The sequence below is a fragment of the Panthera leo genome, chromosome C1 (genome assembly GCF_018350215.1).
Source record: "Panthera leo isolate Ple1 chromosome C1, P.leo_Ple1_pat1.1, whole genome shotgun sequence".
Lineage (NCBI taxonomy): Eukaryota > Metazoa > Chordata > Mammalia > Carnivora > Felidae > Panthera > Panthera leo.
The window spans coordinates 26,255,803-26,399,981 of record NC_056686.1 but is presented as its reverse complement, the minus strand read 5'-3'; positions in this window follow the sequence as shown (position 1 = coordinate 26,399,981).

Genomic DNA, 144,179 nt, shown 5'->3' with positions numbered 1-144,179 from the left:
GCCCTGCCCTCTCAAAGCTGCATGCTAGAGCAATGTCATCCAAGAGAACCTTCTGCAATGATGTAAAAGCTCACCCTGTCCAGTAGAACAGCCACTAACCACCTGTGGTTTCTGAGCACTCAAAACGTGGCCAGTTGGACGGAGGAACTGAATTTTGGGTTTTGGTTTAATTTAAATTAAATTAATTTAATTTTGGTTCATTTCAATTTAAATAGCTCCCTGTGGCTACTCTATTGGACAGCACAGGTTTAGAGGGAAAGACAGACAATAAATGTAAAGAAATTGCTTGTGGCAGTAAGGGCTGCGTAGGAAACAAGATACAGGAGATTGCAAATAATGGGGAGCATGCTGTTGAGATTAGATAATTAAGGAAGCCATCTCTGTGCAGGTGACCTTTCAATGGAGACGGTGAGTGTAGGCCAAGGAAGAGGCAGGGGAGGATCATCCCCGGTGGAGGGAGCGGTATGTGCAAAGGTCCTGAGGGGATTGGTGTGCTTGTGACTGGGAAAGGAAGCCAGTATGGTGAGTGGGCAGCAGGTGTGTGAGGTGAGGTCCAGGCATGAGAGACAGCGGTCTGATCAGGCAGACTTGCAGGCTTGGTAAGGAGTCTGCATTTTATTTAAAGTGCCATAGAAGCCACCAAAAGGTCCTTTCTCCAGGCTGCCATGTGAAGGATGGATTGTAGGTGGCAACAGCAGAAATGAGGCCAACTAGGAGGGGGCTGTAGCAGTGGTGCAGGTGAGAGACGGTGCCTCGGAGGGGGAGGATGGCTTCAGAGATGATGGAAATGGTTACCTTCACAAATGGCCTGGCTGTGGAGGGCGAGGAACATGGTAGAATCCAGGGTGATGTTCAGGTTTTTGGTTGAGCCACTGGCAAATGGTGGCATTTTCAGAGAAGAGAAGCTTAAAACACTCCAGAGTCCAGGCTGTTGGATGGTCACCCAGATGGTTGTTGAAGTTTGTAGGAATGCTAAATGTTTATTTGATTATGCGTCTCTGTGGGCTGCATATGTATACACACTCCCTGTGGGTGGGTGTGCGTTCATGTTTGTGCACATCTTTGCTTTGGGTAAAGTAAATGCATACATTTGGTGTGGGATGAGCGTGTATGCGTATGAATGTCTATATTTTGGATGAGTGCATTTGAACGTGCCCACACATCCGTGTAGATGTGGGTAGCATCAGTGTGTGTGAGTGTGTACATCTGTGTGTGTCTGTGCGTGGGGAGGGGGAATGTCTGCCTCCCACCCAGGGTGAACCTGGGGTCTGGACTTATCTCTGTTAGATGTGTATAAATGTGGAGGTATGTGTGTACGCATGTGTGTGCATGTGCATGGTGAAGGTGTGTGCATGTCTGCGGAGTGACTACATGTGTAAACCTGTGTGCATGTGTGAGTGCAGCAGGTATGTATATTTATGCACATGGGTAGGGCTGAGTGTAGTTACACATCTCTTCCTATGTGAGGGGTGAGTGTTGTGTGCATGTGCATGGTGAAGGTGTGTGCATGTCTGCGGAGTGACTACATGTGTAAACCTGTGTGCATGTGTGAGTGCAGCAGGTATGTATATTTATGCACATGGGTAGGGCTGAGTGTAGTTACACATCTCTTCCTATGTGAGGGGTGAGTGTGTGTGCAGGGGCTTTGTACGGACATCGTTTGGGGGACCGTGTGCACAGAGCTGCGTGTGTCTGTCCGTGGGGAGAGTGCGTGCACATACATGCACAGGTGTGGAGGGAGTGTGTTCCAGGGATGGGCACGTATGGATGTGTGTGCCCATCTGCGTGTGGCAAATATGCCTGCCTGTGCCCTCCGGGGCTCCCATGCCCGCGAGTCACAGAGGCAGCAGCTTGCAGAGCGTGTTATGACATGTTTATGGGCCTCTCAACCTTAATGCATTTTAAATTTCCAACCCAAGGCGATCCTGGTGGATTGGAGAACCATTTGTTTCTTGCTCTGCTTTAAAAGGAAAGTTTCCAGACTCAGATCTCTTCTGCCTCCAGCTTGGCAGCTCCATCTGAGTCTTCCGGACTCCTGATGGAAGGAAGACACAGACCCAGGCTCTGAAACCATGTGGGGGGCATTGAAAGTGACCTGGGGAGAGGGGTTAAGAGTGGAGAAGGAGGGGGACGCCTGGGTGGCTCAGTTGGTTAAGTGTCTGACATCGGCTTACGTCATGATCTTGAGGTTCGTGAGTTCGAGCCCCACGACAGGCTCTATGCTGACAGCTCGGAGCCTGGAGCCTTCTTCGGATTCTGGGTCTCCCTTTCTCTCTCTGCTCCTCCCCTACTTGCACTCTGTCTCTCTCAAAAATAAATAAGCATTAAAAAAATTAAAAAAAAAAAAGAGTGGAGAAAGAGGAAGGGTGGAAGATGGTAAAGGGACAACGAAGTGGGGGGAAGCAGATCCCCCTCCTCATCAGGGCAGGCCTAGGACACAGGATCGTACATCTAGTCTCTCTCCTGTCTGACCGAGGATTTGCACTTGACCCTCTGCTTCTCATACTACATACTCTCCCTGGGGCTAACCAAGTCCTCACTGGTCTGGCCAACTCCTGATACCGCAAATCCCTTCCCACGTTGTTTGGGATCCTCACGATGCCTCACGTGCCTTTGGCAACCACAAGCATCCACCACTTTCCTCCAGTCCTACTGAAGCCCAAAGGGTCAGCTGTGTCCCTTAGGCTGAAGGTGGCCACAACTCCTGTGTCACTGTGTGTACCAAGTGTCCTGAGGGGTGGCTGCTGACTCTGCTGCTTGAAGGGACCCTGGGGTATAGGAGAGAAACAGCTCCTCAGACTTCAGCTTGTGTTTATGGGGCCACCTGTACCAGGTCTTAAGCACAAGGGCATTGGGGCTGCTCTGGGGCACACAGTAGAGCTATGCTCAGAATCGTCCCCATCCTCATCTTTGGCGCAAGCTCTGGGCCTCAGTTCTCCCTTCCCTTGGGATGAGTTTCCCCTAGAGACTCCTTTCGTCCTTCATGCGGCAGCTCCTGCTGGGCCTGCCTGAGTCCAAGGATACGAAGAGTTCCTCTGATGTCACCTATCTGGTGATCTCACTCTCTAGCCATCAAGGTCTCATTTGAAGCAGATATTTATCATAATAACTTTTTTCTGGCCTTGCAGGGGGGTGGGCAGGAGCTGTGGCTTGGGTCTGCAGGCTCTAGGGGGTCTCTTTCTTGATCTTTGGTCTCTCACAGACCTGAAGGACCTCCACATTCCCACCCAAGGGGAGAAACCTCCCACTGGGTCTCCTTAACATCCCGTTTGCACCAGGGGGGCTTCCTGGCGCAGACCTTGTCGACCCTTGGACCTCTCCCAGGAGGAATTCTGTCTGCACACTTAGCTGGGTTGAAAGGGTAGGAGGATCCTCTGTAGGGACCCATGGTGGCTCCTTCTGGAAACTTAAAGCTTCCTAAGGCTAATTTGGTGACTTAAAAAAAAAGAGCTTTATTGTTTTGTAAAAATGCTATATCAAATTGCTGCAGAGTGGCAGGATAGCCTCACGGGTAGGAGCATGGACTCTGGAGACTGACTGCCTGGGTTTGGCTCCCATCTTTGCCATTCACTGGCCGTGTGATGGTGGGGAAACTCTTTGACCTTTATGTGCCACAGTGTCCTTGTCTTCTAAAATGAAAATAGAAGAAAGCAAAATTCGCATCAAATGCTATCACCCAGGGGGCTTTCTTCCAGCCATCTCTCTTTGGGTTGAAGCATACGAAGAGTTTTATAGAAATATGATTTATGATATGTACTGTTCGAATAATCCTCCCCCCCCCCCCACTTAACCATATGTTTTGGAGATTTTTCCATATCAGTCTATATAGATCTACATCATTCTTTGAAAATTAGTATTAATGGACTACAATTTATTTGCCTGATATCATCAGCCTATGGGCGGAAAGGTTGCTTCCAATTTTTTGCCATCATAAACAACACTGTGTGTTCCTACTTATGCAAATGTCTTCTCACATTTGGGCCGCTACCTCCTTGGGCTAAATTCTAGAAGTGGACATGGTGGGTCAAAGAATATGCACATATTACATTTTGATACATGTGGCCAAGCTGCCCTTTGAAAAGGTTTATTTAAAAAAATTTTTTTTTTTTACCAATTTACATTCTCTACCCATGATGTCTTGTTGAACCTTCTTCATTTTGATTCTGGGTCTCCCATTAGACTTAACCCTCTGTCCTAGGTGAGGCCACCTGAGTGCAGAAGAAAGCTGGGCGAACACATATTTTTGTATTAGTCCGTGAGATCATGAGCTGCTGGAAAAGCATTGTCACAGAGGGCACTTCCTGAGAGTGGCCTTTGAGGTGTGTGGTGCAGCTACTGTGGCTCTTTCTGAAGCAGAAAGGGCGAACCATGAAGCCTGGGAAAGCCTGTTAAAAAAGTGACTTTGATGAATGTTAAGCATTGTTCTCTCTAGGCTGTGCACGGAAGCAGCCTGGTCGATCTGATGTGATTTTGCAGGTGAGCAGAGGTTTCGAGTGGCAGATTGCCCTTTTCAAAGATGGCCGCAACACCAGCTCCCATTGCATGTGCTTGCGTACAATGGGACCTTGTCATGCCCATCAACAGGTGGAGTCTAATTCCTTTCCTCTTGAATCTGGGCCAGCTTGGGACTGCTTTGACCAATAAAGTCCGGCAGAAGTGATGCTTCTCCTGAATTCCTGACCCACAAATGTGGGAGCAAGATAACATGGTGGTTGCTTTATGTCATTAAGTTTTGGGGTAATTTGTTACACACTCATAATAGCTGGACCACTCAGCCACCACTTATTGGGGCAGACAGTCCAGTGTATGTGGCAACTTCCAGTCTTAGGGTACTGGGAATCAACTGGGGGGGTCTTGTTAAATAATGCAGAATCTCCTGAGGTTCTGATTCATTAGACTTGACATGGGGTTGGGGACCTGCACTTTTAAATGATAGGCCCAGGAAATTCCGACATAGTTGGTGCGGAATCAAAAACTTTGGTGAGTCGTTTAAGAGGTCTGTGGGGTCAGAAAGACTTGGATTTGAATTCTGGTTCTGTGCCTACCATCTCTCGGTGCCTTCATTCTTTGTCTGCAAAGTTGGGATTAATCATGGTGGTATTGAGGGTATTAAATAAAGTAATTCCTGTAGTGCTTAGGACATTCCTGACACATAATAAACACAAAAGAAACGGTGACTGACTGCTATCATAGCATCATGGGGCATGATTCTTAAGCTGGGGTCTCTTCTCCCTGCCCTTTGATATTAAATGAAAAATGTTGTGTTTGGTGTATATTTGACTACGGATGGGGTCCATAGTTTTAATCAGATTTTCAAAGGGTCCTTTATCTAAAGGAGGTTGAGAATGATCAAGAGAAAGTTTCCACTGTTTGACCTGGCTTCAGTCCCAGGAACCCTTTTTCCTTTCAGCTGGAGACTGTTGGCCACACTCCATGGGTCAGCTTCATCCCAGGGCATGGAAGCACAACTTTAAAGCATCCCTGTTTCACTCTCTGGGACTCACTGAAAGGACAAGGCAGTTGGAACAGCATGAACACAGATCTGGAGGTAGATGAAGCTGGAGGTCATAGGGGCAGTAAGCTGATATTAACAAAGAGTGGCAGTTTGGGGTCTCATCACAAACTATTTAGAATACCAGGTTAAGGGTTGGGACTGAAGACATAGGGAGCCATGGTAAATTTCTGAGCAGAGAAATAGCAAGATCACCACTGTGATTCAACAAGACATCTCTGTGGTGGTGGTGGTTAGGGAAGAAAGTGGCCTGGTTGTTCAGGGAAGGGAAAAACTCTGGATTTAGGAAAAGGCTTGATGCAAGGGTGAGCTGTGATATTCTTACCTGGGAGTTCTTGAAGGGCTTGTCACAGCTGACTGCTTCTGTCTGCCTTCTCTACTCAGCTGAACGGGATGACAGAAGCACAGGGGGCTCCATTCTTTAGAGTGAAATGCTAAGGCTGGGGTGATGGTGTAGCAGAGGGAAAATGAAATTCCTGGCGTGTCCTTGGGAAAGCCACTCCTTCTGTCTCATCCTCAGCTTTCACATTAGTGACATGAAGGGTCAGGAGACCTAGGTGGATTTATGACTGCTTTGACCTACTTCTTTGAGACCTGATATCATCAGATAGGGATGGCAAGCATATTTCAGCTCTTGTGTCACTGCTGTGTAGAGTCCTATGTTGAGTTGGATTCTGAGGTGCAATCTAGGCTCAGTGGGAAAGACCCAGGTAGATTAGCAAGGTCTGCCATGGTTGTGACATGGGCAGTGACAGCATGCCCAATCACCTGGAAATCTTTCCTACTGCATGACTTTAGCCATTCATGTTAATGCTGTCATAATTTTTGCTGTATGTATGTAATACCTTGATTATGAACTTAATTTAAAATTGATTGTTTCTTAAAAATAATTTATTTTAAAATTGTATTGATTATTGGGGCACCTGGGTGGCTTGGTGAGGGGAGCATCTGGCTCTTGATCTCAGGTCTTGATCTCTGGGTCGTGAATTCAAGCCCTGCATTGGGTATGGAGCCTACTTAAAAAAAAAATTGTATTGATTATTCACATGCTTGCGAATTAAGATTGATAACAAAAAAAGATAGATGGAGAGAAGTCTGATTTTTATTCATATTCCCTCCCTCTTATTCTCACTCTTCCCCTCAAAGGAAATCCTTTCTACTTATTTTTGGTCTGTCTTTCTGTTGTTTCTTTTTGAAAGTAATGCAGTGTATTGTTATGTTGCTAAGTTGTCTTTAGGTCAGCAAAAGCCCCAAAGTGCTATTTATTTCTTTACCCAAATTTCTTTATTTTATTTTATTTTTTATTTTTTACATTTTTTAATGTTTATTTATTTTTGAGAGACAGAGAGAGACAGTGCATGAGTGGGGTTGGGGCAGAGAGAGAGGGAGACACAGAATCCAAAGCAGGCTCCAGGCTCTGAGCTGTCAGCACAGAGCCTGATGTGGGGCTCGAACCCACAAACCATGAGATCATGACTTGAGCCGAAGTCGGACACTTAACCAACTGAGCCACCCAGGCGCCCCCCAAATTTCTTTTTTTAAACAATATTTTTGCTGAAGGATAGTGTAGGTACAGAAAACTACACAAAATGTGTGTACATGGAGTGTACAGCTCCATGGATTGAAAATCTAAGAGTACATGGACCCATCTGATCACCTCTGAGATTGAGGAGGACAGAACTGCCCGTTCTCCACAAGCATTCCTCTGTCATATGTTTGTGAGGTAGTTTGGCATCTTCTTTTGTGAAGTGCCTGTTCAAGTCTTTGGCTCAGTTTTCAGTTGTGTGGTTTTTTTTTGTTTTTTTTTGTTTTTTTTTTTTTAATTAAAAATCTTTTATTTTTTATTTTGAGAGAGAGATAGTGAGCAGGGGAGAAACAGAGAGAGGGAGACAGAATGAAATGTCAACGCAGAGCCTGACGTGGGACTTGAATCCATGAACTGTGAGACCATGACCTGAGCCTAAATCAAGAGTTGGCCTCTTAACCAGCTGAGCTATCCAGGCGCCCTTGTGTCTATCTTTTTATGATTCACAGGGCTTATATATTCTGAAAATGAATCTATTTTTGATTATAAATATTGCAACCATCTTCAATTCTGTTTTTTAAAAATTATTCTCCCAATGGTGTCCTTTGATAAACAGAAGTTCCTAATTTTAAAATAATCTGTTTTTTCAATCATTTTTTTATTTGATTGGTAATGTTTTGTTCTGTTTAAGAAATATTTTCACTCCAAAGTCATGAAGAGATCCTGCTGTGTTTGCCATCTAGAAGCTTTGTTGCTTTGTCTTTAATATAGGATACCTGGAACTGATTCTCTACCTGTGTATACGGAATTAGGGGTCTAAATGACATTTCCTTCGTATAGATTTCTTGCAGACCCAGAACTATTTACTGAAAAGGTAATCCCTCTCCCCTGCACTGCACTAATCCCATTAAAAAAAATTTGAGTATCAACTGAATCATGGGTTTGAAGTGCTAACTTATTTTTCTCCTACTTTATCTTCTAGGAGTTTTATAGTTTCACATTTCACATTTGGGTCCGTGATCCATTTTGAGTTAATTTTGGGGAAGGGTATAGGTCTGTGTCTAGATTCATTTTCTTTTCTTTTTTTTGTACATCAACATCCAGTTGTGTCAGTGCCATTTATTGAAACTATTTTTGTAACATATGTTAAGATTAACATATCTGTGAATATAAGAAATGCTTAATCTGCACAAGGCCACCCCAAATCATCTAACATTCCACGCTTTGGGAAACCCCACAGTGGCATGTTGAGATCACGGCAGGGGATAAGGAAGGGTTTTCTTTAGGAGGATGTTTTAGAAAAACTGTTAAGAATTTCTTTTTCTTTTTTTTTAATATGAAATTTATTGTCAAATTGGTTTCCATACAACACCCAGTGCTCATCCCAACAGGTGCCCTCCTCCTCAATACCCGTCAGTAACCCTCCCCACCCTCCCACCCCCCATCAACCCTCAGTTTGTTCTCAGGTTTTAAGAGTCTCTTATGTTTTGGCTCCCTCCCTCTCTAACCTTTTTTTTTTTTTTTTTCCTTCCCCTCCCCCATAGTCTTCTGTTAAGTTTCTCAGGATCCACATAAGAATGAAAACATATGGTATCTGTCTTTCTCTGTATGACTTATTTCACTTAGCCTAACACTCTCCAGTTCCATCCACGTTGCTACAAAAGGCCATATTTCATTCTTTCTCATTGCCACATAGTATTCCATTGTGTATATAAACCACAATTTCTTTATCCATTCATCAGTTGATGGACATTTAGGCTCTTTCCATAATTTGGCTATTGTTGAAATTGCTGCTATAAACATGGGGGTACAATTGCCCCTATGCATCAGCACTCCTGTATCCCTTGGGTAAATTCCTAGCAGTGCTATTGCTGGGTCATAGGGTAGATCTATTTTTAATTTTTTGAGGAACCTCCACACTGTTTTCCAGAGTGGCTGGACCAGTTTGCATTCCCACCAACAGTACAAGAGGGTTCCCGTTTCTCCACATCCTCACCAGCATCTATAGTCTCCTGATTTGTTCATTTTAGCCACTCTGACTGGCATGAGGTGGTATCTGAGTGTGGTTTTAATTTGTATTGCCCTGATGAGGGGCGACATTGAGCATCTTTTCATGTGCCTGTTGGCCATCCGGATGTCTTCTTTAGAGAAGTGTCTATTCATGTTTTCTACCCATCTCTTCACTGGGTTATTTGTTTTTCGGGTGTGGAGTTTGGTGAGTTCTTTATAGATTTTGGGTACTAGCCCTTTGTCTGATATGTCATTTGCAAATATCTTTTCCCATTCCGTTGGTTGCCTTTTAGTTTTGTTGATTGTTTCCTTTGCAGTGCAGAAGCTTTTTTTCTTCATGAGGTCCCAATAGTTCATTTTTGCTTTTAATTGCCTTGCCTTTGGGGATGTGTCCAGTAAGAAATTGCTGCGGCTGAGGTCAGAGGAGTTTTCCTGCTTTCTCCTCTAGGGTTTTGATGGTTTCCTGTCTCACATTCAGGTCCTTTATCCATTTTGAGTTTATTTTTGTGAATGGTGTAAGAAAGTGGTCTAGTTTCAATCTTCTGCATGTTGCTGTCCAGTTCTCCCAACACCATTTGTTAAAGAGACTGTCTTTTTTCCATTGGATATTCTTTCCTGCTTTGTCAAAGATTAGTTGGCCATACTTTTATGGGTCTAATTCTGGAGTTTCTATTCTATTCCATTGGTCTATGTGTCTGTTTTTGTGCCAATACTGTGCTGTCTCGTCGATTACAGCTTTGTAGTAGAGGCTAAAGTCTGGGATTGTGATGCCCCTGCGTAGGTCTTCTTCTTCAAAATTACTTTGGCTCTTTGGGGTCTTTTGTGGTTCCATACAAATTTTAGGATTGCTTGTTCTAGCTTTGAGAAGAATGCTGGTGCAATTTTGATTGGGATTGCATTGAATGTACAGATAGCTTTGGGTAGTATTGACATTCGTTAAGAATTTCTTATATAAGGGGCACCTGGGTGGCGCAGCTGGTTAAGCATCCAACTTCGGTTCAGGTCATGATCTTGCAGTTCGTGAGTTTGAGACCCGCATCGGCCTCTATGCTGACAGCTCGGAGCCTGGAGCCTGCTTTGGATTCTGTGTCTCCCTCTCTCTGCTCCTCCCCCACTCACGCTCTCTCTCTTTCTCTCTCTCTCAGAAATAAAGAAACTTTAAAAAAATAAAAAAAAAATAAAAAGTTTCTAAGAAGTTTGTATTTGTTTCAGAAACAAAAAGATAATATGATAAATGTGAAGAAGCAAATAAAAGGCATTTATCATCCTCCTACCCTAAGCAGTAGTGCCATTTTGCTATATTCTTTTCCAATTCTCTCCCCTTCACACCTATATATTATACCTTATAAAACGGGTTTGATGAGATTATACTGTTTTGTACACTTAACTTTTACTAATATGTTTTTAACATCTCTTTATATCAAGAAATCATATTTAAATTTTTTTAATTAAAAACAATTTTTTACGTAGGCTCCACACCCAATGTGGGGTTTGAACTCAAGACCCCAAGATCAAGAGTTGCATGCTCTACAGACCGAGCCAGGCAGGTGCCCCAATCATATTTTTATGTAATTGTTTTAATGGATTTTGATGCCTGGTATGCCTCCTGGCCCCCACTTCCTCTCTGCTCCTAGACACAGATTATCACCCTCTTTAAGTCTCTGTCTTCCACAATTCTCATTTTAATTTTTTTATTTTAATTTTTTGTTTATTTATTTATTTTGAGGGAGAGAGAGAGAGTGAGAGAGGCAGAGGGAGAGAGGGAGAGAGAGTATCCCAAGCAGGCTCCATGCTCAACACAGAACCTGATGTGGGGCTTGATCCTACCACCAGGAGATCATGAAATGAGCCAATATCAAGAGTTGGATGCCCAACTGACTGAGCCACCCAGGTGACTCTACAATCCCATTTTAATGGTACCTACCACCATGGCTTAAGAAATAAGCCCAAAGGCCTCTGTGTTCTTTTTCCTGATCCCATTTGCTTTCCTACCCTCTGGAATGACCATTATTCTATAGTTAGTACTGCTCATTTTCCACGCATTAGTATATACCCATTACTATATCAAGCATACCCATCAACAATGTTTAGCATTGCTTTGTAGGCCTTAAAATTATATATATATATATATATATATATATATATATATATATATATAATGATATCTTACTGTACACATCCATTTTAGGTTGTTTTCTTCACTTAAAATGATGTTTCTAAGTTTTATTCATATTGCTGTATGCAACTTTAGTTTGTTCATTTTTAACTGCTGTCTAGGATTCCATTATATGAGTATACCACAGTTGACTCACCCATTTCCTATTGATAGTAAAACTAAGGAATGATGCTATCTTCTTGTGTGACCTGTAAGAATGTCTTTGGAGTTCATACCCAGGGTCAGAATTTCAGGGTTGAAGGGTGTACATATCTTTAGCTTTACTAGATACTGCCTGCCAAATTGCTCTCTGAAATGGTCACCCAGTAGTCCCCCTTATTTATATGGATATGTTCTAAGACCCCCAGTGGATGCCTGAAACCACAGATAGTATCAAGCCCTACACATGGTATGTTGTTTCCTATACATACCTACATACCCATGATAAAATCTGATTTATAAATTAGACACAGTAAGAGATTAACAACCATAACTAATAGTAATAGAACAGTTATGACAATATACTGTAATAAAATTTATGTGAATGTGGTCTCTCTCTCAAAATATCCTATTGTACTGTAGTTATCCTTCTTGTGTTGATGTGAGATGATAAAATGCCTATGTAACAAGATGAAGTGAGGGTGAATGATTTAGGCATTGTGACTTAGTGTTAGGCAACTATTGGCTTTCTGACAATATATCCGAAGGAGGATCATCTGCTTCCAGGCACCAGTTGACCGCAGATAACTGAAACCGTGGAAAGAGAAACCATGGATGGACGGGGGTGGTGGTGGAGGGGACTAGTGTATAAAGTTACAATCGATCAGCAATGTATAAAATTTCCTGTCCTTTACATCTTAACTAACCCTTGGTATCATCACATTTCTAATTTCATTTTCCATCTGATGAGTGTGAAAGGACATGATATTAGCCAGGATCCAGTTAGGAAATCAGACACCACACAAAGTATTTCACACAGAGGGAATCTAATAGAGGCAATTGGCTACATACGTGCTGGGGAGCTGATAGTGCAAGAAGAGGACACAGAAATAATAACTGCAGGAAGGAGGTGCCACCCGTAGGGCTAGAGGAATGAAAGAAAAGATGTGGGGAAACTAGAACCTAGGAGCTCAGAGCAGGGTTCTTGGGCTCTCAGACCTTGGAAGACAGGATGCCACCAGATGCTGGTATATTGGAGGAGCCTGAGAAGGCTGGGTCTGGGAGTGTAGAAATGAAGGAGGCTGGAGCCATCCGTTGCTGCTGGGGTGAGGCTGGAAGGAAAGGAAGAAACAGGAACTCAGTCCCTTCTCCCCTAGCCTTGCCTTCCAATCTTGCCAAGGGCCTCCCATTGCTGGAACCTAACTGGAAGCCAGCCGGTCCCAGGGTCTGGGAGATGAAGTGCACTGAGTCCCCATACCAGCAACAGAGCTGACTATGGAAGGGTGATTCGGGCTGAGAGACATTAAGTAAATAACTCCCCTAGCATCCCACTGCGTGTATATTACATCTAGGTTCTTTCCATTTTTATGTGGAGCTATTTTAAACAGTGTTCCACAAACGTCCTTGCACATACGTCTTCCTTAGAATAAGTTTCTGGAAGTAGAATTACAGCGTCAAAGAAAATGTATATTTTTAAGGCTTCTGATCCGGGCTGACAGAATCACCGGAGGAGTAGGTTTTGAAGGAAAGGGAGTCCCCCCCGCCATGGTGTATTCCTGGAAACTGCATCATAGAGCAGATGGCAACAGAGAAGACCGTCTTTTTACACTGGAGCGCTATGTTACCAAGGGGCTGCTTTCTGCCCAAGGAATGAATGCCAGGAGATTGTCATTCTAACTATCCTATGTTAGAAAAAGAGAGATAGGGCCTTAAACTTCTATATCACTTACACTGGTTATATTAGCCTCTGGGTTCCATAAAAAAGATATAAATATCCATTACTGGGGATGCCTGAGTGGCTCAGTGGGTTGAATGTTCGACTTTGGCTCAGGTCATGATCTCACAGTTTGTGGGTTCGAGCCCCATGTTGGGCTCTGTGCTGACAGCTTGGAGCCTGGAGTCTGCTTTGGATTCTGTGTCTCCCTCTCTCTCTGCCTCTCCCTTGCTTGGTCTCTCTCTCAAAAATAAATAAACATAAAAAAAATAAATAAGCATTAAAAAACAAATAAATATCCATTACTCATTGACCACAGGAAAGCTACAGTGAATTGTAATCTGTACCCACACAATTAGAGCACACAAAAATATAATCCCATAGTATCATTCAAGTAATTTATCTCTAAATGATACATCCGTATGCTAAGTAATCAGTATTTAATTAACTGTGGAGTTTTTTTTCTTAACTGAGCATAGAGGGGCCAGGAGGGTGTGTGGTGAATCTAGGGGGTTGGAAGGCCGGGGCTAGAACAAGTGTAGAGGGGAAATAAGAGTCTGAGTTTAGGTGGGTGAAGGGAGTGGAAGACCAGTTAGCACACTGGTAGTTCTGGAGAAGTGCAGGGCACAGAATGTACAGTGGAAGGAAGGAAGTGTTGGGGGTGAAGGTGAGGCAGTGCTGATGGAAAAACCTCACCCACATCACAATGTAGCCAAGGCTACTCTGATGGGTCCAGATTCTTTGGCCCATGTCTCTGCTCAGCTCATGAAAGCGTGGATCGCTAATCAGATGACTGCAATCATTAGGCTCCCCACCAGCCAGTAATGAAGAGGCCAGAGTCCCTGACTGCTGGGCCAGCTACGCACCTCCAAGGGGGCTGCCTCTGCTGTGCTTACCTTGGAGAGGGCCCTGCAGAGGGCAGCTGGAGGCGGGTACCCAGCTTTGGCTGGGTACCATGAGAAATGCCGGGTTGAAGTCTGGGCCTTGAAGAAAGCTCCAATGACTTCTCCAGCTCTTGATGCTTTCAACAATGTACATCCAGGGAAGTTGGGAGAATGGTAGCAAAACCTCCATCCCTCACATATCTCTGAATTGCCCCCTGGACATCTCCAGCTGGGGGTCCTCTAGGCACTTCAGAGTCATCCTATCACTGGGCTGTAGCTCCTCTGAGGGCGGGAACTGTTTGGTGCACTGTGATATGCTCAGAACCCCACGCAGTGTTGAGCTTTCTGATTGGATGGAGGGATGGAGTCCTGAAACAAAGCCCACCACTTTCCACTTGGAAACAGACCCATGTCTGCCCGCTGCCCCACCTGTCACTGATGTCATCAGTATTGTTGCAAGACTGATTCTCCATCTTCCTCCTCCTCACATCCGATGGGCCAACAAATCCTCTACATTCTACCCTGGCAATATCTCTTAAATCCATTTCCCCTCTTTTAGCACTATGGCCTGTCCTAGATCAGTCTCCTCTGCACAATGTGCCACTCTACTTCCCGATCCGAAATCCCCCATGGCTCCCTAGTGCCTTCAGCATAAACCCAAACTTCATAGTTTGACCTTCCACGTCCTCTGCTGGCCATCACTGTCCTTCTGTCTGTGTAATCCAATTCTCCTCTGCATGTCTCCTGTTCTTTCCAGGCTGGTCTCCTCCTTATTCCTCACACGTGCTCTGGGTCTACCAGCTCTTGTACCTGGGATCATCTCCATCTGTATTCTCCCCTCTTCATTGGCTGATCCTAGATTGAGTCATCTCTCCTGAGTTGAGAATCTCACATCTGAGTTGAGAGTCAGATTAAACTCACACCGTAAGACCCACTCTCTGTTACTTAGTACTGTTACGTTAGTGCTGTGTGTTGGGTGCTGGTGATAAAACTGAGGCTCCATTGTGCTAAGGGATGTCAAGGCTTCCACATATCAGGTATTCTTTTAGGTATTTTGCATACTTCCTTTCCAATAAACCTGCAACATGCCATTCAAAAGAATTCTGCACCAGCTGTGCCCATTGCTGGACAGAACTAGTGGAGGGAACTGGCTCTGCAGATGGAGTGAGTTACGACTGGGGAGGACACCAGAGGTCACCTTGTGGATGTTGGGCTCCAGGAGAAGGCGAGAGGAAGGAAAGGAGAGATGCAGAGGGCCTCCCCTGCATTAGTGTCAAATTATTTCTCTCCTGAAGGAAGATGAGATAGAATCTGGAGGTTCAGATGGTGCTGTGGCTCTGCCTATACAGAAGAAACACTTGAGTTAAAGGTATTAATGCAGATTCCCATTTAGCGTACCTCAAGAGGGCCTGGGACTCTGCATTTCTCACAAGTTTCTTGAGAGGACAGGCACCAGGCTAAGCCCTTCCAAGCACCACTATCTCATTTCATAGCCATCCTTGCTCTGAGATAAGAGCTGGTATTTCCACTTTACAGATGTGGAAACTGAGATGCAGAGATGGAACAGTTGGCTCAAGGTCATGCAGCTGGGTAAGTGATAGAGCCTGACCTTGAATCCAGATCTGCCTGATCCAGAGCTAGGGCCACCCTGGGAAGGTCACCTTTGGCATGGGGCAGGAGGGGAGGGCGGATTTTGAGCCTGTTTGTTGCTGGAGGGCAAGGAGAGGATTTGGGTGCAGGGAAGGTGTGTGGAGGTGGAAACTTAATGGCCAGGTTGTTATTGGACAGAAGGAAGTACTCTTCTCTCTCTGAGATGGGGTGGAGGATGTGTGGAATTGTGGAGAAGAGGGAAGGTAAGCACCACCCTCCCATGGCACCTCCATCTTTTCAGGAAGGGAATTGGGGTCACAGCAAGGCCATGGGGGCAGTAGGGACTCACTGAAGCTCAAATGCAGTGGTTTGTCCTCAGCCAGAGGGCTGAGGAGTTGGCCTGTCTCTGACATGGTTTCGAGGCCATGGGGCCTTGAGATAGAACCCAATTCCAGGCTCTGATGATGCTAAGCCAAGCAGAAATGATTATTACATGTCCAAAGGCACAGCCTCTGATAGAGACATAGGTGAGCTGCCCCCTCCCCCATCCCCAGGACAACCTGCTAACACGATCTTGTTGTGTCTGCAAATGAATTTGCCATGATCCCTAAGTCTTTGATTCAAGCAACTGTCCCTGGAGAGGAGCCCTTAGGGAGAGCGTCCAGCCCATCCAGATTTTCTGCAGAAGAGAGCTGGCTGACCGCTGCCTGGACTGCCTTTCAAGTCTCCCGAATTATTAAGTCAACTACTGGGTGCTTAGAATGTCTCAAGTTCAAAGACTAGCAGGCTGGAACCAGACATCTGAGGGACCTTCAGGCACCTTAGCAGGAAGAATATTAAGACATGGCAGGCCAGGCTTATTGGGAGACTGGATAGGGATCAGAAGGAATACATTTTTATTCTGAGCTGCAGAGCACAGGAGTTGTTCTTCTGATGTCAGGCCCATTGGTGGACTGTTTATGCAAGTTTCTTGGCCATGGGGCTTGAGTGGGAGGGAGTGAAGGGCAGTGGGCCTGGTGCTCCTTGGAGCCCAGGAATGGGGGAGGTGAGTGGCAGGGTGGGTGAGTGCGGGCAGGGAGGAGTGAGCAGGGGAAGCTCCTCTGCTCCTGTTTCCACAGGAGAGGCTCTGCTTGTAATTGTTTTATAACAATCACACTAATGTCATGTTTCATTAAGAAAGAAAGAGTTTCTATTGCTTTTTTAAAAAGTGTATTTATTTTGAGGGAGAGAGAGAGAGAGAGAGAGAGAGAGAGAGACAATCCCAATCCCAAGCAGACTCTGTGCTGTCAACACAGAGCTCGATGTGGGGCTCCGTCTCATGAGATCATGACCTGAGCTGAAACGAAGAGTCATACGCCTAACCAACTGAGTCACCCAGGTGCCCCCTGAGCTTTTATTGCTTTAAAACAATCCTCAGAGTGGTGGTAGGCCTTTGGAGTGAAGAAAACTAGGGTTTGGATCAGACTCTAGCTATGAGACTTCAGCTTCCTGGGCATGTCACTTGGCCTCTTTGAGCGTATTATCTGTAAAATGAAATAATAAAATCTTACTAATGGGGACATTCAGAAGACCGAATGAGGTGATGTATCTAGAACCAGGTTTGGTGTGGAGATGTTTGTGATGGAGTATGTTGGGGCTTTCAGAAAGGGTTACTGTCAGAGATAGTAGGAAGCCCCCGTGGCATGTTCTCAGTCACCCTTCAGGCACCCCCCCGCCGAGAAGTCATGGTGACTCTGGCCAGCCCCTTTCTAAGTTCAGATGAAGAAACAGGGCTCGGAGAGATTACATGACATGCCCTGGGCCTGGCAGCTAATTCATGGCAGAATTGGAATTCCAACAGAGAAAGGGTTGGGCTCTCGGGGCCACTAACTTATTCCTTTGTTTTTCCCACAAGTATTTATTGAGCCTCTACAATAGGTGCCAGGCACATTCTAGAAAAGGGACTATTGCCATCAGAAGTGTGTGCCAGGAACCACTTAGTGTAACATTCCATATCTGTCCCAAGTTGGCCTTTGCTTTTCTTTCTACGTCCTCTTCTGACTCCTCCCCTTCACACAGTGCGATCCAGAATCACAGCACTTCCCTTTGTCCTTTGGATTCACCAGCCTTTTAACCTGATATTCCTTCTGCTGGAAATAGCCTGGCTTCCCCTCTCTCCCTGGAAAAAGTCCTATTCATTTGTCAAGGCCTGGTGTTGCCTTCTCTGGGAATCTTCCTTGCTTACCCTCTAATAACTTTTATGTTGAATTATTTGTACATGTATATTATTATTTGTATTGTTATTTTCCCATGATCTCTCAGAGTTTCAGAGTGTTTTAATAACTTCCCTGAGTTCACATAGCTAGTGACTGTCTGAGTCAGGATTTGAACTTGGGTTTTCTAACCCCCAAGCCAATGAACGTAACCACCAGAACACGTAATGTCTAAAGTAAGCGTTTCCTTCTCTGGGCTGGAACTCATCACACTTCAGTGTATTCATTTGTTGGTGTGATTTCTTGGGGAAAGGACTGTGGGGGGTGGTCATTAGGACTTTTCAGCGAAGTCATGGGGCCATCACAAAGGTGATTAATGTGCTCAGTTCTGGGCTAACCTCTTTATTTTCATTATATCTTTTATTTCTCATGATGATCCATGAGATAGTGATTTATTATTTAATTTTTTTTAATGTTTATTTATTTTTGAGAGAGAGAGAGAGAGAGAGAGAGCGAGCATGGGAGGGGCAGAGAGAGAGAAGGAGACACAGAATCTGAAGTGGGCTCCAGGCTCTGAGCTGTTAACACAGAGCCCAATGCAGGGCTCGAACTCACGAACTGTGAGATCATGACCCAAGCTGAAGTCAGGCACTTAACCAACTGAGCCACCTAGGCGCCCTGAGATAGTGATTATTTTTATTCTTCCTATTTCACTTTGGGGCCCACGGAGGCTTGGAGAGTTGAAACAACTTGCCTGGGGCCCACAGTAGAGTTGGGACTCGGGTTTGGTTTTATTCCAGAGCTCACTGTCTCAACCGCTGTATTTCCCTGCTTCTCCTGGACATGTTCTGGCAGACTGTAAGGTGGTACTGGCATTCAGAGACAAGTGCCACCCAGCTCCTTCCCTCCAGGAGCTCACGGTCAGGTGGGGAAGACAGACATACTGCCATGAGTAGATGGTAGCCCGGAGGAGGGAATGAATAATTCATCAGACAGGGGGAGTGCTAGGGAAAGATTTCATAGAAGAGAGGAGACCTGAATAGGGTTTTGAAGGTTAAATAAGAGTTTTCCAGGAGACAGGGAGGTGGGAGGGTATTGTAAACAGTAGCATATACAAAGGCAGAGAGAGAGAGAGTATTTAGAAATTTCACATCCCTGTCTCTCTTCCCCATAGCAGACTCTGCCAGAAGATGCGAAGAGTCCCAGCTGTAGACAGCTGGTTGCACCCTCCCTGCTGGAATTCTCATTGCTTCTCTCACACCTGTCTGTTTAGAAGGGAGCATGTTGGCTGAGAAGATTCTTCTCAGTGCTGGGGCTAGGGAAGAAATGGTGGGACAACCACTGTGGGCATTGAATCCAACCCTGCTCTCCATCCTTCTTGGGTGTGCAGCTCAGCTCTCAGTTCCTTGCAGTGGGAGGGGAGACCAGGGAGCATGCTTGACCACAATCCCTAAAGCTGGGGTAGAGGTAGCGCCCTGAGGGCAGGTTCTGGGGGTGGAGGGCGAGTCTTCCAGTTGTCTTCTTGGCAGCAAAGGGAATAACATAGTCTAGAGTCTGGCTGGCTCAGAAGTTGGGGTCTGTCTTCCCCTAGTCTCCTCAGCTATAGATGATACTATTAGAGCCCACAGGTCCTGCCTGCCAACTCCCTGAGCTTATGTTGACCCGGTCTGGCTCTGAGTGTGGAGCCCAACATGGCAGTGGGTGGGCCTGGTACCAGCCATGCTTCCCTGGATACAGGATCTGACAGCTGGGGGACCCTGGCCACTCAAACTCCCCAAGCCCAGTTACTCCCCTCACTGTAGATACCCAGGCTGATGGCTGGTTCCTGGTTTTTACCTATTCTCTGGGATAAAGTCCTAACATCCAGCTTCACCTTTGGGAGTAAGGCCTTCCCTGGGAGTGGTTGCTGGTCCCTGCAGTCCTCCCGGCAGTCTGAGAACCTGTTTCACCAAGGAAGGTCCCACCCTACCCACCCAGATGCTCCGCATCCCACCTTTGCACTCATGTTCAGATTAGACTCTCAGGTGCAGCTGTGAATTAGACTCACTTTGCCACATCTCCTTGGATCTACCTAGTAATTTGGAATCCAAACTGTCCCCTGCTTAGCCACTTGTAAAGCAGGGTCTACCTCCTTTCCTCAGTCTCATGTGCATCCGAGTACACGTGTCCATCATTGATCATGCTGTGATGGCTGGAGGGACTGTGTCAGCATGCGTGTATGTTCGCTGAGGCTGTCATGTGTGGTTGTGCACTGTGTTCTACAGCCTGACCCTATGTCCATCATAAACGTGAACGTGCCTGGTATGCCTGGTGAGGGGGATCAGTATGCATGACATCTATGTACGTGGATATATGTCTGTCTACACACATGTACAGCTCTCTCCAATATGTATGCATGCATGTGTATAGATATATGTGCATGTGGCTATCTACGCACGTGACTGTAGGTGTTTGTCCTTGTTTATGATGGGTCTTCTGCCCATTCTGGAAGGAAAGGAGATGAGGGTCCAGTCTCACTTTCTGTAGTTCCACTGGGGACCAGGCTGGCTTGTGACCAAAGGGGTGGACATGGATGCCTCAGATCCTCCTGGAATCTCTCTGCTTAACACTGGGACTCCTCCAGCTGTCCCCTAGCCCTATGGGCTTGGCTCTGAGTACTTTAAGATTATCTGGTGCTCTGGCCCAGCCCCTATCCCTTTCCTTCCCAAAGTGTGTACCCGCAGAAGGTAAATCAGTCAGTACCCCTGAAATCCAGTCTGGATAGTGGAGCCCATCATTATGGAGTCATCTGCTGTAGCCCATGTAAGTCCATCTCCTTCAGTGCTAATGTCCAGGCTATTGCCTGTGTGGGCCAGAGGGGTCTGAGGATAAGGGTCCTGGCCTGATGTGGCTGTTCCTGAGGCTCAGGTTTGCTAGAGGACTCAAGACTGCTTGGAGACACTCCCAAGGACCTGGGCTGTGTTGAGTGCATGCCTAGGGCTCCCCCTTCCCAACAAATCTTGGGATGGGCAGGGAGAGCACTTGTGGGGAAATTACCAATTTAAATAGGAAATGCAAGTAATTTGGATGGAACCCCAGGACAGCAGTTTGAGAGCTCATTCTCTGCCCCGTGGGGGTTTGATTACAACCAACTTGGCTGATAACTTGCCGAGAGGGCCAGAGAAATGGTTTCCAAGGAAACTCAGATCTTTCTAAACCCCTCTGGCTCAGGTGGGAGCCAGGGCTAGTGGGAAAATCAGAGGTTGTACTCAGTACCACTGGGCATTCTGTTCCCCATAAGCCCCCTGAACTCACTACCTGCTCCTACTCCTACGCCTACACCCCAAACCTAGCCTGCATGTCCATTTCTGTCCACAACAGTTGTTTCTTCTGTTCTCTCAGTCTCCTGATTTATCTCAGCCTTTATCTGCACAGACGTAAACACTGGGGAAAGTTGGCAAACAGTAAAAACAGGGATACTAAAGCCTACTATTCATATAACATCTACTATGTTCCAGAAAGGTCACAGGATTTACTTCTATCATTTCCATCTTCACAGCAGCCTATAGATAGATGAATACTATGTGTTCATCCAATCCCTTTCTTTTTTCCTGGAACTACATTTCCCAACATTCCTTGCTAACACGTCAAGTCATGTGACTTAGTTCTGGCCAATGGAATGTGAGTAGGAGTAATATATGCCACCCTCCTGTCTGTGCCCTACAAATACCATGCACCACCTTATACACACACTCGCTCACTCTTTTTTCTTGTGGTCTGCTGAGACAGAAAATCCAGTGGAAGACCCTGAGCCCTAGGGGATGGTAGAACCACTGGATCCAATTCCTGTGTAATCTTCCTTAGTAGCCCCTAGTCTCTGCTCATTCATTGGGCTGTACGTTATATTTATTAAGACCCTGAGGTTTTGGGGTTGTTTATTAGAAAGTAGCCTTGCCTGATAATACAAAGTCTGGGAGAGGGATTTCTGTTTGTCCAGGGAGGAAATGGACTCAGAGGTGCTAAGTAATTGGCCAGCATCACACAGCAAACTGTGTGGCAAATCTGAGGTTTGAGCCCAGGTGATGTCTTTTTCCTTACAGTAGGATGACCGCCCCAAATAGAAATTGTGTCAGCCTTTGTCTGCCTTTTGAGGAGTCACAGAAAGACGCAGGGCATGACTAGGAGATGGAGAGGGAGGGCAGGACTGTGGAGTGGCACATCACAGCAGCCAAGACAGGTAGAGTTTCAAGGAAGGGGTGGCCAATTGTGTCTAATGAGACCCAGCTGGGTGGAGGAGGAAGAGGGCCGAGGAAAGACCATTAAATTTAACGACCCAGGTGACAGTTTCAGCGAGTGATGGGGCAGATGCCAGATTACAGGGGGTTTGGGAGCAGGTTGGTGGTTGTATCGGTGAAGGGAAGGAGAGAAATAAAGGGATAGCTTTAAGCAGCAGCCAGGCCAGGGGAAGGAGTTTTGAGGAGAGAATCAGTGGTTAGGAGGAGATTAAAAGCAAAAAAGGGAATCATGACCTACATAGTGCAAAGCAACTGAATGTGATGATTTCCCCTTTCTTCCTGGTTCTAGTGTGCATTCCCAGAGCTAAGATGATGGGCCAGGAGGCAGGGAGGGGAGGGTTGGACACCGCCAGCAGGCCATGCAGCATTAACTGGGCTGCAAGGCCATCTCTGGAGTGGGCAAAGGGGTGACAACTGAAATGTGATTGGAGAGCCTGAAATTCTTCAGGGTTTTCTAAGATTATACACCTTCTTCTATGTGTTCAAGTTCTTTAGATTTTTTTCTCCTTGTCCCTTCTAACTTTGTTTTCCAGCTTTATTGAGGCTTAATTGACAAATAAAATGGTAATACATTTAAAGTGTAAAATGTGATGATTTAATAAACATACACGTTATGAAGGGGCTTCCACAGTCAAGTTAATTAACACATCCATCACCTCACAGAGTTACCTTTTGTTTGTTCGTTTGTTTTGTTTCATTTTGTTTTTTTGATGAGAAGTTTTAAGATCTGTCTTAGCAAATTGCAGTTACACAACACAGTATTATCAACTATAATCACCATGTTGCACATTAGATCCTCAGGCCTTACTTGTAAGATTGACTGGGTTAAGGTATTGATGCAGATAGGCCTAGATGATAAGCTTGAGGAGGAGAGGGGGTCGTCACCTGTACAGCACCTACCACAACTTTCTAGAACCCAGGGCCAGGGCTTGCTAAGTGTCCCCAAATGTCCGTTCACTCCCAGCCTCCCTTGCAGTTAGGTGTGGTCATGGACTCGGTTCTTCAGTTCTTGCTGAAAGGATGTGTGCAACTTCCATCCAGATTGCATCCGTATATAGAAGCTGTTTGCACCGAACATGGGAGGGGAAGCCTTTTTCCATGGGCCAGAACTTGGAAAGTGCCAGTGATAAAAGCAGCTGTGGTTACATGGATAAAGGCAAGACCCTGTGGATGGCCCAGCAACCAGACAGAGGAATCTGGGCCCCTTGAGACCTCGTGGAAAAGAACTGATTACTGCTCTGGACCATCTCTCCCTCTGGACTGCCATGTGGGAGAGAAATGAACTTCCATTTTATTTAAGCCACTGTGTTCATGAGTCTCATTGTTATTGCAGCTTGGCCTGAACTTTAATTCATATTCCCCCTTTGTCCCAATCTGTCTCTTTCCACAGTGTTCTCACCATTCAGCAGTTGCCCCACCCCTCCCCTCTCGTTTCTTCCCTTGTCTCTCTCCTCTCCCTGCTTCTATGGTTATATTCTTTCAGTCTCCTCCCATCTAAAACTTCTCGTTCACTTCCTTCTGCTCCTTTGTTTTCTTTAGAGCCCTCCCAATGCTAGTGTTTCCCAGGGTTCTGCCTTTCACCCTGCTCTTCTCTCCTCTCCACATTCTATATGCTTTCCTTGGTCTGTCTTGGCTACTTTCTCTCAGTTTACATCCCATCTGATGACACCAGAAATTTACCTTCAGCTTGACTTCTTCCCTGAGCTTCAGACTGAAGAGCCATCTGCTGATGGGCACCACTCCTACAGGTCACCCTGGGCATGCTGTGTTGCCCAACTCCAGGGACTCCATGTACTGGGTCTCCTAGATTCAACATATCCATATTGGTTAGGAAGCCTGAGGCTGTATGTAGCAGAAATCCCAACTTGAAGTGGCTTAAGCAATAAAGAAGTGTATATTGGCTCACATAAGAAGAATGGTTGAGCTTCTGGGGGGCTTGCTCCATTGGTTCAACAAGTTCATCCAGGGTCCAGGATTTTCTCTCTCTCCATTATACTCTTCATTATACTTGGCTTTCATGATGCATTATATCTTTCATTATATATTATACATTATATCTTCATTATACTCAGAATTGCCTTATCCTAAACCTCCTGAGTTGGAGTGTTGTCAGTAGCAATCAGGACTACTTGTTTTCTTGTTCTTATCAAGAGGGAGTTCCTTTCCCAAAACTTTTGAAGAAAGATGCTTTCCTACTGTCCAAATGGGTCAGTTTGTGGCCTGTCCACCAATAAAGTGTCAAGGGAAAAGTTATGTGCTTATTTCTTTGGACCTGTGCCCTGTATCAGTCATGGCACGGGGGATTATTATGGGATGGGCTTATTATGATTGGGTTATGTGAGTTAGGGTCTACCCTGGATGAGAGTGGGTTGCTCAGACTGCATATCTGTGACAGAGGGCAAAGAGGTTGAATGGATGTTGGACAACTACAATGTCAACCCCCAAACAAAAATCTAAACTTAACACATCTGTTCATTTCTTTCAACCCAGACCTTCCTCCTGTATTTCCTGTTTCAGTTAACGGTCCCACTGTTAGCTCACTACTTAAACCAGAAACCAGAATCATCCTCCACTTTCTCTCTGTTGCCCCCCTCAATGATTAGCCGATCACCAAGACCCAGAGCTTCCATCCTCTATGGTCCTCGCTAGTGTCTACTGTCACCACTTGAACAACTACTCATTGGTTTCCGTTCTCCCACCCGGCACCCTCCAATGTACTCTCACTACAGCTAGCGGAAGGAGATTTCTGAAATGCAAATCTGATCTTTGTTGTCACCCTCTTTGCTTAAACTCTTCACTGACTTCATATCATTTACAGGATAAGATCCAACCACTTCTCAGATGGTTGGGGGCTAAGCAGGATATAGAAGCTTTATCTCAGCTACAAAGGGATCACAGCTAATACTGACACATCATGGTGCCAATAAGTGTTGGTTGAACTAGACAGAATGCTGTGTGGTGTGTGTGCATGCATGGAAGGGCCTCACAAGAAGGTGGCTGACCTAGCCTGGGTGCAGGGGAGGGAATTTATGACATGGTGGGAAGTTCTGTTTTTAAGCGGAAGCTGGTGCTTATGGAACTTTGGTTAGAAGTTAGACAGCAGGGGCTGGGTTCGAATCTTGACATCACTATCTGCCACCTTGGGCAGGCTGTTGTTGAACTCCCCAGTTTCAGCATCTTCCCCCTGCAAATGAAAAGAACAACATTACCCACTTCAAAGATTTGTTGTGAGGATTTAATGAGATGATGCCCATGAAACACATGGCAAATGTAGGCTAAGTGTTGGTCTTTGTTATTACCACTTAATTGAAATCTAATATAAATTACTAATATTTTAAATCTAATATAAATTATTAATATTTAAGAGATGTTCTACAGTACCAGCTTCTTCTGTAAGAGGATTAATGAATATTTCCTCTCAAATATGAACATGTTTTTCTATTGATTTTCTGGGCCTGGGTGGCCCAGTAGGTTAAGTGCTCGACTTCGGCTCAGGTCATGTTCTCACGGTTCGTGAGCTCAAGCCCCCCATCGGGCTTTGTGCTGATAGCTCAGAGCCTGGAGCCTGCTTTGGATTCTGTGTCCCCCCCCCCCCCCCGTCTCTTACCCCTCCCCTGCTCACACTCTGCCTCTGTTTCTCTCTCAAAAATAAATAAACATTAAAACAATTAAAAAAAAATCTGGGATGAGACATCCATAAGTGTGAATTTTTAAATATTGCTAATTTAAAGAGTTTAAATCTATTAAAAATGAAAACAAAAGCCAAACATTTCAGGAACCCCTGGAACACTCCTGAGGAGTGCTAGGTTCTGTGGAACATAATTTAAAAATCATGGTTGTAGCCCTGCACTGTACAATGTGGTAGCTACTAGCCACATGTGGCTGTCGAGCACCTGAAATTAGCCATTCCAACCTTAGATGAACCGTGTGTGTAAAATACAAATGGGACTTCCAAGACTTGGTACAAGAAATGTAAAGTCTTAGTAAGTTTTTTATACTGACTACATGTTGAAATAACATTTGAGATATCCTGAGTTAAATGCATTATCAATATTAATTTCACCTGTTTCTTTTTACTTTTTAAAATGTGGCTAAAATGTCACATTAGCTATGGGCTCACGTTGTATTTCTACTGAACAGGCTGCCCTCGACTTTCTCTCGCATCACCTCCTTCTCCATTCTGGAATTCACTGTCTTTCTCTCTGCTTTGCTTTCTTTCACTCGTTTCAGAGACCTCCAGCATCCACTTTTTGTTCTGCACATCTTGTGGATGACCTTTGGCCAGAGGGCTGCGATTCTGCTGTGGGGATCTGTGAATTCTCAATTAGAACTCCCTTGGCCCATTCTACTGCCTCCCGTGGGTGGAGCCGAGGCTCAGGAGCACAGCCTGGGGTCCCTGGAGACTTCATTAGGGCCAGTCCCTGTGTGTAGAACTCAGCAGAGCGGGGGCGGCTGGGTGCAGGGCAAAGCACACTTTCTGTGTCCCTGCGGGATGCTCCTCTTCCAAACACCTGCTCTTAGGTTTCTGCACCGCGGTGGTTTTAAGTGTAGTGGAGTGCAATGGTGAGGACACGGGCTTTGGAATCAGAGAGGCTTCACCCAGTTTCACCTTCTAGCTGTGTGACACTGCGCCTGTTTCTTGATCTCCTTGTGCCTCGTTTTCTTATTCTGTGGAATGGGGGCGATGCCAATCTCTGAGAATGATTGGTAGATTTAAACGGGACGGTGTGTAGCCCAGTGCCCGGCATATTCGTCGGCGCTCAGTGGATCTTACTTCTTTTCCTGCATCCACCTCTCCATGCTTGGTGGATAGTAAGTTTTGGTAAAGGAGAAGGGGAGAGCAAGCAGACTGAAAGGGCTCAGGACAGAAAGGCCAAGGGCACCAAAGAAAAACTTCCGTGCTGCCCATCTTTGCCCAGGGCCAGCCCTGAGAGAGGAGGCAGGGCTGGGGCTGCTGGGGGCTCTGGGTTAATGAAGAACTGGAGCCCACTCTACTGCTGTCACCATTGATTTTTCGTTCCAGGCAGCTTGCAAGCTGCCCCAGGAATCAATGTTGGAAGGTGAAAACAAATTTCTAAAATTAGCCTGGAATACACTGCAAGAAAAACCCTTTGCATGACAAACTGTAATGAAGCAAATACCCGAGGCAGGTATCCTAATGGGGAACACAGGGTCCAGGCAGCACCCTGGGCTCACCGCCTCAGCATGGGGGGAATCAGTCCCATATGTAACCTTTCCATCTTCTGAGAAGTCTGTGTAGTCCATCAATACACAGATGCTCTGCCCAGCACGTTCCAGCATTTTTTGGTCCTACTATGCAACCATTCAACTATTATAGAAGGATAGTCATGCTAAGCGTTGACTTTGGGGTGGTGGGGATGTAGGGACATGCATTTGCACTCTGCTGGTGGTCCTGGAAATTGGCCTGTGTTGTTGGAGGGCTCCTAAGTGCCAGGAAACCATTTAAATTTTTGGCCAGTTTCCTCTGCTGGGCAGAGTCGGCTGTGACCGTTTGCACTGGGTTAGGAATCCCAGACGTGACAGTTTTCTGCTCACTTTTCACAAAGACGTGTCTGAGGCCTGGAAACCTTACCATGTGAAGTGAGTACTCCCACAGAAGTGCAGATGCCTGCGTGTCTTCTTCTGCAGTCTCCCCACACCCCCCACCCCCAGCTATAGGAAGAAAGGAAATAAACAATGAATTTTAGGAGAACCATTTTGTGCCAGGAGACATCCTCCTGGGACCCACCTCCGAGACTGTGGTATTGTATTGGAAGGGCTTCTGGGAAGGGTGTGTGAAGGGGGAGGACATTTATCCTGGCTTGTGTGACTCAGAGATGATAGGAATGAATTGAAGAACAGCCTTCTGGATCGTCCGTCCTAAGTTGTCTGGGATGTTCTAGTACGACTAAGTGTCTGAGTTAGAAGTTTCTTGGGCTTTTTGTCTGCCCGCAGTGGGACCAGAAAATCATTACAATGCATAGAAGCTGAAAGAACTCAAGTTTAAGGCTCCAAATCTGCCAGAAAAGCCAGCTACCCATTGGCTGAAAACATCCTACAATTTCCTTTTGCAAACTAGAATTCAAAGAAATAACCAAGAAGGAAAACAAACAAGTATTTGCAGACTTGTGCTTGCAGTTGTCTACGTTGCAAATGTAAAATATTAGAAGTAACCAAATGTGCAGCTTCTGGGCCTTGGTTGGTGCCCTAGTGGCATGGTGACAGCATGGTGTGTTATGTGCGGCCTCAGGATGGAGCATTTAGGGGGAGAGAGAATGGCCTCTCCATAGCACAGATTGAGGTGCCCACTGGGCTGTTGTGTTATATGAGGGCATAGACTTTGGAAGAAATGAGTCATGATGCACATAATCAGGACTTTATGGACATGGGTTTTAAATTCCTGTGTCAGATTCAGTTCCAGAAGGGCCCTTAGTGGTAATCTGGTCTAACCCTCACACTAATTAATGAATTAATTCAACAGGTAATTGTTTGAAGCATCTACTATAATCCAGGTCTGTGCTAAGGACCTGGGGAAATAATGTTGAACAACCCTGACCCTGACAAGTCCTGACCCACATGACCTTCAAAGCCTAGAGCACAAATCCCTTCTACACTGTGTCTGACAACCAGTGAGTGTCTGACATCTGCTACACACTGGCCACCAGGAGACCATCACTTTGGAGGTCAGAGCAATTCCACTGCAGGACGTCACTGGCTGGAAGCTGAAACGCACCTCTCTTATTCTTCCACGTGAAGCTGGCTCTGACTTCTGGTTTCACGCTGCACCGGCCTCTTCCTCCTCCAGACTAACCCACATGTTTTCAAGATGGCAGAGGGTGGTTAAAAGGCCTGAACCCAGCGTGCTTGCACACACCCAAGAGGAAAGGTGTGCTCAGAGCTGCCTCCCTTCTCCCAGGACTGCAGGTGGCCTTGCAGTGCTGATCTCTGAGTCCACTGCCACGAGTTTTCCTGCCCCAAAGGAAAATTTCCAAAGGTAGGAGAAACCCTTTGGCTGACCTGTTATGGGCTGGCCCCAGGGAGTTACAGATCTTTTAGGTTGTTCAGTTCTTGATGAGAAGAAGGAGCTGAAGCTGAGTGCCGAGAGGCTGGGACGGCTTGAGGTGGGGGGATGTGACTAATTTTTCAACATGCCCCTGTACTAACTTTCCTACTCTTCTCCCCAACCCAAATTTCATGTTCTTTAATTTCTACAAACGTGACAGTTGAACTTTCCTCACCTTCTGTGAGACAGAGTCTTAATTACAGAGTCTGGGGTTCTGAAATTCGGTCCCGATGGCCCCCAACACTTGGTCCCCATGGCACCTTCCCAGCGTTTCCCAAGATTAGGGACCCTCAGTCACTTAGAACCCCTAGTGGCCAGTCCTGACACCGAGGATCCCCAGGCTGTGTCTGTGAAGCCTTATGCTTGGAAGCACTTGGCAACGTTTGCAGGAAAGTGGTCTGTCTCTTGGCAGTTTCCTTTCAGAAATGCAAATCCTGGTGTTGCTGTTCATTAACTGTGTGACCTCGGGCAAATTCCTTGGCCTCTCTGAACCTTGTCCATAAAATGGAGAAACGCCTGTGAACCTGCTGAATGAGACAATTGATTAAAAGAATTTAGCACACTTCCAGGCACACTGTCAGCACTCAACACATTTGCTGCCACTGTCTATCACTAACAAAATTGTCCTTTGTTAAAGGGGGACACCTGGGGCGCCTGGGTGGCGCAGTCGGTTAAGCGTCCGACTTCAGCCAGGTCACGATCTCGCGGTCCGTGAGTTCGAGCCCCGCGTCAGGCTCTGGGCTGATGGCTCGGAGCCTGGAGCCTGTTTCCGACTCTGTGTCTCCCTCTCTCTCTGCCCCTCCCCCGTTCATGCTCTGTCTCTCTCTGTCCCAAAAATAAATAAAAAACGTTGGAAAAAAAAAAAATTTAAAAGGGGACACCTGGAATTGGACTCAAGACCCCAGGTTTGGTTATGCCCAAATAGCAGATTTTTTTCTCCAACTTTTTAGACACTAGAATTCTACATGTCTGAAGATTGCATTAATTTTCCAAAACCTTCACACACTTTACACACTTACTAAGACCCTGCTCCCCACCCGAGTCACCCCTAATTCCACTTAGTAATGGCCAAGTTCACATTTTGGTATGTATCTTTACACAGATTTTTTTTTTTTCAAAAAATAAAAATTGGCTCAAACTGCACATATTGCTTTGTAACCTGCTGTTTTTCACTTAGTATTTTTCTAAGAATAAGTCCTTAGTATATTCTTATGCCATTATTTTTAATGGGTATGTAGCTGTCAGTTGCACAGGTGAACCATGTCCATTGGCCAATGCGATTGTTCCCAATGATATGCTAGTGTAAACAATGCTGTGCTGAACATCCTGGACTATTCTGCTAGTGTTACAGCTATGCTGTGTTGACTAAAGCTCCAGCTTCATTAAAACCTGCTGCTGCTAAATCCCATTACTGTCCCGCCCAACTCAATCTTGTCCTTGAACAGTTATTGTTTTGAAGCCAAGTTCAGGACCTGACATTTATCTCTGCTTTATTTTATCTTATTAGATTCAGCCCATCAGTCCAGCCTGTCTAGAGCCATCTGGATCCTGTCGATGTTTTTGCAATCTGCTCAGGCTTTTTTTTTTTTTTTTTTTTAATCAACCACAAATTTGGTAAACAAGTTTTTTATGTTTTCGACTAAGTCATTAATAATGTTGTACGGGTCAAAGTTGAGGCCAGAACTCTGTGTCTGGCCACCACAGACCTTCTCCTAGGTTTGGTCAGCACTCACAGGGGTTAGCAAGTTACAAATTCCCCTCGCTGAAACGGCATTCAGCTGACATCCTCCTATGTAATCTAGTTCCAGCCCTATAATAAAGTTCAGAAAACAAAGTTGGGCCAGATGGTCTCAACATCCAGACTCAGTCGAGGGGAACCATCCTCAGAAGCAGAAGCTCAGGTTCTGGATGGAGAATTGGGCTCCCATCGTTTCTGTTTTAACTGGGGGACTTGGCCACCTGGTCGGCTCACCGCTCTTTCGGCGTGACCCAGGCTGAGGGCGTTTAGGGTTGCTGTCTCCCCCATCCATCGGGGACGGCCCTGGGGAAATGGCTGACAACGCCAGCTGAGCCCAAGCAGGAGTGAAATCTGATGTGGAAGGAAGTGCTGCTGTATCAGGGTGTCAGCTCTCACCCCACATGCAGCACCGAGTGAGAGATGCCGTGGATATGGGAAACCACCCACCCCAGGCTTTCACCATCTGGGGGAGCACCCCGGCATGGGGAGGGTAACGCAGGGCCCGACGGAAAGCACAGACTCCGGGTTTAGTACTTATCAGCTGAGTGACTGTGGGCAAGCCCCCTCTCTCTGAGCCTCGGTGTTCTTGTTTATTAAACGTAATATTCTTGGTAGGGGCTGGCATGTCAATGTAATGAGATGAAAGAGAAATAGCAGATAGGGTACAGTGGGGAAGACTGGTGACTAATGGGCTGGATTTGGCCAACAGGTGTGTTTTGTTTGGACTTGTATTTTGTAAAAATTTGGGTCAGTTTCCAAAAATCAGGAGACTTCACTTAAAACTTTCGGCCCTACTTGAATTTAAATAAAATCTTGGAAGAAAAAAAAAAAACACTCTGGATCCTGTTTCTCTTGAAGAATTGGAAGATCTGGTGAGGTTAGGCCCACACTCCCAGTGATGCTGTAGACCGCTAGTGATTCTGTTGACCGCTAGTGATTCTGTTCTGGACGGACATCCTTTCCATTTGCCCAGCCAGCCTGACCTGCTTACCTCCCAGGCCAGGGTTGTGCAGGCAGGTGAGCTCCTCACTCTGGCATGAGGTGGAGAGTGCCAGCTTCAGAGCCAAAGTGCATAGCTCTCATGTGACCTCTGGGTGCCTCATGCTCCTCTTGCGTCCAGCTGGCAGGATAAGTGTTTTGCAGCTCTTGGTTGGCGCCCCATAGAATTGTGCAGCCTGCATGGCCACCCATGGCAGCCTTAGCTGGAAGGCCAACCGGAAGCTGGTGGGAGCACAGGGAGCTCCAAAGTGCAAAGAAGCAGTAAGCGCAGTGACTGTCTCATAGCCCATCGGCAATCACGGCGGCCACAGACACCATTTTAAGGGACAGGGGTGTCTGAAGACAGTGTTCACCATGGATACACATGTGCAGGTAGTGGGAGAAGATCTCATCTGTCACAGCAGTGCTCTGTCCCTGTGTTACTGTGGCCTTCAAACTCTGTGGTCCGCTTTTCTCCTAGGGTCCCCGTGGGTCATGTCTTCCCCCACCTCGTTCTGTCTCCCTCTCTCTTCAGTGTATTAGGGGCTCTTGGGTGTGAATTTTCTGAGCAACTGGAACCACCCCCTGTGGACCTCAGAAGAGCAAAGAAAAGAGCAGTCTTACCAGGTCACAGGTAGCCAGGAGCTTGGAAGCCAGAGCCTTTTAACTTCCCATCCGGATACCTGCTGGAGCTACAGAGCAGCCCTATGTGGTGTTCTCCAGGCAGTAGTGCATGGTTAATCATCGCGTCTGCCTGTCCAGTGATTTCAAAGTGTTGGGCTCGTGGACCAGCTGGCTTCTGTCTGTTGGCCCACACCTCCAGCCTGTTGTACCGGTTCGTACCTAACCTCTGCTGGCTGTGTGATCAGCAGATTTCCCAGCTGCCTCCCACCTCTGTATTCCCATCCCTGCTAGAGATCTCTGTCCAGCGTAGGGGGTGGGCATTGATGGACCCCCATGAGCACAGCTATTGGAACTGCTGGAACTGGATGTCTGCCTTCTGTGTTAGTCTTTCTCACTTTTGTGAAGCCACCGACCCTACACCATGTGATTTATATTCTCTTTTCTCTCCTTGGAGGGTGAAGACCATCATATTTGAACTCCCTATCTCAATATTTCTCTATAAATGTACCCAATGCTTTCTTCTTCCTGCGTCAGAGTCCAATAGTTCACGTCAACATTCTGTGCACACCTCTTATGTGCTGCCCTGTTGATGGCACTATGCCGACAGGTCTCCTTTCTCTCCAAGTTTATTACCATGGTTGCTTCTCTCACAGCACCAGCTGCACCCTGTACTCTAGATCAGCGTTTGGTAAACTATGGCCCAGGGCCAAATCTGGCCCGCCATCTGTTTTTGTAAATAAAGTTTTATTGGAGCATGATAAATGGAACACCATGTGGAACACACATTGTGTGGCCTTTGCACCACAGTGGCAGTTGAAAAGTTGTGACAGAGACTGTATAGCCCACAGAGCTGAAAATATTTACTCTCTGACCTTTTGCAGAAAAAATTTGCAGATCCCTGGTCAAATGTCTTCCTGCCTGTCCCACCCTGAAGAACTCCTGCTGGGAATGTGTCCTCTCTTTCTCCCTTGGTGTCTTCAACCTATCCATCTCCATGGACTGTTTTCTCTCTAGTCCAGGCTGCTTGCCTGTATCCTACACACCTCCCTCTCTTCTTTCAATGCCAGATGAAGAAGTTTCTTGAAGGAGTTGTCTATACTTACTGTCTCCACTGCTTTCTGTGTTGATACCCAAGGGGGGCGAGGGTGTTTGTCTTCCCAGGCACTGATGGCCATTCTCTGGATAGAGACCATGAGCAGTGGGGGTGGGAAGGGGTGGGTGCTGCTGAGACCCCTCCTTCCCTATGGAATTCCCAGCCCCCTACCACTCTATGCTTACTGATGATGTGGGGAGCTGGGAAGAAAGCAGGAGCACAAAGGAAAGAACATGGGGCATCAAACACACTGGGGGTGGGGACTCTGCCAGTTGCTAAATTGTGATCTTGCTCTGGTCCCTTCACGTTTCGACCCTCTTGGATTTCTCATCTCCACAACAGAAATGAGAGTCCCCCTGCTTCCGGATCATTGTGACCATGCCAGTGCTCAGCAACTGGTATCTAGAAGGTTCCCAGTCCCCACACCAGTCTCACTAGGGCTCCATTCTCTGGGGCTTGCTGGCAGAGACCAGGCGGTGTGATTAGAACGTTGCAGGGGTGCAGAGGCAGAGGAGGTAGCGGCCCATGGCCTGGCCTATTTCTGGACCCGGATTCCCTCACATGCCCCTCCCCAAGCTGGTACTTTTTCTCCTGTGGATGGGGCTGGGGGTGCTAATGAGTATGTACCACGAACAGCGGGGTTTGGGAGGCAGCAGCCAGGAGGGCTAAGGGACTTTCAGAACACAGGTGCGGGCCTGGTGCAAGAGGCCCGGCCGGTTGCCATGGAGAGAGAAATGTTATGCAGTTAATGTGTTTGACTGGCGGCCTTGAGAAATACCCACGTCCCTCCAGGGCCTCCGAGCCATCCATCACTCCAGAAAGCCTCCTTTCATGATGAGAGTTATCTATTTGGCTAATAAAACCGCAATCACAATCCCTTACATACAGACAGCCCTTCCCCTTTTATACATTTTATGGAGCCCTCTTCAGTTTATAAGGAGCCCGAGGCTTCGTTCTGTTTGGCTCTGACTCTGCCACTGAGATAGGCATTTGGGGCACATACTGCTGCTGGACACCGAAGGGCGAGAGATGAGACAGCACAGCCCCGTCTTGTAGGAGCTCCTCATTCCCTGCAAAGTGAGCACCACCCCTGCCATCTCTGGCCGAGGAAGCGAAGGAACAAGGGTCCGAGTAGAGAGGGGTAGAAGAGGCCTTGCACAGGAGGAGATGTGCCCTCCTCTGAGATGGGAAAGGGGAGGCAAAGAAGGGTGAAATTATAGCAGTAGCAGGAAGGGAGCCAACAGCAGTTACGGCTGCTTCGACCCAGGCTCTGCTCCTGGCATGTGGCACATGTTGAGTCATTTATCAGGACAACAGAACTCTTTTGGTTGCAAGCGACAGAATCACCATGCAACCTGGCTTAGACAAAGAGATGATTGTTGGCTCAGGTGTCCAAATTACAGGAAGGGCTGTGTTGACAGGGCATTAGACGTCTATGTCTTGTGCCTTGCAGGAAAAGGCTGCCAGCTGCTTCCGGCTCCACAATTTTGTCTCTCAGGGGGAAATTTGCTCTTTTTCTGGCTGTAGTTTGGAATATCCCAGGGAAGGACTCTGATTGGTTCAGACCAAGGTATGTTCCTAATCCCTGATCAATCATTGTGGCCAAGGTCAGGGTCAGGGGTCAAGGCGGCTGGCAGCTTCCACCAAATGTTGGAACTGAGATGTGAGGGTGGGTGTAATGGGGTCTCAGAGGAGTGGTGGGCATATTGGTAGCACAGAAATGTCACTAGATGGCCATCTTAGGTATTTCCTCTTATCCATTTAACAAAATGGGCATTATTTTACCACTGTGAGTGACTATGACCAAAGCACAGTCCCTGCTCTCCTGAAGCTTACAATTTTGTGAGGGAGAAAGGCAATAAACAAGTAAACAAACAGCCATAATTTCAGGGAGTGTTAAGTGGTAAGTGAAACCAAGAGAAATAAAGAGATTAGAAAACGTAGGGTGGGTGTATAGATGGGGTAATTGGGGAAGGTCTTTTTGAGAACTGCCTGGGAGGGGTATAAGTCATGTTAAGATCTTGCAGAGAGAACCGCATGTGCAAAGGCCCTGAGATGGGGGCCAAGCTTGTGTTCTGGGAACAGCCAGAGGCAACGTGGCTGGAACAACACAGTCAGGGAGAGAGGCATAGCAGATGATGTCAGAGTAGACAGGGCCAGGTCACTTCGGGCCACTCCTGCTGACTGTGGTGAGGAGTTTGGATTTCATCCTGTGTGGGACAGGATGCCATCTTGAAGTGATGACCATTCTCCCACAGATAAAAAAAAACTGAGCCACAGGGAGCCTGGGTGGCTCAGTCAGTTGAGTGTCTGACTTCGGCTCAGGTTATGATCTCACGGTTCATGAGTTTGAGTCCTGTGTCGGGGTCTCTGCTGTCAGCATGGAGCCTGCTTTCGATCCTCTGTCCCCCTCTCTCTCTCTGCCCCTCCCTGACTTGTGCTGTCTCTCAAAATTAAATAAATATTAAAGAAAAAAGAGAAACTGAGCTACAGGGAGGTGAAGTTAACTTGCCTAAGAAGAAAGGTCTTACCTATGGGAATAGTCTGGAACCAGACCTCCTTCTTTCTTACACCACATGTGCCTTCCTCTAGTTAGCTCTGGAAGAATTGGAGGAAGTAAGGAAACAAACTGGACAACAACCTTGGGGCAGGGCAGAGGGTCTCCCAAGAGTGAGGGGTAGGGGTGAAGCAAGGGCAGAGGATGGAAAGGGTTGGCAGCTGCTGAGCAGCTGGGGGTGAGCAGGAGGAGGGCAGGGCAGCGAGAGCCCCACAGAACTTGGAAACCATGAATTTGTAATGGAGCAGCATAGTTATTTGATTTTCTCCAGCCGTACTTGGCAGACAGCCGGCCTGGGATGGGAGCGGAGAGAGAGGAAGGGCCCGTGAATCGCAAGTAGGGACCAGGGCATCTGAGGGTGCCGGTGAGGATGTGGTGGAAATGACTTATATATACATGTACCTACGTACATATATATTCCAACCATATATTTTGCCTTTTCTGGGACTGGTCCAATATAATGGCATTTTTTATGTTCAACAAAGGTGGTTACTAAAATTATTTATTTATTGAGATTTAGAGTTTGTACATGCATAGGACCTTGCAGACAGAAAACATCACTGTTATGGGCTGAGTTGTATCCTCCCAAAATCCATGTGTTGAAGCCCTAACCCCTTCCCCCCCCCACCCCCCCGCCCCAGAATGTGACTGCATTTGGAGAAAGGGCTTTTAAACAGGTGATTAAGTTAAAATGAGGACATTAGGGGTTGGACCTAATCCAGGCTGACTGGTGCCCTGGTAAGAAAAGGAAATTTGGGGGTGTCTGGGTGGCTCTGTTGGTTAAGCGTCCGACTTTGGCTCAGGTCATGATCTTGCAGTCTGTGAGTTCGAGCCACATGTTGGGCTCTGTGCTGACAGCTCAGAGCCTGGAGCCTTCTTCAGATTCTGTGTCTCCTTTGGTCTCTGCCCCTCCCCCACTCATGCTCTGATTCTCTCTCGTTCTCAAAAATAAACATTAAATAAGTTTTTTTTTTTAAATAAAAAAAAAAAAGGAAATTTGGACAAAAAGGAGAGACACTTAGGGCTCATGTGCACAGAGGGACAATCACATGAAGAGGCAACAAGAGTGTGGCCATCTGCAAACCAAGGGGAGAGGCCTCAGAAGAAACCAGCCCTTCTGGCACCTTGAACCCGGACTTCCAGCGCGCGGTACTTTGGGAAAATAATTCTCTTGTCTGAGCCACCCAGCCTGTGGTGTGTTATGGTATTTGGTTATGGCAGCCATAGAAAACTAAGGCAACCATGAATCAGAAAGTTTTCTTTTGGATTAGACCTTAACCTAACGTGGCCTATAAGGTCTTGCTCAACCTGGTCCTAACCTGATTTCCATCCTGACCTCTCTCCCGTCCCTGATATTTCATAATCTCTGTACCTCAGCCCCATTGGCCTTAAAACTTCCTTCTTTCCTCATTGTCTTTGCCCATTCTGTTCCCACTGCTTAGAACATTCCTCCTCCAGATAACTCCTTACTTTTCAGACTTCACCTCAGATGTACTTTTGTTAGAAAAGCTTTGTATGACCCTCACACCCTCACTTGCTTCCACCATCCCCTAACTAGACAAGTCCTCCTTTGATGTGTTATCTTAGGTGGGTTCCTGGAGTCACTGGAGGTGGCTTGCACCAAGGAAAGGGGTGTGACCTTTTCAGGGTGGCTCTTGAAGGCTGAGGGCAATTTCTGGGGAAAAATCAAGTGATGAGACATTGTCTGCATCCAGTACTCCTGGCAGTGGGGAGGATAAAGGCCTGAGGCCTGAAAGGTGGACTAGGGAGCACATCATAGCAGCCACAACATCTGTTCTCACCTTTCCTTTATAGCACTTGGAGGTTGCAAGTTGATATTTGTGTGGTTATTTTATTAATTTTGCCTTCCCCACTAGGTTTAGAACAGAGAGGCATTCTTGACAAGAAAAGTGACGCTCCATCAGGCATAGAGGAAAGGAATATGATGGATGCATAACCAGGGGTGTGCGGGACCAGAGGAGGGAAGAGCCGGAGATCTAGGAGGAAACACTGTGTAATGGGAAAGACTTGACATTGGTTATTATTGCAGGAAAAAAAGGGAACAGAGTGAGAGGGGGTTTTAGTGTATTTGCCACCTGCTATGTGCTGGGCACTTTCCTATTTAATCCTGATAACGCTGGGACTAAAGATTGTTGTGGCTTGAGAAGGGTTGAGGAGAGTTCGGATGTCTCTGAGAAGGCTCAGTGGTTGGCTGCTAGGACGCCTCTGAGCCTGGCACAAGGCTCTGTGAATTTATCACAGAATAAATATGGCCAGCTCTTGGCTCCTTGGGCTCCCCTGTCTCTGCTCCAGGCTAGGCATGCTTTCTCTGCTCGCACAGTCTTTGCCAACTGATTTAGTTAATTAGGTTTCTGCTTACTCAATTACCATCACCCCTCAGTCTTGTCGCCCTGTGACCAAACCCAGGCCACTGTGATTGGCATTAGGGGTCTTTCCAAACTCTTCAGTCACATTTTCAGGTCACCTCTTGGTTCATGGCAACAGATGGCATGCCTCTTCCTTCTGTGTGGGTTTACTACCCTAACTCTCAGAGGGCACCCTTGTTTCCAGGGTCAATACGCGCCTCCGTGTACTGCTGACAAGCATGGTTACTGCTTTGCTGAAGCCCAGAGAGGTTAAGTCTCTGGCCTGTGGTTATCTAGTCAGTAGAGCCAAGATTTCATGCCAGGTCTTCTGGTTCCCAAGACAGGGAGTGGAGGGGTAGATAAAGGACAGGAGGGCCACGGGTCAAGTAGTACAATCTCTGGTTTCATGGGGAACTCCGGCGAGAAAATGTTTTGCAGGTTTGTTCTTAGGATCTCCCAGGACTTGGTGGGGACAATTGCAGCTGGTTCAGCCAATAGCCACTGTATTCTCTGAGCAGTACCCATGCTCTGCCAGAGCTGAGCCTCTGTTTCAAGGATGTCTCAGAGCTGAGCCCTCTGTGGTGACTCCAGTGGGAAGTTGACTAGTACTGCTGGCTGTGGTTGCATAAATTGAGTCTGGGAATGAGAGAGGCTGAAATTCAACCCACTTGTCACTCACTAACCTTTGCACCTTGGTTTGTGGTTGCTGTAGTCTGGAGGAAGGAACACCTTTTCCCTACCATCTGGGGTACCAGTCTGTAATTCCACAGAATGGAGGGGAACACTTCTTCTACTTTTTACAAAGGCTCCCTATGTGCTGTGAGCTCTCCAGTGTGATGGTTCCTTGTTCCTTTGTATATGCCAGCTCATTTTCTGAGGTGTAAGCCCACATTCAGGTACTTGATCATAGTCCTTCAGGGGTCAATGGAAGCTATCTGGGCATCTCTGTTGACCCAGGAGCATCAGTGGTCAAGTCCACGTCAGCTGAGAGGGTTGTGCCTGGCAAGGTGTGAGCTCTACAGGCCTTGTTTGTGCCTGTAACTTTCTGGAAAGCCCTCTAGGCAACCAGCACAAGGTCAATCACTTCTGCACAGTGAATCCCTGCAAGGGGATTTGTTCTGGGAAGGGAATTACATTTCAATTTGATTTAATTCAATGAGAATGACACCAAATTGATCAACTGGTAAAATGCCATTTGATGGGCAGATCTTCTCTTTCCAAGTCAATAGGAACCACCAAAAAAATTAGGCTTGCTTTCTCATACAGAACTGAAAGTTTTACCCATTTCCCTTTGCCTTTTAAAAAGGGCTCAAATTCCCTGAAGGTAGAGAGCATTTTCTTCACAGCTCTGTTGACCTGGGCAAAATGATTAACCACCAGGTACCCAGGGTAAAAGTTTTGGAGCAGCGTGTGTGTGTGTGTGTGTGTGTGTGTGTGTGTGTGTGTGTGTATTTTAATTATACATCTTGTATCAGATTTTTGTGTGCTCTTGAGAGATTTCTCAGATTCTTTGGGCCTCAGTCCTGCATTGTGTAAAATGGGCATATAGCCTCCATTGGTCCACCTCTGGGTGACTGTCCTTGGAATAACTGTATGACCAATAACCATGGCACCTCGATGACCACTGCCATTATCCCAACAACCACAATCACTTACACTACTTTTGAGCAGTTACTAAATACTAGGCACTATTAAAAGCTTCCTATGCATTTTATCATGTAATCTTTGTAATAATTCCATCAACTATGTATGGTTGGTTCTTCTACTGTGCTTGCTTTGAAATGCAAATTGTGACTCTCACCACTGTTATTTAGCATAGTGTTGGAAGTCCTAGCCTCAGTAATCAGACAACACAAAGAAATAAAAGACATCCAAATTAGCAAGGAGAAAGTAAAACTTTCAATCTTTGCAGATGACATGATACTCTGTGTGGAAAACCCAAAATACTCCACCAAAAGCTGCTAGAATTGATACACAAATTCAGCAAACTCGCAGAATATAAAGTAATGTACAGAAATTGGTTGCATTTCTATACACCAACAAGGAAGCAGCAGAAAGAAATTAATGAATTGATCCCATTTACAATTGCACCAAAACCCATAAAATACCTAGGAATAAGCCTAACCAAAGAGGTGAAAAATCTACACACTGAAAACTATAGAAAACTTATGAAAGAAACTGAAGAATACACACAAAAAAATGGAAAAACATTCCATGCTCATTGATTGGAAGAACAAATATTGTTAAAATGTCAATATTACCCAAAGCAATCTATATATTCAATGTAATCCCTGTCAAAATAACATCAGCATTCTTCCCAGAGCTAGAATAAACAATCCTAAAATTTGTATGGAACCAGAAAAGACCCCCAAGTAGCCAAAGCAATCCTTAAAAAGAAAACCAAAGCTGGAGGCATCACAATTCTGGACTTCGAGATGTATTTCAAAGCTGTAATCATCAACACAATATGGTACTGGCACAAAAACAGACACACAGATCAGTGGAATAGAATAGAGAACCCAGAAATGGACCCACAATGTATGGGCAACTAATTTTGACAAAGCAGGAAACAATATTTAATAGAAAAAAGACATCTCTTCAGCAAATGGTGTTGGGAAAGTTGGACAGCAATATGCAGAAGAATTAACCTGAACCACTTTCTTACACCATACACAAAAATACACTCAAAATAAATGAAAGACCTAAATGTAAGACAGGAAGCCATCAAAATCCTAGATGAGAAAGCAGGCAGAAACCTCTTTGACCTCGGCTGCAGAAACTTCTTACTTGACATGTCTCTGGAGACAAAAATGAACAATTGGGACCTCATCAAGAAAAATACTTCTACCCAGCGAAGGAAAAAAATCAGCAAAACTAAAAGGCAACTGATGGAATGGGAGAAGATATTTGTAAATGACATATCAGATAAAGGGTTAGTTTCCAAAACCTATAAAGAACTTACCAAACTCAGCACCCAAAAAACAAATAATCCAGTGAAGAAATGGGCAAAAGACATGAATAGACACTTTTCCAAAGAAGATATCCAGATGGCCAACAGACACGTGAAAAGATGCTCAACATCACTCATCATCGGGGAAATACAAATCAAAACCACGAGATACCACCTGATACCTGGCAAAAAATAACAACTGAGGCAGTAACAGATGTTGGCAAGGATGCAGAGAAAGGGGACCTCTTTTGCACTGCTGATGGGAATGCAAACTGGTGCAGCCACTCTGGAAAACAGTATGGAGGTTCCTCAAAAAATTAAAATAGAACTACCCTACCACCCAGCAATTGCACTACTAGGTGTTTATCCAAGGTTACAAAAATGTTGATTCGAAGGGGTACATGCACCCCAATGTTTACAGCAGTGCTATTGACAATAGCCGAAGTGTAGAAAAAGCCCAAATGTCCAGCAACTGATGAATGGGTAAAGAAGATGTGGGTGTATATATACAATGGAATATTACTCAGTGATCAAAAAGAATAAAATCTTACCATTTGCAACAACATGGATAGAACTAGAGTGTATTATGCTAAGTGAAATAAGTCAGTCAGAGAAAGGCAAATATCCTATGATTTCACTCACGTGTGGAATTTAAGAAACAAAACAAATGAACATAGGGGAAGGGAGGGAAAAATAAGACAAAAACAGAGAGGGAGAAAAACCATGAGAGACTGAAATACAGAGAACAAACTGAGGGTTGCTGATGGGGTGGCAGGTGGGGGAATGGGCTGAAGGGGTGAGGGACATTAAGGAGGGCACCTGTTGGGATGAGCACTGGGTGTTATATGTAAATGATGAATCACTAAATTCTATCCTTGAAATTATCATTACACTATATATTAACTAACTTGGATTTAAATTAAAAAATAAATAAAAATGCTATTTTAGGAAGCTCAAAAAAAAAAAAAAAGAAAATGCAAATTGTGGCAATGCCATAGATGTATTAGGGGATGATTAGAGCATAAAGTTAACTTTGCACTTGCTTATGTGTGATTTTGTGTGAGAAACACTAGTGAGCCCACTATCGCTCCCATTGGCTGAACCACGCCGCATAAGAACAAACATACACCTGAAACATCTTAAGCGCACTCAGTTCTCTGTGTGTTGTGTGTGCTATGGGCCACACACCTGGTGCTGGCACTTTTTTCTCCGCTTCAGATGACCCTGCTTACACCGTGTCACAGTGACTCGAGCTGTCCCCCTTCCCACTTCCACTTCCACAAGCAAACGGAAGATGTTTTTGAAGGTTAAGTGTCGAGCTTTTTGTAGTACCTCTGTATATCTTAACTACTGAACATGTGTAAAATTGTGCTATTGTTTTAATTAGGTTGCTTTTTCTTTTTTAATATGTCACTGATGACATTCTTGAGTGCTGTGTCTTTTTCTTTTTTAGAGAGAGAGAGAGAGAGAGGGGGAGAGTGCACAAATAGGGGAGAGGGACAGAGGGAGAGAGAGAGAGAATCCATGCTGAGGATGGAGCCCGACACAGGGCTCGATCCAGACTGTGAGATCATGAGCTGAACTGAAATCAAGAGTAGGACGCTCCACCAACTGAGCCACCCAGGTGCCCCTTGAGTGTTGTGTCTTAATTCCACTGTTCCATGCTCTGTGGGTTTTGCCAAGTGGTGATTTATTTTATTTTTCATTAACAAATTGTGATAAAACACACATTACATAAAACTTACCATCTTGATCATTTGTTACTGTATGGTTCTCTGTTTTAAGTGTATTCACATTGTTGTGCTACTGATGCAGGCTGGGGCCCAGGACCCAGAGGATGTCCTGCAGGACCAGACAACAGGGTTCTTGGCCTCATACAGGGAATACAAATCAAATGTGAGTGGAGAGGAGTTTATTGAAGACAAAGAGAGAGTGCAGATACAGAGCGTCCGGGAGACTCAGAAAGGGAGGAAGAGTGAGTCTTCTTGTCTTTGCCTGGGTCTGGAGTTTTGACTGAGGACTGTGGTCAGGTGCACTGTTTTCTCAGGTGTCTAGGAACTGGTTAAAACAAAGACAAGCATTTAGGTGTCCTCGGTAAGTCACTTATGCCCCAGAGTCAGGAATCCTGGTGAGTCCCTGGTCTTAGAAAACGTTCTTGATGATGCCACACAGTCACTCCTAAAATGTTAACTATTGTGCCAGCAGTCTCCAGAGAAATCATTAATCCTTGACCTTTTCAGGGAGGACACACATGATATGCCCTGCAAGGCTTGTGTAAGGCGGGGGTGCGGGTCCTAGCAAGGATAGAATCAGGAGAAGGAGTGAAAAATGTAGATTTTCACGGGATCCCTTTAGTTTCCTGTCTCACTACCATCGCCACCCTCCATCCTCAAGACTCTTTTCATCTTTCAAACGCAAACTCTGTCCCCACTGAATGGTAGCTCCCCACCCCCTCCTCCTCCCAGCCCCTGGCAACCACCATTCTTTTTGTCTCCAGGAAGTTGCCTACTCCAGGTATCTCGTAGGAGTGGGATCAGTGTAGTATTTTTTCTTTCGTGACTGGCTTCTTTCATTTAGTGTAATGTGCTCAAGGTTCATCCATGTTGTAGCCTGTGCCATAATTGTCTTCCTTTTTAAGTCTGAATGATATTCCATTGTGTGTATACACCACACTTTGTTTATCCAGTCTGGAGTGTTTCCCAACGAGAGCAACCAATTCCGATTCTCTGGACACTACGCTGGTGGCCAACAATTCAATTCAGTGCTTAAGGGCTTGGTCCCACGAGCCTGCCACACTCACTGCAGATGGCTGTTGCAAGTCTGAGGCCTCCCACACTTTTGACTGACTTGGCTATGAATTGGAGGTGTCGATGACCCCTTCTTAAGGTTAGATAATTTGCTAGAATGGCTCACAGAACTCAGGAAGTCACTTTACTTACCCTTACCTGTTTACCATGAAGGGTACAACTCAGTAAGAGCCAAATGGAAGAGAGCCTTCAGGCAGGTAGGGGGGGACCGAGGGCACAGAGATGTCATGCTCTCCAGGGCCCCACTCTGCCAGCACTTGGATGTGTTCACTAGTCCAGAGGCTCATCAAAATGTAGTAAGAGTTTTTCTTTTTTCTTTTTTAAAAATTTAAATCCAAGTTACTTAACACACTATAGTGTGATAATGATTTCAGGGATAGAATTTAGTGATTCATCATTTACATATAACACCCAGTGCTCATCCCAACAGGTGCCCTCCTTAATGTCCCTCACCCCTTCAGCCCATCCCCCCACCTGCCACCCCATCAGCAACCCTCAGTTTGTTCTCTGTATTTCAGAGTCTCTCATGGTTTTTCTCCCTCTCTGTTTTTGTCTTATTTTTCCCTCCCTTCCCCTATGTTCATTTGTTTTGTTTCTTAAATTCCACATGTGAGTGAAATCATAGGATATTTGCCTTTCTCTGACTGACTTATTTCACTTAGCATAATACACTCTAGTTCTATCCATGTTGTTGCAAATGGTAAGATTTTATTCTTTTTGATCACTGAGTAATATTCCATTGTATATATACACCACATCTTCTTTACCCATTCATCAGTTGCTGGACATTTGGGCTTTTTCTACACTTCGGCTATTGTCAATAGCACTGCTGTAAACATTGGGGTGCATGTACCCCTTCGAATCAACATTTTTGTAACCTTGGATAAACACCTAGTAGTGCAATTGCTGGGTGGTAGGGTAGTTCTATTTTAATTTTTTGAGGAACCTCCATACTGTTTTCCAGAGTGGCTGCACCAGTTTGCATTCCCATCAGCAGTGCAAAAGAGGTCCCCTTTCTCTGCATCTTTGCCAACATCTGTTATTGCCTCAGTTATTATTTTTTGCCATTCTAACAGGTATCAGGTGGTATCTCGTGGTTTTGATTTGTATTTCCCTGATGATGAGTGATGTTGAGCATCTTTTCACGTGTCTGTTGGCCATCTGGATATCTTCTTTGGAAAAGTGTCTATTCATGTCTTTTGCCCATTTCTTCACTGGATTATTTGTTTTTTGGGTGCTGAGTTTGGTAAGTTCTTTATAGGTTTTGGAAACTAACCCTTTATCTGATAGGTCATTTGCAAATAAGTAAGAGCTTTTCTAAAGCTTAATCTCCAACTCCCTTCCCTTCCCCTGAGGTCAGTAGTGGGGCTGAAATTTCCAGCCCTCTAATCACTGGGTCTTTCTGGTGACCAACCCCTTCCAGAGAGCATCTAGGATCCTAAGTCACCGCATTAGCATGAACTCAGGTGTGATTGAAAGGAGCTCATGAATACCAAAAGATGCTTCTCACAGTCAGGAAATTCCAAGTATTTTAGGAGCTTTGCACCAGGAATGTAGGACCAATCAAATATATCTTTGTATTATACCACCCATTGTATAGTGGTGATTTTCGGGAAAGCATGTGTAGCATTACATGGCTGTACCCTTATTTCTCCATTTTGCACATGAGGAAACTGAGGTACACTGTGGTTAGGTGATGCCCCCAACAAGTTTCTCAGGCAATAAATGGGAGACCCAGGCTTCAAACCCAGGCCTTGCGAACTACACAATTTGTGTCAAATGTGATGCTGTCCTGCTTCCTTTTTTTCACGTATTATCACCATTCCAGATGATGATGACCCCAAGTCACTTTGGTTATTAATTTCCTGTTGTTAATAGAAGCTATAGTGTCTGAAATCTCAGCTGTGCTATCTGGAATTTTTAATAAAAACTTGAGGAATTTCCAGGGGTTTCTGCACATTGCTCATGTGTAATGGCAAGGGAAAAAATTGCTATTTAAAAACAGAAATGCCTACAGCCACTTTTATGCTCCAGGTGCGGGTGAGAGGGGTGCCTGACAGAAGGAAGGCTACTTTTTTATTTAAGAAAACACTATATATAGGCTTTTTGATTATTCAAAGGAAAGCTTCCTCCCTCCCCCCACCTTGCAGAGTCTGGAAGGAAGGGGCTCTACTGAATACTAGATTGCTCATGAAAACAAACTAGTAGGAATCAGAAACTGTCCACCGGCAGCTTGTGAGGCAGGGAGTTTTTAGCATCTTGCAGGACCCAGGGAAAAGAGATTAGAGAAAACTCATGGTAGGGGTTTTCAATTGTAGTGCCCTCAAACAGGGCAGCAAGCTCTGGCCCCAGAAGGGCATTGACAAATTCCCTGTGTTGGGCTGGTTGGAGGGACTCTGAGAAGGTCAAGATTCACTTTTAAATGTTCCCAGTTGTTTGCTGTTTTGTAATGTGCCTCCTTCTCTACAAAACCCACAGGGTCTGGGTACATTTGCTTTTAGGGGGTGAAGGTAGAGGGGCTGGGTTCCTGAGGAGTGGTGGTGGGGGGAGGGGCAGGACAGCAGGGGTGGGAAGTGCCAGGTGGGAGGAGCTTTGAAAGAGGACCCAGTTATCACCTTCCCTGTCTCCATTTGACCTCAGAATGTGCTTTCTGATTAAGTTCTTCTTTCCATCATCTTTCTTTTATTTTTTTTAAAGTTCTATTTCTATTTCTATATTTATTTATTTATTTAAAGTAGGGTCCAGGTCCAGTATGGGGCTTGAACTCACAATCCTGAGATCAAGAGTCACAGGCTCTATCCATCTAGCTAGCCAGGCGCCCCCTTTCTAGCCTCTTTCTTAACTCAGGCAAAAGACTGGGCGGGCAAAATATCCCGTTGGGAACTGAAACTACCCCCTCAAGCAACAAGTTCTGTCCTGATGCCAGCGGGACCCCACGTGATGGATCCCAACACAATGATCCACCTGACCTTCACTGCCCACCTACACAGACCCACCGACTTCTGTTGCACATTTTCTTTATATACACCTGGAAGTATTTTCAGCACTTTGGAGACAGGCTTTGGGACATGAGTGTGCCGTTGGCCTCACTGAGATAAATTCCCTTCTTGTTCCATTGCTGCCTCTCTGTCTGCCTCTGGATTAGTGGTCCGTGGTGAAACCTGGTCCGTTTGGAACCCCCAGGGCTCAGGTGCTCATTGACCTTCTGCCCTGGTTACAGTCTGAGGACTGACTTGAGAGCAGGGGAGCAAGAAGTGATCAGGGGAGCAAGAGGCCCCTGAAAACGGTAGGAATTATTGGAGAGAAGCCTGTTCTTCCCCCAGATGGCTGGGACGGAGGCAGAGGTTACTTCTGTGGATAAGAGAGGAGAGAACGTTCCAGGTAATGTACCATGCATTGCCTTCTGGGGAACTGGCTCCAGCAGGTGGTGGTGCCGTGTCCTACCAGTGCTTTGTATTCCACTTCTGGACCTTAAAGGGTGAGCACTTCATGATGATAAACACAGCCAGGGCCACTTATGGTTATATTTTGCACATCTCCAGGGCAGGCTTTGTGCAGTAGGTGCCCTTCTCAAAGTTGTTCTCTTAGATTTGACAAGGTAGTATGATTCTTTGCCCACAGATGGCCATAAAGATGCATGAGGAAGGGACTGCTTGGTCTAATATGCCCAGAGCCACCATCTGGGCTTGTGGTGGGTCTATACAGCTGCTCTTTTCTGAGTGTTTAATACATGTCCTGCCCTCTGTGCATATCACCTCTTTATTTATTTATTTATTTTATTTTTTTAAATGTTTTTATTTATTTTTGAGACAGAGAGAGACAGAGCATGAGCAGGGGAGGGGCAGAGAGAGAGGGAGACACAGAATCTGAAGCAGGCTCCAGGCTCTGAGCTGTCAGCACAGAGCCTGACGCGGGGCTCGAACTCACGGACCGCGAGATCGTGACCTGAGCCGAAGTCGGCCATTCAACCGACTGAGCCACCCAGGCCCCAGGCGCCCCTTTTTTTTTAAATGCATATCACCTCTTTAAATCCTCAAACGACTGTATAAAGTCCTTGTCCAGTCTTTATGGAGGAATATAGCAAAGCTTAGAAAGGCTCAAGGTCGTGCAGCTAGGAACTGCAGTATTCCTCCCTCTCTCTAACCCCTGCTCGGCTTGTGACCACTGTGGCTTCTAACTTTGTTCTTAGAAAAGACCGATGGGTTCTTAGATCCATCCTTTGGCCTAGAACTTTCCCCTGCAAAGCCCGAGGATCTTACACTTGAGCTGTACCAGTCACCTGGAGGGTTGTTAAAGCAGAGAGCTGGGCCTCACCCCGAGTCCCCAGGTGGAACCTGAGAATTTGCATTTTTGACTAGTTCTCAGGTAACCAGAGTAGCTGCTCTGAGGACCACAGTTGAGAAGCACTGTGCTAGGCTGATCTAAGTTGCTAGATAACCTGGCTGGTGTCCCCAAGTCACGTGCCGTGCTCTGCTGTGTGATCCTTCTGCTGCCAAAGATCCAGGCTGCATAGGACTTGATTTGTCATCCTCTCAGCCTGGGTGCTAGAGGGCTTGTCCTGTCATCCTGGCCAGCAGCTCCCCAGCCCTGTCTGGTCTTGGGCTCTCCCCTCTGCCTTGTAGGGGCCTTCGCGCTGTCTGTGGGTTGGGCTATGGCAGTGCTGCTGAGACCTGACCAGCTGGAGGAAGAGGGAAGCAGGGCCCTGAAGCTAGAGGGACTGGAGGGTGTTGGCTCCACCTGTTTCTTCCTTCTAAGAGCTGGTGTGGAGGGGCGCCTGGGTGGCTCAGTCAGTTAAGCATCCGGCTTCAGCTCAGGTCCTGATCTTGTGATCACTGAGTTCAAGGCCTGCATCAGGCTCTGTGCTGATGGCTTAGGGCCTGGAGCCTGTGTCTCCCTCTCTCTCTCTCTGCCCCTCCCCCCACTCACACTGTCTCTCTCTGTCTCAAAAATAAATAAACATTAAGAAAAAATTTAAGAGCTGGTGTGGAGCTTGGGGGGCTTGGTGTGCCTACTCAGGGATTCAAATGGCCTCTGCAGAGCTCAGTGGCTCCCCCTCTCCCCCTGCCTTGCATAGACAGCCTTTACCTGGGAGACAGACAGGTGGGAATTCTAAGCAGAGAGAAAAACATCTTTATATATCAAGTGTCTTTTGGTAATGCTTTAAAGGGCCAGAGAGACAGGCTGTCAAATGTAGTCCTTGGATACCTAGACCAATGTACCTCTGCTCCTGATGCCTGTCTCTTGTCTCTACAGCTGGAAGGGGAACAGGATCATGGGATGTGAGTGTATGCACAAGTGGTGAGAGGTGAATTTGGTAGGGGAGGGAGCTAGGGAGCAGATGTAGAGCTCCTGCCTGGTGTCAGGCTCCATGGAGTAAGGGAGGGGACAGACAGAAGGTGCACGGGGGTGGGAGGGACTCTCACAACAACCCCGTGAGGTGTGGATTGTCACTCTCTTCTGTTTTACAGAACCAAAGGCACAGAGAAATTAAGTCACTTGTTTGCAGTTATGTAGTTGGTAAGTGACACAGATGAGATTTGAGCAGACATGTCACCAAAGAATATAAGGACAGCAAATAAGCACTTGAAAAACTGCTCAGCATTATTAATCATCAGGGAAACGCAGGTTTCAGCCACTGTGAGATACCACTGCACACCTACTGGCTAAGATGGCTAACGTAAAAAAGAGCTGACCATAGACAGTGTTGGCAAGGATGTAGAGGGACCGGAACTCTCCTGCATTGCTGGTGGGAATGTGAAATGAGGCAGCCACTCTAAAAAACAATTTGGCAGTTTCTTCATCTTCTTTTTAATGTTTATTTATTTATTTTGAGAGAGAGAGGGGGGCGGCAAGAGAGAGGGAGAGAGAGAATCCCAAGCAGATTTCTTGCTGTTAGCGCAGAACCCGATGCAGGGCTTGATCTCACAAAGTGTGAGATCAAGACCTGTGTCAAAATCAAGAGTTGGACGCTTAACTGATTGAGCCACCCAGGCGCCCCTGGCAGTTTCTTAAAAAGTTAAACATACACCTATCATAGTCACTGCCATTCCGCTCCTGGGTGTTTACCCTAGGGAAAAGACAGCATATATCCACACAAAGACTTGTACATGAATGCTCTTAGCTGCTTTATTTGTAATAGCTGGAAATAACCTAAATGTCAGTCAACAGGTGAATTGGTAACAAATAGTTGCCAACCCATACAATGGAATAATACAAAGCAATAAAAAGAAATGAACCATCGATATGTGCCGCCACATAGATGCATCTCAAACCAATTATACCGAGTGAAAGAAGCCAGATATAAAAGAATGCATACTGTATGATTCCATTTATATAACATTCTGGAAAATACAAGCTAATCTCTAGTGACAGGAATCAGATCAGTGGTTGCCTGGAGATGGGGGGATGGGGCATGGGGAGCGCCTGGAGTGGGCATTACAAGGGACACAAGGAAATGGTACAGGGGGTGGAGATGTTCATTATCTTGATTGTGTGATGATTTCAAGGGTATATACATATGTCCATCTGTGTCAATGGTGCACTTGAAACATGCAGTTTTTTATATGTCATTTATGCCTCAATAAAGCTGTTAATAATAATAACCACCTTCCCCTCCACCCCTCAAACCCAGCTGGCAGTCTGTCTCTAGAGCTTTTATTTATCTACTGTTGAATTTGCAGCTGTGCACTACAGAGTGGGGCTGGCTGTATGTCTGTCCAGACTGAACAACAACAGCAGCCGATCCTGTGCTGGATACTTTACGTGGCTTAATTCTTCCACTGGCCAGTCCTCTTCAGGCAGGTCCTGTTTGACCGTGCCCATTGAGTAGATGTGGTATGAAGTTAAGTGACATACTCAAGGTCACGCGGGTGGGACGTGGGAGAAGAGCAAAACCTGCCCACGTAACAACCTAACAACCACCCCTCCAGAAGGGGAGACAAAGAGAGCAGACGCCTGAAAGGCTTGCAGAGCCTCGGGCCAGGGTCTCAGAGCAGACCAGCCAGGAATGCAGATTTCTCCTTCTCTGCAGGCGTTAAACCGGGCCTCTGAGGCCTGAGTCCCTCCAGTGCTAATGTCCAGGGAGTCTGTGAAGTGAAAACACTCCCATCCCTCGGAGGGCCAGCCACCTACTGGGACTCCTTTGCCTGCATTTTAGAGACAGACCTGGTCCTGCCATTAACTCAGCCTGTGATCTTGAGCAGTTCACCTCTCCAGGCCTCTATTTTCTCACCTGTAGAATGGCAACATTCACACCTAATTTCTAGGGTCTTAAAAAAGGATTCAATAAGTGAAGAGATACAAAAGTGCTTTGGTCGTTGATGGATCCTAGCAATTTTGTTTGTCTGTCTTGGAATTTCATAGCTCACCACCTGTCCTAAATGAGATCGTTTCTTCTTTTTTTTTAATTGCAGTAAAATATACATAACACAGAATTGATCATTTTAAACCTCTTTAAGTACACAGTTCGGTGGCACTGAGTCCATTCAAAATGTTGACCTATTTCTGGAACCTCTTTATCATCCCAAATAGAAACTCTGTGCCCATGAAACATGAACTCCTCATTTCCTGCTCCCCGACTCTGGTCCCTTTATTGGGGTAACCACTCCTCTACTCTCTGTCTCTATGAATTTGCCTGGTCTAGGTCCCTCATATAAGGGGATCCATACAATACCCCAATCTTTACCCCCACTTTATGTTTGTTTTGTCAGCAGGAATGAGGGCAGGTGGGGCTGCGGTGGCTGCTTTGTAGATAAAGGAGCCCACCGTTTCCAGGACAGAAGATGGGGTGGTGGGGAGTCCTGGCTGGGGTAGGCCCAGGGGCTCTCTGGGAGACTGGACTTAGCATCTACTTCTGATCAATGACTGTGTGGTTGCACAGGTGTTTCTGGGTATCCTGCCGGCACAGATCTGGGGCTCCCAGATCATTCAGCAGGTGCCTCAGGAGTTCTGCAAATGACTGATTTGGATTTCATTTCATTATTTAAAAGTGCCTATGAGCACACCCACTCAAACGTATCTCAAATTAACATGCTGATTGTACAGATCGTGCAGATTTTAGAATGGGAGGGGTCCTGACATCTCTGTTTAATTAAAGAGAATCCTGAGATGGTAAGAAAGCTGTCGAGAAATTTCTACCACTTGCAATGACTTCTCTGTGTGATTAGAGTTTTCCTACAAGGCATGGAAATTAATTGGCCATTGAGGTGGATGCCTGTGGCATATTGTATTTCCCAAAGATGGATCTGGTGTCTCCAATCCCTCTTGTTCTTCTTATGATGTGGCTGGTATGATTTTAATTGTGTCCTCCAAATTGATGTGCTGAAGTCATAACCCCCTGTACCTCAGAATGTGACCTTATTTGGAAATAGTGTCATTGCAGATAAAATTAGTTAAGATGAGGCCGTACGGGAATAGGTGGGCCCCTGCTTCAATATGACTGGTGTCCTTATAAAATGCGGAATTTGGACACAGAAAGAGAACACCATGGAAAGATGAGGACAGAGATTGGGCGGTGCTGCTGTTTGCCAAAGGACACCAAACCGCCGGAAGCTAGGAGAGTGGCACAGGACAGGTTCCCCCTCACCGCCCCAAGAAAGAACCAATCCTGCTGACTCCCCAGGATCTTGACTTTAGCTCCTAAGTTGTGAGACAGTACATTCCTGCTGTTTGAACCACCCGGTCTGTGGTATTTTGTTATGTGACCCTGGGAAACGAATACAGTTTATCTTCACAACACTATCATTAACAGGTGTGGTCTGTGTCCCCTCCCCTTGAAACTAGGTGGCTTTTGTGGCTGTTTGGACAAATAGGATATAGCAGAAGTAACGCCAGGTGACTTCTGAGGCTAGGCCCTGTGTGGGGCGACCTGATTGGGTGGAGGCCAGTGGTGCTGCCGGCTGGCGGGAAAGAATTCACCCAAGGCAGAACAAAGGAGGTATAAGTTTATTGAATACACTGTAAGGGAGCAGTGGGCAAGACAGCAAAGGAGCTGGGAACGTATGGAATTTTCCTTTTTTGGTACCTGTGCCCCGTTGTAAGTAACCCACTGGTCAGCTAGGGCCTGTAGGGTAGGTTGCCTAATGGGCCAGTTTGCATTCAGTGCTGGGGGTCACTGTGGGCCCTTTTACCTTCCTCGGGTTTCCATTGCCCAAGCGGGTTGCCTGAGAGCTGCCTCTACACCAAGGAAGGTGATAAAGCTTCTGCCTGGCTTGTAGCGATACCTGCTCTCAAAGCCTTCAGTCACTATGCAAGAGAGTATGACAGCCCAGCCTCCAGTAGTTTTGGGGTGGAGAGGAAGCAGCTGTATCTCTACAGACAGGGGCTATAGGAGTGAGGCAGCAGCCTGGGGCTGGTGGTAACATGGGGGGGGGGGGAACCCTTTTGAAAACCTTGTTGAATCCAGTTATAAATTAGACACCACACCATTTCCAGGTTCTAGAAAGGCATCTGCAATTAGGTGACCTGTTCTTTTTCCCCACTTGGAAACCAGATAATTGTAGAAAGTCCGAACTCTGAAGAAGGGTCAGAGGATGGGGGGACCCTTCTTGCAGGGCCTCCAAATGGTGCATTCGGCATCCGCGAGCTGAGTTCCCAGATACCTCCTCTGCTCCCCTACACCTTCCCCCACGGTAACTGCACCCTGCACCCTGGACACTCACCCTCAGAAAGGCTTGTGTTTTGGAGACCCTACTGTGTGCCAACCCCTTTACCTGCATTGTCTCATTCAGTTCCTGCAACGACTCTGCCGAACAGGTTTATTGCTTCTCTACCATATCATTCACATCTCAGTAGGGAATCACTTAACCGAATTAATCCTCTAAGCAAATCTCAGTAGCACCACGAAGGTTTTGGGCAAAACAGTGGACTTTACCTACGGTGGAGGAAGGCCGGCCCCTTTAAGGGAGAAGTGACTGCCACCAGAGTTGAAGCGGGTTGTAAACTGTTGAAATCTGCTGAGCTCTTGGAATGGAAAATTTCTTTCAATGTAGATTAGGCCTTGATTGGGGGGACGGCCTACCTGAGGTTCCCTTGGCAACCGCCTTCCTATTGGAAGGAGCCTGAACACCGAGAAGGGAGCCGCGGGGAAGGCCTGTTGTGACTCACCCACGAGAGGGCAGGAAACAGTTAAAAAGCAGCCACCCAGTGAAGCTGTGCAGGGACAGGCGTTTTCCTTCTTTTTATGAACCTGCCAAGGTCTTGGGAGGGATTACAGATACACGGGAAACAGTCTGGAATGGCTGGCTTCTGAGAAGCCCCTTGGTTAGAAAAAAAGTTCTCTTTCCACTAAGAGCTCAGAAGTCTTCCAAGTCCTCTCCTTCCGCAGCATAAAGAGAGAAAAAGTCAGACCAAGTTACCCCCAAGAGTTTCTAGACAGCTGTGCAGATTCACGCACAGAATTCTGAGCGGAAGCATAGCCCCGGTATTTACATGAACACCTTTTAGTGGCGGGAAGAAAAAAGGACATAGGGCTATGGAAATACCAGGGGTGCATCCTTCCTCCGAAAGTCCAACCTTTGATCAAGAGGTGGTCGAGAGGGGCGCCTGGGTGGCTCGGTCAGTTAAGCGTCCGACTTCGGCTCAGGTCATGATCTCACGGTCGGTGAGTTCGAGCCCCGCGTCGGGCTCTGTGCTGACAGCTCAGAGCCTGGAGCCTGTTTGAGATTCTGTGCCTCCCTCTCTCTCTGCCCCTCCCCTGTTCATGCTCTGTCTCTCTCTGTCTCAAAAATAAATAAAACGTTAAAGAAAAAAAAAGAGGTGGTCGAGAGCTTGAGAATTTCTGTTAGGCCTGATTCAAGGCTGTTCAGTCTGAGCAATAGGGATCAGAGCAAAAGCTTGCATAAAGCTTACTTAGCTCCAGGCTCCCTCCTAAAGGCTTCATGTATGTTTGCTGACAGTCACACCAGGTGAGTTCTACCGTTCATTCTCCCCTTTTACGGATGGGGAAATGGAGGCACAGAGGAATCCGGACCACAGGTGCACAGCGGGTGAGCGTCACCGCCAGGATTCATTCCCCGGGCTATCTCAGTGTGGACGGGCATGGGATACAGAGGACAATCAGCTGGAGAAGCAGGATGTGAGCAAGAGGGAAGAGGCCCTAGACAGTGCTAGGTCAGAGATACATCTAAGTCTGGCTTTAGTCAAATTTTATCCTGGCAGATGCCAGCACCCAGAAGGACCCCTCTTCAGGGTGGCACCTGGCCTGTCCAAAGTAAAATGGGTATTTTATTTGTGTATTTATTAAGGTTTATTTATTTATTTTGAGAGAGAGTGTGCAAGCATGAGAGAGGGAGAGAGAGGGAGAGAGAGAGGGAGAGAGAGAGAGAGAGAGAGAGAGAGGGAATCCTAAGCAGGCTGTGTGCTGCCAGCACAGAGCCAGACATGGGGCTTGAACTCACAAACCATGAGCTCATGACCTAAGCTGAAATCAAGAGTTGGATGCTCAACCGACTAAGCCACCCAGGAGCCCCAAAATGAGTGCTTTTTAAAATTTATTTATTTGTTAAAATGTTAATTAATTTATTTTGGCCATGGGGGGAGGGGAGAGAGAGAGAGAGAGAGAGAGAGAGAGAGAGAGATTTAGAGTGTGAGCAGGGGAGGAGCAGAGAGAGAGAGAATCCCAAGCAGGCTCCATGCTGTCAGCACAGAGCCCGATATGGGGCTTGAACCCATGAAACTTGAGATCGTGACCTGAGCCAAAATCAAGAGTTGGACACCCAAGCGACTGAGCCACCTAGGTGTCTCCCAACATGGGTGCTTTTAAAACACAGATGTGATAATGACACTCCCCTCTGTGAAAGCATCCTTGCCTGTAAAGTAGTCACTCCTGACTCATAGAAAGCCTTTCCTGACTGACCTGGTTTTGCTTGCACCCCTTCTCCCTGCATTTCTGTTGTTCCAAGCCAAAGCTTTCTCCGGCATCCCTCTTCCCCCGGCAGAGCCGAGCATGGCTCAGCCCCCTCCCTGATGCTTGTTCTCATGAGGTACGGCCTCTTTTGTGATGAGCTGTCTTTAAAGAGAAGCAGTCCCCTCCGTGGGACCGTTGGATAATCACAGATATAACCCACACTGAACATAAAGTAAAGATGCAATAACCATAAACTTCAACAATGATTTTAAAACAAGAATACAAGTGCTGAGTTCTAGAAAATGAGCGCGTGTACATTAATTATAGAATAGACCCTTCTGTACTATAATGTGTGCATGAAGTAAAAGACACCTCAAATACGCCATAAACTGGATACAAAATGGATGTGTTGGGAGGCAGAATGGTACCGAGGAGAGACAAATCCCACCTGTGCCACGACTGGCTGTGCCTCTGGGCAAATAAACCTCTCCAAGCCTCAGTTTCCTTGATGGGAAAGAAGAAATAATAATAATGCCCAGGACATGATGGTGTCACAAGAATTAAATGAGATGGTATGTGTAAGGCTCCAAGCAGAGTCCTTTGTCTTTTCCTTCCTGATTAGTAGGAGATTTTAAATAGCAATTTATAGCAACTTTCCTTATTTTCTCAGAGTGATGTTCTCCATATGAGAAGCTGGGTCTGAGGTCATGTGTTGCTGTGTGACACTCAAACTCTTTCCAAGCACTTGGACACCCAACCCACCCTTTCTGTATACCTAGAGACACTTAGAATCTTTTCAGGGGCTTGGACTGACAATTCTCCTGGTGTGGTCCTTGGCCCACACAGGGCCTCCTGTGGCTGCAGACTGCTCTAAAAACCCAAAATCTTGTGGGTTTTTTTTTGTTTTGCCTTTCTTAAAAAAAGAGACAAATACTGTGCAAAAGTCTACTGACTTTTGTTTTTTGTATAGCATTAAAATTTTTTGTAATGTTTATTTATTTTTGAAAGAGAGAGAGAGAAATAGAATGTGAGTGGGAGAGAGGCAGAGAGAGAGAGAGAGAGAGAGAGACATAGAATCTGAAGCTGGTTCAAGGCTCTGAGCTATCGGCACAGAGCCTGACTTGGGGCTAGAATGCACGAACTGTGAGATCATGACCTGAGCTGAAGTTGGACGCTTAACTGACTGAGCCACCCAGGCGCCCTAGGTTTTTTGTGTAGCATTAAGTTTACTTACTGAGTTATTAAAGGTTATCAGAATCAACATTTAAAAAATTATTTATTTATTTAGTGATGGAGCCCTGTAAACTTCTTGGTCCTTTTACTTAAAAGAATTTTTTTTAAAGCTTTATTGAGCTACAGTCCACACACCACACAATTCACCCACTTAAAGTGTGCTATGCAATGTTTTTTTAGTATATTCACACACATAAAAGAACATTATTTTTCTCCAATTTTTTTGACATCAAAGGGCCTGCCAAACTCCCTGCCCCCTCTGGAAAGTGGTAACAGGTAGGGAGGAAAGTCGTGGGTCTTTTGCCTCAGCTAAGAGGGTATGAGAGGGTATGAGAAACTATTTTGGGACCCTTTGCCTAGGAGAGGTTTTAAAACGTAGCCTGCATTCCCTACTTTGGCCACTAGGTGTCAGGCTCAAGGGTTGGCAAAGTCTTGTCCCCGAGAAGCGCTGCTGTGTGCCTGGCCTGGCACTGATGCTCTGCAGATAAATATGATGAAGAGAAGGATACAGGTAAAAATTAGACCTCATGGAATTATCAGAGCTTTGAAGTTTCCTATATTTTACTTGGCTTGGGCTTGGAAAATTGCTTCACATTTGCTTAGGCATTTGGCAAAAAATTAGAATCCTTTTTCTCCCTCCTTCCTCCCAGACTTATTCCTTCATTTCAACATGTTTTTAAAATATTTTATTTTATTTTATTTTATTTTATTTTATTTTATTTTATTTTATTTTAGAGAGGGGAGAGGGGCAGAGAAGAGAGAGAGAGAGAGAGAGAGAGAGAGATTGAGGATCTCAAGCAGGCTCCATGCACAGTGTGGAGTCTGTCATGGAGCTCGATTCCATGACCCTGGGATCATGACCTGAGCCGAAATCAAGAGTCAAATGCTTAACTGACTGAGCCCACCCAGGCACCTCTCCCAACGTGTTTCGAGGGCTACTGTGTGTCTGGAACTGTGTTACAAGTGGAGGATACAGAGATGAACAAAGCCCAGCAGGTCCTTTCCCTGAAGGAGCTCGTACTATGGGGAAGAGGCAAATTATAAACAGATCAGCACCTGTCTGATGACAGATACCTTGAAAATGGGAGCACAGGTGTGGTGAGGGTCATGGGAGAGGTTATAGTGTTAGTGGAACAACAGAAATGGCAATAGCAACACTCTGGACTCCTGAATATAATTAAATAGTATCAGTGGTGGTGTAAGATAAACACTCATGCAGTGTGGCTCTGAAACCAGAATTGGAACCAGGTCTGGGGGTTGGTTACATGTTACAAATGCTTCCAGAGACAGGTTTTATTATTTAAATCATATTTACTGAGCACTATGCTAAGCAATGAGTGTGCAACAGTGAAAAATTAATGTGGATGCTATTATTTGTACTTTGCATATCCCAAGACAGTTTTTAGCTTTTTACATATCTTATCACATTCAATTTTCCAGCAACTCCTTCAGGGAAGGATCTATTAGACCTATTTTTCAGATGAGAAACTGAGGTACAGGAAGACTTAACAACTTCCCCAAGATCTGAGAATACAATTAAATAGTAGGAGTGGTGGGGTAAGATAACGACTCATGCAGTGTGACGTTGAAACCAGAATTGGAACCAGGTGTGACCCGCTCAAGGGCTCACACATCTAACCACTGGGCAGTGTGCCTCAGACATTCCCCTGTAGAGCTATTCATCTCATGACCACCATCACAACATTTTGTCTTCATTCAAACCATGTGAAGTAGGAAGAAACAAGTGTTCACACTGTCGTCTTACAGGCAGGAGCATTGCAGATCAAAGGGAGAAAGGCTGTTCTTTGATCACCCATCTACAAACAAAACAAAACAAAACAAAACAAAACAAAACAAAACAACATAAAACAACTTTGATCCATATCTCACACCATATAAAAATTTTACTCCAGATTGATCACTGAAGCAAATGTAAAATCTCACAAGCTCCGGAATTTCCAGAAGAAAACAAGAGCAAATTTTTGTGCCCTTGGATTCAGCAAAGATACCTAAAGAAGACACCAAAAGCACATCGATAAAAGAACAAATTGACAAATCGGACTCATCAAAATTAAAAACCCCTGGTCTTCAAGAGACACTGTTAAGTGAATGAAAAGACAAGTCACAAACTGGGAGAAAATATTTGCACAGGATATATCTGATAAAGGGCTTGTGTCCAGAAGATATAAAGAACTCTGAAAACGCAATAAGAAAACAAATAGCCCAATTAAAAATTGGCTAAAGATTTAAACAGACATTTCACCAAAGAAGATATACGGTATGCAAATAAGCACACAAACAGCGCACAGCATCATTAATCATTAGGAAAATATAAATTAAGACCACAGTGAGATACCGCTTCTAAAACTAAAAAGACCAGCCATCTCAAGTGTGGCAAGGATGTGAAGGAACTAGAACTGTCATAGATGTCAAGCAGCAGTGTAAAATGGTGAGCCACGTTGGAGAACAGTGGCAGTTTCTTAAAAACGTTAAGCAAGCATCTACCGTATAATCTCGCATTTCACTTCTGAGTGTTTATCCAAGAGAAAAGAAAGTGTGTTCATAAAAATATTTGTGCATGAATGTTCATGCCAGCTAGCAGCTTTTTAAAAAATGTTTATTTATTTATTTTGAGGTGGGGAGGGGCAGAGAGAGGGAGAGAGAAGTGGAGAGAGAGAATCCCAAGCAGGCTCCGTGCTGTCAGTGCAGATCCTGAGGTGGGGCTCGATCTCTCGAACCGTGAGATCATGACCTGAGCTGAAATCAAAAGTTAGATGCTTAACTGATTGAGCCATGCAGGCACCTTGAACAGTTTTTGTTGTTAAATAACAGTCCCAAAGTAGAAAAACCCAAATGTCCATCAACAAGTGAAGGGATAAGTAAATTATGATAAATCCATACAGTGGAATAATACTAAGCAATAAAAGGGAATGAACTACACACACTACTTGGATGAATCTCGGAAATAATTTTACTAAATGAAGGAAACAAAACAAAAAGAGTACATACCACATGAATTTATTTTTACAAATTTCTAGAAAATGGAAGCTTATCCGTAGTGACAGAAAGCATATAAATGGTTTCCCGGGAATTGAAGGAGGGAAGAAGAGAAGGAGGGATTCCAAAGAAATTTTGGGGAAAAATGGCTTTGTTTACTATATTGCTTTTGATAATAGTTTCATGATTGTATATATAGGGCAAAACTTACCAAACTGTAAATTTTTAAATATCTGCAATTTAGTGTGTATCAGTTAGACCTCAATAAAAAACCTCAACAACAAAGAAACAAATCATTTTATTTTTTATTTTTTTAATTTTAGAGAGAGCGAGGGAGAGTGCAAGTGGGGGAAAGGGTCAGAGGGAGGGAGAGAGACTCTTAAGCAGGCTCCACAGTCAGTACAGAGCCTGATGCAGGGCTTGATCTCATGACCCTAGGATCGTGACTGAGCTGGACACTCAACCAACTGAGCCGCCCAGGTGCCCCAAGGAAACAAATTATTTAACAAAAAATGGACAAGGATTTGAACAGACAGCTCACTATAGAAGCTATATAAATGGTGTATAAATACAAGAAAAGATGTCAACATCATTAGCCCTTAAGGAAATGCAAATTACAACCAAAATTACTACACACCTAGTAGAATGACTGTAACAAAAATGAAACACCAAATCTGACAACATCAAATGTTGGACAACATCTAACAGTATGTGGAGCAACTGGAGCTCTCATACATTGTTTCTTATAAAATTCAATATACACTTACTGTATGATCCAACTATCCCATTCTGGGCTATTTAGAGAAAGGAAAACTTATGTTCACACAAAAATCTGCACACAGACGGCAGCGACATTCATAACTGTCAAAAGAATGGAAACAACCCAATAGTTCTTCAATGTGTGATGGGACAAGAAGACTGTGGTACATCCATACAGTGGAATACTACTCAGCAATAAACATGAATGGACTATTGATTCATGCAATAGTATGGATGAATACCAAAGACATTATGCTGGGTGAAAGAAACCATTTTCAGAAAGCTATATACTGTATGATTCTATTTATGTGACATCCTGGAAAGACTATACTTACAGAGGGTGGATCAGTGGTTGCCAACAGGAGGAGGAAAGCTGGACCACCGAGGGGCAGTGTGAAGGCATTTTCTGGGCTGATGAAACTGTTCTGTACCCTGATTGTGGTGGTTGTTACAAGAGCCAATACACATGTTGAAGCTCATAGAGCTGTACACCGAAGAGAAAGTCAGTTTCACTGTATTTAAATTAAAAAACTGTTAATGCAACACAGCTGGCCTGTGGTACCCAGCAGGAAATTTTTAGCATTAGGTGCTCTTATTAGATAGGAAGAAAAGCTGAAGATTAATGGGCTAGAACAGGTTTTCTCAACCTCATTAGTATTGACGTTTGGGCCTGGAAATTTTTTGTTGTGGGGGGGCTGCTCTGTGCATTGTAGCATCCCTGGATGCTACCTCCTTGATGTCAAAACAACCAAAAGAAATCTCCAGATATTGCTAAATGTCCCCTATGGGGCAGAATTGTCCCTGGTTGAGAAGCCCTGAACTAAATATCCAACCTAAGGATTTACAAGCGAATCATATGAAAATTATCCAAAAACATAGAAGATAGGAAATATAAAAAACAGAATCAAACATTTATGAAACAGAAATGAAATGTACAGTACAGGCCAACACAGCCAGAAATTGTTTCTTTGAGAAAACCAATAAAATTGAAAAATCTCTGGTGAGATTGATCAAAGAAAAAAGAGAGAAGACAGACAAAGCAATGAAAGGAAGGAGTGAAAACAGGGACATATTTATAGATTCAGCAGAGATGTAAAGAATGAGAAAGGTGTAATGAGCAACTTTATGCTAATACTTTGGAAAACTTAGGCAAAATGAAAACATTTCTAGTGAAATATAAACTGTGAGAACTAACTCAAGAAAAATGTCAAAACTGAACAGTCCTATAATTATTAAATAAACTAAATTATTAGTTTAATAATATACCCTAAAGAAAACACCAGAACCTCCCAAGTGGTTTTACTGTTGAGTTCCACCAAACATTCAAGAAATAGATCTTTCCAACCTTATACAGCCTATTTCGTAATATAGAAAAAGAGGAAACATGCCCCAACCCATTCTGGCATAATCTTGATACTATACCATATCTTGACAAGGGAAGTCTGAAAAAAGAAAATAATAGGCTAATCTCACTCAAGAACACAGACACAGAATTTTAAACAAAATATGGGTAAGCAAATTTTGCAACATAGAAAAATGGTAATATGCCATGACCTAGTTTATTCAAGGTATGTAAGACTGGGTAAACATTAAAGCATAAAAAATTAATGTGATTCCCTACATTAACAAAACAAAGAAGAACAGTGATATAGTCATTTTAAGAGATGTGAAAATTTAATAAAATTCAATACCCTTTATGGTTTTCTTAAAAAAAGTGTTTGCAAACCAGAAATAGAATGAAATGTCCTCACTTGATAAAGGGAACCTATAAGAAACCTATACCAAGTATCATATTTAGAGGTGAAACATTGAAAACATTGCCCTATTAATATGAGAAAAAAAAAGGACCAGGGTGCCTGGTATTGCCATATCTCTTCAACAATATACCAAAGGCCCTAGCGAAGCAAGGGAAAAAAAGATTTAAAAAATAAGACATAAGGATTGGGAAGAAAAATCATGCTGTTATTATTTTGAGATGATATAATTATAACATAGAAGCCCCCAAAGAATATGCAGGTACATTATTAGAATAAATAAAAGAATTTATCAAGGTCACTGGATATAAAAGTAGTGCGAAAAGTTAATTGCGTTTTCTACATCAACAATAAGCAGTAAATATTGTACTTAAAAATAGATACCATTTATAATACCTCCAAGAAAATTAAATACTTGGGAATAAATCTAAAAAATATATGCAGAATCTTTATGCAGAAAATTGGAAATCAATATATTGATTTAAGTCAACTTAAAAATAAGTAATAGCGTACTAAGTTCATGGATTTGGAAACAAAAAGGTAAAAATATCAGTTATCTCAAACTGATCTGTAGATTCAATGCAATTCCGATAAAAATCCAATAAGTTTCTTTTTCAAGGATCGTAATGAACAGATTCTGAAGTGTATATGGAAGAATAAAGGCTCAAAACTAGCCAAAAATACCACCAAAGAATAGTAAAGTGGAGAAGTAGTCTTATCAAATATCTTTATAACAACATAGTAATTAAGACAGAGTGGCATTGGGTTAGGAATAGACAGAGCAATGGAAGAAAACAGAAATCTCAGATCAGACCCCAGACACAAATGGAAACCTGATATATGACAACATTGATATTATAGTTCAGTAAGGAAAGAGTCAATTAAAATATTTTGCTGGGTAAATTGATTATTCACAGAAAAAATTTGGACCAATACCTCACATCATATATAAAAATTTCAGGTTAATTATAGATTTAAATTTTAAAGACAATATTATAAAACTTCTTGGTGATGATGACAATGGTGATGATGGTGATGCTGATGGTGACGATGGTGATGAAGGTTATGATGATGGTGATGATGATGGTGGTGATGATGGTGATGTTGATGATGAAGGTGATGACTATGGTGATGATGGTGATGATGGTGATGATGATGGTGATGATGGTGATGATGGTGATGATGCTGATGATGATGGTGATGATGGTGATGCTGCTGCTGATGATGGTGATGATGTTGGTGATGATGGTGATGTTGATGATGAAGTTGATGACTATGGTGATGATGTTGGTGATGATGGTGATGATGGTGATGATGATGGTGATGATGGTGATGTTGATGATGAAGGTGATTATGGTGATGATGATGGTGGTGACGATGGTGATGATGATGGTGATGATGATGATTGTGATGATATTGGTGATGATGGTGATGATGATGGTGATGATGATGTTGGTGATGATGGTGATGATGGTGATGATGGTGATGATGACGTTGGTGATGATGGTGATGATAATGATGATGGCGATGATAGCTGGCACATAATACTTACCATGTGCCAGACAGTGTTCTAACTGCTTTTTGAATATTAACTTATTTAGTCTATAGAAGAACTATGTGATATAGGTATTAAGATCATTTCCATTTTTTAGATGAGTATATTGAGGCACAGGAGGTTAAGTAATTTGCTCAGGGTTTCATCACCAGGGTTTAAACCATGGCAGTTTGGCTTGGGAGCCTGTGTACTTATTAAATACTGTTGATACAGAGGCAGTATAGGAGATATCTTTATGACGTCAGGGTGGGGAAGGATTTCTTAAAACCCCAAATTTGCAATCGTAACAAAAAGATTGAAAAATTTGACAACATTTAAACTAAGAACTTTTGTTTATCAAAAGACACCCTAACGGAAGTAGAAAGATAAGCTGAACGTTGGAAGAAATGATCCACAACGTCCATATGTGGCAAAAGATTAGTATTGAGAATATGTGAAAAATACTCCTACAAATCCATTATAAAATGACAACCCGATAGAAAAATGGGCAAAAGAAATCAAATATGCATTTAATCAAAAATGAAACCCAAATGTCTAGACTGAATGCTCAGTCTCACTGGTGATCAGAGACGTACAAATAAAACAAGATACTATTATACACCTATCAGATTTGCAAAAATGAAGAAAATCTGATAACATCAAGTGTTGGCAAAGGCGTGGAGTAACAAAGTTCTAAATTTCTGGTGGAAGTTGGAAATACATTTAGCTTTGTCTAGTAAAGCTAATAATGCACATATCCAATGACCCAGAAATTTTACTTCAGGTCTATACCGGAGAGAAACTTGCACTGGTGCACCAAGAGACACCTCAAGAAACGCCCTTAGTAACACCGTGAAAGAAAAACAATAAACAATGTTCATCAACAGTAGAATGGATGCAACTGATCCAATGAAATACTATACAGCAATGAAAATAAAAAAAATCCATCAGCACTGATGAAGCTGGGGATGATAATTCTGAGTAGAAAAGCAGGCCATAAGATAAGTTACACAGTGAGAGAAAATATTTTCAAACCACAAATCTGACGAAGAACTAGTATGAAAATGTCTCAGGACAATGGTAACAAATCCAAACAATGGGCAAAGACAGGAATGGATAGTTTGCTGAAGAGGCTATTTAGATGGCAAATCAGCACATTGAAAATATGTTCAACATCACTAGCCATCAGAGAAATGCAACTTTATAATTTTTTAAATGTTTATTCATTTATTATTTTGTTGGGGCGGAGGGGCAGAGAAGGAGGGAGAAGGGGAATCTCAAGCAGGCTCTGCGTTGTCAGCACAGAGCCATAAGTGGAGGTCTAACTCATGAAGCTCAAGGTCATGGCCTGAGCCAAGATCAAGAGTTGGATGCTTAACCGACTGAGTCACCCAGGCGGCTTGAGAAATGCAGTTGAGAAACTTCAAGTCATGATGATATATCACTACATTGATCAGAATTGCTAAAATAAAAAAAATTAGTGACAACCGTTGGCAAGGATGTGGAGAAATTGGCTCACTCCTAAATTGCTGATGGGATGTAAAATGTTGGAGCTAGTCTAGAAGTTTTCTTATCACACTAAGCATGCATATGACTCTGCAATTACACTCTTAGGCATTTATCCCAGAGAAGTAAAAATTTATGTCCACAGAAAAGCCTGGGAAGCTTTATTTGTAATAGCCAGATATTCATAGTAGCTTAATTTGTAATATTGGTCAAAGACTACAATCAGCCCAGATGCCCTTCAGCAGATGCCTTCTTAAACCAACAGGTGTACCCATACTGTGGAATACTAGTCAGCAATGAAAAGGAACAAGCTATTGAGACACACAACTTAGATTAATCTTTAGTGAATTATTATGAGTGAAATATGTCAATAAAGGTTATATACTATATGATTCCATTCATATAATATTTTTGAAATGATAAAATATTAGAAATGTTGAACAGATTAATGGTTATTGGGGGTTAGAAACGTTGTGGGACTGGAGGGAGACTGCCTCCCGGATCCTTACGGTAATGAAATTATCCAGTACACTGACAGTGGGGGTGGATTCACAAGCCTACACATGTGATAACAATCATAGATTTAAATATCCACATACAAATGAGTTTAAATATCCAAATACAAATGACTAGGCAAGTCTGGATAAGATTGCTAAGTTGTCTCATGTCGATATCCTGCATGTGCTATTGTACTATAGTTTTGAAACTGTTACCACTGGGGAAACTGGGTAAAGGGTGGGTACACAGAATCTATCTGTGTTATTTGTTCCAACTGTGTGTGAATTTACAATCACTTCAATAAAATTTTCAATTAAAAGTTTAACTCCTACTCTCAAATAAAAAAAAAAACTTAAGAGTTTTGACTTGGCTATAAAGAAAAAGGAAGTCATAGAATCATAAATAACTGCATGATTCTTTTTAAAGATCAAAATGTATTAACATATTGCTGGAATATTTGGAACTCATAGAGAAACTCACAAAGAAAAAAATGTGGGAGAATTACACAGACTTCAGATTAAGTTTCCTCTGGGTAAGTGGAAAGACAATGGGGTCAAAGAGGAACACACAGAGATTTCAAATTCAATGGTCATGTTTCATTTCTTAAATTGGATAGTGGGATACACGAGTGATCCTTTATTGTTATTCTTTATATGGTAGGCATATATTTTTAAAAGAGAACCCCCCCCCTTTTTTTTAACATTTATTTATTTTTGAGAGACAGAGACAGAGCATGAGCAGGGCAGGGGCAGAGAGAGAGGGAGACACAGAATCTGAAGCAGGCTCCAGGCTCTGAGCTGTCAGCACAGGGCCCGACGTGGGGCTTGAACCCATGAAATGTGAGATCATAATCTGAGCTGAAGTTGGGCTCTTAAACTGACTGAGCTACCCAGGCACCCCTCAAGTAAGTTTAATAATACATTTTAGAAAGTCTTTGGTGTGTGTTGACATATGTGTTGTATGTGTGTTTCTGTTCGGCAGTGTGCTTCTAGTTCCTGAGTGTGGCAAACTCTTCCCAGCCACAGGCCCTTTGCACTTGCTATAACGTCTGCCAAGAATTGTATTTCCCTTGCTCTCCATGGGTTTGGTCTCACCTCAGCCCAGACAAGTGAAGCAAAGAGACTCTCAGATCCTTACTTACACATTATGAAGTGGTCTTGTTTGTTTAATCATTTATCTGTCTATCCTGACTAGAATGTAAGCTCCCCGAGGTGAGGGACTTTTCCTGACTCATTCACCCAACACCTAGACAGACTGAATGGACATTTGTACATATGGGTTTAGGGTTTAAAAAAAAAAGCCAGCTGTAAGTTGAATTAATTAGCTTGTGTCACTGACTTGCCCTTTAATAGTATCATGGTAAACTGGGGGTTAAATTGCTTTTAAAATCATCAGAGACTTCTGGGGTGCCTGACTGCCTCAGTCAGGAGAGCATACGATTCTTGATCTCTGGGTCGTGAGTTCGAGCCCTATGTTGGAGATAGAGATTACTAAAAAAAAATAAATAAACTTAAAAAAATCATCGGAGACATCTGATTGAATGGGCGAGTTACAGAGAATAACAAGGGGCATGTCTTTGAAGGACACAGGTGACAGCATAGAACAAGTTCAAAAGAGCTAAACAAATTCAAGTTAAAGAGAGAGTAAGTTTAAACTGGGTCACTTTCCCTGGAGATTATTGCAATTTTAAGGGTAATGCTGCCCCTAAGAATGTTAGCTTTACTCTTGGTTGCTGTGGACTTGACAGTGTGTGGGCCCATCATTAATCAGGAAAAGGCATTTACAGATCTGGGTGCTATTACCCTAGGTTTGTTTGTAAAATGGATTTCTCTGCAGGAATCACTGACCTGTGACCATGTGATGTTTGGATTGTGCTTCAGAGCAGAGGATGGCTTGACAAAGGCCCTGGAGGTTTATACATAACAGATTTTATTTTCTACAATTGGATTTTGAATTTTGAGATCCAATCATTCTGAGTTCTTTATAAGTATAATTTTGTTACCCATGGAATGGTTTGAATTTAAGTTTCATGGAAGTAAGTTTGCATGCGGTTTGGGTTTTTAAAATTAATTTCGATTGGAAACATTTCATCATCCTGAAATGTATTTGTTTGGCGATAGCAATTGTGAGGCTAGAACTTCTTGCTTCATAACAGGGGTTATTATTGGGTATTTTCATGCCTCGATGGGTGGATGATAGAGAAGACACACCTGTAGCATAATACTCTCTCTCTTTTTTTTTTTGGTGGTGATTTTGAGTACAATTGCCATGGAATACAAAACCGGGAGACACAGAAGTAGAGAATTTAGTTCATGTCTCTCAGTGTAATTGATTTGAATACCTTTAGCCAGAATGTGTTTTTATGGGGCATTAAAGGATCAGCAATTTACAAATGTTGCCACTATAATCGGATCTGAAAAAGGAATAATAGAACCTGCTGAGTGATGTGAGGCAACGGGGAATGTATCTTTTGATAGGAACCCAAATGCTTAGGGTTTTCTCTAACACGAAATGGAGTGAGTGTGTTGGGCTGGGTGGAGAACCACCAGTTCCAGGATCAAAATTATAAAAATAATCGTAATAATTGCCACTTACTGTGCATTAACTATATGTGAAGCTAAGAATTTATCTGCATTGTTTCATTTAATCTTGTAAGAATCTTAGATGGCAGGTTGTGCTGGGTTGTGTATTGTCTGCCTGGCATCTGACTGTCACCTGTCATTAGGTGTCTTTTGCATTGCGGAGGAGAAGCTGGGACCTACCTTTCCCACAAAGCCCTTCCTCATATGGTTTCTGGTTTGCATTGGCCAAAACAGATGTTCATGGGAGATTTGGAAAGGGGAGAAGATGGTGAGGCCATTATTCTCCAGAAGCAGTTGCAGGCAGATACATAGACATGAGATCTGAAACATCTTCCAGACAAGCTTTGTGAGCTTCACACGCTGCATTCCTGCATCCTAAGAGGGTCAGTGGGAATGTCTCAGGGAAGTAGCAGTTGGAGGGTTGTGGCTTCCTCAGCTGCTGTTTACCCAGCCCTTCTGACAGCTGTGGAAGCTTCTAATTCCCTACATTAAGGCCCTTTCTACTTGGAACACACAGAATGTCTTCTGTGGTTTTTGATTGGACCCTGACCAATACATAAGTTTTATTATTTCTGTTTTTTCAGGTGAGTAAACTGAGGTTTACAGAGGTGAATTGCCCAAGTGCACATAGAAAATGGCTGAGTTGGGGCGCCTGGGTGGCTCAGTTGGTTGGGTCATGATCTCGCAGTTTGTGAGTTTGAGCCCCGTGTCAGGCTCTGTGCTGACAGCTCAGAGCCTGGAGACTGCTTTGGATTCTGTGTCTCCCTCGCTGTCTGACCATCCCCCACTCACACGCTCTCTCTCTCTCTCTCTCAAAAATAAAATAAACATTAAAAAATTAAAAAAAAAAAAAAAAGAAAATGGCTGAGTGGGATTTAGACCCAGGTTTGCCTGCTGCATGATCTTGATCACCAGACTCTGTCATCTGCAAACATAGCCTGGACATCCAGGTACTTGAACTCTGCTCACAACCTCCCACATGCGAAGCTTGCTCCACCCCACAGCTATGGCCCCCATGCTCACCGTGGGTGTCCCTCTTAGAGTCAGGGTCTGCCCATCCACTTAACATCCATTTGCCCATCCACTTAACATGCGTGGCACCAGTCAACTCTGGCGTTCTTCCTTGTTGGAGACCCAGGCAACATCTGGAGATTCATTAGCTGGTAGATGAAAACCAGGAATGTATTTTCATACCTTTCCTTGCTCATACTTGTAACCTTTCTATTGTACATTTCAACTGTTCTGTTGTACATTTCAATTGTTCAGTGTGTTACTTTTGTAATTTGAAAAGTATCCTATAGAAAACCTGAAAGTAAAATGAAAATATAGGTCTACTTTGATGTAACTGCATGCGGCATGATGTATGTGGGGGTGATACTGAGTTGACAACAGACATCTATAATGTCACATAGTACGTTTTAAGTGATGGCACAGGGCTTGCCGTATACGGCAGCAAGCGGAAAAGCAGATGTTCTCAAATTTTTATTTGGCTACATTGTGGATGTTATATTTGATATGCCTGTTAGATACCCAAGTGGAGACTGGAATATGCAGTTGGATGTACCTGTCGGAAGCTCAGAGAAGAGTGCCTGCCTGGTGATGTACGGACGAGAGCCATCAGCACAGGAGTAGTATTTAAAGCCACGGCACTGTATGAGATGTTTTCCCCAACTTTGATTAGGTTGTGTGGCAGTAACAAACACCCCCTAAACTTCAGTGGTTCATAAATGACAACGTGTTTCTATTCCCCTCCCTTTACCTACCATCTGCAGGTCAGAGGCCATGCCTGTGCTCAGCCTGTCTTCTTCATTTTAGCAGCAGGGCTGAAGGAGCAGCCCCTGTCTAGGCAGGGCAGAGAGAAAGAGCAAGGGCAGAACAATGGGACAGCAGTAGAAGCTTTTGTTCCAAAGTGGTGCATGTCACATGGCTTCATCAGAGCAAAGGACTTAATTCTATGTATGTGCTCCTTTCCCCCCAGAATTCACATCTGCGCCCTCAAACACCATGTCCTCCAACTCGGATAGCGTCTGTATATGCCCTGCTCAGGCTGGGTCCGTTGCGCCCTCAAATAATTGGCCTGGACACATGATGTATGAACTGTCCATGATGACTTTGGAGTCTGACCATGTGTTTCTTCTCCTGGAGCACATCTTCCCATGTGTGTGGCACGTGTCACCTCATCCTTCCCTCCCCACACATGCTAGCTGGGGAATCCTCAGGCTGCTTCTGACATTTCCAGATGATGCCTCTTCTGGGGGTTCTAAGATTGGGGGAAGTGGGAGGGATGGGGAGGACAGGCGTCCCAGATGGTGCAGATAAAGAAAACCATCTGCATCTGATCCCTGAAGACTAGAGAAGATGGTCTGTTGCCAGGAGAACAATAAAGATGTAACAATAAATATGCACCTGTGCTATCAAGTGCCATGTCCTTGAGTGTGGACGATGAGGGTCATTGGTTTGGGGTGAGGGGAGACGACTCTCCTGTGGGACGGAAAGATGGTGGCAGGGAGAAAACCATAAAGCTGGGCCCGTGGAAGCAGGGAGAGAGCCGATGGCAGAACAGGATCACAGAGACACGGAGAAAACCAGACACGGTGATGCTGGCAAGGAATCGGGACAGAGAATGAGGTGGGACAGAGATGCAGAGAAATGGGCGTGTCAGGACATGAAAAAGAGGCAGGCGGAGGGAGAGTCAGAGAGCTTTCCTTCCTTTTATTCAGGAGGTTGGGGGCCCCGGCAGGTGCTATGAGGGACGGTCCCAGGTAGGTGTCAGTCAGCGGGCATTGGTAGGAAAAGCTCAATCAATAAGTATAGATACACTCCAGTGTCAGCAGGATGGCACCGGTCTGTACATTCCAGTCAATAAAGGCCTGTCAGTAAATATCAGCTAGTAATTCCATGAAACAATCCAAGAAACACAAACTGACCACTCCTGGGGTGGCAGGCAGTGCTGGGTGGTGGGGGATGGGAAGAGCAGATGAGGCAGAGCTCAGGATCTCACAGAGCAGGTGAACACATCACTGTGAATAAAATACTGCCATTTAGTGTTTGTTGGGTAAGCACTCAGCCTCGTGGCTCAGCTTGGGTCACCTGTCTGAGGCTCCCCCGTACCCCAGGGGGCAGGTCTCAGTATCCCTGTTTCATGGAGAAACTGAGTCTCATACGGGTTAAGTTGGTAACCAGACAGAGCCCGGCTTTGCATGAGGTGTGTTGGATTTTCCAAGGGGCTGCACTGGCCCGTGGTACTTTGCCACATCCCTGATCAGCGACAGAAGATTGAGTGCTGGCAGACGGGGTGCACAGTTGATCTGATGGGACGTCGCAGGAGAGGGTGTGGAAGAGCAGCCCAGGAGGAGGGGACAGCCCGGGCAAAGACAAGGTGTCCCAGGCTCAGCTTGTGTTTTCCCTGCCCAGTCCTGGGATGGCCGTTTCTTTAAATAACTTTGGTTTTTGTTTTTAATATAATTTTTTGTCAAATTGGTTTCCATACAACACCCGGTGCTCATCCCAACGAGTGCCCTCCTCCCTGCCCATCACCCATTTTCTGCTCTCCCCCACGCCCCCGTCTACCCTTAGTTTGTTCTCAGTCCTTCTTTTGATGGAGAATGGTATTTAGGAACCAAGATCTAGGTGCTACGGTGTGCAGTTATTTGCTACAGTGGTTTCTTTGCTTCTAGACTGTCTTAGCAGACAGAGCTGGGGACGAGGTGTTTTTATATACAAATACTTGCATGTATAGGTATCCACACACGTCTCCATCCACTTCTTTTTTCCCCCTTAATGTTTATTTATTTTTGAGAGAGAGAGAGAGAGAGAGAGCATGAGCGAGGGAGGGGCAGATAGAGAGTGAGGGACAGAGGATCTGAAGCAGGCCTGCGCTGACAGCAGACAGTCTGATGCGGGGCTCAAACTCACAAACCATGAGATCATGACCTGAGCCAAAATCAGACACTTAACCAACTGAGCCGCCCAGGAGCCCCTCTCTCCACTTCTATATTCATATTTCTATCTGCATATTGCAAACTCTGGGGTCACCCTGATCCCTCCAACACATCAGGGTTCATTCCAGCCTCCCTCCTTTGCATGCCCAACAGCACGTTAGCAGCTGTGATATGAACGGGCCGCAGTCTCTGCATGGGCTGGGGCTGCAGTCCAGCCTGTCCGGATAGAAATTGTCAGGGCATGCAGTTTAAGCTGCTAGAAATGACTGTGGCTGTGAATGGCATGGGGAACCTTACTTACACCCAACTTGGGAGTCTGCAACAACACAATGTGACCTCTGTAAGCTAGTCCTGACACCTGACTCGAGGGCCTGACACTTTACCTTTGACTCAGGGGGGAAGCAGTCTGGGAGCAAGGTCTGCTACCACTGAGGGTGCTCAGGAAGCCCAGAGGCCTCTCGGCAATGAGGGGTGAACAAATACGGGACCGTGTAAGACTCAGCAGCAGGAGTCACGTTGGGGGAAGCGTTCAAGCTCTCTCCTGCACAGAGCTGACTGTAGTGGGCCATCCACCTGCTGGTTCTTCCTTAATGCTTCCTGCTGCGGCCTCATGGCAGGGACGGGCCACAGGGCTAGCACTGCCACCCACCAGGAGCCTGGCTGCAGCTCTGGGAGAGAGTGCACCCTGCAGAGCGGTGCCACCCAGAAGGCAGGGAAGGATATGCCTAGAGTCGCGAACCGAGGAGACTGTGGTGTTCATGTTCTTATGAAGTTTTTTCCAGGACCACACCTGCACCACCGCCGAACCCTCAGCTTGAAGGTCGACTCTGAGCAAGCATCTGAGGAATAGAACGGCACAAGAAACACCCAAGGATGTGGGCAGACCACATTTCTATGGCTCTAGCTCTAAGTCCAGTCTGATTTCTTTGCCTTGAGAACAAATCCTTGGCCCCTTTCGGTATTTGGACTCAGGAAGGACTGGTTCACATGGCTCAGGTCGTTCTTGTCACACGTCAGGCAGGAGGGAATAACCATAGGTAAGGGGAGCGCGGGTGGTTTGGGGTGAGGACTCCCAGAAGGAAGGAGAGCTCAGTGGGGTCTCAGCCTGGGAAGACCTGGGCAGACCACCATGTCAGAACTCAAGTCAAGCGATCTAGAATGTAAGGTAGAGAGGTTTCATCTCTGGGGCAAGGCTGAGGCCATTGGCATAAGGGGGCACGGGGCCAGGGTTGGGACAGGACTGTAACGTGGGGTCCAGAGCTGCCTGGCTGGCATGTAGATGTGGACCACATGACCTTGGCTCTGGCGGGGCTGCGGTGAGGTGGAGGTTCTTGGGAGGCGCAGGGAGCTTGAGGAGAGGGTTCTGCTCCTGGGCTGGCTCATTTATTTCCTTAAAGAGCTCTCTCTCACTGCTTTCTCTCCAGCCATCCATTTCTCTTCAGCGGCTTCAATGGGCTTCAATCTTGCAAACACTTGACGTGTTTCTTTTTGAGGGGCTTGGGCTTTATGTTTCATGTCTTCTCAGTGAGCCCTTTTCACAGGTCTCCTTTTCTGTGGCTGAAACCTTTTCTCTCCAGCGCTTCCCCTGCCTGTTTTCCCCACAGGTGGAGTTAGATGTCTGCCCTCCCGCATTGTCGTCCTGACCTTCCCGTGTAGATGACACAAGCCCAGACACTGGAAAGCTGTTCTGTATTGATCCTTCCCAGGCCCCACCAACTGCATGGGACTTGTCAGGCCTGGGCACCTTGATGGGGGGCCTCACAGAACTGGAGCTCACGAGGTTGGGCCCTGACTGCCTGGTGAGATTTTGATTTCTCATTTTTGGTAAGTTTCTCTTCTTTTAGCCTGGCTTTCAAGGCCCAGAATAACCTGATGCTCGATGATTTGAGGTATACCTTGGTTCTTTTGCTTAGCTTTCCTGCCCTCCACCTGTCGAAATACTGTTCATTCTGCAAATGTCACTTCTCCCAAGAAGTCCTCCCTGATTTGCTTATTTAGCTCTAGTTATTCCTTCTGGGCTCCAGGGCTCTTTTGCCCTGGGTGTGGCGGGCACGCTTCTCTGTCCCACCAGGTTCTGGGTGCCTTCTCCTGTGGACAAGGTCTGCATCATGTCTGTCTGTCTCCAGCAGGAAAAGGACTGGCCCACAGTGGGAAATAGTCCGAAAGGATTTCATTTCATCAAACAGAATCATTTTCCATGGGTTTCTTTTCTTCCCTGTTTGCCCTGGGATGTCCAGGCCCAGTCCTCTGCACCTCATCTGCCAGTTCTTTGCTATTCGACATGTGGTGTAGAGATCACCAGCCACAGCAATGGGGAGTGTGGTAGAAATGCAAAACTGCAGGCCCCATGCTACTGAATCAGCCTCTGCATTTTATCTGGATCTCTAGGGGATTCCTTTGAGGCCCTGCTCTAGCCTACTTGCTGCGCGAGGGCTGGGTTGAGGGAGGTGGGCACGCACACTGCCCTGTGTCTGCTTAGCCAGACTGTGTCTGGCTGAGGGGATGGGGTGGGGGGTGGGGGTGGCTGAAAGCCAGCCTGGGCTCTATTCATCCAGTTGTGTGTCCCAGCTGTCAGTCCAGGAGTGCCTTCTAAAGATTCATGCTGGGGAGCCAGGGTGGCTCAATCAGTTAAGATTAAGCATCAGACTTCAGCTCAGGTCATGATCTCACAGTTCATGGGTTCGAGCTCCAGGGCGGGCTCTGTGCTGACAGCTCAGAGCCTGGAGCCTGCTTTGGATTCTGTGTTTCCACCTCTCTCTGCTCCTCCCCCTGCTCACACTCTGTGTCTCTCTCTGTCTCAAAAATAAGTAAACATTAAAAATAAAATAAAAAAAAAAGACTCACGCCAAGGTTGCTGCACCTGGGCTGCAAGTTGGGGGTGGAGGAGGCGTGGCCATTTCTGCTGAGTCCTAAGTCCCGTTTTGTTACAGCTTCTTCCTTTGTTGGTTCCTAACCTGAAAAAAAAAAAAACCAAAAAACCACGCATATATTGTGTTCCAGCCCTTCTGGCCTTTTGGTCTTTCCATTCCTCAAACATGTCATGTTTCTTCACTCCTCAGGCCCTTTGAACAGGTTCTTCTGTCTGCCCTTTGTCTTCTGTCTTCCTTTGCTGCCTCTCTCTATACACACCCCTCCCGATCCATCACTCAGTCCTCTTTTAATTCTTCAAATCTTAGTTTAAATGTCACTTCCTGGGGAAAGCTTTCCCTCCTTCTCCAGATTACATCAGATCCTTGGGTTGTTTGCTGTCAGAGCTCCCTGTCCCTCTCCATGGCATTTATCACCGTTTATAATTAAATAACTAATTGCATAATGAGCTGTTCCATGCTTATCTCCACCCGCTCCTGGATGTAAATGCCTCAAAAACTATAGCCCAGATCCTAGTTCACTAATTTGTTCCAATGTGCTCAAGAAAGCATTTGTTGAATAAATAAATAATATTATAAAGAAGACACTGCCCAGGGCTATCCAGGTCAAGCTGTCTTCTTTCCTGTCGAGGATGAGGATTTCTATCCCTATATCTTGAGCTTGAGTCCCAGTCATGCTGCTATGCTATGTTAACCCGAACGGTAGCTTTTCTGATGCTTCCTGTAGCTGGGTGATCTCAAAGTGAATGAAGAGATTGGCCAAAACCTGTTCCTGATAGAAACCAAATATAGTTTCCCTTTCCACTTTCCTCTGGCATCGTCTGCCCTGGTTAGTTTTGCACTGGTTAGCTAAGATAATAACCTTCCCACTTCCTTGTCTTGTGTTTTGTGTAGAGGGTGGTGGTACTGATGCAGACTGGCTGGGGCCAAGGACCCAGAGGGGGTCCTGCAGGACCAGCCAAGGGGGTCCTAGAAATTAAATTTGAGCAGAGAGGAGGTGAGAGCAGAGGTTACTGAGGACATAGAGTGCAGATGCAGACAGAACATCGGGGAGACTCGGAAAGGAGAGTAAGCTTCATCTTTGCTTGGGGTCTGGGGTTTTTACTGAGGATTATGGTCTGTTATATGTGTCTTCTCAGGGACCCAGGAAAAGGTTAAAACGAAGACAAGTGGTGGGGTGCCTGGGTGGCTCAGTCGGTTAAATGTCCAACTCTTGACATCAACTCAGGTCGTGATCTCACAGTTCGTGGGTTGCTGGGTTCGAGCCCTGCATCTGACTCTGTGCTGATGGTATAGAGTCTGCTTGGGATTCTGTCTCTCCTTCTCTTTGCCCCTCCCCTGCTTATGTACATACACCCATACACGCGCACACACACACACACACACACACACACACACACTCTATCTCTCTCAAAATAAATTAATAAACTTAAAAAATTGTAAAAAATAACAAAGACAAGTGTTTAGGTGTCCTAGTGTTGAGGTTTTGGGGTGATGGTGTGGGTTCGGAACCAATAGCCAAGAAAGAATTCTTGAAGACGTTTTTGTTGCAAAAAGGTGATTTTATTAAAGCACGGGAACAGGACGCATGGGCAGAAAAAGCTGCACTGGGGTTGTGAAGAGTGACTGATTATATACTTTCAGGTTGGGAGGGGGTTAGGGACAGCAAAAGTCTCTAAGAAATTTTGGAAGCAAGGTTTTCAGGAACTTGAGGGGCTAGCTGTTGTTACAAAAATGTCATTTATAACTGTTTAGTAAAACCTCAGTCATGAGACCCTTCAGATGTATATCAGGGGCCATTATGCTTGGAGTATAATTGCCAACATATACTTGGGGTTTAAAGATAAAGGAGGTTTGCAAAGGAATTTTTATGTGTTTAAGGAGACTGGCAGGATCATGGTGGGGGGTGGGGGTCAGGATAATGTTAAGCCAAGATTCCCTTTTGCCCTAGCACAGTGTCATCATGGAGGCAGCTGAGCTCCTACAGGGAGGTCACTCTGCCTGTCTCAAGGACTCGCCAATGGGCTATAGGCAGTAAGGGAATTTAATCTTTCATTTGCCTTAGTTTCCCACATCACCATGGCAAGCACTTAAACCCCCTTACATCTTGATGAGGGTGATGTTAGGGCTCCAGGAAACGGAGTCTATAGGTTTCTGGAGATGAGGCTATGGATAAGATTGCCGTTTTCTTGCAGTTTACTAAGTTCTCAGTAAACTGAAGGAGATGCCTATGCTGCATGACTGTGATCTCTATCAGTCAACCATTTGCGTTCTTTCCTTTCCCCTGTTCTTGGGCAGCCTGGAGTATCCGAGAAATAGCACACATATATCCCATGTGGGGGCGGGGAAGGGAGGGGACCTGTGTGCTAGCTTGTCCTTTGTCTTCAGCTTGCCTTATGCTCCCTCATCACTATAAGTCACTTACACCCTGGAGCCAGGGGCCGTGGTGAGTCAGTGGTGTGGAAAACATACATGATGACCCTGCCTGGTCACTCCTCAGACGTTAACTATTGTGTGGAAGACTCCAAAGAAGTCATTAGCTCCTCGACCTTTATAAGGAGGACATGTGCTACCTGTTCGATGACGTGTGTGTAGGGTGGGGGTGCAGGTCCTAGCAAGAATAGAAGCGGGAGAAGGAGCAAAAAGCAGTCCTTCAGAGGGTCCCTTCCGGTTCCTGGTCTTGGTGCTGGGCAGAGAAGAGCCCAGAGAATTCGACACTGACTTGACTCTAGCCACTAACTATGTGCCTTTGGGAAAGCGTCTCTTTTTGTCCATCTATAGAAGCTGGGCTAGGTTAGAGATGGCTCACGTGCTCTCGTTCCCCTTCCCATACCCGTGGCAGACAGTATTTATTGATCAGTGAATTCTTTCTTGCTGACTTCAGGCAGAGCCTCCCAATTCTTCCTTAGGCAGTGCTCTCAACAGCCTAACTACCATTCTATCAGAGGTGGCATTTATGTTGGACTTGCTTACCATCTGAGGACCAAATGCCTCTTGCTCAGGCATTTGAAGACGGTGTTTCCTTGTCTGTTCCCACCAGTCCTTGTTGGTGAGAAGCCTTGTCAGGGCTGAGCTCTCTCAGAAGCCTCCCACCTCTTCCACCCTCGTTACAATGTGGGAAACAGTCTTGGCTAAGGATTTTGGATGTTCCTCTTCTTTCCCATGTGTCATGGAAGAGGGCTGCCCCAAATGCACACAGGCCAGTCTCAGACGTCCCCACACTGACCAGAGAGTTTCGATTCAATTCATTTGAGCGTGCGTTGAGCAGAAAACCTTTAATCTAAAGAAAATGGCAAGCCCTCTCTTTTAATGCCTTCCCCAAGCTTTCTGCAGATTCTTGATGTGGTTTTTGTCCTCAAGGTTCCTTTTGAATTCTGATTCTGTGCTTCCCCTGCCTTCAGAGTCATGCACTCACAGCTCCCCTCTGCAGCTGCCCCTCTGTGCATCGCCTCTCCCCACAGCTGGACAAGGTCTCTTTTCCTTCCTCCTCTCAAAGCACTGTCGCCACATGGCTGCCATGACCGTTGGACTTTTCCTGAAGGTTTGGAGTAGTGGGGGAGAGGTGGCAGCACAGGGCAGCACAGTATCAGAAATACTTTATTTTATTTTATTATTCCTGTTTGTATCTCTTAATTTTTTTTTTTTTTTTTAAATTTGGGCCACCTGGGTGGCTTAGACAGTTAAGCATCAGACTTCGGCTCAGGTCACAATCTCACAGTTCCTGGGTTCAAGCCCTACAGCGGGTTCTGCTGACAGCTCGGAACCTGGAGCCTGCTTCAGATTCTGTGTCTCCCCCTCTCTCTGCCCCTCCCCTGCTCATGCTCTGTGTCTCTCTTTCAAAGATAAATAAACATTAAAAAAATTGTTTTAATTTAAATTTTAGTTAACATACAGTGCAATATTGGTTTCAGGAGTAGAATTCAGTGATTCATCACTTACATACAACACACAGTGCTCATCACCCATCTAGCCCATCTCCCACCCATCTCCCTCCATCAACCCTCAGTTTGTTCTCTGTCATTGAGTCTCTTGTGGTTCATTTTCCTCTCTTCTCTTTGCTTCCACCCCCTTCCCATATGTCCTTCTCTTTTGTTTCTTAAATTCCACATACAAGTGAAATCATACGGTATTTGTCTTTTTCTGATTATTTCACTTAGCATAATACAGTGTAGCTCCATCCATGTCATTGTAAATGGCAAGATTTCATTCTTTTTGATGGATGAGTAATATTCCATTATATATATATATATATATATATATATATATATATATATATATATATATATATATATCACATCTTCTTTATCCACTCATCAGTCTACGGACATTTGGGCTCTCACCATAGTTTGGCTATTTTTGAAAATGCTACTAAAAACATTGGGGGTGCATGTACCCCTTCGAATCTATCAGAAATACTTTAAACCTCAATATTCCACATCTTGTTTCTCCAAGTCCCTTTAGCCCTCAGGGCCCAAGAGATGTCCACTGTCTACCTTTCCTCTTCAGGCCCTCAGCCTACTTGTTGGAGCCTGTAGAGGCAGCTTTTAGGCACAAACTTGAGCAATGGAACCTTGGTCAAGGCAAAAGGGCCCACAGTGACCACTGAGCTGAATGCAAACAGGCTTATTAAGCCACCCATCTTGAAATAACCACAGACCCTAACTGACCAATTGCAACCAGGCACAGTTCCGAAGATTACCAAAAAAGGGAAAGTTCCATATGTCCCCATACTCCCTTACTCTGCCCTATAACTGTGGCCTCTCATCACTGCCTGGCGGCAGACAGTCTCTCCTTTGCTGTCCTGCCCAATTCCTCGCGATGTATTCAAGAAACCTTTATCTCCTTTGTTCTGCCTTGGGTGAATTCTTTCACTGCCCTCACCACTGGCCTCCAGCCAATCAGAGCATCCCACATTTGGTGGCCTCCCCATCCAATCGGGATGCCCCACAGGCCTCTATCCTCTATACCCCTTTTCACACATTTCCTTCTGTTTTCCTAAGAGCTGCCTGCCTCCTCTCCTGAACAGTCCCTGGAACTCAATGTTTCTTTACTTTGTTATGCAATTTACCTCCCTCTTTGATATACCTGTTCCTTCTCAACCAGGCCTTGGGGAGTATTACATTTAACTCCAAAGAAGTGCTTCTATGTATTTTCCTAAATAAAAAGCCATCTCCTCTGATAGGAATTTTGCCATTCCTCTAGGACGTAAAAGCAGCTACAGTTAGTCCTTATTTTGAAGAACAATCATTGTTTCTTCTTGGTACCAAAGAGGCATAGGATGTGTCTTTGCCCCCCAGGTGCTCACAGCTGCGTGGTGGACACAGGCAAGTACACCATCAGTTACCTTAGGAAGTGAGCAGTGCTGGAGAGGGGACCGAGTGAGATGAACATGGGCCCATGGTTGAGAACAGCAGGGAGCAGGGTTGGACGTGTGCCGGGGTGAGTGGTGAAGGCGATGCAGGAGTTAGAAGATGGACTGGCAAAGGGTAGACAGAGGAGGAGATATGGCACTCCACGTGAGGGAAGCTGCCTGCCCAAGGGCATGGAGCCAGCACCTCTCCAATGCAAGCTGGGAGGTAAGAGATGGGGCTTCAGAGCCAGGCAGGGGCAGGTCTCTGGGGACCTTGGTGGGAACTCCTGAAGGCTACTAATCTGGGGAGTGTTAGGGATCTTTGAGGAAGACTGCTGCGCAGCCACTGTCGTAGAAGCTAGATCATGGCAGAGAGATGGGTTAATAGGGAGTCCAGAGAATTATATTTGCTAGTGTCTGGTAGAAGGGTTAAGGATCTATCGAGTCAAGAGCAGTGGCAAGTCTTATGGAGTCAAGACAGGATCTGAAGGACATTTAGGGGGTGAGTGTGGGTGGGGATTGGGCTGACGGGGGATGAGGGCCAGGGTGACTGACGGATTAATGTATTGATCAAACATTTACTGAGTACCATGTGTCAGGGCCTGATCAGGATTTCTGGGTCCCCTGCCCAGGGGCAGAACCCTCCCATGGCCTCTGACTTGCCCCCACAAATAACTCTGAGTACACTCTCCAACATCCACTCTTGGTGTGCACACCTGGGGAGCAGGTGACCCAGTGGCTCCATTGCCGTCTTGCTGGAAGCACCCAGATGCCAAATTCAGTCAAGGAAAAGGTGAGATCCTCTTTTTCTGGTACACTAATGAGAAGGACTTCAGACCAACAGTGTGGGCGAGCAAGAGTGCTTCATTGTCTTAGGCATGCCGACAAAAAGTTCAGAATTGGTCTCTATTGGTAGAACTCAAATAAAACTAGTTAGAAGAAAATCCCCCAGTAGAGCTGAGAATCATCATCCTCCCTACCATCTCCCTCCTCCCTCCACCATCTCCCTGTGGAGAAATGCCACAGTAAGAGTCATGGAAGGGGATTGTCCCCTGGTTGGGGACTCCAGATTCTAACAGGTCTGGGACATGGGGAGTAGGTTTTGAGTCAGCCTCCTCACTAGCTTTGCTTTCAGACTTTGTTCCTCTCTCTGGGGAAGGGGCCCCAGGTCCCTCCAGAACCTTCTCCATAACCAGCTGAGAGAGCAGATGGGTGGTTAGATGGGTTTGGTATGCTTTCTAGGCTCCGTGGCTTAACTCCTAACCATTTACAGTATTTTAGTTAAGATTCATTAATTTGCAAATATCAGAGACCATTTTGCCTTAAACACAAATAGATCTATTTTTTTGCAGTAATACAGAGGGTCATCGACTAGGAAGCCACCAAGAACCATAGTGGTCACCTCGTCTATATGTCTTGCTCTCTCTGGAGCTGGAGGGTCTTTTTATCTATGCATTTCTCTGAACTGTGCTTCACTTTCCAACCAATCTCTCTCTGGTTCAATTTTATCTATGCTTTTGGCATCAGATGGTTGCCCCACAATTTCCAAATTCCCCAGCAGTGTGAAGTATGAATACCACACATTACTGGGAGGAGAAAACCTGATTGGCTCAGGTTGAGTCATGTGCTCACTGCTATCCAACCAACTGTAACCAGGAGGGTGAGGGAAGTCATGTGCTGTAATTAATGCTGCCATGGTCAACCATGAAAGATATCCATGGATGTGGGGTGGCTGGTTCTGTCATTGCTCTGCATGGGTAAGTGTGAACTTTGTCTCTGCTCTAGAAGCTGTAGAATAGGACAGCAGGGTCAGCACTGAGGACATGAGTGGAGGAAGATCACACAGTCAAAATCCCAAGGCGATGCCAGGCTCAGAAGTCATAGAAGTGTCTGGATTCTGGAAATAAAGGACTAAGGATTAAGTACAGGGAATTGCAGGCAACTTCTTTTTAATGATTTGTGTGCTAGTAAAGCCAGATTTTATTGGGGCCTTAATCAAAGAGATTAAGGTTCTTTCCTCGAATCACATAACATGTAAGTGAGGGGAGAATGAATTCAAATCCATCCTGTTGGACTTCAAAGCCACCACCTCTCATTGTCTCCTATGTGTTATTGGGAAAGGCTTTCCCCAAGCTCTGGAAGGTTCTTCCTGTAAAGGGAGTTCAATTAGTGTAGCTTTGCATCCCTTTCCACCCCATTTATTTTTGCTACCCTGGGGAGATGGGATGACATCTTTCCAATCGGTAAATTTAAGAAGAATAATGGGGGTGCCTCCTGCTTCCTGGGAGTGATCTGGCACCGAGGAGGACCTGAGGGCTCTGCTTTGATGTAGGACTTGATGGAGTCACCTCCAGCACAGAAGTTTGCCCTGGTCAGCGCTGCCCTGACTCCTACCCCAGGATACACTCCCAGCCCGGCCCATTCTCTTCCACATTAAGCTACATTTTCAAACTCGGCATCTCTCAGTAATAATGTCAATATTTTGATCTCCATCTATTTTTTTTTTTTTTATTTTAGGGAGAGAGAAAGAGAGAGCGAGTGTGAAGGGGGAGGGGCAGAAGGAGAGAGAGAATCTTAAGCAAGATCCACACTCAGCACAGAGCCCAGCATGGGGCTCGATCCCATGACCCCTGGGATCATGACCTGAGCTGAAATCAAGAGTTGGACGCTCAACTGACTGAAGGTCCCTCAGGTGCCCATCCATTTATTTGTTTCATATAAAAATTATTTTCAGGACTAGGCCAAGAAGGCTGCTACTTATTGGGGACCTCTTGGAGACCCCACATCTGCAAATGCTACTAACAACATAAATAGCCATAACAACAATAAGGATAATAATAAAAATAGTCCCCATTTATGGAGATTGTGCTGTGTGCTAACATCTTTGCACGGATTACCTAGAAACCCTGGCAACCACCTTAGGAGGTGGGAGCTATTATTATCCCCACATTACAGTTAAGGAAATGGAAGGTTAGAGTGAGGTGAGTGTTAAGCAATGAGCCAAGTTGCACAGCTAGTCCATGCGAGAACCCCCTCTAGCCAAGACCAGAGCTGTGCCCTACCCACCAGGCCACATGGCCTTCTGGGGAGAAAATGTTCACAGAGATGGCCTAAATAAGGAGGGCTTCCTGGAGGAGGGGTGAACAGAAGCCTTGAACTCCATCTTGAAGGATACACAGATAAATGCTTTGAGCTGCAGGTTTAGCAATTCTCTTTTTCTTTGTTCATTGGCAAATCCCAGAGGCATGTGCTCCATAACTCTTGGGTGCCTCTCCTTCGAATTTAGGTATCATATCATTTGTTTAACTTGCTGAATAAAGTAATTAGTACCTAGGAGCCTGCCTGCCTGGCAGAATATATTGGTGCAGCTAACGAAGTTTATGCCTTCAGGCCGTGCAGTGGAATTTGATTTAATTTGTCCCAAGGTTAGGGAAGACGAGGGGGGACTCTGGCATCTCCTCCATCTCCGCCACGGAGTTAATTCATTGCGAGGGTGGAGGGGGGTGGCGTGGGGCCATTTCAGCACTAATGGGACTCCAGAAGCTTTCCCACTGGAGTCTGACTTGCTTTATGGATGAAGATCGGCAGCTACCAGACTCCCTTCCTGGGAAGATGCTAGGCCTGTGGAAGGGCCTCTCAAGCCTGTCCTATTGCTATGGCCCCTGCAGTGGCCTTCATTTACAAGACCGTGAGCTCTTTGGGGCGGCGAGGACTCTGCCTCCCGTGCACCCTGCCCTGTCTCCTCTGTGACAGTGAAATCACCCTTTCCCCACCCCTGGCCTTTGCTTCAGGCAGCTGACATCCTGTCTGCCCACTGCATGTGCTGGGCCATCACCCTGCCGTCCCCCTGCCATCCCCGCTATGATCCCCCTGCTGTTCCCTGGACAGTGGCCTTTCTCTGTCTCTAAATATTTGAATTCTCTGCACTCTTTTAGTCTCTGTTCTAACCTCCCTTCCTCTGTTTCTTTCTTCCCCAGACTGTTCCAGATTTACAGCGTCGGGAAGACGGTGTAGTTCAGAGATTAAGGGCACAGGTTTAGAACCTGGGTTCAAACACCAGCTGTGTTGCTCCTTTGCTGTGTGGTCTTGGGTGAATTACTTAATCTTTCTTTGGCCTGGTTTGCTCACCTCTCAACTGGGAGCAGGTAGGGTCCTGGAAGGATAAAGGAGTTAATGGATACATAATGCACACGAAACAGCGCTGGTATGTGTCACCTGAAGGTGAAAGCATCACCGTGCTGACCATCTTCTCTGTGCCTCCGAGGACCTCTCACCTTCAGGGTCCTGCCTGGGAACGTGCGTCCTGTCCTGCCATCACCCTCCTTGAGCCTGCGCCCACTGGCTCTGGGTTCAGCAGGCAGACTGGACCTTCCCTTGGGCCCTTGACAATGGTTAGTGGACCTCAGTTAGCCTGAAATGTACAGTGAGACCTGGGCAGCATCCCTTCTCCTGCCTTGGTTCTCCTCGGGGAGCTGAGTAGGGTGCGAACCTGACCCATCCCCATCCTGATCATCCATGTGAGTCGGGTGGGCTGGGTGTGCTTGTCTTCCTTCAGCCTCCATGGGCTGAATGCTCTGTGGCAAATGCTGGCCTTTCCACATAGAGAAACCAGGGTTCTTGCCCAGAGGAGCAGGGGGGAGCGAGAATGTCTCAGAGGTCCTGACCTGATGGCAAAGTACCTTGTCTTCCAAGCTCACTGTGCTGGGGGTGGGGTTGGGTGTGGGAGAGGGAAGGTGAGGGGACTCAGGGATGCCATACCAGTCAGTGGTCTCTGAGCTGCAAGGGGAGGAGGGTTGGGGGTTGCTTCCAGGGCAGAGTCAGGACTTAGGGGAAGGGGAGACAGGTTTTCAGCTTAAGAGCAGGGTGACTATTCTAATAGCTAGAACTGCCTGAAAGTGTCAAGGGCTTTGTAAGATAATGAGCTCCCCATCACTGGAGAGGGTATGTACAGGCTTGTATGGAGTCTGTTGTGCTGCTAACACTTCTTAAGAGCTTACTATGTGCTAAGCCTTGCATTAAGCCCTTTATTATCTCATTTAATCCTCATCTTGGCTTTATAAGGGTAGATACAGTGGTCATCTTCCCTGTATTATAAATCAGGAAATTAAAGCCCAGAAGGTTTATGTGATATGACCAACTCAGGAAGGCCAAGGTCTAATCCTGGCCTGACCGCTGCCTACATATCACTGTGTACATGACTTTGATTCTTCTAAGCCTCAGTTTCTGCACCCAGAAACCCTTGAGGTCGAAATAAGTGCCCAACAAATGTAAGCTCCTCAGGTGAACACAGCCGGCTTCAGCATCTTCTCTCCGATCAGGTCACTGAGGGGTGAATCAGGCTCTAGCTCTCCTCTCTTATCTGCCGTCAAAGGTCCTAGCTGTGCCAAGAAGCCTTTTCTCAAAGACTGCTCTGCAGGATGTTCAGAGATGTCCATGAAAAAGGTCCCCTAATCAAAGCAGCTTGGGAAACAGTGGGTTAAAAGAACTAAACAGGTTATTTACTGCAGGACTTCTCAGAGCTTTTAAAATGCTAATGTATTGCGACTTTCCTAGAGAAGGTTACCAGTATGCAGCATTTCCCAACCTTATTTAATCATGTGCATTTCTCCAGCCTTTTTTTTTTTTGGTATCACTGCCCAGGACTATTTGCTGACTCTCCAGCTAATCACTTCTGGGAAAGCTCATGCTTCTCTGGCTATTGATAAGGGGCTGGGAGAGTCATCAAGACAGGAGGTTGTCACGATAGCTAGCCTCCAAGCAGAATCACAGAGGCTGCCAGGAGAATGACCTTCCCCAACTCTTGGCCAGCGGTAGGCATGTAGGTGCATGGAGTGGGATCTCTGGGATTATTTATGCTTGTAGCATCATGGCGGTAGGAGAAATGCTAGCAGAGACCGCGCCCAAGACCTTCTTGCACGTTTGGGTTTCATACATCATTTATGCTTCCCAAGCGTGTTTCCTGTGTGCTTTAATTCTCTATCCTGTGCACCAATGGCTCCTAAATTCTGTTCCGGGATTTCCATCTCAGGTTACAAGAATGTCAGGATCATTCAGTCTTTTCCTCATTGTCATTTCTGGGTCACCGAGATGCATACTGACCAAGATGTTTGCTAATTCTACCAATTCCATACCAAGGAAACATAATAGATAAGATCTTCCCAAGCATGCATTACCACACGCAGGACCTCTTACAAGGTACTCTTCCCTTCTTTATTATCTAGCTGAATTATTTCTCCCTATTATAATAAGATATATTTTCCTCCTAATCACTGGCCCACTTGGGAATCACGATTCGAAAGCAGCTAGGGAAAAGGGGGGTGAGGGGCTTTGAGGGGTGGCTAGTGAGGGGCTCTGTCTCCAGGCTCTAGGTCTGGAGGTGCTAATGGATGCGTGGCGGGGGGTATTGTCCAGCCCAGGAAGGGACCAGCCAGCAGGTCTGACCCTGTGGCCTCCAGGCCCTTGTGAAAAAGAAAAATGAGTCAGCATCAGCTCCAATGTTGTTTGCTTCCCTCCTAATCGGTGCCAGGGCCCCAGACACCAGGGCTGTAATTACTTATGCTGTCGAGAGAAGGGAGTTCTTAAAGTGATTTATCATGCAGGCGACAGAAAATGACAATTGCTCATCACTTAAAACAATGAGCCTGCCAGATGCTGACCACGCACCGGCAGGTGGAGGTGGCTGCGTTCCTTCTTCGCAGGACTTTAGTGGTGGAGTCAATTAACAATTAGTCCCCTGGGAGATCCCCTCTGGGGAGAGGCACCCCGTGGCATCTGTTAGGACTTGGTGAAGGCTACGACACACATGTGGGCCCTTCTGAAAGGTTTCAAGAACATTTATCAAATGATTACCGTATCGGGTGCTGTGTGGAGTGTTTTTGTGTGTAGCATCTCCTGATACCTGGTACGAGGCAGGGGTTATCCCTCAGGCATGCCGAGAACCCCAGGGAGGCAGAGGTGCCCACAGCTGAACCACCCTGAGGGGCCGAGAGAGCCAGTTGCCTTGACACGCCCCTGCACCCTCTCCCAGGATGGAAACTGATGGCCAAGCTTAAGATTCCAGAGGCAGAAGTGGGGATCTCTGTGCCCCCACATTTCGCCCTCAGATCACAGGTGTCCCCTGATTCAACACCTCACTGTGGCAGCTGGGACGTTCTTCTCTGACCTTTCTTCCAGTCTTTGTTTCCCACTGGCTGGTCTCCGTACCACTGTCCTCTTCCACCCCTCCAGTCCTTGGAACCTTCCACACCCCTCCTCAAGAGGCGACATAGCACATTGTGAATACCTGTGGCGGAGTGTGCCTGCCTGCTTTCCGATCCCAGCTCTGCTGTCAGCTGTGTGACCTTAAGCAAGGTTTCTAACCTTTCTGTGCCTTTGCTTCCCCACTTGTAAAATGGAGGTACTGAAAGTATCTACCTCAGGGTTCTTATAAACCTTACAGGAGTTAATGTGTGTAAAGTACTTAAAAATGACTTTGTGAGTTAACTATTATTACTTCTTTCATTAATATTTTAAGCACCCACAGAATGTAAAGTGGTGCAGCTGGTTCCTCAGAGAATGAAAAATAGGAATACTACATGACCCAGCAATCCTGCTTCTGGGTATTTATCCAAAAGAATTGAAATCAGGATCTCAAAGAGACACCCACCTCCCATGTACAATGCAGTATTATTCACAATAGCCAAGAAAACGAAAACAACTTAAATGTCCGTTGATGGAGGAATGGATAAAGAAAATGTGGTGTATACTTACAATAGGATCTTATTCAGCCTTAAAAAAGAAGGAAATCTTGCCATATGCTACAACACTGATGAGCCCGGAGGACATCATCCTAAGTGAAATAAGCCAGTCACAGTATATCCTAAGTGAAATACTGCATGATTCCATTTGTGGGAGGCGTCTAAAAAAGTCAAATTCAGGGGTACCTGGGTGGCCCAGTTGGTTAAGCATCCGACTTTGGTTCAGGTCATGATCTCACAGTTCCTGAGTTCAAGCTCTGCATTGGGCTCTATGCTGAGTGTGTGGAGCCTGCTTGGGATTCTCTCTCCCTCCGTCTCTGCCCCTCCCCCACTCTCTCTCTCTCACTCTCAAAATAAATAAATAAACTTGGAAGTGCCTGGGTGGCTCAGTCAGTTAAGCGTCCGACTTCAGCATGGGTCTTGATCTCGTGGTTAGTGGGTTCGAGCCCCGCATCGGGCTCTGTGCTGACAGCTCAGAGCCTGGAGCCTGCTTCGAATTCTGTGTCTCCCTCTCTCTCTGCTCTCCTTCGCTTGTGTGCTCTCCCTCAAAAATAAATAAACTTAAAAAAAAGTCAAGTTCATAGAAGCAGAGAGTAGAAGGATGGTTTCCAGGGGCTGGGGAGGAGGGAATTGGGCTTTGCTGTTTACTGGATGCAGTATCTCAATTAGCAAGATGAAAAAATTGTAAAGATCCGCTATACAACACAGTGCCTATAGTTAATCATACTGTGTTGTGCACTTAAAAAAAACATTTAAGAGGGTAGATTTCATGCTAAGTGTTCTTAACCCAAAAACAGAAAACCCTAAAAAAACCCAAGGGGAAATGAGGAAACTTTTGAAGGTAATGGATGTGTTTATCATATTGATTGTGGTGATGGCTTCATGGTTGTACGCCTATGTCCAAACTTATCAAATAGTTTACCTTAAATAAGGGTATTTTTGTGTATCAAGGGATACCACAATAAAGCTGTTAAAAATTAAACTCAAAACAATATGAAAGTATATTAAAATAAGTAAATAGTAAAAAACAATATTTTGAGCACCTACCATGTGCCAGTGCTGGAATTGTCACTGGAGATACAGGGGACACCCTCACAAATGTGTCTCTGCCCTTAGTGCACAGAGCCTTGTCAAGAAAGTTGACATCAGTCAGGTAATCATATAAATAATTATGACTTTAAATCATGACAAATGCTGCAAAGAGAAAATCCAGAAGCCAGGAGAGCATATAAGAGGGGCATGTGACCTTGTGTGGGAGATCAGGAAGTGATGCTTAAGCTAAAACCTAGAAGATGAGTAAGGGGCCACCAGACAAAGGGAGAAAAGAAGACAGTGTTCCAAGTATACCTCCACCCCCAAACGCAAGCACGTACAAAGGCCCTGGGGTGGAAAGAAGCATGGCATTTTTATAGAGCCAAAGGGAGACCAGTGTAGACAAGGCACAGAATGGGGTTAATGATGTTAGGGGGATGTGTTTATTTCTTACTCCTGGTGTTTCCTGACCTCTCTCTTCCCCTTCTCTCTCCTCCCAGAGAGCACAAGTAACTATTCTCACTAGTGAATATACTGGGTTCAGCCACTCTCTTTGTCTCTTTAAGGGATCTTCTGCCTCTGTGGGGTGAAGCCTGCAGTTCTGCTCCATGTGGCTGGCTGTGTGAGGTTGCTTGGTGCTGAGGGTGGAATTAGGAAGCCCAAGGTTGGGCTGAGCGCAGTCCCCAACAGCACACTCTCTGGACTCCCTAGGGCAGGATAAGAGAGGGTTGTCACTTATGGGCCCTAAGGGAAGGGACCAGATTGTGCATGGCCTTATCAACCTTCCTCTCTTGCTCCATTTGCTGGCCCAGAGCCAAGGGTTTATCAGTTTGGAGGGATGATCAAGTGCTAAGTAGCAGACATTTATATACAGCCTGTTTTTCCTTCATAGATGGAGGGGTGGAGGTGGGGGTGGGGGTGGGGGACAGAAATTGGGGAACCTATTTAATATTGAGTGGTCCAGGGATTCAATTACACTTTTCTCCACCAGAAAGTTAGTCAATTTTAATGGAATACATCAACAATTTAAATGATGTTGCCAGCTTCTCTCCCTGATGAGAAATTCAAGCTCTCTGGTTTTACCTCTTTGAACCCACCCAGGTTTTGTGACTGGATTCTGGCCCAGAGCACGAGAGACCCCTCACTCTTTTACCCCTACTCAGATTGCAAATTGCACAAGCCCACTGATCCCTCTGTAGCTCATTATAGAAGGGGACATGCCTTCCATCTGATTTCACCCTCAAGAAAACCCTGCTAGGGGAAGAATATTGTTCCATTTTACAGCTAAGGTGACTGAAACTCACACAGGGGAATAACTAGCCCAGGGATGCAATGCAGAGTGGAGGCTCCAGGATTTGAATCCGTGTCCCTGTGATGTCAGAGACTCTGCCAACCAACACCTGTTGGGAACCTCATCATTTTATTGGTCAGGGTTTGCTCATTACTAGCCTATGAAAGAAAGATGGGGGTGCCTCCAAAAATAAGAGGCAGAAGCTTCAGGAACTTCAGACCAGGAACAAGGGGCACAATGAGCTTTAGGACCCTCTTTTCCTCCCCACCTGCTTGCTTCCTTTAGGCAGGCCAGCTTTTCCCACTTAGTGAGGAATGGGGCCACTCAGAGCCCCAGGCTCCTATCCTGACAGCTCCTGAATGACTATGCACCTCTCAGCCTAAAGACCCCCTCTGTAGGGAAGCCCTCCAAGATTGCAAGGTTAGGTCTCTGCGACAGTCTCCTTCACTGCATTGATCTTGGTTTTAAATTACATCTGTGTGTGGTTAATCTATGACTCTTCATGAGACTCTGAACCTCGTGAAGACAGTGGTTGACACATCCCTGGCACTCTATAGACACTCACTGAACAAACTCAGCAAGTGAAGAAGAGAGGGAAAGGTGTTTCAGGCAGAGAGAATAGCACATGCCAAGATCCAGAGCAGAGAATGAACCTGACACTCTCAAAGCAGGCATGTCAAGGGTCTGGTCAGACAGGGACATGCAAAGGCAAAGGATAGACAGTTAAGATGTTGTCAACCCAGTTAAGGATTTTGGACTTTCTCCCAGGTGCAATAAGAATTTGGACTTTGCCAGCTTCTAAGGGAGTGGTGAGGTAGGAATTGGGTTTCAGCAAGAGGGTTTTGGTTGTAGCATAGGGTGGGACTGGAAACAGGGAGCAGGAAGGAGGCTGTTACAATATCCAAGGAGAGAAGCCAGGCTGACTCAGAGTAGGATGGATGGTGGCAGTGGTGTTGGAGAGAAATGGACAAATTTGGGAGATAGGATGGACAAGACTTGGTGTTGGGAGGTGTTGAGAAAGGTGTCAAGAAAGATGCTCAGGATTTTAGCCTAGACAGCAAAAGGCTGAGGGTTTCAGCAGGACTGTGGGGGGTAGAGGCTAATTCACTGTGGCAGGGTGGAGGCCTGGTTTCCACCAGGCTCTGGACGTCCACACCTCTCGAAGAAGTCCCTTGGGCTTGGCTCCTGATACTGATTGCATTCAAGAGCTCAGTGGTTGTCACCCTCAACACATAGATTTATTCCATTATAGCTAGTAGTTCTGGTCCAGCTGTGCCCACCTAATATCCCACCTGGGTCAGCTACAGGAGCTCAGGAAATCTTTGCTGAGCTACAATGCAGAACACGTCACCTTCATGTGGAAACTAGAGGGACAGAATCTTCTCAGTCCCAAAAGCCCAGCTGAGCCAGGATGGGGCTTAGGAGGTCTGAGCCAGTTTGGGTTTATTCACACAATCCCAGATATGAGCACCAGGGGGCTCACTTGAGTCTAGATTAGCATGAGCCAAAAAAGGAGTGGTTTCCTTATCTTTGTCTTGCATGGATTGTAATAGATTTAGTAGCCTTAATAGACACAGGACTTAATGTCTAGATGGGGAGCACAAGAGGCTGAGATTGACTGATTGACAATCATTCACCCAACAAATCGTTGTTGAGAGCTTGGAGTATCATGGGGGTTGGAAGACTTGGACTTGCTGCTAATTGACCAGGTAGCCCTTCCTTCCTTCTCCTTCCTGGGTTGATAATCATAAAAGCCACATTATTTTTGAGTCATAATCATCTTCAAGGCGCTGATCACTTTAACCCTTCATGATGGATCTTTGAATTCAGTAAGATTATCTCTGTTTTATAAATGGGGCAGCTGAGTGGGGGAGATGTGCCCATGGCCACATGGAAGTTAGGTAGAGCTTCAGTTCAAACCCAGGGCTGAAGATCAAGGACAAGCCTTGCTAACTTGTGCCTTTAAATACTAATTACTATCCCATGGGGCATCTTGGAAGTGGGGCAACATGAAAGTATTAAGTAGAAGGATGACATGATAAGATTCTTTACAGAGAATGGAGACGGTGGTGGAGTGACCACATAGGAAAAGTCATGGTGGTCCAGGCCACAGTGAGGGCAGAGTCCATAGGCCTGGAGTGGGGCACAGGTGTGAGCTACACTGCCAAGGGCAAATCACTGCAATGTGGGGGCTGAGTGCACAGTAGGGTGGGAGGTTCTGAGGATGTCAGTTGTGTGCTACAGGGTAGTGGAGCCCTTGGCAGAAGTAAGGAAGGTGGAGGAAGAACAGGTTTTAGGGAAGATGAGAGCTCTACAGCCTGAGGGTGCCTGGATGAGCTATCCCAAGCAATGGTGCCTGAGAGGGCCCTGTTCTTCCTTGGTGTGAAATCCTATCTTTTAAAAATAGTTTCCCAGGCAGAGGCCATATCTTCCCATTTAGCTTTAAGAATCATTTGAAATTGTGTGTGTGTGTGTGTGTGTGTGTGTGTGTGTATGTGTTTATTTCTCAGCTTTTAACCTTGCTAACTTGTGTCTCTTAAATACTAATTATCTCTTGGACTCTGACAATCCTGTTTTTTAAAAAGAGCCTCAACAGGTCCCTCCTGTCCCTGAATGGCAAAGCGTGTGACCGTCTCTGTGCAGAAGGCCTCTGGACAGCACCAGTATTGGGCTAATTAGCTAGGGAGGCCAAGGCTTTCAGAGCAGACAATGTGACTTGGGGACAGCAGCCACAGCATCTCCACAGTGGAGCCCGGTCCAGACAGAAGCTTCTACGCAAGCCACTGACTACGCTGCTTCCTGTCCCCTGAGGCCTAAAGAGAAGAGACAGGTCAACCTCAGTTTCTGCTGGCTGGGGGAATGGGAGTGTCTAAGGGGACTGGGTGGGTCCTTCCCTGAGCAGGCTGACAGCCTCACTGGTCCCTTGGTGCTGGAGGGGAAATTACCTTCTTCCTGTGGGGACATAGCACACTGCATAATCACCAAGCTCCCTACTCTCTGGAACCAACTCTGCTGAGTTCAGAGCAGAGCTGTCCCCTAAGACAGAGCATGGGTAATAGAGTGGGGAGGGCAAGTGTGGGGTTTCAAGAGTTTTGAAAGGTCAAGGTCTGTCCTTCAAGGGTAGGGGTGCGGGTAGCAGATATATGTGAGAGGTGATAAAAGCCATTCAACCCTCTCTCCCACTCAGAACCCCATGCAGTGTGGGATAGATTAGTGGTAAACTATGTATAGTGGAGGAAATAATTTTCACTCTGCTCTTCTGAGTACTTGGCTGAGACCCAGTAATAAAAGACAGATTAACAAGAGAAAAACAAACAGAAGTTTATGAACACGTATACCTCTTGTCTACATGGGAGATCTCGAGGGGAAAATGAGCAACTCTGAGACATGGTTTAGAACTCAGGCTTAAATACCTTCTTGAGATAAAGGCAAAAGCAAGGTGTGGGGAGGTCAGTTATGTGGGAGGGGAGAGGTGCAGGAAAAGCACAGTAAACAAGAATCTGGTTTGTCATGCAGATTTAAGTTGGTGCCTTCTTCACTGGCAAGAGCCTAAAGCTGTCTCCAGGGATTTGTCCTTTCTGATAAAGAGAGGAGGAGGGGCATCTTTGTAAATTTATGTCCTGATTTTAGGCAAATGGGAGAGAGCTTTTCTTGTATCTGCTTTTCCTCAGTTGGCTTCAACTCAAAATAATCATTAGGTCAAAGAGGCATAATCTGGGTTACACATTCTGTTATGAACCTTTATCTGTTTGGAATCTGGCAAGGCTGGGTTCAAATTTTAACTCCACTTCTTCCTCTCTGTGTGCCTGGAGGCAAGTTACTCAACCTCTGTGAAGTTTAGTTTATGTAAAATGGAGATAATAACAGAGCTTACCTCCCAGAATGATAGTGATGGTTGAGGAGATTGTATTCATTGGCTAGGACTGCCTTCAGAAAGTACCACAGCCTGGGTGCCTTAAACCAGAGAAATGGATTGTCTCACAGTTCTGGGGGCTGGAAGTCCCAGATCAAGGTGGAACAGGGTAGGTTCCTTCTGAGGGCCATGAGGGAGAATCTGTCCCAGGCATTTCCCGCTGGCTTGTAGGTAGCCATCTATATGTCCACGTTTGCCTTCATGTTCATGCTCCCTGTATATGTGTCTGTTTCCAAATTTCCCCTTTTTATAAGGACACCAGTCATATTGGATAAGGGCTCACCCTAATGACCTCAGTTTTAATTTAGATAGAGATAAGCAAAGACCCTCTCTCCAAATAAGGTTGCATTCCGAGGTACTGTGGGTTAGGCCTTCAGCTTATGGATTTTGGGGGTGGAGCACACAATTCAACTCATAATGCATGCAAATATTGCATGCAAAACATTTAGTACTGGGAACAAAGTGAGCATGCTGAAAATCATCACCATTGTCACCAGCATAATTCCTAATCTCCAATCCCATCTCATGCTATGTTTTAGCCTCAATATTCTGCCTGTGCCCTAAGGAGTCCTATCCTATTAATTCTCATCCTAACGTCTGCCTTCCATACTTCCTGACCTGTGAATTCAATTGCCATCCCCAAGATAGAAAATGATCATTAGCGAATGGTGTGACAAAGGTTGGGATCAACAGGTGTGCAGACTGCAGGTCCAGGCTGATAAGTGAAGTCTACTTCCTGCATCTTTGATGGTCTTCTGGGATTTGCTTGCCTCAGCCTCTAGAGAAGGATATGGGTAATGGTTAAAAACTTGGACTCTAGAGGTGCCTGCATGGCTCAATTCGTTGAGCGACCAACTCTTGATCTCAGCTCAGGTCATGATCTCATGGTTCGTGGGATTGAGCCCTGTGCTTGGCTCTGTGCCGACAGAGTGCTCCCTTTTTTTCTGTCCCCCACCCTCTCCCTCTCTTTATGCCCCCCCCCCCCACCCAGAATAAATAAATAAACTTAAAAAAAAGAACTTGGACTATAATGTCTAATTACCTCCTAGCTCGAGGATAGGCAAACTACCTCCTGTGGGACATATCTGTCCTGACTTTCTAAATAAAGTTTTATTGGGACACACTCACACTCATCCATTTACATATTGTCTATGGTTGCTTTTACTCTACAGTGTATAGTTGCATCACTGTAACTGAGACCGTTTGGCCTGCAAAATTGGAAACATTTACTATCTGGTCTGCCATGGAAAAAGGCAAACATTTTAACTTCTCTGTGTCCTGTTTTTCTCTGAAGAGTGAAAGTTTGACCTCCTCCTGCCCGATCTGGATGCCTTTTATTTCTTTGTGTTGTCTGATTGCTGAGGCTAAGACTTCCAATACTATGTTGAATAACAGTGGCGAGAGTGGACATCCCTGTCTTGTTCCTGACCTTAGGGGGAAAGCTCTCAGTTTTTCCCCATTGAGGATGATATTAGTTTTGGGTCTTTCATATATGGCTTTTGTTATCTCAAGGTATGATCCTTCTATCCCTACTTTCTTGAGGGTTTTTTTCTTTTTATCAAGAAAGGATGCTGTATTTTGTCAAATGCTTTCTCTGCATCTATTGAGAGGATCATATGTTTCTTGTCCTTTCTTTTATTGATGTGATGAATCACATTGATTGTTTTGTGGATATTGAACCAGCCCTGAATCCCAGGTATAAATCCCACTTGGTTGTGGTGAATAATTTTTTTAGTGTATTTTTGGATCCCGTTGGCTAATATCTTGTTGAGGATTTTTGAATCCATGTTCATCAGGGAAATTGGTCTATAGTTCTTCTAGTCTTTGTCTGGTTTTGGAATCAAGATGATGCTGGATTAATAGAAAGAGTTTGGAAGTTTTACTTCCATTTCTATTTTTTGGAACAGCTTCAAGAGAACAGGTGTTAACTCTTCCTTAAATGTTTGGTAGAATTCCCCTGGAAAGCCCTCTGGCCCTGGACTCTTGTTTTTTGGGAGATTTTTGATTACTAATTCAATTTACTTACTGGTTATGGGTCTGTTCAAATTTCTATTTTTTCCTGTTTCAGTTTTGGTAGTGTATATGCTTCTAGCAATTTGTCCATTTCTTCCAGAGTGCCCATTTTATTGCCATATAATTGCTCATAATATTCTCTTTTTATTGTTTTTATTTCTGCTGTGTTGGTTGTGATCTTTCCTCTTTCATTCTTGATTTTATTTATTTGGGTCAATTCCTTTTTTTTTTTGATCAAACTGGCTAGTGGTTTATCAATTTTGTTAATTCTTTCAAAGGACCAGCTTCTGGTTTCATTGATCTCTTCTACTGTTTTTTTTTTTTTGTTTGTTTGTTTGTTTTGGTAGCATTAATTTCTGCTCTAATCTTTATTATTTCCTGTCTTCTGCTGGTTTTGGGTTTTATTTGCTGTTCTTTTTCCAGCTCTTTAAGGTGTAATGTTAGGTTGTGTATCTGAGACCTTTCTTCTTTTTTAGGAAGGCCTGGATTACTATATACTTAACTCTTATGACTGCCTTTGCTGCATCCCAGAGGTTTTGGGCTGTGGTGTTATCATTTTCATTGGCTTCCATGTACTTTTTAATTTCCTTTTTAACTTCTTGGTAAGCCCATACATTCCTTAGTAGGATGTCCTTTAGTCTCCAAGTATTTGTTACCTTTCCAAATTTTTTCTCGTGGTTGATTTTGAGTTTCATAGCATTGTGGTCTGAAAATATGCATGGTATAATCTCAATCCTTTTGTACTTGTTGAGGGCTAATTTGTGTCCTAGTATGTGGTCTATTCTGGAGAACATTTCATGTGCACTGGAGAAGAATGTATATTCTGTTGCTTTAGGATGAAATGCTCTGAATATATCTGTTAAGTCCATCTGGCCCAGGGTGTCATTCAAAGCCATTGTTTCCTTGTTGATTTTCTGATTAGATGATCTGCCCATTGCTGTAAGTGGGGTGTTGAAGTCTCCTACTATTATGGTATTATTATCAATGAGTTTTTTAATGTTTGTGATTAATTGATGTATATATTTGGGTGCTGTCACATTTGGAGCATAAATGTTTACAATTGTTAGGTCTTCTTGGTTGATAGACCCCTTAATTATGATATAATACCCTTCTTCATCTCTTGTTACAGTCTTTATTTTAAAACCTAGATTGTCCAATATAAGTTTGGATACTCTGGCTTTCTTTTGTTGACCATTAGTATGATAAGTGGTTCTCTATCCCCTTCCTTTCAATCTGAAGGTCAATTGAGTCCATTGACGTTTAGAGTGAGTACTAAAAGATATGAATCTATTTCCATTATGTTTCTTGTAGAGTTGTAGTTTCTGGGTGGTGTTCTCTGGCCCTTCTAGTCTTTGTTGCTTCTGGTATGTATGTATGTATGTATGTATGTATGTATGTATTTAATTTTTTCTCCCCTTAAAATTTCTTGCAGGGCTGGTTTAGGGGTCACAAACTCCTTTAATTTTTGTTTGTCTGGGAAACTTTTTATCTCTCCTTCTATTTTGAATGACAGCCTTGCTGGATAAAGAATTCTTGGCTGCAGATTTTTCTGATTCAGCACATTGAATATATCCTGCCACTCCTTTCTGGCTTGCCAAGTTTCTGTGGATAGGTCTGCTGCAAACCTGATCTGTCTTCCCTTGTAGGTTAAGGACTTTTTTTCCCTTGCTGCTTTCATGATTCTCTCCTTGCCCGAGTATTTTGTCAATTTGACTATGATATGCCTTGTTGATGGTCGTTTTTTGTTGAATCTAATGGGGGTCCTCTGTGCTTCCTGGATTTTGATGTCTGTGTCTTTTCCCAGGTTAGGAAAGTTTTCTGCTATGATTTGCTCACATAACACTTCTACCCCTTTGTCTCTCTCTTTATCTTCTGGGACCCCTATGATTCTGATGTTGCTCCTTTTTAATGAGTCACTGATTTCTTTAATTCTTAAATTGTGCTCTTTTGCCTTAGCCTCCCTCTTTTTTTTTTCCTGCCTCATTATTCTCAATAAGATTGTCCTGTATATCACTGATTCCTTGCTCTGCCTCATCCATCCTTGCTGCCATGACATCCATTCAAGATTGCTGCTCAGTTATAGCATTTTTATTTCATCCTGGCTAGCTTTTGCTTCTTTTATCTCCGCAGAAAACGATTCTAATCTATTTTCGACTCCAGCTAGTGTTCTTATTATTGTGATTCTAAATTCTGGTTCAGACATCTTGCTTGTATCTGTGTTAGTTAAGTCCCTGGCTGTCGTTTCTTTCTGTTCCTTCTTTTGGGGTGAATTCCTTCATTTTGTCATTTTGAAGGGAGAAAAGGAATTAATGAGGTAAAAAAAATAAAAAAAATTAAAATTGAAAAAATTAAAATAAAAAAATTAAAACACACACACACACACAGACACAAGTCAAATAAATGATGCTAGATCCTAGGTGTTTTTTTGGTCTGGGTGTGGAAAGGGGCTTGATAGAATAGAGTAAAAAAGGGAAAGAAGAAAAGAAAGAAAAAAGGAAATCGTTTGCAAATTTGAAAAAATACACTGAAATAGACTAAAATGAAATGATGGAAGTAAAATAGAATTTGAAAAAAATTACACAAATGTAAAAAATATAGTAGGAAAAAATTAAAGAAAAATATTTTTACTAAAAATTGAAAATAAAAATAAATTTTTTCTCTTTCTGTATTCAAGAAAAATAAAAAATGAAAAAGAAAAAAAAGGGAAAAAAAGAAAATTGAGTAGATGGACCAGCAAACAGACTGAAATACAATTGAAATTACTTCGTTTTCCCCTAGAAGTCAAACTATGCTGTGCTTTATAGTCGGTAAACTAAGCAGGCGGAGAGATTTGTGTTCCTGAAGAGCGAGGTTGGCCCAATTGGGCATGGTTAGTGTAATGGCCCCATTCTCTACTAGATGGAGCTGCTGAGCTTACTGGAGTGGATTGTTGTGGCTCTTGTAGGTGCGTATGCACATGTGCGGGAGCGGTGAAAATGGCGTCACCCAGCTACCCAGTCTCTAGTATTGGAACTCTGTTCTCCTGGGTCAGCAATCACACACCCGTCCTTTGTCCTCGGCTTTCCTCCACTTCCCACTTTTACACTGTCCGGGACCAAGCCCCAGGCAGCACCTCCCTCCTGAGTTTTATCTCAGATGTGGCTGTGTTTCCCAACCCGTTACTTGTGAGTGACTGCAGTTTTGACCAGCTTCTCCCCTCTGTGGGAGGGTCTCACTGAGCAATGGCCGGGTGCTGGCCACACCCAGGAGCGTTCGTGGGACCGTGCTGCTGCCAATGACCAGAGACTGTGGCTGGGGACCAGCCTGCCCCAGAGAAAGTTCACACGATCATGTAGCAGAAGCGCATCAGGGATTATGGCAAATCACAACACACATCTGGCACCAGGCTTCACCCCAGTGACCTTGTTCCAGCACCAGTGAATGTGGTTGTTCTCCCAGGGCCACTGGGGCTTTTGCCTTTGGGGGAGCTACACTGCCTCTACCAGCTGTCCATCCAGCAGGGGAACTGCTGCTTCCCATGTGGCGCAAAGACACTTGGACTTCACTCTGCTCCTGGGGATTTGCCCTGCTCACCAGAGCACCACCAGGTATCCAGCTGCGGAGTTGCAAACTCTGCGCTCCCCCTGTTTATAGTCTTAATGGAATTTAAACCCTTTCCTTTCTCCCCTTTTAGTTCAGTCCCTGTGGCTGTTTCCACTTTCCCACTTTCTCTCCAGCTGCTTTTGGAAGTGCTTTTCCCATATTCTCTCCACCCCCTCCATCTTTGTCCTCTCTCCATATGCAAAAACAGCTCCCTGCCTTCTCTCCCCCAGTTCACCTCTCTGTGCTGTGTACCTGCTGAGTTCTGTGGTTCAGGTTGTGCAGATTGTTGTGTTAATCCTCAAGTCAGTTTTCTAGGTGTGCAGGATGGTTCAGTGTTGATCTGGTTGTATTTCATGGACGCGAGACACAAAAAAGTCCATGCTATTCTGCCATCTTGGCTCCTCCCCTGTGTCTTGTTTTTCCATTTATTAACTGGAGATGGTAATGATACAGTCCTCATGGTACCTTCTTCCTGTTAGAATGCTGGGATAATTGAATGAGCTGATACATATGATGTTGCATTGGCTATTAGTATTATTATTACATGGCTATTAGTATTATTACACAAGCCATAGCCAAAGTCCATGGACCCAGAGCCATGTGCTCTCAGCTGAGGGTGTAATCAGGCCAAAGACCCAAATTCTAAGCCTTGATGGAAGAACTAAACCTATAACATCTTCCTGCCAGAGAAGACCTCCTCTGGCTACTTCCGGTTTGCATAGATCGGCATGCCGTGTCTCTCTAGTCTTTATTTCCAGGCTGTTCCAGTCCTAGATATCACATCTGCCTCTGTCAGCTTTATCCCATTTGACTCTTCTTTAATGAGAACCTATTACATGTGCAGAGTCTTGAGCTGGGCATTAGCATGACTAGAGATAAACATGACACCATCCCTGTCCTCAAATTCAGCCTCCTCCTTCCGCTTCTTATCTAATGGGGCACTGGAAGATGGGACCTTACAATTTTCGAAGCTGAAAAACTTATTTTAAAAATTATACACAGTTTCTGTCTTTAAGGGTGGAGACTGGAATTTACCTTTAGGGCAGACTGTCTCTTTGTTCTTGGCAGAACCTCTTGAGTGGGCCCTCGTAGTTATGTAAATGAGAAGCCAGCCTTGCTCACCCTGGCTCCTGGAGAAGGCCTAAATGCAATTGCTTCAGCCTGAGATGCTAGGTATGCTGCTTAGTAATGTAAATCAGGAGGGCATTTTAGTGGAACCTGCCTCTGCAAATGATGTTTCCTTTACAGAAATGTTTCTTTCTAATTCTGGATTCACACTGCCCGTGCCTGTAAATTGTCGCATTTGTACCAAGATGGTGAGATTTTTTTTCTTTGAGCTGTTGTTGGAAGGAGGCAGGAGCTGGCAAGGCAGAGAACACAGGAGGGACACACAGCCTGCCTTCGGGTCACTGCGCAGGGGACAGGGGGAGAATGGGATGGGAGCTGGACTTTGGGAGACCCAGGCTTGGGGAGATGTGCTGTGGGATTCTTTCAAGGTTACCTTGACTTGGGGATCTGATGCCAGACCGTGCTCCTGTGGGTGGGTGGGGGTCAGTTTCTGGGGGGCGGGGTGGGAATCCACACTGTCTATCATTTTGGGATAAGATTTGAGGACTTTGAGGCAGATTTGTGTTTCTAGAGGGAAGGCTGGCCAGGGAACCAACCAGTCTGGTAAAAGGTTTGGAGATCACGTTTGGGCCCAGAGGTTCTAAGTGTGGCCCCTCATAACAGTAGCTCCAAATTATGCTTTATGCTGTGTACTTCCTTAGTTAGTCCCAAATGTTCAGTTACAGTTTGCTAAGGTTCTAGCTTCTCAGTAGCAGTGATGTAGGCAATCAGGGGTGGCAGACTTGGGGAGGAGGCAACCCTTTGCATGGAAGGAACAGCCACATCCTGAGTAGGGGCATCAGAGGTGGACATCTGGTGGTACGTAGGTTGGCTGGTGCTGCAGCCTTGTGACCTCGTTGGAGACCACAGCAGCAGCTCATGTTGTAACACCCCAGGCTGTGCCTTAGGAAACTCAGGGAGAGCCAGAGGACAGGTTGAGGAGTTAATTTCTAGTGGTTTAGGGGATGTTCTCCCTGATTAGGTGAAACCAGCCACTCCTCACCCTTCACTTCTGTGCCTGTTACACAAAGCCATCTGGTGATGACCTGTTCTTTCTTGTGTCTTGGAATAGTTAGTTCCCTGCCACCTTTCCCCTGGCTGACATGCAGGATCTAAGGAAATTTAATATCTGTCTGGCCTATTGATGTGGGGCATGACAGAGAGCACTAAAATAATACCACTGTGACAGACCGTCCAAAGCAACCCAAGCCCTTCAGTACGTATGGACAGGTTCTGCAGGTCACAGATAACAAGTTCACGAGGATGGAAGAGGAAGGACAAGCATCCCTGAGGTTGGGACTGTGGTCACAATGGCAGGTGGCCCTCCTGGGGCTTGTCCTGGTGGCGACAGGGATGGATACCAAAGGTGAGGGTGCAAAGCTGCATGGGGAGAAGGTGGCTTTCTCTCTTGCACCCAAGCATACTCTGAATGTCCACTCTGGAGCTTGGCAGGGAATCCCTATTTTCTAGTTCCCACAGTGGGTCTTTCAGTAAAATCTCTGGGGCTTCCGTGAGCCACACACCCCGCTGTGTCCGCCAGAGCTGGTGCTGGGATCATTCTCCATGGGGGAAATGGGGGCTGTTCTCAGGCAGGAACTGGCTGTGCCAGATGAGGCAGCAGATTAGAAGCCAGTCCCCTCTGAGAGGCCCTACATAAGAAATGATCATAGAGGAAAGCAAGAAGAGACCCCAAGGAGAAAAACATTTAGTGCAGAAACCAACCACTTCGCACACCTTCGGAGCCCTTGAAGGCACCGCCTCCTTCGCAAAGGGGTTGCTGGGGTAAAACAGCAACTGATTTGGAAAATTCAGGCCAGCATCTTACATTTGCACAACATGGGGCCAGACGCCTGTTGGTGCATAACGTATGCCAGCTTGTATCTATAGGTGAGCTGCACAGGTGGTCTGCGGTCCTGGAGGGGGCCTGGTGCTCTCCCCATGACTCTGGGTGGCCCTACTGAAGAGCCCCAAAGCATAAGCATTGGAGAGCAGGACTAACCAGTTGCAGGCCATGTGGTTGGGAGAGAGCTGGTGGCCCAGAATGTGGTTCTCCAAACGGGCCCTGTGGCACATCCTGCCCTGTGAGCCGGGCTGCTCACGGTTCCAGGGAGAAGGAAGCCAGACACAGCCCGAAGAGAGATTTACAGGTCTCCTCTGCCCACAGGAACTGCTGCAGGACTCACGTCCTTCTTCTGGAAATAATGCAGACAAAGACAGACCGTACAACTTTTCCTTTGAATAGGAATCGTTTCCCAGGGAAGGACGTTTAATAAGTTTCACTCAGGAAGTCTCTGTTACCAATAAAGACTTAACAAAGTTAATTAGACTAAACAGCAATTATCGTGTCTTCTCATTGTTCAATTATCTGCTGAACTGGTGTTTCCTGATTAATTTTCTGATTAAAATGTATTAAACTGAAAAGACCAGCAAACAGGCCCTGACAGGTTCCTAGAGAAGGAAGGAAGCTGGGGCAGGCTGGGCAGGGCAGTGGGCGCCGGGCCGGCAAGCTGGATTTCCACTTTCCCAGCCAGGGGCCAAGGGCAGGGGAGAGGAGCCAGCAAAGGGGAGGAGGTGTCCTGTTCACTGGGATCTCCTCAGACACAACTGTCTTTGTCTCTGTTCAGAGTCCCTCCTTCCCCAAACCGGGGCTTCCTCCTAGATGCAAATAGCATCTTGGCAAATGGTATCTACCTGTAGGTACTGTAGGTAAATTGCAAAAACCTGGGAGTTGCCTTCGTCTCCCTTGCCCCTCTCCTTAGCCTGCCCAAGATGTATTATAATCATTTTATCATAAGTGTCCTTAATGGCCTTCCTAACAAAACCTCCATCCTGGCTAACCCCGCTCATTGGTCCTACCCGAATCAGCACCTAATCTGAAGAAACCCGTATAAACCTGCTGACCAGTCAGTCTTGCTTTGAACTCATGACCACAAACCTCAGATGGGCTTTGCGCACTGCCCAGCAGTGCCAGGACACTGCCTCCCTATGTCCCCTTCCCCACCCTGAGGCGGCAGCCTCTCTCTCCTCCACCCCCAGCCCTGCCTCTCCCTTCCTCCCCGTTGGCTGATGACCTTGCCTTTTACTTCACAAGAACCCCTGTGTCTTCCCATCACTAAATTGACAAACACCCTCCTGCTACAATGGAAGACGTGTCCCTACTCTTAACAGCGGCCGACCCCTCTGCTCCACCACGGATCCTGTTCTTTCTCACCTTCTCAAGGACTTTGTTACTGTAAATATCCTCTCTCTTTCCTGCATCATCAGTTTCTCCACTGGATCAGTCCTATTAGCATACAAAATGCTGTAGTACCTCTCATCTTAAAAAAAAAAAAAAAAAAGCAAAGTCCCTTCAAATGGAACATAGATGCTGTGTTATTCTTCTGGATGTCTGATATGTTTTACAATAACAAAAAAGTAAGACAAAAGTTCCTCTCCTGGACCCCACAGCCTGTCTCTGTGTTGCCCATTTTTCTACTGTCCCTCATGACAAAACTTCTCAAAGGAGTGATTTGGATTCACTGTCCTCACTTGCACACCCCCCGCCCCCATCACTCCTCCACGCACTTGCACTTGGCTTCTGTCCTCACTATGCCACTGAAATGGCTCTTATCGCTGTCAACAACCTACACGCTGTCCAACCAATGCTTCTTTCTCTTTTCTCATCTTACCCAACCTCCCAGCAGCATAAAATGCCGTTGACTCCTTTCTCCTTGAGACACGCTGTTCCCTCACGCTGGCCTGGCCCTCCCCCCTACCCACTCACTGTTCCTTCTCAGTCTTCCTCGCTCTCTCCTCTCCTCCACACTGAAACCCTGGCAATTCTGCGCCCACTTTCTACACTCTCTTCAGGTGATCTAGACTCGGCTTTGAACACCGTGGCTTCTACAAGTACCTTCTATAAGCTGAGTGACTCACACGTTTGTATCTCGAGCATAAATCTCTCCCTTGAGTTTGGGTGTACATGTCCAACTTGGAACTCAGCATCCCCACTGGGACAGCCAATAGACACTTCTATCTAAACCCATCCAGGAGTAAACTGCTGATCTCCCTCCACATCTAACCCAGATCCACTCCTCCCTCGGTTTTCACATCTAGTAAATGCCACAGTTGTTTGCCCAATTACTCAGGCTAAAAATGTGGCTTCTTTCTTGAGTCCTCTCCTCTTCTCACACCCACACGGAGCCAGTGAGTGTTGCTGGTTGCCTCCAGATTGCATCTTGGTTCCAGCCACTTCTGTCCATCTCCACTGCTACCATTCTAGGGAGAGTCATGGCAATTCTTGCCTGGACCAATGCCTTCTAATACTGGCTTCTACTGCTGGTCCTGCAGAGAGTCCTTTGTCCATAGATCAGTGTATCCATTATCTACTGCTGTGTAACGAGTCACCCCAACCTAAGTGGTATAAAACAGTGACCCATTTTATTTGCTCACGATTCTGTGGGCCAGCGGTTTGGACCTGGCTCAGCTGGGTGGTTTTTCTGCTGGTCTCACCCAGGGTCACTCATTCTGATGTGGTCAGCTGGCAGATCAGGGGAGCTTTAGCTGGGAGGGCTTGTCTCTTTTATTTGCTCTCAGGCTCCAGTAGGCTACCTTGGGTTTCTTCACATGGCAGGGTGATTTGGGCCTGGGTCTTAATTTATAAAGATGATCGGATGACCACACGGGAAGAAAATTTCATGTTACTTGCAGTTCTTCTTGAAATGAGACCCACCGTGCTCCATGCAGGGCCACAAGGGCAAGCACCCCTGTCAATCAGGAGGCAGAAAGGCATGAGGGGAAGGCAAAAGCCACAGACTTTATTGGGGTTTCTGTGGGAAGCAAGGCAGGCAGAGCAAACAGCTCAGGTTTGGTTAGTTTGAATAGTTCTGGAGGGCATTGAGGCATAGGGGCTGTCCCAATGGTCTGGGACATTGGACAGATTGATTTAGGGCAGGGGAAATATTGGCCTGGTGTGAGAGAGACAAAGGAGGTGGTTGGGGGTGTGGGCTTGGGATTGTTTGGTTTGTATATGAGAGGGAGGCCCACTCAGGAGTTGTTTACTGTCTCTAGGAATTAGCTAGCCCTGGGAGGAGCAGTCTCTCCCAGCCAGCAAGGCACGCCAAAGATGCCAGAAATTAATTATATAAAAATATAATCAATACAGAGGATAGCAAGAGGGTAGACGTGGAGGCTGTATGGTGTCTATGTTGAGGCTTAGCTTTGGAACTCCCCAAAATCTCTTTCAGTGCATTCTGTTGATCAGAGTGGGTCCCCAGGCCAGCTTACATGCAAGTGGGTGGAGAAGCACACTCCTCCTCTCGATGGGGGACTGGCAATATCACCTGGAGGATGTGTATATGGGGATTGCAGGGAACTGTAGCCATTTTCGGCAACACATATTATAAGCAGCCAGAGTGATGTTTTAAAAGTAGGAATCACAGGACATCTCCTAGCAAAGCCCGCTGATGGCTTCCTTCCTGTTGCTACTGAAATACGAATTCATGGCCCTGCAGGTCCTTCTTGATCTGGCCCCCTGTCAGCTTCTTTAATTTTATCCTTCACCCCTACTCACCCTTACCCTTCACTGTGCTCTGGACACACTGGCCCGCTCGCTATTTCTTGGATGCTCCTAGCCAGTTCCAGATACGGTTTTCTTCCCCTTTGTCTGGAGCACTCTTTTAGAGAATTTTGGCTCTTTCAATCATTCTTTAAGGTCTCAGCTCAAGAGTAAGCAACCCAGAGAAGGTTTTCTTAACCTGCTAAGCAAAACAGTCCTCTCCTACTTCTACCTGTCAAATCCCTCTTAAATGCATTCCCCTGTGTAATTATAATAAGTAGTACATACTGCTTACCATGGGCTGGACACAGTTCTAAGACCTTTATAGGTATTAACTCATTACATCCTCACAACCACCCTATGGGGCCAATACTATTGGTAATCCCCATTTTGCAGATGAGGAAACTGAGGCATGGAAAAATTGAGTTGACCAAGCTCACACATCTCTATCATGTTTACTTTTGTCTGTTTCTTTATTTTATTATTATTTTCCCACCCCACCAGAACATAAATTTCATGGGGGTAAGACAATGGCTCTCTGGTTCAGTGTTAAATTCCCAGTGTCTAGAATGGTGCCCACTACATAGTAGATGTTCCATAAATATTTGTTGAATAAATGAATAAAACTTATAGTCGAATTTGTTGCCAAATTCGTCTTCCATACTTTCTAAACATATGTTAATTTCAGCCACCTTTTTCTGTCTATATCTCTACTATGTAAGTAAATATAATAATTCCTTACTTGGTTCCTGGTCCTACTTCTGTAGACCCACTCTCACTTTGTGCAAACCATGGCAGAGTGAGCAAGCTGAAATAAAAATTTAGGCCACATTCTTCTGCTTAAAAACCTCTCATAGTCTTTGATGATCTTCACAACAAACTGCACACTCCTTAGAATGACATATGTGGGCCTTCTTGATCAGGGTCTCTCTGCCTCTTCCTTGGGCTCCAAGCACTAAACTCTGCTGCTTCCCAAATTTTCAGGCTCTTACCACATACACCCTCCTGTCTGGGTGCGTTTCCTGTCTTTCTCCTTGCAGACTCCTTTTCATTTTTGAAATCCAGTTTAAATGATCCCTATTCATATTCCTGGGCACGTAGTTTGTAACTCACTCCTCTATACCACAGATACTCATTAGTCCATCTGTCCATCTATCCATCCATCCATCCATCAATCCAGTAAACATTTACTGAACACTACCTTCAGAAGCTCTATGGATTAGAAAAGTGCAGTAATGGGTTGTGTGTGAGTGTGTGTGTGTTGTGTGTGTTTGTGCTGATTCATCTGCATGTTTGTTTCTTTCTTTACATGGAAAGCCTCATTTGGTTTTATATCCCTAATGACTAGCTTAATAAAGGTTTGCTGAATAAATGAAGAAAATTATAAAACAAACCAGCACAGACTATTGAGGGAGAACCAGAAGCAGACCTAACCCGGGATGGGAGAATCAGGAAAGGCATCCTGGGAGAGGTGATGTCTGAGCTGAGATTTACCTAGTTCTTGACTTTCTGCCTCTGATTGTGAGCTTCTTAAGGGAAGGGATTCTGTGTCATTTGTATTTTCATCAGAGACAGCATATAACATAGTGCTTGACACATTAATTAAAATTTTTAAATGTTTATTTACTTTTTGAGAGAGAGAGAAAGAAAGAGAGAGAGAGAGAGAGAGAGAGAGAGAGACAAAGTCTGAAGCAGGCTCTAGGCTCTGAGCTGTAGCACAGAGCCCTACATGGGGCTCGAACTCACAAACTGTAAGATCGTGACCTGAGCCAAAGTTGGATGCTTAACAGACTGAGCCACCCAGGTGCCCCTTGACACATATTAAGAATTTTTTTTCAATTTTAAAAATTGTGGTAAAACACATATAACATAAAATTTGCCATTTGAACCATGTTTTAAGTGTATGGCTCAGTGGTACTAAGTGCATTTACATTGTCATGGGACCATCACCACCCGTGTCCAGAACTCATTTTCATATCACAAAACAAGAAATAATTTTTGAATGAATAGATGAATAGCCTTTTCCTTGCTCCCTATTCCTGCATGCCTACCCCACATCCAGTGTTTAAAGCAGCTCAATAATTAAATTTACCCACAGCTTCTCTTGCCTGAGGTGAGACCTTGCCACACTACACAAAACCAGACAACATGACTTAGAAATCTACGAGGAACAATCAGATTTCAGACTGGGACCACATGGTACTTTGCCTTCAAGCTCTATTGTAAACCAGGGTGTTCCCCTACCCCCAGACCTGGGAGAGCTTTGTCTTATCAACTGTGCTACCGAGTTGGAATTCTAAATTGGTCCCTGGCATCTGAGCCCAAGGGTTCTAATTGGAATTGGGAGGCTGATGAGTTGCAGGCTCACCCCCTTCCCCTCCTTCCTTCCTCCCTTGTGTTAACTGTGTAGGCATCTGTCTCCCCGCCAGATTACAAGCTCCTTTGAGGCCAGAGACCATACCTGGAACATGTTTGTATTCCCCACAGTGCCTGCCACATCCCAGGCAGGCATCAATAAAGGGTTGTTAAATAAATAAATAAATAACCCGCACTGAACGATTTATCCTAATTAACTCCTCGGAAGTAGTTCCCGCAGGATGGATTCAATATGTGGTTTCTCCCATCTTTTAAAAGCTGTTGCCTTTTTCTACACCAAATTATGGCCACTCCAGGTTCTATACCATTGGTCTTCTCCACAAACTGTTTGTGCAGGTCTCTCCAGCCTGAACTGTAATGGCTGGCTCAACTCCCCACTTGGCCTCCCACCCTTGTGTCTCAGCTTGATTCCTGAGCATGAAGTTTGGGCTTATTGACTCCTGGAAGTAATGTTGCATTGTGGTTGTTATAAGCTAATGTGATGGTGATAGGCTATGAACCCAGGACAATCCAAACGTGTTCTACACACAAGAATGCTGCACCACTGGGGGCCTTGGCTCCAAACCTGGTAGGGTGCATGAGCCAGCTACCAGGGCCATGAGAGGCCACCTTCACCTTAGCTATATTGGTATCAACATCCTGAAATGTCTGATCTGGTTCATCTTCTTCTACTCTAAAGCTTGGACCCCAATCTCAGCTCTTACCAATTCAGTGGTATGAAACATTAGTCTAAAGCTTCAGTGTCAGTGAGTGGAACCAGAAGAAGGACTGAGACAGGATTTACCTCAATTCTTTAAAAAAATTTTTTTAATGTTTATTTTTGAGACAGAGACAGAGTGTGAGTGGGGGAGGGGCAGAGAGTTGGAGACACAGAATCCGAAGCAGGCTTCAGACTCTGAGCTGTCAGCACAGAGCCCGACATGGGGCTTGAACCCACAAACTGTGAGATCATGACCTGAGCTGAGGATGGATGCTCAACTGACTGAGCCACCCAGGTGCCCCTGATTTACTTCAATTCTTAAAGCTGAGTTCACCTAATTCACAGACGAAGGCTTTCTTCCCATGAGGAAGTTCTCTTTGAGCACCTCTTCCTCAATCTTTTGGGAGAAGAGAGAACATCCATAAAATGGCCACACCCATATTTGCTTGACTTTGTTGGAGCCCCATTCAGTGGGACTGTGTCCCAATATGTTGGTCCTGAATTTGAGCACTGTAGAGCAGTGCCCTTCCTCAAGAAGGTGAGGAACCAGGCAGTTAGGAAGGTACAGGTTCTTTAATCCTTCCTAGAACCCAGTATCTCCCTTTCTATCTCCTCCAGTCCCTGGGCCCAATTCATTTCTAGGGAAGGAAGAATTTAAGGAGCTCTCATTTAGCATTTAATATCTCAAGGACTCAGTCCAATCTTGGAGACAAACTCTTTGCTTAACCCTGAAACTGAAGTCCTACTTTGTGCCTCTGGTATCTGAGTCTTCTTTTGCATGTCCCTCCCTCCCCACTTTATGTTCTGGCTTTGTATCTTAGTCCTACTAATGCTAGGACCTTATCTGGTTCAGATCTTCCTTATGGGTTAGGACTCTCTGTTTCTGAGCCCAGGGTCTGAAACCCTAAACTTCCTTCCTTCTTGGCATTTGCCTGTTCACTCACCTTTAAAACGCACTGTCTCCTAAACCTTCTTGTACTGAACTTGCTTGGACAACTGTTCATCTGTTGATTACTTGCTAGTCCTTCTCTAGATCCTGGACCACCACTGGCATGGGTTGATTTATTTCAATCAGCTTAGCTGGGCTTACCTTCTATCCTTGGCCTCAGCCCAGTTGATGTGCTAGGTCTTCAGGCTGCATGCAGCCTCTCCTGGACCCATTCAAACTTCTGCTTCTGAGTTTTTAGCTCCTCTGCTAATTGATCTTGCATGAAAACTAACTAGGTCTGGACACAGCTGCTTCCCTCCTGATCATTTCTGTACTGTTTAGTGTCACCCAGATAGCAGCTTAAAATAATGGAAAGCTCTGTCTTTTCAACATTATTGATTTACGATCAGTCATTAGTCCCCAGGGAGGAAATATTTAAGAGTGGGCTCAGACTAAACCATAACAAAAGAGGATAGTAATGGTCCTATGTTAAATGGAATAACATATGATTGCACTCTGTTATTTCAAATTTATATTTAAGTAACTGGGTTTTTAGATGACCTGGATATATCTGCTCCTGCTGCAATAGTTTTGGAGACAAACAAGTTTTCTTTTCCAAGGACTGATTTGATGAGTGTAAATAAGGTATAAGAAAAGATTATTTCATTTATCTGTAATTCATTCATTCATGCGTGCATTTATACATTTGTTCATTCTACCAAACACCTTTTGGGTACCTGGCCCGTCCTAGACACTGAATGAGGTGTTGGAGACTATAAGTAAGTCAACAGGGGTCCCTGCTTCAAGGAGCAATTTCCTAGAAAAAGGGGCAACAAATGTGGTAGGCAGCCTCTAAGATGGCCTTGAGTGGTCCCTGCCTCCTGGTATTCAAGCCCACATGTACTTCCTTCTCCTTACGCGTGGGCTAGACCTAGTGACTCACTTTTAATAAATATAGGAAAAGTGATGGAATATATAATCTGGTTACAAAAAGGCTCTGGTTCCATCTTGGGCTGCCCTCTCTATCTTGGCTCACTTGCTCTAAGGGAAGCCTGCTGTCATGTTGTGAGCTCCTCTATGGATAGGCTCACATAGCAAGGAGCTACTATCACTGGCCAATAGCCAGTGAGGACCTGAGACTTATCAACAGCCACATTCACGAATGAGCTCAGAAGTGGATCTTCTGGGGTAAGTTGAGTTAACTTGGAAATGGGTCCTACTCCTCTTGATTACGGCATCCTAAGATACTGTGAAGCAGATGCACTGAGCTAAACGATGTATAGATTCCTGATGCACAGAAATGGTGAGATAACAAACGTTTCCTGATTTGTTACTCAGCAATTAATAGATAACTAATACAACATGATGCTTTTCTGGAGAGATGAGTCTGTATTGTAGGGATACAGAGGCAGGAGTGATTAAATCTGCATGGGGAAGTTGGGCAAGGTTTCCCTGGGGAGGGGATGGTCTTCTCTCTAGAGAAGATGGGTGCAGATAATTGATGGTGAGCCAGTCTCCTTGTTCCTTTTCTCTTATCACCACTGTGCAATTTCCCAACTCCTTCCCTAGAGTCCTCGGCAACTTGCAGAGAATCTGAGCCATGTTGTTCCATAGATCTGGGCTAACATACCACTGGGGATGCTTCTCTTTCCATGCCTCTCTTAGCCATGGTGGACTGGCTGTGTCTTGACTGTGTCACCCCGATCCCAATCCTAGCTGCTTTTCCGCCAAAAGGGTCGCAGACTTTTTTTCTTTCGTTTGCAAAATCTCTGCTCAGCACAGCTCAACTATCTCCCTGTGCCCTCCTCAATTAAAAATGACACAAAAGTAAAGGAGACGCATAGCTCTTTGAAAAAGCTTCCAGATCCAAACTTTTTAATGAAGACAGAATATAAAGAGCCTGTCTTATCTCTCCGATGCGACTCCCATGTGCTGTAATCAAGCAGAATTAATTAAAAGCAATCAAGTGGCGAGCTGGCATGGGGGCCTGCGGCACCAGTCTTTCATCTGAGCCACATGAGTGCTGTCCCAGAGGGGGTGGGACTGCAGGGGGTGGGGAGAGTGGGGTGGGCCCAGCGCTGGGAGGGAAACCAGCTCACCCAACAAGCTTGCCTTGCCAGGGCATGACCCATGCTGTTGGAGGGAGTTGGGTCCGACTCAGAAAAGCATTTCTGCATTGTTCTGGGCAAAGGGTCCAGACAACTGTCTCAGGCTACAGATATCGGGCTGGATAGTTCTTTGTGGTGAGGGGTTGTCCTATGTAATGTAGGTTATTTAGCAGCATCCCTGGCCTCTACACATTAGATCCAGTAGTACCTCCCCTGTTGTGAAAACCAAGAACGTCTACAGAAGTCACCAAAATTGCCCTCACTTGAGAACCACTGCTCTGGATTAGAGTGTTCTTTAATAAAGGTGTATTGTGTCAGCTAGACCAGGACATCTTTCAGTCACTGTGAATTGTGGGGCACTTGGGTAGCTTAATGATGACAAAAACTCTCTAGCTTGCAGTAACTTGGGAAATTTGATGACTTGGAGGGGGCCCAAAGAGCCAGTTGCATGGAGGCAAGCAGTGTGAAGCCTTGAATCCAAGGAAGGATGATCCTCCCCAAGACTTACACAGAATGCTGGCCCCGCATGCCCCGCCCCCCGCCCCAGGCAACATTTTATAGTCACTAACGAGCATTGCACACTCTCTTCTAATATCAGCCATCTTCCCATGCTGTGACATTTCCCAGTGCATAGCAGTGAATGGGGCTGGTAAAGTTGTGTTAGGATGCCAGAGGACTTCATCCCCAATTTGGTGATGTTTGTTCTCACTGGTCATTTTCTGTCTCTTTGCTCACAAGTATCTTATGGGATCTTGGGATCTTTGGTTCCTGTCATACCTGAAGGATATGAGCTTTTGCTTGACGTTTTCGACACCAAGAGTATGACCTGAACAGCTCTGTCTTGGTCCAGCAAATGTGAATTAGGTGAATGAAACCATATCCTATATAACAACCAGGAGGGAAGTGAAAAGCATGCTAAGGTACCAAGGGAGTGCAGGCTTTCACCCAGTAGCCCTGTTTATTAGATAAAGAAAGACAGAGAGTTGAAACATTGGTTAATGCAGGATGGCAGGGGCTGAAGCATTGTCTGGTTCTAAAGAACAAAGGAGGAGTTTCTCCCAAGGTTGCTTGGTGCTGCTTAAATGGAGAGTCTGTTATAGCTCCCTTTTCTCATCGATTATCTATCTTTTTAAGCCTCCCCATCAGATGGGATGCCTGCAGGGTTGAGGAGGTGTGGGACCATCCTTCCTGGATAAAAACAGAAGGAATGGGTGATCTTTAAAGGTGGTGGGGAGACTAACCATTTTTAGAGCCCCCATTATGTGCCAGGCACAGTGCTCATACTTCATATGCCCTATCAGCCCGGAGAGGTAATTGTCATTATCCTTTTCAATGGCAAAGGAAGCTGAAGCAACTATGAAGTGTCCAAGCCAGGATTCAAACCCAGTCTGCAGACTCTCAAGATTATGGTCTTTCTCCTCTGACCATTCCTTTCCTTAAGGTCATAAAGGTAGGCTTAAGGATGCAGGGCCTCAGAGCCCTTAGGACAAGGGCTGATGACTGGCAGGCTGTGTCACAGGAACCCAATTCCAGAGGAAGCAGGGACAGGCTTGGGCTGTAGGCTCTGATCTACTCTGGTCCCTTCCAAGGTCCCTGAGGGGTCAGGGCTTCAGTGCAAAACTGGGGTACATTTTAAAGGACAAATTGGTTGATACCTTTGCCCTTCCTGTCACCTCCCTGGGTCATACTGCCATACCCTCTCTGCTGCTTATATATCCAGAAAGGTCCTTGTCTTCATCTATTTGGGTTGCTATAACAAATTTCCATAGACTGGGTGGCTTATTATCAACAGAAATTTATATCTCACAGTTCTGGAGGCTGGAAATCCTAAGATCAAGTCACCAGCAGATTTGATATCTGGTTAGAACCTGTTTCCTGGTTCATACATGGCTATCTTCTCACTGTGTCCTCACATGGCAGAAGGAGTGAGGGGGCTCTCTGGGGTTGCTTTTATAAGGGCACTAATCCCATTCATGAGGCTCCACCTTGTGACCTAATTATTTCCCAAAGGCCCTCCAATCCAAATACCACCACACTGGGGATTAAGTTTCAACATATTGAGGTGACATAGACGTTCAGTCTACAGCATTTCTTCTGTGCTAGAGTTACCACTGTCATGCCCTTCTCTGGCCAGGTCCCCAAAAGATATGCTCATGTTCTAATCCTGGAACCTGTGAATGTGACCTTATTTGTAAAAAGTATCTTTGCAGATGTAATTAAGGATCTTAAGATGAGATCATCCTGGATTATCTGGACAGGCCATAAATCCAATGACAAATGTCCTTATAAGAGACAGAAGAGAAGACATGGAGAGAGAAGAAGAGAAGCCTTGTGAAGACAGAGGCAGATGTTTGAATGATGCAGCCACAAGCTAGGGAATGCTGACAGACCCCCCCGAGGCTGGAAGGGTAAAGAAGGCCTCTCTCCTCCAGACTTTGGAAAGTCTGTGGTCCTGCCACCACCTTGATCTGTGACTTCTGGCCTCCAGAACTGTGATATACATTTCTATTGTTATGTTATTTGCTATTATAAATAAGTACCTATTGTTTTAAGCCACCAAGTTTGTGGTAATTTGTTCCAGTAGCTCTAGGAAATGAATGCAAGGCTCCAAAGTTACATGTGACATCACTGATGTCTACCACTGCTCCATCTGCCCCCGTTGTCCAGATGCCCAGTGCACATGTGGCCTCCCTGTTTCAAGGATAGAGCATAGAGGGTGCTCTGGAGTCATGTGAAAGCCACACACTGTGGCTGAAGCTCACAGTCTAAGAGTATATGGGTAGGAAGCTGTTTGGTAGTAACCAGTGGAGAGATGGTAGTCCAGATGGAAAAGAGTGGGTGCTCTGAGAGATGATAAGGAGCTAGAATAGACAGGACTTGGCAAGTGATGGGTGTGATGGGTGAGGAAGAGGAAGGTGTCCCAAGTTTCTGGCTTGTGTATTGGAGCAAGGGCTGGTCCCCTCCACTCTAACAGGGAGCTCAGAGGAAGGTTTGGGTGTTCTCTTTCATGTTCCCACTTATCTCCATGAAGCTCTGCCCTTTCTCTGTGGGCTGTTTCCACTTGGCCAAGGAAGCACTCCTGGGAGGAGAGTTGGCACTCTTGGTTGCCTGCCAAACCACAGGGGAAAATCAGGCTCACAGTGGTGGACCTGTTGTTTATTGAAGCTCTTCAGCCATTTGAATTTTTATTTGTCACCAAGATCTCTCTGCTAGTGGCCTATTTTCATGCAAGTCGTCACAGAAATTGTTTGTTTTTAATCAGGTCACTTAAATTAAGATTCCCCTTTAGTATCCTGGAGAGACTGGAGGTCAGTGACTCTGAAAGCAGACTGGGCCCATGACTTTGAGATCCACAGACCCCTCCACGCAGTAGCAAGGCAGTTAACCAAATGTAGGTGACTTTTGTTCCACTACAGTTGACAAATGGAAACAGAAGCGACTTTTGGGTCTGGGGCAGGAGCCAAGACTGAGTTAGTACTTTAGTTTACATTGAGAGTAAAAACAGAATCACAGGGCTGAATGGGGCAGCCCACTGCCTCTCACTACCACACACACAAAAGTTATGTTTCAAGCACCAGGTAGTTACGTTTCTATCCGACATCCTGTTGCTTATGGGCTCAACTCTAAAGTCCTCTTAGCCTGATACTCAGTCTTATGCATCAGTGTTTCTCTTGTCTTCTACCACTGCTTCTCTACACCTGTGAGGGCTAACTCTCTGCTAGATCTTGTCCAAGACTTGTTATTGCCATCTTTGTCTTTGTTGGCTCTCCCTGCTTCGGACGTGTTCCTATTTCTTCTCCGCCCAAGCTTTGTAGTGTATTCATTAAGTGTGTAGCCCTTGAATCACACTCTCTGGGTTCACATCCTGTCTCTGTCACTTACATGAAATCGAATACATAAAGCTCTTAGCAGAGAGCCTGACTTAAAATAAATGCTCCGCGGTGCAGGCTGTGACAGTATTATTACCCCTGTGCAACACTTCCTTCAAGTGCCACTAGTCACTTCTTTCGAGAGGTGTTTCCTGAGTAAAATTGGCCTGGTCTTCTCTGACCTCGCTCACTTGCAGGTGATAAAAACCTCACCTGATGGATCTCAGCAGTATCCCTTTAAAGCGTCTGACCCCATGGCTGGGCCTGGAGTGAAAAGTGCTTTCTGCTCCTCTTTGGCCCAGTATTTAGTATGCTTTGATGAGTTTCTGCTAAACTGGCTTGAATACATCTTTCTCTTAACATCAACCACATGCCATCTACTCACCCGATCCACCCATCTATGCGTCCTTCTATTCAATTATTCAGCAATACTTTTTAATGCTTATTTTGTACCAGGCACTATGCTAGGTGATGGGGGTACCATTCTGGACAAGACAGACTCTGTTCCACCTTCACAAAGTCATGGTCTAGGTGGGAGATGACACACAGACAGCCATGACAGAGTGGCAAGTGTTCTGATGAGGAAGGTCCAGAGTGCTGAGATAACCCAAAACCCCAAAGGAGAAGCTCTTAACTCTGCCTTGGAAGATGAATTCCCAGAGGAAACAAGGTCTAAGCTGAGACTCAAAGAATAAGCAAAATTTAGCCAGGTGAAAGGGTATTATAAATAAAGAGCATTCCAGTTGAGGGAACTGTATGTGAGAGGATACTGAAGGAGAAGAGGGGATGGTGTATTAGAAAGCTGAGTAGAGAGAGAGGGAGTGTGTGTATGGGCGTGTGCACTCATATTGGAGGTGGATGTGTGAGATGTGGCTGGAGAGGTAGGCAGGGGCGAGAAATGCAGGGACTTATATACTGTGTTAAGAAGGTTGGGCTTGCATATCACAGGCATGCAATAAATGTTTGTTGAGAAAGTGAGTGGGAGTGTTTCAGTGGGGGAATGGCATGCTCAGATTTATAATTTAGAAAAATCACACTGGCTCTGGTGTGGAGAATGGAGGAAGGCTGGTTTGTCGATTGCTATGATAGAAAGTCTGCCTTGCTTCTTCTCATAAACATGCTGTTTTCCCAGGGTTTGACCCCCAGCTGAGGTCTGCCTTGCCTGGTCTTGCTGCCCCTCCCCCTGCCTATGGAACCAGGATCCTACCACTCTAGGTTAAGTCTCTACCTGTATGGGGGCGCTGTCCACTTGATTGGGTCTTTTGTATACTGATATTCTTGGCTACTGGTCTGGGTCAAGCTTGGGATGGCTGCACATCTTTGGACAATACAGTTTGGATCTTTTGCCATCACTTCTTGGGTAGCAGCAATTTTATTCAAACATTTACCTATTACATACTGTGTCCCTAGTGCGATGTCTCCAAGTGGATACCCAGTGGTAAGCAAAGCCAATGTGATACTAGAGCTCATGGCAATCATGAGAGATGGATCTTAAATAAATATAAATTGAGACCTTTGCCCATGTTTTTCCATAATGTGACCTTAAAACTTGCCAATGGCCCACCCAATTCTTAACCATGATTTTTCTGACATAATTTGCCAGGGATGTGTGAAAGGAGAAAGGGAGAAGAAAGGCAGTCAGGAGGATTTATTTCAGAGCTCCACGATCTGGAGAGAGTTCACATCTCCTCCTATGTCCATATCATGCAGACTTCATTTAGATACAAATGGGTGAGATTGGGGTTTCTGGGGCATAATTGAGTCTCTTCAGTTTTGCCTGGTCTAAACTGAAGGAAAAATAGTACAATGAATGAATATGAATTGTTCTAACTATGATTAAGAAAAAGATTAAGGTTCTAACTTTGAGGGCAGTGAGGAAAACCTGCTTCAGGTTGGATGGTGTGCCCAGTATCTAGTAGGTATTCCAGCAGAGTTAGCCAAAGAGCATCTCTAGCAGGAGACAGAGAGGGGGATGAGGTTGGAGTATTTCCTCTTCTAGATTCTCTGTGCAGGATCACCCTGGGTCAGCTGTGACCACTGTCCTACTCCTTCATCCTTCCAGCCTAGGGTTGTTTCTACTCTGTCCCTGTGGTCTCCCTTTGTCTTGCTCCATGCTTTTTATAAATAGTCCTTTTATCAAACCTCCTTGAATTATCCTCATGCAAGCGTGCCATTGTTTCCCGCCAGCACCCTGACAGATACAGATGGCAACAGAAAGACTTTCTGAGGAAGTGACATTTAAGCTAGACTTGTGGGATGAGGGGAGCCAGCCATGTGAGGAATGGTGGGGTGGGGTGGGGGGGAGGAGAGGCTCCCAGCTGAAGGAAGTCGTGTGTGAAACCTGGAGGTGGGAAAGGGGTGGGAAAGGCATTGGGCTCAAGGAGCAGGGGACAGAGAAGGGCAGTGTGCCCCAGGCATGGTGAGCAGGGGAGAGGGTATCAGGGGAGATGTAGGAGTAGGTCAGGGGCACAGTATCTGGCATTTCACAGGCTATCTAAGGAATCTGAGTTTCATCTTGACCACAACTGACAGCTGAGGAAGTCCTTGGCCTGACTTCTGCCACCACTCTGTTTGTGGTGGCCCTTACTAGAGATAAAAACAGTGATAATCGACATTTACTGAGCACCTACTATGTCCAGGCATTGTTCTAAGGGATTCAGGTGCATTGATTCATTTAATCCTGCAACAACTTCATGAGGAAGCTATTTGTTTTTTTAAGTTTATTTATTTATTTTAGGAGAGAGAGAGAAAGAGAGGGGGGAGGGGTAGAGAGAGAGAGAGAGAGAGAAAGAGAGAGAGGGAGAGAGAGAATCTTAAGCAGGCTTCCTGCTGTAAGCACACGGAGCCCAATGCAGGGTTCAAGTTTATGAACTGTGAGATCATGACCTGAGCCGAAATCAAGGGTCAGACGCTTAACTGAATGAGCCATCAAGGTGCCCGGAGGAAGGTATTGTTATCCATATTTCACAGGTAAAGAAACTAGGTTCAGACAGATTGAGTAACTCACCCAAATTCCACAGCCAGTAAATGGAACAGCTGGGATTTGAAATCAGCCAGCGTGGAGCCAGGACCTTCCTCTGAACTACTTTGCTATAACTCCATTAAACACACAATGGCTAATCCACCACCCCCACTGGTTCCTTATCTTATGCACTTCAAATACTTAGTGGTTTCCTGTATCTATCAATCATTTCTAGTGGTTTTGTCTGTCATTTGTTTAATATATTATGCATATTTATTCTGCCTTCTCACATGTATCATAGACTCCTTAAAGACCTAGATGTAGCTTTTTCATCCTCTACCACCCATTGTACCTTGTAGAGTGGTGAGCACAAGAAAGTACTCAATAAGTGCTTTGGGATGCTTGATTTAAATTTAAACAGTGGGTGTAAAGTAATAGTTTCTGGAAAATAGAAGGTGTTTAACAGATGGAATCTGTCACTGGCACTTTTCAGGAGGATGAAGGAAAAAAGGAAATTAGTTTCCTAGGCAATTGCTAACCCCAGGTCAAACGTGAGATCATTGGATCACCACACTAGGTCATTTCCACGGTGCCTACAGTCCAAGATCTTGTCTTAGTCCAGGATGTTAAAAAGCAAATTAGAGAAGAACAGGATTGTTCCCCTAGATGTCAATGTCACTCTTTCAATAACCCAATCAATATATATCTGCAAGTTTGGGGATCCTGTTTATTTTTCCAGCTGTATCTCCTCTTGGGATGATGAGTTCTGTAAGCTTGTTCCCTGCTGTGTGAAGGAGCACTTCCTTTTATTGGTCCTGAATTTACATCCCGAAAATTTCAAGTTCCAAGATTCCTCCCCTCCCCACTCCTTTATCTTTCCCTGGGACTAGTACCTGGGGCTAGGTGAGCAATTTCCCATGATCCACTCCTACCTTGCATCGATCTTACTGTTCATCCCAAGAGATCTTGAGATTTTCTGTGTTCTCATTTTCCTCCATACTTTTACTTTCATTTCTTTGGCATGGTGGAAATAGTAGAATGGCCTTTCAGAAAGAACTTTCCTAAAAATGAAGGCAGCCCAGACAGGAAAGAAACAGAAATTATAGTGTTGAAATTGTCCAATGGCCCAAGCATAAGCCACTTCTTTGAAGCAGAGAGGCACCTCCCTACACCTCTGGTTCCCAGGCACCAAGAACAGTGTTTATTTTCTGAGTGGTTGGCTTGCTTTCCACCAGATTTCCTGCCTGTCCTTTGGCTGGGGATTTTGCTATTTCCTTGCATGGAAAAACCCCATCTGCCATCTTGTCTCCTCAGCAAGACATCTTGACAGAGGAGACATTTTGTGTTGATCATTATGCTACTATGTCAAAATGGGTACATCAAAATGTAAAAATATATTTTTAATGACCAGACATCTTTGAGTCTCTTTGACCCTGTCTTCCTCATTTCTGGAATTGCGCTCCATTCCTGATTCTTATCTCATCTGAGCTCTACCTTGGAACATCCACGCCTATAAAACCAAAAATGTTGGGTGAGGAAGGAAGACTCATTTAGTGTATCTGCTCCTCCCAGAGGGTGTGGGCAGGGTGGGCAAGGAAGGAAGTCTTGAGAGTGTAGATGTAAGTTTCACATCTTGCTTGGTTTTAAAAAAACAGCATAAAGGCTAATTTTTTGTTTGACATGAAGATGTCAGTGGCATCAAAATGAGTTTCTTTAAGTACTCACATCAAAATTCCATTTACCAGGGAACCAGTGGTTGTCATCCCTGGCCACACATTAGAATCTTGTTGGAGCTTGAAACAAACAAACAAAGCAGTCTGCCTCCCTTTTTCCTTCTGCCCCCAATTCAGGTAAATCAGAATCTTTGGAGGTGAGGATCAGGCATTATCATTTTTTGAAAGCTCCCCAGTTGTGACTCTAAAGCACGACTAAAGTAAAGAACCACGGTCCTGATCAAGTGTACAGCCTCTCAACACCCACACACTATATCTCTCAGTCCTTTTTTCAGGAACGTCCACAGCTCTGGTGACAGTCAGTGGGTGGGGCTGAGAGGCCATGCAGGAGACTTGTTTATGAGAATATTGATTCTGGACACTGATCAATGAGAGCTGTATTGACACTGGGATATATATTTTTTTTGTTTGTTTTTAATTTCTTTATTGTATTTTTAGTATCCAGTTCCATTTTCTGGAACTGCCTGGTTTATGGCTCCTGCTAGGAACTCATTCCTGGTTTATGCCTGAGTTATAGGGCTCAGACTCATTTATTATTTACTCATTCATTCTCATTCATCTGCTCACTCATTTAACCATTGATATGCTAATTCATTTATTCACTTTCTCATTCATCCATCCATCCATCCATCCATCCATCCATCCATCCATCCAACCATCCATCCATCCATATCTTTGCCCATCTTGTCCATTTATTCATCCATTTACTTACTCACTGATCCATTAATTTCCTTTATTTATTCAATTGCCCATTAATTTGTCTGTCTACCATCCACGCGTCTATCTATTCATTCCCTCACTCATTTGCTCATTCATTAATTCATGTTAATTTATCCACTTTTTAGAGATTTTCTGACACTTTAGAGATGAAAGCTCCCAAGCCTGGCTGTGGGGAAACTCAGATGGTTACACAGACAATAGGGTAGTAGTTGGAGGCTGCACTTGTTCACGTTCTTGGGCCGGAGAATCCTGGCCTTCTAAACTTTGTGATCAGACGTAGTGACGTGTGTAGGGGAAACTTTTAACTATCCTATTGAAAAGTCTTTACAGTCTAGGAACTCTCCCAGGACTGGACCAGGAAATCTCCTTTGGACACGGGTAATGGCTCTGTAATATGAGCTGCTAGGGAGGGCTGGGAGGAGATAAGGAGTGACATTTAGTGTTCATGATTTAGGACACGTCAGCTGCTTAGAGCTATCCCTTCTTACAGTGGAATTTCTTCTTAAATAGTAATAAAGAAAAGAGGAAAACAGGAGAAAACATAATACACAGGAATGAAATAGGCTAAAAATGGCACAATAAAAGGGAAATAGAGAAAGAGTCAAAGCAAACTGCTGTCTTCAGCACAGCATAAAAGACAGCACAAATATCTGTACCCAAGGGATCAGTGGTACCTGGTAGGTGAGTTAAGCATGAGAAACCTGGTAGCAGGCCAGGGACAAGGTGGGCTGTCTTCTAGAAGGGCAGAGATGTAGACTGGCATTCTCTTCTATGCTCTATCATTAGAGAATCTGGCTGAGAGTACTTGAGAGAAAGGTTTTAACTCTCAAAGCGTGCATTTGGAAGAGAAATTTATGATCCATTCAACAAGTATTTACAGAGCGTCTGGTCTACTGCCTGCTTGCAGCTTACTGTATAGTGGGGAAGACAGACACTGGGACAAATAGTTACACTCAGGGATGATGAGTGCGGTGAGGAAGGAAGTGCAGGGAGCTAGGAGAATGTCTAAAGGGAGAAACTAGTCTGAGAAGCCAGGGAAGGTTCCTGGAGAAAGGGAGATGTCAGTAATGACTCGCAGGTGGGTATGTGTGTAGAGGATGTAAAGACAGAGGGTGGGAGAGAGCAGGAAATGAAAGCTATCCTGTGTGGCTGGTATGCAAAGTGCAAGAGGAGAGTGGGAAGAAAAGAGGCAGAGAAATAGAAGTGTCATTCATTAATTCATTCAACAAACCGTCACGAAGCATCATCTGCTCTCTGCCTGGTCCAGAGCTGGGTATTAGGAATGTAAAGACAAATGGGACAGTTTCTGTTTTCAAAATTATCTACTGTTCAGGGAGCTCAAATGGAAAACAGCAATGCAACAGTTAAGAGAAAATTGTCGGGGAGGTCTCTGCTAACTCACTGACTTTGATACATGACGCCCTGTTGTGGTTGAGGGAAGCACAACTTGCTTTGTTTCTTGGCTGTGTTATGCCTGGGTGGAAATGCCCAAGAGCTGGGCTTTTCCAACCAAAAGGATAGGACTTTCTGATGAGCCACTAACTGGGCTGTTGTGCTGTGTGGTGATTTTGTTACAGGAGGAAACAGCAGCAGTAGGAGGAGGCAGACGAAGGATGGAGAACATGGTCAGGTCCAGATCTGCTACAAAGGCAGTAGAGCCTGGTAGGGCCGGTCTTACCAGGAGTGGAATGGCAATATGGAGACATGGAAGGAACCAAGGACTTCTGGGATGTTTGGATGTTGAGGTGTGAACCAAGTTGAGGTGCCACCAGAGAAAGCTAAGTGTCCTGTTCCCCCAAGGCCTTACAAAGTGGCATGTGCCTTGGTGAATTCACCTCTGTCCAGACTTAGGCCAAATCTTACATACAGAAACACAGTTTAGTCCATGCCCTGGAATTACCCAAACTTAAGAATGCTGATTTATGTCAGGGCACCTGGGTGACTCAGTTAGTTAAGTGTCTGACTTCAGCTCAGGTGATGATCTCATGATTCATGAGTTTGAGTCCCATGTTGCGCTCTGTGCTGACAGCCCAGAGCCTGGAGCCTGCTTCAAATTCTGTATCTCCCTCTCTCTCTGCCCCTGCCCTGCTCACACTCTGTCTCTCTCTCTCAAAAATAAATAAACATTAAAGTAATTAAAGAAAAAGAATGCTGACTTATGTCAATGAACTGTATAAGACTCTGTTGTATGACACTAGGTCTCACTGAGAAACGTTACTACTCAGGGGAATTGTCAGTCTGGTGTTCTGACAAGACCCCTTTCCCTTTGCGGCCATGCCAAATGAGAAGTGAGATTACATTCAGAAGGTGCATAAGCCAGGGATTGGTGCTGGAAATAGAAACTCTGGATATTTTAAGAAGAAAGAGATTTATTTATTATGAGGAATTAGGTGCTTCTCAAGTTGTTGGAAGGGTTGGAGGAGAGACTCACGGCCTCTAGGAGTGACTTCTTGTAGCAGGGATCTGTCAGAAGAGCTATTGCCTTTGATAAACCTAGATTCTGGGAGCTCAGGTGGTTGACCCTGAAATCACTGAGTCCAAGAGCACAGAGCTCTATGACCCAGGACTCGGTATCTGCTGCTGCCACCACCACTTTTCCTGACACTGAGACATAGCCTGACAAAGGCCAACTGGTGTCTCAACCCCCTTGTTTGTCAGTAGGACGATGGTGTCTTGGTGTCTGCTTTACTTTCATCTACAAATATGTATCTCCCTTAAGTACACCTGATCGCTGAAGCCTATTTTTTACCCAGAACCCAGCCTTCAAGGGAGTCTGGGAAATTTAAGTTAAAAAATTTTTTTCCCAACCTTTCTGGTATAGGAATACCCAGTAGAAGGAGATGGGAACGGATGCAGAAAGTCAAATGACCATTTCCATCACGCCCGGCACATGAGGAATTCAAATAACATGATTTAATTATGTGATTTGAAAGCTGAATAGTGTAAAGCTAAGCCATCCTGAAGAATCAAACTCTGCCTTTGCCACAAATAGGCCATTGGAAACTGAAAGATCAAGGCCATGGAATACCGTGATCTGAACCCTTGGGGCTAGCATGGACATTCTGGTGATTCTCTTCTTGTTCTGTGACTGTGGCTGACCAGTTCCTATTTTTACTCACAAATAGTTTCTTTAGCTATAACACTCCCATCAAATCTTTTTCCTGACTTTGCCGATCTTGGAAAATATTTGTAGATTTATTTGTATCATTACGTTGGATACGCATGACTTGTGGGATGGAATCATGAAGCAACTTTATTTTTGTCTCCCGCTGTCCCAGTCTAAACCATTCTGTGGCGGCTAGTTCTTCTGCCCTTGGAAGAAAACTCAGCTGGGCCCTTGGAAGCCATGGTTGTTATTTTTTTTAATTAAAAAAATTTTTTTTATTTTAGAAAGAGAGAGAGAGAGAGAGTACTCAAGAAGGGGACAGGGGCAGAGGGAGAGAGAGAGGGAGAGAGAGAGAGAGAGAGAGAGAGAGAGAGAGAATCTTAAGTAGACTCCATGCTCAGTGAAGAGCCTGATGTGGGGCCTGATCCCATGATCCTGAGATCATGACCTGAGCCGAAATCAAGAATTGGATGATCAATCAGGTCGCCTGGGTGGCTCAGTCGGTTGAGTGTCCGACTTCGGCTCCGGTCATGATCTCGCAGTTTGTGAGTTCGAGCCCCGCTTCAGGCTCTGTGCTGACAGCTCAGAACCTGGAGCCTGCTTCATATTCTGTGTCTGCTTCTCTCTCTGCCCCTCCCCCACTCATGCTCTGTCTCAAAAATAAATGAACGTTAAAAAAAAAAAAAAAAAGAATTGGATGCTCAACTGACTGAGCCACCCAGGTGCCCTAAAAGCTATGGTTGTTACAAAGCAATAAAAAGTCCTATGCATTCTTTAACTTTCAACTCTATTTCTAACTTAGTAATTAAAATATGGAACACTGACTGCCATCTTCCTTAAAGGCATATCATCTTCCCTCCTCCCCTGGGGACTGCTGCAATCTGGAAGCTGTGGGGAAGGGGCATATACGGTTGGTGTCATCTCCTTTCTTCACCAGGTACATCTACTCCCCTGCCATCCTGCTAGCCATATTTATAACACCTCCAGGATGGGGGGAGGAGTACCAGAAGGGGTAAGGGAAGCAGGGAACTCTCACTTGACTGTTTTTCATGGTGGTGACCAGCTTCAACACTCTTTGGACTTGGCAGATGTTAAAAGTGAACTCTTTCTCTGCTGGGTGCTTTTGTGGGGTGTTTGAGATGCCTAACTCATCCTTGGGGACCTTTCACCTGCAGTTGCCAGTCTAGAGCACATGCGTCTTTATTTTGGCTATTTGCTTTCTCCTGGGTACCCAGCAGTCACTGTTTTCTCTCTTTGACAGGACCTACATGACCTCCACGCTGGCTTACTCTTGCACTTGACTTACTTCAGAGTCTGGTTAAACCTTTGTCATTCCTGTGCTCTGATATACTCTCAAAGAAAGTTACTTCCCAAACTGTAGCCCTCTCCTCTGTGCTACAGGCTGCTGCAGCCAGCCTCTTGACATTTGGATTTCTCAAGTGAGACTATAGGGGTCCCATTTCAGCTTTCCAAGTGGTCTCTCAAAGCCACTCTCCTATCACCCTGGGGTAGGGGGTAGCATCTATGCATTCATCAGCCTAGGCTAGGTTATACTGAGTTAACAGCATCCAACCAAAGTGCTTAATACCACACAAGTTCATTTCTGGCTCTCAGTCCCCTGTGGCTCCAGAAACCCTTTATGGGCAGTTGTTCTCTAAGTGTTGACTTGACATTCCATGCATCTCTATATCAAAAATGCATCTACAAAAAAGTTCTAGAGATGGATGGTGGGGACAGTTGCACAGCAGTGTGAACGTACTTAATGCTACTGAACTGAACACTTACAAATGGTTTGAATGGAAAATTTTATGTTATGTATATTTCATCACAATTTTAAAAATGTTACATGGGAAACAAAGCATTTTTAGTGAACTTAACTTTCGCTTCATTTGAGAAAATAATTGTTAACTTAACTAGATGTTAGATATGCATTCAGATATTGTCAATATTTTCTCTTTTAAGCTCTTGGCATAAATATTGATGAGTTGAAGAGCTTCAATAGAATTTAATAAGAAGAAAAAATTCTTCTACAATTGCCACGGTGAAGGAAGAGGGGGCTGGAGGGCTGCACACTGCCATGAAATTCATTGGCACCATAGTCATCTCTAATTTCGAGGTGAGTAGATAGGGTACAAGATCTCTGGTGCCCAGACATAGAGAAAAACCAAACACTGGTGAATAGGAGCAGTGATTACCACAGCCCACCCCCCCCCACACCTCCCTGGGAGGGCGTGGGATTCACTGCACAGCTCATCCCAAGAAATTCTTTGCTGAAATACTTGCCCCCAATCCATCTTTTGACCTGCACGTACACTTGATGTGCAACTGGCTTTGACAACCTTCTTTGTAAATTCTACATATAGTCTAGCACCTTCTTTGAAATATGAGAGCTATTGTCTCTTGGTGCCCTGGCTAACACTTTCATTTAAACATCCTGTTATATATTTGTTCATTGTCTGTCTCTCCTACTTGACTGAAGGCCCTTGAGATCAGAGACCACATTTGTCTTGTTTCTGGGACAACCCATTAGGCTGCATGCTTAACGTGGCACTGGACATGCTGTGGATTCTCTATAGCTATCAAAGTCAGGAGGGAGGGAAGGAGGAAAGGAAGGAAGGAAGGATAGAAGGAATAAGAGAGGGAGGGAGAAGCAAACAGGAAAAAGGCAGGGGGACTTGAGTCAGGACATAGAGTCAGCAAAAGGGGCTCACAGACAGAAAATGAAATTCCAGTATTGGAGCTAAATATTAGGCAGGGAACCCAAAATAGCAGGGACAAAAGCAGATCCAGCATTCCAGGGTGGATCAAGTTAGAAACAGAAATGATATTATGGTAGAATGGCCAGGATGTGGTGACTGAGTGTGGCAGATAAGGCTCAGTGTTTCCTGGAGAAGGAGTTTCATGTCTCTTTCTTTCCCTCCACAGGAAGGGGGAGAAAAAGAAATGGCATTTGCTGAATGCTTCATGCCGAGTACTTCCTATTGGTCATCGCATTGAACTTGCACAGTAACCCTATTTATAGCCTGGGAAACAGCTCAGAGAGGTGAGGTAGCTTACCCAAGGCCACACAGCTAATCAGTGCAGTGGGGACTCAGATCTGGGTGTCTCTAGCATTGGGGCTGTCTTCATTACAGAGAGATCCTTCTTAGTCTATCTCCTCTGCCCCTCTTTCTCTTTCTCTCAGAACTCATTTCCAGATAGCGACTCCATTAAGTGGATAGTGTAAGATGTTCGCTTCCACATTTCCTAACTTCTGAGATGTCAATAGTTATTGTTTGAGGCATAAAACAACTTTAGGATAAACCTGCCTGCCTCCACTCACTCCATTTATGTCTGGTTTCAAGCTTCCTCCTCTCACCCAGTCCGTGACCTGCCTCCCACACAGGCCTCTGGGCTTTCTCAGTAGATAGCTCATGGTGTTTTCTGCAGCACAATTCTCTTTGAAGGAAAGATACACATGTCTGGATTTGTGTACGAGCATGTGTAGTGCTGTTTGTGCTATGCTGTCTGGGGGGACCTTTAAGACGGACAAAGTTGATGATGGTGATTGTGTGCTGAGTGTGATGTACAGGTGTCCACAGGTTGTTTACAACTGTCGCCTTGGACTAACAGGAGCTTCGAGGGCTGGTTAATGCTCCAAAGCGAACTGCCGTGAAGGAGCACCGCCCCCCCGCCGCCCCGGCCTGGTGTGAAAGCACATGGTTGATTTCAGTGTAGAGTGTCCAGGTGCCTGGCTGCATGTGTCGAACCCTGTTCTGCCCCTTGGGCTGAGGTTGGGCCACGTGGAAGGTTGGATGCATGCACACCCATGCTTTAGTGTTCTGAGTCTGCTTAGCCAGCAGTGCTGACGGCCCTGGGGTTCTCTGTGGGAAGATGTGTGTTCTGTGAACCCTTCCTGGGCACATGGTTGGGCTATCTTTTTATCTTTTTTTTTTTTTTTAAGTTTATTTATTTATGTTGAGAGAGAGAGAGAACGAGAGCGCGAGTACAAGCAGGGGAGGAACAGAGAGAGGGAGAGAGAGTGAATGCGAAGCAACCTCCACGCTGTCAGTGCAGAGCCAGACGTGGGGCTCGAAGTCACGAACCGAGAGATCGTGACTGCAGCTGAAATCAAGAGTTGGACGCTCAACAGACAGAGGCACCCAGGCGCCCCCTATCTTTCTACCTTAACTCAAGTGGTGGCTGCCGAGTATTTTAGATCCAATCTGAGTGAAATTTGGGCAGTATCAACACGACGCTAAGACAACAGATTCCCGTCTGATGAAAACATACCATTGTAGCGGATAGTTGATGCATTATATTTTTGCAACATCCCATTCCCTTCCTTTCCGAGCCAGCGCCCCCTCTAGGGAATTGAAGGAGAGCAGTCTCCCTCCTCTCGCTCCTGACTTGAGTGTGTGTGATAGAATCTTCCAGATGCCACCCCTACCTCCGCAGATCTACTTCCCACCTTTCCACACTACTCTGTGTCCCAGGAAGCAGTTCAGCCACTGGGGACCACTGGCAAGAGATAGAGGGAGGGAAGAGAATAAGGTTGGCAAGTTTCTTGCAATTCATTGCTGTGGGTGTGTTCCCCTGGGATTCAGAATTGAAAGTTCCAGCTTTGAGCACCGTGGGTGGTGTTAACAATCTACTCCAGGGGTCCTCAAACTGTGCCTGTGGGTCACATCCAGCTCACTGTGTGTTTGTATGTAACTCTGGTGCTAAGAATGGTTTTTACATTTTTTAATGGTTGAAAAAATTGAAAAGCAGAATAATATTGAGTGATACATGAACATTATATGAAATTCAAATTGCAGTTTCTGTAAGTAAAGTTTTATTGGAACACAGCTGTGCTTATGTGTTGTCTAGAGTGCATTTACATCACAGAGGCAGAGTTGAGTAGTTAAGAGAGGAGCTGTATGGCCTTCAAGGCCTAAAATATTTACTATCCGGTCCCTTACAGACAAAGTTTGCCAACCTTTGGTATGCTACAGTGGTTCTCAAACTTTAGGATCAGAATCACCTAAAGAGCTTTGAAAGTCACAGATTGCTTGACCCACCCCCAGAGTTTCTGTCTCAGGAGGTCTGGGGTGGGCCCTAAGTGTTTGCATTTCCGACAAGTTCACGGGTGCTGCTGCTCTGGGGGAAGCACATTTTGAGAAGTACTGGTGCACTAGTTTAGCAAAGAGAAAGCTGGACCTAATGGCCTAGAGTTAATGTGATATCCTGGGCTTCAGTAACCACTCTCTTTCTTGCCTCTTCAGGTCAATCACAGCACCTTGCTGTTACAAACCCCAGAATGCTGACATTCTTGTGGTTTCCCCATACCCTACCCATCTCTTTATAAATAGCTCCTTTATTAAGTTCTCAAGTCACTCAATCCTTGCCAAGATCCCTATTGACGTACTGGGTTCTGCCCAGGAGTTTGACTCTGGAGCAAATGGTAAAAGAAAGGAAGGAAAAAAGGAAGGAAGGAAGAAAGGAAGGAAGGAAGGGGAAAGAAAGAAAGAAAGGGAGGAAGAAAGAAAGGAAGAAAGAAAGAAAGGAAGAAAGGAAAAGGGAACCATGGTTGGGAATTCATTGTGGTAGCCATGATGGCTACCTAGTGGCAACCATGTGGTAGCCTAGTGGCAATAGGAGCTGTGGATAGTCAATTGTGTCCTGCTGTAGTGGCCATAGCATCCTGGATAGATCATTTCCTATGCTTGGCCCTCGGGAGAGTCCTTGGTTCTTGCTTATTTTCCAGCCCTTAGTCTCCTAGTAATTTGTGAGCCTTCAATATTATTCCAAGAAATTCTTTTTTAAAAATAAATATGGCCAATGATATTTCCAATACTTGCATCCAAGAACATTGACTGATAGTCATTCAAGGATATATTTGATATCCACTCCAAAGCTTTACTTTTTAATCAAATTAGATGTGTGGAGCTCTTTAAAAGGAGCCACCTCAGCTGGCATGCACCCTTTTTGCTCTTTGCCCTTGGTGTTTCCCCCTTTCTACTTGGAATGTGGGCTGATGCTGGAGGTATCGCAGCCCTTCTGTAACCATAAGTTAATCATAAGGTAAAGGCCAAGAATATCATAGAAATCTTGGCCTAGATGTGCCTGAGCCTCTGGACCAATGCTAGGAACAGCAGCTTCCAGGCTTCTTACAGGAAAAGAAAGAAAAAATACCACCTGGCTTAGGTCATTGTTCCTCAGGTTATTATTAGCAGCAGAACATAATTCTTTTAGCATTATTTCCTATCATCTTTACAACAATCCTGTTGGGATTATTTCCGTTTAGCAGGTGGCTCAGGAGCCAGCAGGAGCTCAGGTGGCTCCGTTTAGCAGGAACAGGCTCAAAGTATAGAAGTGACTAGTCCAAGTACATTCAGCCAGTACTGGCTGAGAACAATTACTCATAAATATGTTTTGGCCCTTTTATCTATTCATTCATTCAGCCAGAATTTTCTGAGTTCTTATCTTGGGCCAGACCTGGGTGCAGCATTTGAGATACAAGATGGATACTACAGGGTCCTTGCCATGGGGTCCACTGAAGCAATCCAAGCAAGAGATGGTAGGAAGTCAGACAAAGAAAATGGAGAGGGGTGGGCAGATTAAAGAGACATTTAGGAGGAAGTCAGTAGGACTTGGAATGGATTGATATAGGTGATCCAGGGAGAGGAAGGTATTTCAAATGACTACTAGGTCTCTGGCTTGCACACTTGGGGAGAAACATGTGGTCATTGTGAGAATAGAGGATGTTAGAGGAAAGTCAGGGTGTGGAGGGCAGGTGGTGTGAGCAGGCAGAATGGATTCTGAAGCCTGGAAGTTCTGGGTGAACATGAACTATAGGGTGTTGTTGTGGGAATGGTGATGGAGGTAGAGCAGAGGTGGAGGTCAAGGCAGCCTTAACTATTAACTACAACAACACCTTAGCTGTTCAATCCCTGCAGGGTGGCCCTTGCAACAGACCCCTCAGAGAAAATAGCCAAAGAGGCTGTGCTCTCACACTGGCCTCTTACATAGGGCCTTAGCAGGGCTCGCGTCCTCTCCTCAGCCATTTCTTGGGCTCAAGTTCAATGTTTGGTCGATCTCATTAAGAGGAGCCGTTCCATGGGTCTGCAGGACCACTCAATACATGTAAGTGAGTCAACCCCAGGGGTTCCTTCGGGTATTGAGTATTTAAGCCCACCATTAGCCGCCATTAAGACTGCACTTACTGCTTCATGATCACCAGCTACAGGGCCTGGTGGGGCTGGACAGATGGAGAGCAGGGAGGAGCTTCCCCCACAAAGAGGCATTTCAAAGCACTTCTCCAGAGACTCCAGAATTGAGGCTGCTTAGTCCCTGGGTGCAGGATTGGTTACAGTTCACTGACCTGTCTTGGTTAGAATTGGTAGGAATCTGTTTGATGAGTCTATAGAAGGAAGGAAGGAAATCTTATGAGAGTCTAATGCTCTGCTTCTTTCTAATGGGTGGGACCTAAGGGTGTTTGTGTTGTGTATGTGTGTGTGTGTGGACACACGTGCATGTATGTGTGTTTAAGGGAATCTCTGCTCTGATGAGCCTGCTATTTGGAGTCAGAGATCCCAATTTGCATTTTTCCAGGATCCATCAGTCTGTGGGTATTAGTGAGCTGATTCAGAGATTTCACTGCCTTGCATCCCCACCTTAGTCTCCTATGAAAAATCTCATGATTTCCTGGGGTGCCTGGGTGGCTCAGCTGGATGAACGTCCAACTCTTGATTCGGGCTCAGGTCATGATCCCAGGCTCCTGGATTGAGCCTTGTGTCGGGCTCCACGTTGAGTGTGGAGCCTACTTAGGATTCTCTCCCTCTCCTTTTGCCTGTTTACCCTGCTCTCTCTCTCTCTTTAAAAAAAAAAAAAGAAAAGAAAAATCTCATGATTTCCTGAGAATCCTCACATGTGTTTGAATGGTCTGGACAAGTATGCTGCCGTTTCACTGAGTACCATGTTCTCCTCTAGGGGGTGCTGCTGCTCCACTGGGCATGGCTGACCCCTGTAGACACCTCGGCTGCTCTGCAGGTGCTGGAATCTTCCAGTGTTGCTCTGCTGGGCTACTGCAGCCTCTCCCTCTGCACTCCCGTATAACCGACTGAGCTCCTCTGCTGTTTTGCCAGGTCCAGCAGTGTCCCCCAGGCCCCACCACTGCCTCATTGTTGCTTCACTGGATTACTGCTGCTATCTCTCAAGGGACGTAGTTCTAAGTGCCCAAGCAGAATGATACGTGTGGCGAAGGTGGAGAGAAAAGGAGGAAGCTTTTCTCTCTTTTGTGTGGCACTGTGTTGGAGACATCCCAAAATTCTATACAGCTTGATGAAACAGTCTTTTAAGTCTTTACTTAAGTATCTTATCATTCAGCAAATATTAATTGCCTTCTCCTGAACCTATATGAAAGGAGTGTATTTCCCAGCCATTAATGTTGGTCTTGGCCATGTGACTTGCTTTGGCTAATGGGATGCTGGAAGGTGTAAAACAAGCACAGGCTTGGAATGTGCTTGTGCCATTGGACTTGCCTTCTTAGGCATCTGCCATCGATAGGAGACGAATGTGAAAAGGAGAAGAACAGCCCTTCTTGGGTAGACTGCTGTCCTGGAAGAATGAGGGTCATGGGGGCAGAGCCAGACACAGCAGACCTGTGGCTTGAGGCAGAACCTCCCTTCTCAACCTGCAGAAGCTAGAGAGAGGAATGAACACTTATGGCTGTGTGCCACTGAGTTTTAAGATGGTTTGTTGTGCAGCATCATTTAGACTATAGCTGTCTGATATAAGTAAGCCCTCTTTCCTCCTAGATCCAGACATGAATCTATGGAAATTAGCTAAGGATGGGTTGGAGTGATAGTCCCTATACAGTAATGAGAAATTTTCTTCTATGCATTGACTAAAATTTTCTGACTGGGTCAGGCCAGTTGAATTTGGTCTCTTCCATCCTTAGGATGAATTCTCTCAAAAGCTGTCATGCAAATGAGCTTCATGAGAGTCATTTATCTGAGTCATGCATGGTCTCAAGCTGTTTATTCCACTACTTACAAACTTTAAAGCTATTAATTTCCATAAATGCTTCAGAGCAGGCGTGGGCAAACATTTTCTGCAAAGGGCCAGATCATAAATACTTCAGGCTTTGAGGACCACATGATGTCTGTCACAACTATTCAATGCTGCTGTTGTAGTTTGAGAGCTGACATATACAATAGGCATGGTTTTGTTCCAATAAAACTTTATTTACAAATAAAGTTTGCCGACTTCTGCTCCACAGCAAAAGCATGTCAATTCTTCCTGCCACCAACAGGTGGCGGCTGTGGTTGGCATAGTTGTCGCTTGATTTATTAGGGCACGTTTGCTGTGTTTGTGCTCAGACTGAAGGTGTTGTATAAACGTTGTTATCATCATGACCAATAAGTGGAGACACAGCGAGTGAGCGTGTTGGAAATGCTAGTTAGAAGAGACATATGGTTACGATGGAAACCAAAGTGGCATAATAATTTCAGAAATTGGAAGTGGTGAGAAAATGGATGTTGCAAGTGAAAATGGGATACAATTTTTTGACAATGAGTTATTGTAAAGGACCAAGAGTGAATCAGGAAACATGTAAAATATTCTGTGCCCATGCCATTGACAAGAGTCAGCAAAATATGATGAGAAGCAATTGAAAAATCAAAAAAGTAGGAAAATTTTTGGGTATATGGCTAGACAGGAGCAATATCATTAATTGCTATCATTAATGGATACCCCATAGCCTTATGTGAGCCCAGGAGATGCTTGAGGAGTCTGAGAACATGGCCATTGCAGAAGTGCTGCAGCTGTTGTGAGCCATGAAGATTCCACAGGTTCAGGGTCCCTACCATCTACACAAGGTCAAAGTGATATTGGTACTGTAGCTGCTAAGGACTTCTCTCAGAGAAATCTTGAAGGAGGGGTTTGTCTGTCTCAGCAGATTTTCAAAGTGGGAGAACTAGGGATATTTTGGAAAAAGAACACCTATCAGAGCAAAACAGAAGATTATGCGAAGCACCAACTCACTCTTCTATTTGGTGGAAAATGTACCTGGGGATTATAAGCTTAACCTTCAGTAGGTTCTTTGGACTTGCAAACAAATGGACTTTCAAACAGCTGTTTGGAATTGAAATTTTTGCTAACACACATATGTGCACATACTTGTGTACGTGTGTGTGTGCTTGTATACATATGTGTGTGCATGTATACATAAAGGAGGGTAGAGAAATAAAGAGCAGAATCTGTTGCTTTGCAGAGCACAGTCTTCAGGTTGGGGGAGGGAAAGGGAGGCTCTCAGCTCAGCTACTGCTCCTCACTCAGGGGAAGGAAGGAGGATTAAGGAGACAGTTTGCAGATGAAAAGCAGTGATACAGTGGAATGAACACGAGTTTTGCAGGCAGGCAGACTTGGTCTGGTATCTGAATGTGTCCCTTACTATTTGTGTGACCCTGGGTGCTACTGTAAGAAGCTTCCAATTTCCTAAAAGAAATGCATTCCTGGGAAGAAGTGGGGGATGCCTCTGCTTTGGAGAATAGAGGGACAATCTGGGTGGAGCGTTTACAGCATTGACTAAAGGAAGAGAATTCAAGGTGTTATAGTAACATGTTAGATTCTAAGTTGAGATGGTAAATAAAGGATGGGGGGCGCGGTGAGTGACTTGAAAAACAAGTTCACAAAATGGCAAATCCAAAGAACTGCAGGTAGAAAGGCGAGGACGGTGGGATTAGGGGGATTCCCACTGAAGGAACAGGAGGTGGGATGGGAAAGGATGCCTTCCTTTGTGGGCCAGCATTGGGAGGTGGTGGTGAGGATTTGGGGAACGAAGGTCTGCTTCTGTCATCCCAGGCTCAACCAGCCATATTAGTTAAGGTGCTCTTGTTTGCAAGTGACAAAAATCAATTCAAAGTAGTATAAGGCAAAATATATTTGATTTACCAGAAGTATATTCCAGTGTCTCATAGAAGTCACAGAAACATTGAACAATCTACTTGAATTCATAGACTTCCTTCCCTCTGGGGCAAAGCTTCTCTAACTTTAGACGGTAGAATCACCGCTCGTGGACTTGCTGGACCCAACCTCTCTCCCCCAACAGCCGTAAGAATTTGCATTTCGTTCCTAAGTGATGCCACCACATGGTTGACCGAAGAGCACGGCTACTAGCTTGACTCGGCTCTCAGCTTGCCGCTCTGTCCTCCAGTTCACATTTTTGAATGGAAAATGGATTGGTCCATCTTAGTCGTGTGTCCTCCTATGATCCAGTCACTTATGGCCAGGGGGTGGAGCCACATAGCGCAGGACTGGCTGCGTGAGGGCAACTGTAGTGTACCAGGGAACAGTCCAAAGATAAGAAGAGCTTGCTGGATGCACCAGCAGGTGTCTGTGAGTTCACTCCTCTCAACTGCTGCAGCTAGGCATCTGAGTCCTGAGCCCTGGAATTCGTTCTGTAGCATTTGTCTTTAAGCTGCCACTCTATTCCTTGGGATTCTCTCCACTAAGATTGGCCTTCTGGTGGGACACAGTCTTCCTGTCCTTTAAAACAAGTAGGACATTTAAATTTTAAGGGTTTTACTGCTAATTCCTAACAGCAACTGGGAGGAGATAATAAATCTAACTAACTTTTGAAAGTTGCACACATTCTGCAATTGTCTAAATCCCTTTTGGTGATGGGATGTAGTCAGTAACTTCTGAGTTGGTAGCGGGGTAGCTGGCATCCAGGCTGAATCCTTGCTTTTCTCTGTCAGGAAAGCCTCTCTGTTTAGCAGTTGGCCTATCTTTGTTAGAGGGCAGGGACACAGGACCCACTGAAAGGAGTGGGTCAGTGCATCTTTAGGGACAGCCTAGGGTGATCCCACCAGGAAGCTCCCTAGGAAGTAAAATCCTGGGGGACAGCTGCAGATTACCTGGATCCCTGCCTCTTCTGCTTACTCACATCATCTTTATTTATTTCTTGGAGTATAACAAGGCTTTAAAAAAACAACTCATTTCCTTGGACTAAACTCTAGTTGTGTTTAGAGCAGGAAGAACAAGGGAGGTGTTGCCTGTCTCTGGGGAGGCATCATGCAAAAGAAAACAGAGAGAAGGCAGACTTCTGCTGCCGTTTGGCACAGTTTTTTTTTCTGCCAAGGAAATAGATCCTCAAAGTGGCAAGGGCATGCATAACTTCAGCAGGAGGAGCCTAAGTAGAGAGGCTGTAAGAGACGACACAAACCTTTACAGATTCATGCCTTTCCTCCACAACTTCTTCACCAGGTAGTTTTCCAGCTTCTGCTTGGATCTTTCCAGTGACAGGGAGCTCACTATCTGTGAGTCAGCATGCTCTTTCTTCAGGAATTTCTGATGCTTAGAAAGATGTTCCATATACTGGCCCGTAATCTCTCACCCTCCAGGTTGGCACCGATCAGTTCATCAGGTTCCTTTGCAGTTGGGTCATTGTGCCAAACTTGAGCCCCAAAATATTAACCAGACCAGGGAAGGTATGAGAATCAGACACCAAATCAGGACCACTTCAATTCAGAAAAAGAATTAGACTTCTCCTGAGACCCTTCACCTAAAAAACAACGCAAAGATTAAATGTGAATGGTACTCAAATTCATAGGCAGTCTGATAAGGCCCCTTGTAATTAAGTAAGTGTTCATTAAGGAGGCCTGGAGATGATGGTGAAGAGGAGGAGCCATGAGTGGGTATGTTCCTCATGGCCCTGGGTCATGTGAATGGCCATGACTTCTCTGTCTCTTACTATGCTCCTTACCCTGAGTCCATATTGCATGCACTTGTTTTCATCTTAATGGGGTAATGGGTACCCTCTTCTACTAGAGTAAGCCTCAGATTCTGATGGCTTAACATCTTTGGAAGGGTGAGGGAGGGCAGGTCACTGGTGGGTCAGCCAGCTCAGCTGTGTCCACTTTGATGGTCAATGGAGGTAGACACAGACTGTGGCCAGATGATGCTTCATATGATTGTGTTGGTGTTTGTAGACAATTTCCATCCTTGCAGGCAGGTCTGCCCTGTGATGATAATTAGGAGCTGCAGGCATGACTGATCAGCAATCCTGTACCTCCTCCTGTAGGGTTCACGAGTCAGCACTTCCACTGGTAAGTCTTGGTTTTCCCAGGGGCTTAGTCTCTGGGAGGCTGAAGAAGACACAGGTCACAGGGACCCCTTGATGTCTGGGCCTCTCCTGATCCTGTGGACACTTCTGACCTGACCTGTCTTAGCCTAATCTCTGGGAACTCACAGCTAGTCTTCCATAGCATCCATTTTACATGCTTTGGGACCTCTAAAGGGGTGTACTGGAGCAGAGACACGCAGTGTGTGTAAGGTGCTGGGGTAGAGTCTGTCCCACTTCACTGGGGTTGGGGACTGGCTGCCCAAAGTGCCTCTGATGTGTAAACATCCTCTTGACCAGCTGGAATAAGGGGCCAGGTTTTACCACGTGTTACTCCTGGGAAATCTGACTCCCAGAGCCTTCTTAACCCTCTGTTCTTCAACAGACATTTTGTGATGTGGGGTCCCCTCATTCAGTTAGTGGTAGAACCAGGATTTTAATTCACCTCCTCAGACTAAAAATCCTGAACTCTTTCCATTCAGGTTAGTCAACTTTAATGAGGCTCACTGGCAGAGACTGCATCCTTACAGCTAAGGGATTACTCAGTATTTAAATAACTCCAATAATGCAAATAATGCTGATAGAAATAATAGTCATCTTAATAGTAGTGAGTGCAGTAGACATTTATGCAATGTTTTGCATTTCTCCAGGTGGCACAAGGAATCATTATGACAAAGCTCTGACTTTTAGGATCTTTACAGTCTGGTGAGGGGCCCAGGTCCAAAAATGGGTCCACTGTGACTGGGGTGAAGGTCAAATGGAAAACAGTGAGCTTTCTGTTAGGTCCTGAGGACATGCTGAGGGAGGTGAGGTTTCGGGGAAGCCCTGAAGAATAGGCAGGGTGCAGGCATGTGGAAAAAAGGAACAGGGCATTAGTGTCAAGAAATTTAGAAATGGGACTGTGTCATTCCCAACTTGAAAATCCTTCAGTGGCCTCCATCATCTTTCACAATAAAACTCCAGGTAACATATAGCATCCAAGACCCTTCCCAGTCTTGCTGTCTTCCCAGTCTTTCCTGTCTTGGCAGAATCATCTTCTGTCACTCACTGGTACGGATTTTGTGCTCCATCAGAATGACTTGTTCCTTGTATGTTTGTGGTATTTCATGCCCCTGTTCCTTGCTTATCCCGTTCCTTTTGTTTGGGACTGCTTTATCCTCATTCAGACACTCCTTCCCTCACCTCCCCTGTGCCCTTCCCTACCACAGCCTTGACTCCTCTGAGAAGCTTTCCCTGAGACTACCTGTCCTTCCAAAAAGGGCTTCTCTGTGCTCTGGCCAGAGCTCTTAATGGCTGTGTTAATTTTCTGTTTGCATAGCTGTGTCCCCCAATCATTCTGAGCAACTCTGGGGCAGAGGAGTCCTTACTTTACACACTCTGTGCCCTGGATGGAGAAGACAGTGTAGATGCTTTGTGAGCTGGACTGCAGGCCACCTTGCTGGAAAGTCCAGCAATTCTGGTCACTGCTGTTGGTTCCTTCAGTGTTGGTGCCTCCTTGGCCCAGAGCAGACCCTGCACGCTTTGCTGCTGGGCAAGGCTAAAATCTGAAGCATTGTGGGCCACATGGCCTATCTGAGAAGGCCTAGTTCAGCTCCAGGCCACCTCACTCCCCAGGGAGTGGAAAGCTGGTTACCTTTCATATATCTGCCTTATAGCCACTTTGTTTCCTAGTGTTGGTGGAGCTCTCCATAATGGAGTCAGACTGTGAGTACTCCAGGTGGGGTGAAAAATGGTACTCTTCAAATCAACACCCTTCCCATGCTTGTTCAGAATCTATAACGAGGCAGGGGTCTGGGTGGGGGAGGAGTGGCTCTGCTCCCTCCTGTCCTGAGCAGGGAAGCCCCACCCAGCATCACCAAAGTGCCACAGCTAACCAGACCCAGCCTCCTTTGAAGACACTAAGGCACCTATTATACCTTAAACAGGTGCCTTGAGGCTCCACCTCACAACTGGCGTATCAAAATCTATCAAAATCGCTAAGCACAGAGAATATTCTCCCTGAGAGGCATTCTGTGAATACAGTTTTCTCCATTATCATTGCATAGCCACCATTGTCTCCATGTCTCTAATGCTTTGGGTTAGAGTTGATTGGCCCACCCCCTGTTCATTTTCTCTTCTCTACTCTCTCCTTGGATGCTTACACTGATGGAGTCACTGGTGTTTGTTTTGGCCTTAAGCTCTGCTTCCTGGGGCACCCAGGTACACCCCCCCCCCCTTTTTAAATCACTGTGTCCCTAGTTATGTTGGCTAGTGCCAGAAAATAGTAGATGCTCGGTAATCCTTGTGATACTTATCCAGCTTTGGCATTGGGTGGGGGGGGGGGGGTGTCACAGTGGTATTGGAGGGGCCCAAGACCTGTTCTGAAAGCTTGAAGGCTATGGAGAGTAGGGAACAGCAGGTGCCCTCTGGGCTGGGTGTGGGGGTAGTGGGACTTATAAGCCCTATATACAGCACATTTCAAAAGGGATTGGTCACCAAGAGACCTGCCTTTAGGTCCTCAGGCCAGCCCTGTGGAGGGGAGTGACTAATTTATGAAGCCCTTGGTGGCTCCCTTCTCCTTGGCCTGGAGAAGCCTTGCCAGACCTTGTTCACCTGAGACATCCACTCAGCTTCATAAACCTCAGCTCTTAGCCAAGATGTCTTCCAGGTGTTGTCATGGCAATGCCGGAGTCAGGAGTTGCTTGCCACAACTCCTCCTTTTCCTTTTTCTTGATGTGTCTGGTGAAACGTTTCTTGCTGTGGGGTGAAGGTGGAGGAGGCAACCCTATGCATGCAGGTGACCAGACCCACATGCACCATTTCTGAGCCAGCCTGTGTGGGCTCCTAGGGAGACACATGCTCCTAATGCATCATCTGTCAGGGTTAGGAAGCCAGGGGACACACAACTGACCAATCAGGTCCTTGCCCAAACTGAGAACAGTTCAAGTGATCAGTGCCTCCCACCAATTCCATCTCTGATGCTAAGGTGACAGGAAGTTGTAGAATCAGCTTGTCTATTCCAAGCCAGTGAGGGTGGGCTTGGGGGTTCATTAGGAGCCCCTGTTAACAACCACGACATTCGTCAACACTTGTATAGTACTTACCAGGTACCAGGCACTGTTCCAGAGAACATGGTAAGGAGTTTGGATTTACTGCAGTTGTGCATGTAAAATGCCTAGCACAGCATCTGGCATATGGAAGCGCTCAGTAAATGGAGATGCTGTTGATCATATCAGACTCCTTGGGCACTAATGCTGCCTTCTACCTCCTCCAGTCAGTCTCCTTGACTGCCGACACCATCTCAAAGTGGCTGGAGTTGACCTCACCCCCTTGGATTGAAGACAGTAAAGTCAATCTAAAGGGCCAGGCTGAATGTTAAACTCTCTCCTTCCTAGTTCTTCAGAGCCCTGCCTTGGCCCCAGCCACCTTGTTCTCTTCTGTGGGAGTGCTGAGAAGTTCCTAGAGGGTCAACACCCACAGCCCTTCTGGGCCAGACCCCTGTTGTAGTGGCCAGTTTCGTGAAGATCCAGTGCAGAGAAATTCCCAGGTTGCATTTGTGTCTTGCCATCAGGCTCAGCATAATGGCATCGACAGTTGAAGTAAGCAATTGGCCAATTTCCTTCAGGAACGTTTGAAATAAAAAGCAGTTTGCCTGAGTGGAGGAAATTGTGAGAGCCCCAAATGGAATTGCTTAAATTTATTGCTGGAGAGTTTTTACATATTGAGCCAAAGGCATATCTCTCTGCACTCAGTCTTGGGTTTTCAGGGGTGCTGCACTGCACCAGAGATGGAGAGGTCTGGGCTGGTTCCAAAGTTGGCCTGTGAGAGTAGAAACCTCCATCTTATCACCAACCCTCCCGTGAGCAAGCCTTAGATCTGCCCCATGAAGGTGGAAAAGATTTGACTTTGAGCGTGGGCAACATGCCAGCCTTTTCCAATGGAAAGCCAAACGTGGTACCCGCATCTCAGGATGCTGGCAAAGACTTAGCAGCTGTGGCATCAGCCATGACCTTCAGCGGCTGGGCCATCCAGAGGCTGCAGCAGATGTGGCTTTTCAGGTGGGGCTTCCGGTCCTTGAGGGATGTTCTTAGGAGGCAGCATATGATATGTGGGGGCTGCCAGGGAAGAGCTCTTTCAGCAGGTTTTCCTGGATGGGACAGACAAATTTTTGATCTCAAGTTCTGGAAGACACTGGAGGCTTTTATGCAAAGCAACATCAGAATCCGATGTAAATTATTTGCAGGACAGCAGGTGGATGTGGTCGAAACCTTGGCCAAGCTGTTACCCGGCCTGAGATCTAGTCTGAGTTGGCACTAGTTTACTGTGTGGCCATGGGCAAGTCATTATTTTTTTCTGGACCTCCGTTTCCCTACCTATAAACTGAGGTGGTTAGACAAAATGGCCTGAGGTCCTGCCTGGCTCCAACAGGTTGCAATCCATGCCATCTTATTGATCAAACCTAAGACTTTACCTCTCCAAGTAGGACTTGCCTATTTTGTGGACATGCACATTGCAGACCCCTCATCACAATGTTGACCTCAGTGTGTTTCCAAATCCTGAGAGGAGGCATCCCGGTGTAGTGGAAAGAGTATGGGCTGGAGAGGCCTGGTCCTGGTCCTGCCCTTCCCTCACTGGATCTTGGACAAGTTACTTGTCTTTTCCGACCCCCAGTCTCTTTATGTAAACCCAGGAATAATGTTGGGAGGATGAAATTAAGCAGTGTCATAAATCGTCAGGAAATAGGCAGGGCAGACATAGGTGCTCACCCAGCATGAATTTCCTGCCCAGACCCACGTGATCCTCATTACCTGTAGCACTGCTGGGTGAGAGAGAACCCCACCTTGATTTTATGTATGGGTTTATAACTGTAAAAAGGAGGTGTTGTGTTTCATGTTATCCTCTGAGCAGCTGGAATGAAAGATTCTTGGACCACATGACAGATGTGCGTGGTAGAGCTGCTTTGATGAATGACTTGGGTTGGGGATGGGGTGAGACCTCTGGTATTATCATCAAGTAAAACAGATTAGAGCTAAACTGCCCTCTAAAGAGGGTGGGTCTGATTAACCACAGAACTTTTGTCTCGCTCAGCAAAGAGATTGAGTGGGGCGTGTGAGTCTGGGAACAGATCTGATTACCCCGAACAGTCGGGGAGAGGGATGTTAATGGGGCTAGTGGAGAGAAGAAAGAGCCAATTGGTGGACCCACGGAGAAGAGTCTTTAGGGAAAGGATGGAAATGTTGAAGAGGGATTTAAAACAGTTGAGCTGCTCCTATAAATGTGCACACGCAGAGATGCACCCTTGTAGTAGAGATGTTACATTGAGACGTATGCACTCTCACATGCA